At 44.3% G+C, this 144,179-nt stretch overlaps 2 protein-coding genes across 9 annotated transcripts; one reads left to right on the top strand and one right to left on the bottom strand.

Annotated features, from left to right (window-relative positions):
* Window positions 1–3,893: 3,893 nt before the first annotated feature.
* On the top strand, window positions 3,894–10,862 carry SENP8 (SUMO peptidase family member, NEDD8 specific). 8 transcript variants are annotated; one of them, XM_029575881.1, is made up of 4 exons: window positions 4,059–4,142; window positions 7,225–7,292; window positions 7,444–7,599; window positions 10,039–10,862. In XM_029575881.1, exon 4 carries the CDS (start codon window positions 10,045–10,047, stop codon window positions 10,687–10,689), a length of 645 nt encoding a protein of 214 aa, XP_029431741.1. In that variant the 5' UTR covers window positions 4,059–4,142; window positions 7,225–7,292; window positions 7,444–7,599; window positions 10,039–10,044; the 3' UTR covers window positions 10,690–10,862. The 8 variants fall into 8 exon arrangements, with proteins under 8 accessions (XP_029431740.1, XP_029431744.1, XP_029431747.1 ...); XM_029575880.1 differs by lacking the exons at window positions 4,059–4,142; window positions 7,225–7,292 and adding an exon at window positions 3,894–4,050; XM_029575884.1 differs by lacking the exons at window positions 4,059–4,142; window positions 7,225–7,292 and adding an exon at window positions 3,914–4,050 and having other exon boundaries at window positions 7,500–7,599.
* A 26,768-nt stretch (window positions 10,863–37,630) lies between these two features.
* GRAMD2A (GRAM domain containing 2A) lies at window positions 37,631–130,374 on the bottom strand. Its single transcript, XM_029575336.1, has 12 exons — window positions 130,274–130,374; window positions 86,652–86,765; window positions 76,978–77,035; window positions 72,402–72,474; window positions 68,012–68,115; window positions 65,637–65,735; window positions 64,498–64,569; window positions 62,147–62,209; window positions 57,751–57,913; window positions 53,482–53,578; window positions 43,959–44,067; window positions 37,631–38,494 (listed from the first exon to the last, which is right to left on the bottom strand). Exons 2-12 carry the CDS (start codon window positions 86,753–86,755, stop codon window positions 38,450–38,452), a joined length of 987 nt encoding a protein of 328 aa, XP_029431196.1. The 5' UTR covers window positions 86,756–86,765; window positions 130,274–130,374; the 3' UTR covers window positions 37,631–38,449.
* Window positions 130,375–144,179: the final 13,805 nt, after the last annotated feature.

Genomic DNA, 144,179 nt, shown 5'->3' with positions numbered 1-144,179 from the left:
AGTCTTTTATGCAAATATTGCAGAGAAAGAGTCTGGGATGGCAGGTAAGGCCCAGCCACAGTCCGCCCAATTTGCTTTATTCTTCTGTGCCACAGACCCAGTTCATCTCTGCACTTCTTCGCAACGCAGGATCCCTGTATACTTATGCCATACCTTCTTGAGTTCTGTTACCGCTTTTCCATGCCTCTGCCATGCTTGGGCATCTATGGATGCAATATATTACAATAACGTCTGGCCAGCTGCTTTTTTTTTTTTTTTTTTTTTTTTTAAATACTAGTATTGGCTGATAGAGTGAGTGAATGTGATGATAAAAAGTCTTAAGAACTGGAGGTTCCAATTAGCATAAAGAATGAGGAAAAACAGCTTGTGACTGGGCAAATCTATAAATAATTAATTGTTAGCTAACGCTCCTTTCATGCTTTGTGTCATCTGGAGTTTCAGCTTGCAAGAATGTTCTACATCAGACTGAAGGAAAACTCTCATGACAGCAGCTCAGCTGCACTTTAGAACCCGGACGCTCTTCTTCAATACCCAGCAGAACACATTGAGCCGAAGAAAAGGTGACTTCCACATGCCTGCTGTATTGAGGAGAAGTGACCTAGGGGTTAGAGCAGCAGGCTGAGAACCAGGGAAACCAGGGTTCAAACACCGTTTCTCTCACCAACGCTGCCTGTAACCTTGGCCAATTCACTTTGCCCTCCATTGTCCCAGGTATCAACTTAGGGGGAGATTTACTAAGCCGGGGTATTTTCCCCCAGAGGGATTCACTAAACTGCGGTACTGTGTGACGGTAGCCCCCAAGGCTGCCATCTTCTAGAGGGGCTGTGTGGCCCCCCAGTCTTCATCCCTCACCCCAGCTTGAGTGGCGAAATCCATGAGGGTCCTACTATAAGTCCCTCTTTCCCCACAGCCTCTGCTGCCTCCTACAATTTCAAAAATATGTTACAGTGGCCCATGCGGAGCTCCACACCCAGTCCCCAAACCCCTCCCCAATGGTAGTGCAAAGCTAACTTCTGAGAAATGACACAGCTTAGCGGACGTCACTGCTAGCTGTGTTATTGTATTACCATATTAATGAGCTTATTTCCATCCATTTGAATGCAAATCAGCTCATTTAAATACCCATGCCGCACCTGATTTTTTAGGTTACAAATAACACATTTACTGTGCGGTGAAGCCATACCAAGGCTTGATAAATGACCCCCTTAGAGTATAAGCCTCCTCAGGGACTAGGAAATATCTACCTTACATGAATTTCCACTTGCCTAGAGCAAGGGCTCAGAAAAGTGAGTAATTAAATCCAAAATCCATCCATCCATGTATCACTTGTTAAGAGTTACAAAACACACAAATCTTATCTCTTGTCATGATATAAAGTCACTGCATAAAATAAGTAAATCGCTATCATAACGCACGTTATCTCTAAGCTTGGCTTTTCCAGGAATCAAAGATAAGGCAAGCCGGATGCTGTGATAAATAAAGCCTTGTTCAAGCATTTACACACTTTTTCTGAAAAGGCCTGAAAGGGAATAAAAATGATGTAGAATTCCATTCCTAGCAAACCATTACAGAATGTCTAATACTCTGGAACTTCTCTTTACATGATTGCTTTCTACTGCTGCCTCTTCTGCTATACTGATTATGTCCAAAATGTATTTTATTTGTTTATACTCCACTTTTCAGACACTTCAAAGAGGATAACACAAATTTGAATGTAGGCATTAATATACATTGACAATATGTAAGACCAGTAAAACAAAACACTTATGGAACTACTATGAGTAAGTCATTCTCCTTTTCACCCCAGGGCTACTATATAGGCTACATATAGAGAAAGCCAGAAAATTATATTTATTATGAGTTTCTCTTATCATTCACTTTAAATTAGCAAACTTAATATACATCTCCCTAGCTTTGTTCACCAAAGAAATCCTATTTGAATTCTGCATGCTTCTAATATGCCTGCTTCAAAAAAAAAAAAAAAAAACATTGCCATAAAAAAATTATACCTTACTTGTGCCATGTAATATTTCAAAAGAATAATAATGTCTACCCCATTTAAATTCACAATGTTACTCTTGGGTTGTTATTACTGAAAACCTTTTATAAGCAGTCCCCAAACATTCCTCTAAACCCCTGCAGGCAATCCTTCTGTATAACAGTGTGACAAAATACTTCTCACATGTCGGATTTCATTATTCTATGTGACACGGTAAGGTGGCAGAGAATAAGCACCCAGGCTATAGTATTCGCCGACTAGTTCAGCTAAACTAGGGGAGCAGCTCCTTTAGCTCAGTGTAGAGTACCTCTTAAGGTTCAAATTCTGAAGATACTGGTTAGCTAGCTGGGCACCCTCACAGCCCGAACTGGCTAGAATATCACATTTCACAGGGCAGCATAAAACAACTCCATTTCTTTGTGCACAATGCAATCCGTCACAATTTTAATCATGGCTAACTGCAGGGGAGCTGTTTACATTTCAGCAATATAATTATACAGTAATATTTTTCTTAATGTATATAGGGCAATTATTGCTAGTTGCTATGTGGGCTTTTAAAAAAGTGCATGGGGAACATAGTTTTCTTATAAATAAATCCATTTTTTGACATCCTGATAGGAAACAATAATGATCTGGATATCTAGCAAATTGTCCCCGACAGTAAGATGTCATGATTAATGATGACATCAGTGTGCTGCAGGTTCCTGCATTCTGCAGTTTCCCCTTATATCCTTTTTTCCATCACACAAAGCTCCTCCCGCTTTCTTCCCATCCCCAAGAAATGCATCAAAAGGCACAAAGGGTTTCATAAGTATTGCTACAACTGCCCTGATTTCACATACCCTGGACTAACCATCGCGCCTCCAGTCTAGCATAAAATAATCACAGCCCAATGGGCTGAGGCTGTCAGGCGAGAAGGAGATAGGGGTGAAATATACCAGCGCTTAATGCAGCAGAGGGAACTGTCAGAGCCAATAAAGGCTGGCGTAAACCAACATGGAAAGAAAAAAAAAACACAAAAAACACGCATGCATTTGCTCCAGCAGCGATCATGCAAAAACAGCTCGACTTTTAGTTTGAATCTGTCGGCTATCCATCTCAATATATTTTTTCGAGCAAACAGAATGGATTTGGCAAAGTCTCTACCATTCCACCCAACATTGTAGGAGTCAAAAAAATGCTCTAAAACGGGACTAGAAACGAAATCAGCCACAAAATCCTGCCCGTGGGAGAAGAAAGAAATCTCTCCAAAAAAAAAAAAAAAAAAACATTCATTCCCAGCAAGAAGTTCTTTGGAGACTAGCACAAAGCCACAAATTATTTCCAAGCAAACGAAATTAAAAACAGAAACACTAGTCATCTGTTCCTGTATCTATCGATCTTTATTTCCGCAGTGCACTTATCCAGCTTTCTATACCCCCTTGTATAGATCCAAAATGTGCCAAAAAAAAATGGTGAAAGACAACTCATGATAAAACGTAACCCACCTACCATGATCAAATTCCCCACATATGCGAAATGTTGTGATGTGAGCAAAGGGCCACCTTCCTGACCCGATCACTGGAACAAGGCTAAAACCATCTGGGGGGGGGAGTCCAAGACAACCTCTCCCGCCTGGAAAGGATCCTGGGCTACAACCACCGCCAGCCAGCGTTGCCAAGAAGGCGATTTTTTTTCCCCCCCACCAAACTGAGCTTCTTTTTAAATCTATAGGCGGGATGTTATTTCTTTCCTGCAGTGATTTTTTTTTTTTCCACCGCGCTGTCGCCGACAACGAGCCACGACTTCTTTCCTCCAGGCTTCTACATTCAGCTCCGACCGACACCGTAAAAAGAGAGGAAGGGAGGGAGGCGAGGGAGAGGTGAAAGGGGGGGAGGAGGGGGGAAGAGGAGGAGGAGGAGGAGGCGGTGCTCCGTGCATGCGCGCCAACAGAGAGACGTCACGGGCTGCCTGCGCGCGAGAGCCTGTTGGAATTCAACCGCTGCTTCCGGACTCGCGGTGACGAAGATTGCGCATGCTCTCTGCGGGCTTGCGCAGTTACTCTACAAGGGGTAAGGGAGCGCCGGGCTTTCCTGGCTATAGCGAGCAAGGAAGATTTATGTTTTGAAACCACGTTGGGTTCATATAATATAACTTGAGGGTGGTAAGAAATATTTAATTATCTTTATTGTAGATAGGATTTTTTTTTTTTATTTTATTTAATGCCATGATGCGAATGTGCGCACAGCTGTTGAGGGGGAAACGGTCGGGCTGGAGCCGCTGAATGGGGTTTCAAGGCCCGAGATGTTGGTGAACGACTGGGGGGCGCAGAAGATGTGAGAGCACCAGGATCGGGAGCCGTTCTGATGAGACCAGAGTGAACCGGTGCTTGGTTCTTTTGCTCACGAAGGTGGAAAGAACGCATTTCTGTAACCGATGAGCTGTGGGCCGGCGGTTGTCATAGAAACGTGAAGCCCGAGCATTGCCATTGTGGCTCTGTGAATGTAGGGGTACTGAAGCATAGCGGTAATAAGGGGGAGGGTGTCGTGTGTGTCCCCGCCCGAAGAAAGTTGCAGTTGAGTCCCCTTTTTGCTTCCCTCCTTCCAAAGCAAGCTACACCTGATTACTGAACATAAAGTCACTGAACCTCTCTCGGGCGCTGTCGGTAAAGCTGGTTTTACTTGCTGAACCCATAAAATAAGCAGGTGCTTGCTTGAATTCAGTATTTAGGGGTTTTTTTTCAGAATTAAAAAAGATCTATGGGCTCCAAGTTTGAAGACATGCTCATGCATTTGGCAAGCAGAATAGTAATGGTACTGGAATTTTGAAGGGGAAAAACGTTTTTGAAGAGCAGTTATAACTTCATTATTGGGAGTATGGAGAGACGGCTTCGGGTGTAAGATGACATCTGCTGGAAAGGGTATTCATTACTGATTCAAAGTGAACTGCTTTGTCATATTTTATTTATATATTTTTAATTTTTATATACCGATGTTCCTGTATACAATACATATCGCACCGGTTTACATGGAACTGAACTGTCGCCTCAGGAGCGGAATACATTGGAACAGGTTGACAAAGAATATAGGGTGTCTTGTGATCGAAAAGTTAGTATCAGCACTTAAGACACAAAATGATAGTTTAAATCAGACTTATCTCCTCATTATTATAAGATTTCCATTCAAGGTAACAAGCTGTGCCCATATCCAGAGACATCACTACATTGATCTGATATCAATTAAAAATTGGTATAATCTGCTCAAAATTACTTGGTCCATGGTACCATTTAATACAATGTTTCCCAATCTTTTCAAGCCCAAGGCTTATCTACATTAACTATAAAATATAGCATGGCACACCAACCCTCCTCAGGGCAGGCACTGCAGACAGGGAAAGGACTAATCTAGTCAAAAGAAGAGCTAGAAAAGCCCCACCAGTCTCTCTTCCAAATTTTAAAATTAACTCGTTACAAAGGGCCAGTTCCTGCTATATGCAAGTGCAGGAAGAGGGAGAAATCTGTGTGATGTGTGCAACCAGCTTATTTAGTTATCTTGGCTGTTGCATGTGGCTGCCAGAGCTTCTCCACTACCAATGTGCTGAACACTCAATGAGTTATATCTAGTGTTCAGTACACACTCCCTGGCTCACTCTAGGGATAAGACAGGCTAAAAGGACTCAAAATAGAAGCCCAAGAGGGAGAAGATAAAGAGGTACTATGTGTGCCAGACAAAACGGGACCAGGCTATCCATGTCCTGCATGTTGCACCAGGGCTCATGATATTGCTAGGAAGAAGCATGCATGATTACACATGTTCTCAGAAAGGAGCTCCTACATGTTTAAGAGCCATCGCTGATGATTCTTGTTGCTGTAAGGTGCTGAGAGCAGAGCCCAGGTGCTGGTCTGGATTTGAGCAGCAAGCAGTGGTGACTTTCCAGTGGCACACCTGATCTGAAAGCACACCAGTGTGCCATGGTACACTGGTTGGGAAATGCTGATATAATGTATACAAAGTTTGCACACAGTATTTTTCCTGTCCTACTATATCTACTCTACCGTTAACACAGTGAAATTATTACTGTTTATATATCTGTGTGTATACTCCCTTTGTTTCTTCCCATGCTCACAGTGGGGCCCCATGTAATAAGACATGAGTTAAAGTGTGCTGAATCTCAACACACACTTTCTTTACCCACATGCTAATAAAAACAAGCTATATAATACTTGAAGCAGTGCACATGTGAACTTTTAATGTTTTGATGTACTAAACAGTACACATTGGATGCAGTTTTCTTTTGGTTGCAAAGGTAACCGGTTGTCTAACTACTGGGACTTTTGATGATTCTCCCCAGTCTCTAAATTATCCCCTAACTTTTCCTGTATATTTTAAGTACATGGTCTAAGAGATATTTTTGCCCTCAACTCTTCCAAAAGTGGCTGTTAATCCTAGTTTGCAATGAAAAGTTTTAAGAGGCAATTTTAAAACAGCATACAATGCTTGCAGGCCTGCAAAGACATTTCATTGAAAATGTGGGCCATCAGGTAATGGAGCTGCACTCTGAGCACATACATTTGCATTGCTGTGAAGCAGATGCACCCACGGAAAGTCCATGTGGACTTTTCCATCCCTGACTGTACCCCACTCCTTTCCTAACATGGGTGAAAGGACATATGCTGTGAACAGCATGAGTAATTTTATCTGCAGTGCAGTTTTCAGTGGGACTTTTTTTGTGGGTAAATAGTTGTTTACTCACAGAAAAAGTTTGAAAATTACCTTCTGTTTTCTATTGTTTATTAGAATAGTGGGTTCCCTGTACTGATATTAACTTGAAAAGCAGATCAGACTTTCTTTGTGGAGAGCATCAAAAGACTATAATGCATGGCCCCTAACAATTTTTCTAGTTTCTACAGTACTCAGTTTTCTTGTGCAGGCTGAATACTATTTCAACTTCCTCTACCTTAAAGAGCAAATTGCTGCTCCTCATTATACACTAAAAAAAAAAAAAAAGAGCAAATTGCTGCTCCTCATAGAGCTACAGTACATTGGTTAGCTCCTTGTATGACCAACAAGCATCATCATTAGAGCATTAGCTGGCTTTCCTTTGTAAAAAGGCTGTGAATGCACCCAAGGAAATTAAACCAGGAATCCATTCTGAGTTTCTAATTTACAGTTCAGAGCATTAGTCATTGGACTACTTAATTTTTGTTATTACTAGAGTATTCCAACCCTGCCCTGTTTTATTTTTAGATCTATATTCTGAAGTGCTTTTGTAGAATCAGTGTGTGCATGATTGGAGCTTACAATAGAATCAGGAAGTAAGTATGAAAAATCACATGCTGGACGCTCCACCGAAGTCTGGGTTATGGGAATGGGAATCCATCTTCTCTACAGTGAATCTGTAAATTTACCAAAAAGAGCTGATTTTTCATTTGAACTAAAAGATTTCATCTTTATATATGTTTGCAGTCTGAGTCTGCAGTGGCTAGAATGAATTGATTTCACACTCCCCTCCCATTTGCCAGCTCGTCAAGTGAAAGGCAAAGAAGCAAACCTCACACCAGACCTGAGTAAAGAGATGCAAAGCATACAGAAATGAATTTTAATGCTGAACTCCTCTAGCAGGTAGAGAAAATAAAATTGCATTTATCACTGTGGTCATTTGAAAAGTTTTGTGAATTCTGATAAACACGCTTTCCCTTCCTTAAATCCTGTCGGGCCGATACAGTACAGTGTTAGCCCGGCTTTGGACGCGCGTTTGATGCGCTAGCTTTACCCCTTATACAGTCCAACCCTCCCGAAACTAATAGCGCCCGAAACACGCAAATGCATGTTGATAGCCCTATTAGTTATTCCCGCGCGATACAGAAAGTAAAATGTGCAGCCAAGCCGTACATTTTAATTTTGGCCAGCACCAGGGACGTGTACAGAAAAGCAGAAAAAACTGCTTTTCTGTGCACCCTCCGACTTATCATAGCAATATTAAATCAGAGGCCTCAAAATTAAAAAAAAAAAAAATTAAATCGGCTGGCGGCCCACGGGTCGGAAGACGGACGCTCAATTTAGCCAGCGTCCGTTTTCCGAACCCGTAGCTGTCAGCGGGCTCGAGAACCGAAGCCGGCAAAATTGAGCATCAGCTGTCAAACCCGCTGACAACCGCCGCTCCTGTCAAAAAGGAGGCACCAAAGGCGCGCTAGTGTCCCTAGCGCCTCTTTTTACCGCAGGCCCTAATTTGCATGTTCTTGCCCCCTGAATCATGCGCACAGGAGAGTGGCCTGCGCTGGCCCGCTCTCCCGCGACTTTTACTGAATCGGCCTGTGTGTTTGTTACACCCCGAAACAATCCTTCTCCTCTTGAACCATTACTGGCTCCATTGCCTCTGCACTTCTGTTGGCTCTAGCTGGAATGAAAGTATTGAAAACAAGTCCTGCAACCCTTAGAGGCTTTAGTTAGTCTACTGGCTTACAATTAGCCAAACTGACATTTTCAGAGGTTCATTTACAAATAATATATATCCTGCAATGATTAAACATTTTTCTTGTAAATAGTTTTGAAATTCTCTAAGCAGCTTTCCCTCACCCTTTAGGAACAGTTATATTTGGCACAGGGTTCTTGGTTACCCCACACACCCTGGATACTTTTGAAGTATATGGATTATGTCAGAATGATATCCTTCACACCGCTCAAAATAATCCGATGCCATTCTGTGGGAGGTCATTTATGACACTTCTGAACAAGGCATTACCAGAGGTTCAGGGTAGTGATAGGGCTGTTGCCAAGCAAAGTATGCTTGAAGGTTGGTTTAGGCCAGCAGCCAGATTATAGGAGTTTCTTTACCAACCCACAACTTGGTGTCATTGTATTCATAGGAGGCTTTTTTTTTTTAATTTCTTCTATATTTTTTTAACTTCAGAATGTTCAGAGTGTATTGTATCATAACACTGAAAATCAGTCTTTTTAACTTCTTCTTTTTTTTGTAACTGAATATGGATGTATTGGAACCCACCTAGTATTGTAGATAGATATATCAAACCGATGTGATTACTTAAGTTGAATGTCGATATATAAAAAATAAATACATAAATTTATAAATAAACAATATTTGAGAAACACTTTAATTTACTCTTGGTCCTGTAAGCTCTTGTGTAAAGTTAGCCATTCCCAAAGTATGATGCTGATCAGAGCAACAGTACCAGTCTGGTGGAGGTCACATGCAGACTTGGGGGTGAGAAAGAAAGTAGAGAAGTGGTGGAAACGAGTGGAAAGAGAAAATAGTGAGGAGGTACTGGGAAAGAATAATCTAGGCCTGGGAGGGAGAGGTCAGTCAGCATTTCATGGTACATGTTAGTAGCAGAAATCACAGTGTAGGTACTGATGTTCTTTAATGTATGTGGCAACAATAAGCTATGTGGAGGGAATGGTGGTTAAACAGGGTAGGGCCTGAGTATCCTTACTTTAGTGCGGTACTAAGGTATTATCACAGGCACCCTAAAATGCTCAGTGGAAACCCACACTACTATCAGGATGAACAGAATAAACCTCTCAGAGTTCCCTAACTTGCAGCGGGCGTGCACTGCCAGCACTACTAAGGAGAGTCTCATGAGCCATGAACTTCAGTGAGGTGCCAGAGGGCCTCTTGGAAGGAAATAGTTTGGCAACCACTGGTATAAATGCAGTTAAAGTCTATAGGGGATGAGTATTTAATGGGAATGTTCTTTGCCACCCCAGCAGAGAGTTAACTGAAATAACTGGGAAGGGGGTGCCATGCTTTAATAAAAGGAGCTAATGCTAGTAACAAACATAAATGTGAATATGCTTAGGAAGAAAGATCCCTCAACAAACCACTGAACAAGCCAATGTAATTTGGTGCTGGTTGTTTCTTAACTTTAAATTTTGATCTCCATGTGAAAAGCATAATAAAACATGTTGAGTGTACACTGTAATAGTATCTTATGTCTTCCAGGCCCTCTACAATTTGGATTATGCAAGTCTTGCTGTTTCCTTAGATATGTAGAAATGGTGGTGTTTCTGGATTATGTTCATTTCCATTGCTTTACTTTCTAGCATCTCATGTGTGTTGGCTTGAGAATGGACCCTGTTGTTCTGAGTTACATGGACAGTTTGCTGCGCCAGTCTGATGTCTCATTGCTGGATCCACCCAGTTGGCTGAATGACCACATTATCGGATTTGCCTTTGAGTATTTTGCTGGTGAACGTTTTCAAGACCACTCCACGGATGCTTGCTTTATTAGCCCTGAAGTGACTCAGTTCATCAAATGTGCAGGCAGCCAGGAGGAGATGGCCCTCTTTCTTGAGCCATTGGCACTTCCTCTTAGAAGGGTGGTATTTTTTGCCATCAATGACAATTCTAACCAGGCTGCAGGTGGCACCCATTGGAGCCTGCTTGTTTATATCAAGGACACAAATAAATTTGCTCACTATGACTCCTACAGTAGGAGCAACAGTCAGCATGCCAGGCAGGTGGCAGAAAAACTTAAACCCTTCTTGGGCAAAGCAGATTTTGTTGAGGAGCAAGCCCCATCTCAGCAAAACAGCTATGACTGTGGAATGTATGTGATCTGTATCACAGAGGCCCTGTGTGAGCAGCATCTCAGAGGACAGAAGAAGCCTTTGCTGCAGCTACTCACCCCTCCTTACATCACCCGGAAGAGGACAGAATGGAAAGAACTCATCAATACCCTAGCCAAAAAGTGATATTTATTGAATTCTTTTTAGCATTTGCTTTGATTTCTAGTGGCCAGTGATTAACTGAGAGTCATTTGACTTTTCAGTAAATGTGTGGAGGTGCTTATATGTATGATTACTGCTTTGATGTCTCTCTTTTTTTTGTCCACTCAATTTTGTGAATAAAAGTATTCCAGTCTGCATGACTGTGTTATCTTAAATTAGTCTAGGAAGATTTACATTTTTCTTTTACCTGCTGCTTGACTAAGAAATGACTTTCTTTTGTAATAATATTTGTAAAGAAAAGCTGCTTTCTCCTAGAAAGTTCTCTGGTTCAGGAACATACATTTATTGGCTAACAGTGGCACCAGAATGGAGTTTAGGATTATTTTATATATTTCTGTATGCTCTTCTTGCAAAATGTTATGTAGAGTTTAACAAGAGGTACATATCAAAGAGTAGAGAAGGGATAAAGAACCGCACATCTTTAATGGCCACAAACTGGTCAGAGTTTCAGGATATCCCTACTGAATATACCTGAGATAAATTTGCATGCACACTGCATCAATTATATGCAACACTATTTCAGGCATATTCACTAGGGGGTAGATTTTCAAAGGGTTGCGTGCGCTGACTCTATTTTGCATAGGCTCGGCGGTGCACGTACGTCCTGGGGCTTGTCGGGGGGCGTGTTGCAGCGACATGTCATCCGGGGGTGTGGCCACGGGCGTGGTTCCAGCCCGGGGGCGTGGTCACGGCCTCCGGACCGGAACCTGGCGCGCCGGCAGCCAGACCGCGCGAGTTACGCCTGCCTCGAGCAGGCGTAACTTTGGGAATAAAGGTGGGGGGAAAGTTCCCTCCGAGTTCGCTCCAATTTCAGAGCGGCCTCAGAGGGAACAGGCAGTGCGCACAAATGTGCACCCCCTTGCGTGCGCCGACCCTGGATTTTATAAGATACGCGCGGCTACGTAGCCGAGCTTATCTTATAAAATCCGGCATACGTTTGTTTGCGCCTGGTGCACAAACAGAAGTATGCGCTCGTGCTAGAAGTGTTTCATTACCAGAATCAATTTTATGTCATTCATTTTCAATAAAGACTAGTATAAGTAATCCTCCATGAGGAAAAATCTTAAATCCAGGCACAGTGAGAAAAATTCCATTTCAGTTGGGTTCTAGGAGCAGAGGTAACTTCTGCTTAGGAGTTGACACCAATAAACAGAAAGTTAAGAGGATCCTGCTTTATCTAGTCCAGACTATAACCAAATCCTGCTTACTATTCAAAGGAGAATCCATGGTTTTCTTCTGAGGTTTCTTTTCAGGGAAATAATATACATAGTTTATTGGAGGAAAAGGCTGTTTTGATGTCTGAACTTCAGTCAAGCATTTAACATCTCTTATGAAGATATATTTATCTTCTTTAAGAAAATTAAAGAAAATGTCTCATATCTTAAAGATTATCAAGATTTTCCAGATTCATTTGGAGAGCAATGTTATCTCTTACCAGCACCTCTGATATGAACTGAATGGTGGGCAACCTTCCCTCCAGCGACTGCACTTTCTATGAAATCTGTTAATTCAAATTCTTGGTGAGAAGTTTTTGTTTCCAAAGTCGTGACTAACTTCTAACATCTTCCAGCTAGATGCTAACGGTTGCCTCCAACTAGATCATAATTTCCTACAAATGTGCCAGTGATGTAGGTAGTGCTAGCTGAGGTTGACTTGTGGGAACAGAGGCTTTAGCCACTGTCACCCCTGCAGTCTCTGAAAGAGACTGCACCACAGCTATCCACTAATACATGATAGAAACCTCAACAAAGTTCTGTCCCAGCTAAAGCCAAGAACTCTCTCAAACTTTGGCAGTTGCTTTGTGATGAGAATCCATTCCGTGTTTGAGATCCATAATGCTCCATCCCCTTGGTTTCAGTGGAGAGTATTCCTACCACAGCTTTTACTGCTAGAAAGTCATCCATAAGGCCTTCAATATTGTAAGAAGAGTAGGATTTGGGGCCTGATTTACTGAGGATTATTTTTCCCATTTTGTGTTTGATCTAGTAAATTAGGACCTGTTCTGTCAACTGGTAACAGAACCCACATGGGAGGAGGAGTGCTACTGGACTTGGTAATGGAGCAGTATCTCTAATGTTGTATGATCATCTGGGATCCAGTGATCATTAGATGGCATGGTTCAGTATTAGAGCACCAGAGATTAAGGTTCATTCAAAGACGAGGGTCCTAGCTTTAGAAAAACAAACTGTCTTAAAATGGAGGAGAATCTCAAGGAGTCATTAGCTGGATGGGAAAATCTAGGGGAAGTAGAAGAGCAGTGGGCAAAACTACAAGGAGATATCATAAGAGCAATTAGTATTTTTGTTAGTAAAGGAAAGAAGAAAAAGAGGCTGCTATGGTTTTCTAAAGCAGTAGCTGAAAAGATAAGGATTCATAAACTGTATGAGATCACAGAGGAAGACAGGCAAAAATATCTGGAAAATAAGCTGGGAATATATTCAGGAATGCAAAACTTCAAATAGGAGAAAAAAATAGCAAATTCAGGAAAATAGGGAGACAGACTTTTTTAGATATGTTAGTGATAGAAGGAAGTGCAACAATGCCATTGTGAGATGCTGAGGCAAAGGGGAGGAATATATAGAGGCTGATGAGGGAAAATCAAAGTTGCTTAACAAATATTTTTGTTTGGTGTTCACTGTGGAAGGACAGGGAGCAGGACTACATTAAGCAAATGCAAATAAGATTGGAAGTGAGGTAAACCTCAACTGATTGTCAAACAATGTGCTCATGAGGAACTAATTAAATTTGAAGTAGACAAGGTGATGGGCCAGATGGGATACATCCGCAGGTACTAAGGCAACAGCGATTCCTAGAATCTCCACTGGCTGATCTTTTCAATGCTTCTTTAGTGTCGGAAGTAGTTCCGGAGGACTGGAGACAAGCAGATGTGGTTGCTATTCATAAAAGTGGAAGTAAGGAAATAACCAATAATAAAATTGAATCCTTTGATTTTTGACTACCTTTTAATATTGAAAGAACACAAGCTTCTTTAGAAACTCATCTTCCAAACATCAATTTTTCAAATACATCAAGCGCCACACAATCGTGGTTTAGAACTATAAATGAAATTGCAGATGACACAAATCCTCAAAAAAACAAATTTATTAAAGCGAATAAAAACTCAAACCCATGGTATAACAAAACCATTAAAGAAACTAAACAAAAACTTAGAGCAAAGGAAAGAGTGTGGAGAAAAAATAAATGCAAGTGATCCTAAGTATTGTGCTTTTCTTGCTTTCCACAAGAAAAAGTTAATACAAAAACTTAATCCTGCCCAACATCCTTCTGATGCAATTCCAGTATTAACCCTTAAACAGATGATCCAAACAATTGTACCAACTATCACTACCATTGTTAATTTATCTCTGAATAAAGGAATTAAAAAAAGAAAAAGAAAAAGCAATCATAAAACCAATCTTAAAAAAGAAAAATCTGGATAATAAAATACTAAATAATTATAGACCAATTTCAAATCTTCAGTTCATAGCAAAAATAATGGAATAAAATAGTTTTGAATCAGTTAAATGAACATCTGGAAGATAATGATATACGTTATCATACCCAATTCAGCTTTAGAAAAAAACTTAAATACAGAAACATTACTTCTCTCATTATAGGACTCTGAACTAAAAGGCTTTGATACTGGGAACAAATATCTACTCTTACTCCTTAATCTGTCAGCAGCATTTGACACTGTGGACCATGAAATTGGCGTCAAAGGAAAGCCATTGAAATGGCTAACCTCATTTTTAAACAGGACGTATCAAGTTAAAATTAATAATGTATCTTCTGAGATCATCAACCTTGACACCGGTGTTCTGCAAGCATCTGCGCTATCGGCGACATTGTTCAACATTTACATGACCCCACTCTGCCACTTGTTATCAGGACTTGGACTAAAATATTATTTATACGTGGACGATATTCAGATTCTAATACTTGTCAGTGATACTCTAGAAAAATCATTTCAAATGATAACAATATATCAATGTAATTAAAACAGTTATTAAATCAAATGAAACTCTGCATTAATATAGAAAAAACTGAAATAGTCCTGTTAGAAAATTTTCTGCAAATCACAGAAACTTACAATTTAGTTAGGAAAATTTGAAAATTAATTTAGGATCCACTATCAGATCTTGGGGTCCATTTAGACCCTGAACTAAGCTTCAAAAGCCATATTGCAAATAAAACAAAAGAGGGCTACTATAAATTATTGATACTTAGGAGACTAAAGCCATTATTAGACATAAAAGATTTTAGAACTGTTTTACAGGCATTGATATTTTCTTCCACGGATTATTGTAATGTTCTTTTGCTGGGCCTGCCCTATTCTACTTTACGTCCACTACAAATATTACAGAATTCAGCAGCAAGGATATTAACTGGGACAGGTAGAAAAGTTCACTTAGAGAATAGCCACTGCCATTAGCAATGGTAACATGGAATAGACTTAGTTTTTGGGTACTTGCCAGGTTCTTATGGCCTGGATTGGCCACTGTTGGAAACAGGATGCTGGGCTTGATGGACCCTTGGTCTGACCCAGTATGGCATTTTCTTATGTTCTTAACATATCACCCCTATCTTGATGGAATTGCACTGGTTGCCGATAGAACAGAGTCCAATATAAAGCGTTAAGCATCCTACATAAGGCAATACACAGTGAGAAGGTAGAATGGCTAAATGCAGCAATAAGGTTACACATGCCGCAGAGAAATTTGAGATCTGCCAACAAAGGCTTGTTATCTATTCAATCTTTGGTATTCGCAAAACTAACATCTGTGAGAGAGAGAGAGCACTGTCATTAGCTGGGCCCAAAATTTGGAACAATCTTCCAACTGAATTAAGATTGGAAACAAATGTTGTACACTTCAAATAAAAAAATTAAAACATGGTTATACCAACAAGCATTTGATGTTGAAAAAAGTGAGGCATGACAGGAATTGACTGAAATAACAACTGTTTGCTAGCACGCAGCATAGGCTTGAAAAATTGGGTATATAACAACTGACAAGCATGTGATTGTCAATGGTATGAATGTTTATGTGTATGAATCAGTTTGAGACTAATTTGTAAATTGTAACTAATTTTAATAATGTGAGTTTGAAATTGTCTACTATATCTTCTATATGATGTATTTTACTAGTCAGATAAGTGTTTACTGTAAATGATATGATGGTTATAGCCAAATACCGGTATAGAAAAGTTTTTAAATAAATAAAAATAAAATAAAGGAGGAGGTTGGGAACAACAAACCAGTTAGTCTGATCTCTGTGCTGAGCAAATTAATGGAATAGCTGCTAAAACAGAGGATGGTGCAGTTTTGGGAATCCAATGGATAGCAAGATTCGAGGCAGCATGGTTTTACCAGAGATAAATCTTGTCAGATTAATCTGATCCATTTCTTTTTTTTTTTTAATTATATTTTTATTGACAATTATACATTTTATAGTGCAAAGACAATGAAAGGTAGCTCATACTCAAACACCATCACTGATATAATTACAACAGTAATAGTCATAGTATGACTACCAAGAGTTCCTATAATTAGTTCTAGGGAGTAAAGAAATAACTAGCAAGAAATTAATAAAGTGCTATCTAGTGCCGCAAAAATACATTTTACTAGCCCAAATTTCCAAAATTAATCAGCCCTATTGATCTTATCAGCAAGAAAAGTCAATATGGGCCAGGTCAACAAAGATGAACTTATTCCCTGGAAATCCCACCACTCATTTACATGGCTTTTTTTTTTTAATTTATTTATGCATTTTGAGATATACAATCTGGAAATAGATATTATATTAAGTACAGATAAATTATAGTCATATTCCTCATTTAAATCAATTACAAGGAAATAACAAATAAAAAACCTGTATTTTAGAGGTAATCTCCAGGAAAGAAAAAGAATATATAAAGCGGATAAAGGTAATATTAGGGTAAACCCTTTAACAATTGAAATCAAGGAGAACACATGATCTCTCTACTTTTGCTCTGATCCTATAGCTGAAGACATTTGGGTTAGGGAATCCAGAAAAGTTCGTAGTTGTGAAATTTCAAAGAAAACGTATTTCTGATTTTGGTGCGTCAGTTCGCATCTACATGGAAATTTAATAATCATTGTTCCACTTTTACTTTCCACTTCTTGTTCAGTTGCTAGGAATTTCTTCCTCCTTATTTGTGTAGCTCTGGAAAAGTCTGGAAAGGAGAGAAAGTAGAGACGAAAGTAGAGACGAAAAACCGCATCCCTATCAGAAGCAAAAACGAAAGCCACATGTAATGTAGCTCTTGTAAATATATTAGTTTCAGGAGTAGCCTCAATTATAGCTGTTAAATTTAATGAGGCGTCTCCTGGCTTACTATGTGATGATACTTTTTTAGCTGCAACATAAATTTTAGAGAAGACAGGTAAAGCCTGCTGTGGCATTTTCAATGTTTGAATCAAATATTCTTTAAACATATCTTGTGGTGTTATTAGTGTATGTCTTGGAAAATTTAATACTCTAAGATTTAGATATTTCAGTGAGTTTGATAGATTCCAATCTCTTATCATAGAGAATTTCAGTCTTAGTAAACCTTTGATGGCAACTTTCTAATTTATCTATTCTGATTTTCATCTGTTCTTTGTCCTTATCCAAATTTGATATACAAGTCTCTATATCCAAAACTCGCTGTTTAGAGTCCATTGTTATTCTTGTTAGATTAAGAATAGCCATCTCTAAAGATTCCCTCTTCAACTAGGTCCCCTCCTGTCTTATCCCCTTGCGCAATTGGTAACTTAAAAAAATCTGTAGGAATTGACTGAGGTGGAGGGGGGGTTCTCGGAGTCCCGGGACTTAATGATGTCTCGGCTGGAAGAGCAGGCATCCGCTCTATGTCTAGCTCCTCAATAGCCTTGATCCCGGGTTCTATATCATGTGTTGGAGTGAAGAAAGCCGATATTTGTAATTGGGAAAGCTCTACCAAGGGAGATGAGGGCACATGGCTCTTTTAAATAAAAAGTAGCTCCCAATTCTATAACTCACTGTTTTAACTGTAGGAATGACTTCCTTCTTAACTGATCTCTCTAGCTAAGTCAGGGAACATTTGATCATATTGACCACAAAAAAAAAGCTCATTTTTATATTTAAAATAGTTTCAGTACCAGATCTCTGTCAGAGCCTAAAGAAAACATAACTAATAATGTGGCTCTAGTTGTAATTATATCATGAGGATCTTGAAGAAACAATGAAAAATAAGAAATAACAATAGGCTGTACCACATCAGACATTTCTTCTTCAGAATTATTAGAATTGTTTTTTTTATCAGGTAAATAACAACAATTAGAAATTACAACATCTTTCTGAGAAGAAAATTGAAGTACTTCAAGATATTTTTTAAGAAGCTCAGTTGCAAAAGCCATCTAGTTTTGAGAAAGGTGACAAACCGTAGATTAAGGGCCTTTAAAGTATTCTCCAAAGATTAAGTTTTCCAATACAAAAACAAATTTTCTTTAATAATAGAAGTTATAGATGCTTGGACAGTACAAACTGCAGATGATAAACCCAGCAGTTGTTAATCCTGGCTAGACTGAACTCCATTTCAGAAAATGTAATTGTTGCTCCAACTGAAAAGGAACATAAATGTTCAACCGTACCCACAAGAGATTCAGTTCTGCCAGCTCCATAACTAAGCCAGAAGTTCTCCCTCCCATGAGCATCTGGAGGAAAAGAAATGGGTTCCAAAACCACTCCTACCTGCTCCGGGTTGGATCTGGTAGAGAAGAATGGCTGATTAAACTCATGGTCTCGAATCGTCACAACATCAGGTTTTGGGGTTTGAAAATCTGGGATGCAAGTCATTAGCTCATTAGATAGCAAAGGAGCCGATCTATTCACTTTGCACCCAGATACCCCTTCACCGGGTGGGGTTAAGTTAGGTAAGGAGGCAGTATTTGATCCCCGACACTCAAACTTGTTTCAAATACTTCCCTGCTCGATTCAATGGGGTCAGACGTGGCAGATTTTAACAAGTATTTGGCCTTAGGACCTCTTACCAGGTTCTAGCAGTGGGAGTAGCAGCAGATTTTCCTTTTCTTGCCCATAAATGCGCAAAAAAAAATTCTTTAAAGGGGCATACTCTTTTGGCACATGGCTTCTGCAATGCGTGCTAGTCGGTGTGCGCCGGTGGAGGAAGCTTAAAATAGTAGCGGTGCTCTGGTGATGGCAGCACTCTTGGCAGGAACCAGCGGCTTCCGTGCCTGATCAGGGCTATTGCAGGGAAAGATGTCAGCAGCTCCTTCTACAGGTATTCCCCTGATCAACTTTAATTGGGTGACCAAGATTTGGATCAAGGAAGAGCACTAGATGGATTTCAGTAAAGCCTTTCACATGGTTCTGCATGAAGAGATAAATTGAACACCCTTGGTGTGGGGCCTAGAATGACTGACTGAGTTAGAAACTGGCTGAGTGGGAGACGGCAAATGGTAGTGGTAAATTGAGTTTTCTTTAAGGAGAGGAGTATTACTAGCGGTGTGCCTCAGGGATCAGTCTTTGGACCAGTTCTTTTCAACCTTTATGTTAGTGACATAGCAGAAGGATTGTGGGGAAATTGCTGATGGTACCAAAATCTGCAACCAGCCAGGAACATGAAAACCATGAAGAGGAACCTAACGAAGCTTGAGGGATAGTCTAGGGTCTGGCAGCTAAGATTTAATGCTAAAAAATGCAGAGTAATGCTTTTAGGATGCAAAAACCAAAGGGAGAGGTATAGAATTGGAGATGAAATTCTTCTGAGCATGAAGAAAGAAAGAAATCTGGGGGTGATTGGCTAAACAGGTGAATAAATAAAGTGATGCAAAAGCCAGAAAGATGCGTGGCTTCATAGGGAGAGGAAAGGTCATCAGAAAAGGAAGTAATTTTGCCCTTGTCTAGGTCCCTGGTGAGACCTCACTTGGAATACTATGTACAGTTCTGGAGGCCGCACTTTCAAAAGGATATAAACAGGATGGATCGGTCCAGAGGGTGACTACTACAATGGTCAGTGGTCTTCGTTCCAAGGCATATGGGAATAAAGATCTAAACATGTACATAGAAATGACGGCAGAAGAAGACCAAATGGCCCATCAAGTCTGCCCAGCAAGCTATGCACTTTATCCATTTTTTTCCCCTTTTTCTCTCTCCCACCTGTTACTATTGGCTTCCAGTGCCCTCCAGCCCTAATTCCCCTCCACCCAATTTAGAGAGCAGCTTTGAATCTGCATCCAAGTGACATCCAGCTCAATTGGGGGTAGCAACCGCTGTAACAAGCAGGCCACCCCCTTGCCCCATACTCTTACCCACCCCTGTTTTTATTTTTTTGTTTTATTTTATTTTTCTTTTTGGAAATAGCAGCCCTCCATCCTTCCACTCCATGAAGGTGGAACACCAACTACTGGCCACTGGCATCCCGCTCCGTGAATGCCTCTGTAGCTACATCTTACAGGAAAAGTGAGATAGGGAAGATATGATAGAGACATTTAAATATCTCAAAGGTTTCTCTGCACAGGAGGTGAGCCTTTCTCAACAGAAAGGAAGCTCTAGAACAAGGGGTCTTGGGATGAGGGTGAAAGGGGATAGACTCAGGAATAATCTTAGGAAATATTTCTTTACAGAGCGGGTGGTGGATGCATGGAATGGCCTCCCACGGGAAGTGATGGAAACAAAACAATATCTGAATTTAAGAAAGTATGAGACAAATACAGGGGATCTCTAAAGGAATGATGGGAATTATAAAGCTAAATTAATTGGGTGGATGAACCATATGGCCTTTTTCTGCCATCATGTTTCTATGTTCTTTTTCACTATTTCCAAATAAACTAAAGCAATTCAATCTTGGCCTCACCTCTTACATTTTAAATCAAACCTGCAGTGAAAAACATTGACTTCTCAAATGTGCAGCATTTTGCCTCTCTGTAGCTCATTTCAATATTTTGAAGAATATACAAACTTTAGATTAAGAATGGTTATCAAGGGGCGGATGTACTAAATGTTTTTCCCAGTTTATGTCCATGGCAATGTTTGAGCATCAACACTAACTGAAGTATTTCTATGAACACACAAAACTCATGCAGTACTTCATTAATTCCACTCGCTCAGTTGCCCAGGCAGGTTCTAAACCTATTTTAATTAGTGTATGATGCTTACAAGTTCCTTCACCGGGCTTCATAGATGCCAAATGGATCTCTAGTTTTCAGTGATAGAAATCAGGTCCAGGGATGCTGCAACTTAAACCTTGACAAGATCAGATGGATAGGAAATTTCCCAAATGACCATTTGAATCTGAAGCATCTTAGGGACTTTCTGATTCCTACTTTCAATAGTGTTGGCACAATTAGAGAAGAGCAATGAAGTTACTAAAGAAATGTTCAAAAGTGGAAAAAAAAAAAGTGATCCTGGTGTATTTTTTTATATGCATTGTTAGTTTCCATGGATTATAGCTGAGTGAATGTAAAGCTGTATGACAGAAAGGCTGTTGTAGGTGGAGTGGGATGGGTAAGAATTATATTTGAACTGTATGGTAACGGTGTAGCAGCACATTTCTAGCAGCTGGATTGCATGACAACTTGGGTACACAGGGGAGAGGAATGGTCAGCAGAAAAAAGGAGGTGATATTGCCCCTGTATACATCCCGGGTGAGACCTAATTTAGAATACTGTGTACAATTCTGAAGACCGCACCTTCGAAAAGATATAAATAGGACAGAGTCAGACAAGAGGGTGGCTACTAAAATGGTCAGTGGTCTTTGTTGTCAAGCACATGGAGAGATAAAGATCTAAACATGTACACCCTGGAGGAAAGGTGAGATAGAGGAGGTATGATAAAGACATTTAAATATCTCAAAGGTTTCCATGGAAAGAAGGTGAGTCTCTTTCAACAGAAAGGAAGCTGCATAGAGAGAAGAATAACCAGCGGGAAAAAGGAGGTGATAATGCCCTTGTACTGTCCTTGATAAGGCCTTACCTGGAATACTGTTTTCAGTTCTGGAGCCCATATCTCAAAATTGATAAGGGCAGGATGGAGGCAATCCAGAGAAAGGCGATCGAAATGGTTTGGGGTGTGTAATCAAAGACCTTTGAGAAGAGGCTGAAGGATCTAAACAGGTATATCCTGGAAGAGAGGAGGTGCAGGGTAGATACCTGAAAGGTTTTGATGATGCACAAACTTTGAACCTTAGAACTAGGGGTCTCGATACAAAACTTCAGGAGGAACAACTCAGCAGCAACATCAGGAAATATTTCTTCATGGAGATGATGGTGGATGCCTGGAATGCCCTTCCAGAAGAGGTGATGACAACAAAAACAGTTCACAAATTCAAAAGGTAATGGGATAAACACTGTGGATTCCTGAAGACTAAAGGTTGGAAATGAAGGAACGTGCTTGGCGCTAACCTGCACAGAGCGGCAGTTACTGTCTTTAATAGAAGGCACGGGATTTACTACCTTTAATCAATTAGCCTTGGTGCTTATGACGCAGTTGCAATATTGCTCTCTGCTTTGATGGCAGGGGGAAAGGGGAATTGGATTCAGAAGACAGCCAATGCTGGGCCCCAAATTTTACAGTCTGGGGAACTTATAACGCAGACGACAGGAATAAAGCACAGGACTGCTTCTATAGCCAAGTCCAAAAGCAAAGCATGTTCAAGCAGCATTGCAAGAAGGCTGCTCACCACATAAAAATGTCGCTAGCAGTAACTTTGATATGGGCTTGTCAGCTGCTTAATATTGATTGTAAATGTTGATACCCTTAACAAAACACATGCGGGTAACCTTCACGGAGCGGCAGTTACTGCCATAAGAAACTTGCTGGGCAGACTGGATGGAGCAGTTGGTCTTTTTCTGCCGTCATTACTGTGTTACTATGTTTACTTCCAAAGGGTAAAAGGAAGCAAGAACAATGCAGTCTTTCCTGGTCAAACTGACATGCAGCAGTGGTAGAAGGAAGTTTACTCGGCTTGTGGTTCAATACTGTAACCATGACTCAATTTTTTTCCATACATAGCATACATAGTGCTATACAAGATAATGCATATGATTAATGTGAGAAAGTGCCCTCAAACCCTTCCTTATTATTACCCTTTATAAAATCCATTTGTTTATCAAATAGCCTTGCTGTTTGTGGCAGACTTGATTTTATAGCTGCAAGGAGACTTTCCCTTTGAAAAGAGCTACCACTCCTTCTTATTGGACCTGGCTTGTTTTGGCTACTTGTTGCAGCTCTGTGTGGCAAGTCCATTCCTGCGCATTTCACATTCTTGACTCTCCCGCAGGAGATATTCTTTACTTTAACTCGAGTGGCGCCCTGTAAGTGTGGGAAGTTGCCTTCCCTCCCCCTCCCAGCAATCCAAAGGATTGGAGAAGAGGTTTCTTGGAGCACTGCAGCAGTGTCCTGTGCAGCCAGGGAAGTCACTGGGCAAAATGGCACCCAGGGCAAGGGTTTCAGTCACCCTCCCCATTTTGGCCTTACATACTCACAGACTGACTTAAAAGGGCAGCATGGTGCCCCTCTCCATGAGCTTGGCACCCAAGGCAGACATCCCTTGCAGTGTCCTGTGTGCAGCCACACTGGTCATATGGCCCTAAGGTCATTAAGAACATAAGAACCTGCCATACTGGGTCAGACCAAGGGTCCATCAAGTCCAGCATCCTGTTTCCAACAGTGGCCAATCCAGGCCATAAGAACCTGGCAAGTACCCAAAAACTAAGTCTATCCCATGTTACCGTTGCTAGTAATAGCAGTGGCTATTTCTAAGTCAACTTAATTAATAGCAGGTAATGGACTTCTCCTCCAAGAACTTATCCAATCCTTTTTTAAACACAGTTATACTAACTGCACTAACCACATCCTCTGGCAACAAATTCCAGAGTTTAATTGTGCGTTGAGTAAAAAAGAACTTTCTCCGATTAGTTTTAAATGTGCCCCATGCTAACTTCATTGAGTGTCCCCCTAGTCTTTCTACTATCCGAAAGAGTAAATAACCGATTCACATCTACCCGTTCTAGACCTCTCATGATTTTAAACACCTCTATCATATCCCCCCTCAGTTGTCTCTTCTCCAAGCTGAAAAGTCCTAACCTCTTTAGTCTTTCCTCATAGGGGAGCTGTTCCATTCCCTTTATCATTTTGGTATTCCTTCTCTGTACCTTCTCCATCGCAATTATATCTTTTTTGAGATGCGGCGACCAGAATTGTACACAGTATTCAAGGTGCGGTCTCACCATGGAGCAATACAGAGGCATTATGACATTTTCCGTTTTATTCATCATTCCTTTTCTAATAATTCCCAACATTCTGTTTGCTTTTTAGACTGCCTGCAGCACACTGAACCGACGATTTCAGTGTGTTATCCACTATGACACCTGGATCTCTTTCTTGGGTTGTAGCACCTAATATGGAACCTAACATTGTGTAACTATAGCATGGGTTATTTTTCCCTATATGCATCACCTTGCACTTATCCACATTAAATTTCATCTGCCATTTGGATGCCCAATTTTCCAGTCTCACAAGGTCTTCCTGCAATTTATCACAATCTGCTTGTGATTTAACTACTCTGAACAATTTTGTGTCATCTGCAAATTTGATTATCTCACTTGTATTTCTTTCCAGATCATTTATAAATATATTGAACAGTAAGGGTCCCAATACAGATCCCTGAGGCACTCCACTGTCCACTCCCTTCCACTGAGAAAATTGCCCATTTAATCCTACTCTCTGTTTCCTGTCTTTTAGCCAGTTTGCAATCCACGAAAGGACATCACCACCTATCCCATGACTTTTTACTTTTCCTAGAAGCTTCTCATGAGGAACTTTGTCAAACGCCTTCTGAAAATCCAAGTATACTATATCTACCAGTTCACCTTTATCCACATGTTTATTAACTCCTTCAAAAAAGTGAAGCAGATTTGTGAGGCAAGACTTGCCCTGGGTAAAGCCATGCTGACTTTGTTCCATTAAACCATGTCTTTCTATATGTTCTGTGATTTTGATGTTTAGAACACTTTCCACTATTTTTCCTGGCACTGAAGTCAGGCTAACCGGTCTGTAGTTTCCCGGATCGCCCCTGGAGCCCTTTTTAAATATTGGGGTTACATTTGCTGTCCTCCAGTCTTCAGGTACAATGGATGATTTTAATGATAAGTTACAAATTTTTACTAATAGGTCTGAAATTTCATTTTTTAGTTCCTTCAGAACTCTGGGGTGTATACCATCCGGTCCAGGTGATTTACTACTCTTCAGTTTGTCAATCAGGCCTACCACATCTTCTAGGTTCACCATGATTTGATTCAGTCCATCTGAATCATTACCCATGAAAACCTTCTCCATTACGGGTACCTCCCCAACTTCCTCTTCAGTAAACACCGAAGCAAAGAAATCATTTAATCTTTCCGCGATGGCCTTATCTTCTCTAAGTGCCCCTTTAACTCCTCGATCATCTAACGGTCCAACTGACTCCCTCACAGGCTTTCTGCTTCGGATATATTTAAAAAAGTTTTTACTTAATATGACTACACCAAATGTACCAATATTAAACAGTTTAACAACAGATTTGATCTATTATCAGAAACCAAGTTTCTGCAAATCCTATTTAAAAATTATATAATAAAGAAGAAAGTTGCCCTGCATCTGCATTTCTGGTATGCAAATTGAGCTCCGCCCCTCTCCCTCCATGCACTCTCCAGCTCCACCCCCCTCTCTGAATGGTTCAATGCATTGTTTATTACCACATATGGAAAGTGAGCTCTGCCCCTCTCTCTCTCTGGCTCTGTCCTTCTCTACATTGTCCAGTCCCCTCTCTCCTACCACACAGTCCACCCAAGCTCAGTATTTCCCTGTCTTTGGACAGGCTTGTATTATAGTATGTTGTAATCTGCTTTTAGAATTAAAAAACTGCATGAACTTAAAATAGTTATTTTTTTTTTCAAACCTGTCATTGAAAAAAATAAGCACAGGATGAGAAAAAATAGGGGCAAGTTCTGGAGTGAATGTAAATCCATGAAATAAGCAGATCCTCTCTTCTTTGCTTTAAAAAAAAAAAAAAGCTGCCAGTGTTGAAAAATGCCAGAGCATTATAGCTGCCCACAGTTTTAGGCTCATGCGTCTTCTGGCACCATCTAGTGGATCAGTTTAGCCCCGCTCATAGACTATACTAAGGGGAGGTTTCATATGTGGAAAAGCATACCTCTCTCCCTGGTCAGGAGAATTAATCTCTATAAAATAGTTGTTTTTCCACAATGGATTTATGTCCTCCAAAATCTACCAGTGAGGTTATTAAAAAGGATCTGAAGCATCTAGATTCTCTTATTATAAAATTTATCTGTCAAGATAAGAAACCATGCATTCCTTTAGTTTGAAACCTGATTGGGGTCAAGGAGGAATAGCATTAACCAATTTAAATGAATATAATTTTGCCAGCCTTTTGCATGAGTGGATTTACAATAAATCTGATTGCATAAATTTAGAAGGAGATAAGTCGCTGGTTGCACCCCTCGACTTGAAATATGTCTTACCTGCTGCTTCTGCGAACTTTCCAAAAGATGTCTAGTTGCACTCTGTTCTCAACCTTCAGGCAAGGAGCTATTGGAATTACCCCCAGTGCTCGCAGTTGTTAACCATACAAGGTCATTTAGATTTTGTTCCCGGTAGCCACTCAAAAGATTTTCAGAGATGGGAGAAATGTTGTATTACTCAGTTACAAAATGTCCTAAATCAAGATGGTATTGTGTTTCCTTTTACAACACTACAAGATAATTATGGGATGAGAGATGTAAGTTTCTTCTCCTATATTCAATTAAATCATTTTCTTAGCATTCAGACAGGTTAATCCACACCAGTGGGTTATGTACCTCTACCAGCAGATGGAGACAGAGCAACGTTGATATCACAGTATATATACCCCTGCTCTGACATCAGCCCACCCATATTCACCATCTCCAACAGATGGTGGATGTGCATTTCCCTACATATATGATTGCTGGTTAAAAAAAAAAAAAAAAAAAAAAAAAGGAGAAAGAGCTAGGAGATTGTTTACGCACCGCTTCTCCAGGGCCGGTGGAAGCACTAGGCAAACTAGGCCTGGGCTTAGGGTGCCGACTATTAGGGGGCGTGAGCAGTGGCGTACCAAGGGGGAGGGGCAATGCCCTTGGGCTCAGGGCCATAGGGGGGCGTTGATGGCCAACATGGAGGCCCATGCCGCCGCTGGTGTTCCTCATCCCACTAGTGGCTGAGCAGGGAACGACTGCTGTGCTGAGTGCCAGATGCGCACAGCCCAAAGAGAAAGGTCACGTCCAACCCTGCAGGTGCTGCTCCTCCTCCTTCCTGATTTACGCATTTATGTTGAAGTTTCTAACATAGCATATACTCGCATCTATGCTATTTTATATTCAGAACTGCTCATTTTTACATGTGTAACTTTTGAAAATTCTTTTATTTTACACACATAAAATTGTATTTACATACATCAAGTCAGTTTTATACAGGTACACAGATGCAACTATACATAAAAATGCAATTAACGTTCATAATAGAATAAAATGAAATTTAAAGACTCAAAGCAAAAAAAACCCAAAAAAAAAAAAACCTAGAAAAACAAAACAAAATTATTCCCATGTTCACCCCTACTGTAGGGATAAGCTAGTCATCCTAAAAAGAAGTGTGACACTGAACCAAACTGAGTGCAGGCCTCAGCATCACAAGATGGATGTTGAGCCCCGTGATGGCCCCTGCAGTTTTAATGTGAATGCCTGTAAGAACAACCAGAAGAGAAGAAGACTATGTTCTCCATATTGAGCAATCTGACTTCAACTTACAATTTAGCTGGTACCGCCAGCCACAAAATTTAATTTGTGGCCTTAAACTTTGTATCCAGTCATGAGGCACGATTCCATTCACCAGATGCCTTCCAACTCACACCATCAGCCCCGTGATAATATGCGTATATGTTATCAGCTAAGAAGTCATATCGGAATCCCACCAATACTATGCCAGTGGATTGTGGTAATCTTCGGTCAATATCAACTTTTGAATCCATGGCTATGCCTAAACATGAAGTCCTGATGAAGAAAAGACTTTAGACTTACAGATTTTGGGGAGTCCACATACAAAAAAATATGAGACTTTTAATGAGGTTCAAGCCCAGCTCAGCCTTCTAGCCCTGCTCTGTTAACATTGGAGTACCTGACGAATGCTTGCTGAGCTCATCCTTGCACAAGCCTTTGCAGACTAAGCCAATCTTCGCTCCTGTCTCTTGCCTACATAAGTTACTGAACCTTCTGGAAGCTCTGGGTCCTTAATCTGTCGTTTGCCCACCGGAGGTCCCGTTGACTGTCCTCCATGCCCAGAGGTAGGACCCTTATCTGATTCTCCAGAAGGATGACCCGAATGCCACGGAGAGTGAGAGTCTGAGACCTCTTCATCCACTCTTAATTAGTTAAGAGTAATTGTCTAAATTGGGAGTATGTTTGAGATGTGCAAGTTAACTTTGGGGTAGATACAGGTGTTTTCATGACCTTTGTAACAAAAATGATTTACTTTGTTAAACCAAACTTAAAACAATGTATCATATATAAACCTCTGTATATTTAATGCTGCTTAAGGAAAGGTGCAGACATTCTGCTCTTGACAGGAGCTTGGACCTTATTTTATCATCTGCTTTAAAATTTCAGATTAACAATGTAAGACTAATTATCCCTTACACTACTTAAGTCCATGTTTCAAAATAGAGGAATATTGTTAAAATTGTTGTAGCTTTATGCAACAGAGTAGAAGAAAAGCACTTGTTACAGCAACTCTTTCTTAGTTTACTCAAAGTATACAAAAAATGTAAACCTGAAGCAGGCCCAGTGGGTCAGTGGTAGTAGTGAACTGCTGAGCCCTGGTCTGTTGGAGGCCAGTTTTTATTTCTGAGGCCAACTGATAGAGTTGCGGAGGCAATGTTCACAGAGCCCAGGGAAGAGTCTCATTCATCACAAAACAGAGAAACCTGTTGGCCGAGGACTTTTACTATGACAGGACGATGGACAAATAGAGGGTTAAAAATGGAGAAAACAGTTGTGTGAAATATGGTTACACAAACCCTTCATTTGTATGGAAACTTTGATGGTAACTTTCCACCGGGCACACGTGTATATGGGCACGCAGCCAGATACATGGCAATTTTATATCCTGCACGCACATATGTTATAAAATAGCACTGGCACACATACACGTGCTCCTAATTTTACAAGTATGCATGCACAGCCGCATGTCATCAGCTTTGAGTTGCACACGTGAGGGAGTTTTATGTCAGGTCTGCGTACAGTCCATGACCAGCTGGGTCCTCCAAACCCCTCTGGTTCTTTAGCCTGCACTGCCCCCAGTTAACCCAGAATCCTCAAACACCTCAGCGATGCTTGGAAATAGTTTTATTGAAACTTACACCTCCTCCATAGCAGAAGTAACTTAAAGCACAAATATACCTGGCCGCGTACCCCGTCAGTTGCGCGCACATCTGTCTCCACCCAGGAACAACCCTGCCCACATTCCACCCCTTTTTTTCTCCAATGTGAGATATTCATGCATCGGGACTTGTGCGCGGCTTATAAAATCAGGTGGACACATGCACGTGCTACATTCATGCTCATCTCCCGCTTTCCCTGCACCCGGCTTTTAAAATTCAGTTTTTTATGTATAGATGGCAAAAGAGGGATTGGGGATTAGCACAGGCTGAGATGATATATTTTCTTTCATTCACTGTCTGATCGATTGTAATCTATTTAAGGGATGTATAAATCCCAAGTTTGTATACCGTGCATGCATAAATATTCAGACCCCTTCCTTTTTTCCATATTTTATGTTACAACCTTATTCCAAAATGGATAATATGCATTTTTCTTCCCCCTCAATCTACACACAATATTTCATAATGACAGAAATCAGGTTTGTAGAAATTTGTAGAAATTAATAAAAATAAATAAATAAAATATCACATTTATAAGTGTATTCAGACCCATTTCTATGGCACTCAAAGTTGAACTCATTGATCATCTTTGAGATGTTTCTACAACTGGACTGGAGTCCACTTGTGGTAAATTTAAATTTTTTGTACATCTGGGATTGAGTATCAACATTAAAAGGAAATACAAAACCACTTGTGAATCAGCCTTTGTAATTTATGTAATATTTTGTCCTTGCAATAAAATGTTTGTGGGCCAGACCTCGAGAAAAGTGAGAACCAGATTAATTGAACATAAAAGCTACATTAATGCAAGAAAAGTAACAGCACCTATGGTGTTTCATTTTAGCGAAGCTCAAAATACATGAGACTTATGATGAAAGGGTCTCCCCATGGCCCACAGGCCGTTGAGGTGTAATAGTGTGAAATTTCCATAATTCATTCCACATTATTTATAGGGTGGTCCTATGCACTAAGCTGTTTTTGGATGTTATAAGAGCAAAATCAAAGGCATGAAGTAGAAGGAATTGTCTGTATACCTCAGACAGAATCGTGTTGAGGCACAGATCTGGGGAAGAGTACAAAAAAAATTGCTGCAGCATTGAAGGTCCCGAAGAACACAGTGGCCTCCATCATTCTTAAATGGAAGAGGTTTGGAACCACCAGGACACTTAAGGTTGGCCGCCCACCCAAACTGAGCAATTGGGGGAGAAGGGCTTTGATCAGGGAGGTGACCAAGAGCCCAATGGTCACTCTGATAGAGCTCCAGCATTCTGCTGTGGAGATGGGAGAAACTTCCAGAAGGACAACCATCTCTGCAGCACTCCACCAATCAGGCCTTTATGGTAGAGTGGCCAAACAGAAGCCACTCCTCACTAAGATCCCCATGACAGCCTGCTTGGAGTTTGCTGAAAGGTATTTAAAGGACTCTCAGGCATGAGAAACAAGATTCTCTGGTCCGATGAAACAAAATTTGAATTCTTTGGCCTGAATGCCAAGTGTCCTGTCTGGAGGAAGCCAGGCACCACTCCTCACCTACCAAATATCATCCCTATGGTGAAGTAGTGTTGTGGCAGCATCATGCTGTGGGGATGTTTTTCAGCTGCAGGAACTGGGAGACTAGTCAGGATCAAGGGAAAGGTAAGTGAAGAAAAGTACAGTGAGATCTTTGATGAAAACCTGCTCCAGAGCACTCTGGACTTCAGACTGGGGCAATGATTCACCTTCCAATAGGACAACGATTTTAAGCCCCCAGCCAAGACAACACAGGAGTGGCTTTGGGACAAGTCTGTGAATGTCCTTGAATGGTCCAGCCAGAGCCCAGACTTGAACCCAATCGAATATCTCTGGGGAGACCTAAAAACAGCTGTGCATTGACACTCCCCATCCAATCTGACAGAGCTTGAGAGTTGCTGCAAAGAAGATGCCCAAGATTGTAGCGTCATATCCAAGAAGATTTGAGGCTGTAATCACTGCAAAAGTGTCAACATGGTACCTAATAAGGGGTCTGAATACTTATGTAAATGTGATATTTCTTTTTTTTTTTTTTTAATTTGCACAAATTTCTACAAACCTGGTTTTGCTTTGCCATCGTGAAAAATGCATATTATCAATTTTAGAATAAGGCTGTAATGTAACAAAATGTAGAAAAAGTAAAGGGGGTCTGAATGCACTATATATTCTTTAAAAATTTTCAATAAATTTAAGATTTAAAGACCCAAAGGGAAGAAACCCCTACGTAGTTGTGAAGGCAGGCTAATAGCACTGCAGCCTTACTATAGGCTGGTTCCATTTCAGCTGGAATCCTACAGGAGCAGAACGAAACTGCAGGGAGTAAAAGTGTAAATGTTACAGACTCAGACCTATAGGAAGTCGTGCTCTGGGCAGGAGGAAAATCATCTGGGCGTCAGAGCAGCTGGCGATGAATGAAATGCACATGCAATTTTAGGTGCATGTGGTCTTGTGGGTGAAATGGAGGGCACTATGATATGATTAGGTGGCATCTCCTGTATGCGCCAGCTTTTATAATGCCATATTTATACAGCACCTTGAGGAGCCAGCTGGAAAGGTGTTTTCATATTAATTTATTGTAAATAAATGATTGAGGGGAGAGGGTGCTAATTATCTCTGGAATAACTGATTTTTAAGACAGCTGTGATTTGTTTTTCTCTACTATGTATCATGCTATTCAATTATTTTTTAATAAGACAAAAGGAAGCCCCAACTATTTAAGGCTCCTGCTTTATTTATGATTTTGAATTTAGAACAGGGGCAATATTTATTTATTTTATTTATTTATTTAATTTTATATACCGGCAACCGTTTGCACATCGTGCCGGTTTACAGATAACTTACAAACCAAGATAAATATAGGCAGAGCCTTTACAAAGAACTGTGTGTAACATGAGCATAGTAACATAGTAAGAACTCGAAAACTAGGGGAGGGAGGGGTGAGGGTGATCTTGACGAGGGAGGGGGGCGGGGGGGGGGGGGTGAGGACGGGTACAGGAGGAGAAAATATGTACAGGGAGTCAATAAATAGAGAATATGTACAGGGGTTGTATACTAAGGTTGTATGTGCGCATGAAGAGCAGGGAGGGGGGTGAGGTAAAATGTACAATTGTATTAGGTGATGGCTTGTTAAGTGAATGATGTAAGGTGAGGGGTTTGAGGTTGTCCTGAGGGGATAGGTGTAGGTCCTGTGGTGGGGGTGTTAGAATTAGGAGGAGGTTGAGAGGGGGTGTTTATAGGTGAGGATGGTGATTGGGGGTATGCTTGGAGGAAGAGCCAGGTTTTGAGTTTTTTTTTAAAGGTAGGGGTGGAAGTTTCGATGCGAAGGTCAAGGGGCATGGAGTTCCATAGGGAGGGGCCTGCGAGGGAGAGGGCCCTCTTGGTGGAGGAGATGAGCCTTGTCGATTTTATAGAGGGGGGAATAAGGGTTCCACGAAGGGAGGAGCGGGTGTTTGAAACCTGAAGATTTTGATATAGTGGATTTAGAATGAAGGTATTTGACAAGTACCCCATGAAAGACTCCTCAGGAAATAAAAAAAATTAATGGGATAGGAGGCAGTGGACTGATGGTTAGAAGACAGGAAACAGGATAGGACTAAATGGTCAGTTTTCCAAATGGTCATTAGTGGAGTACCACCGCAAGATGTACTGGGACCTATGTTTAACTTATTCAGAAATGATCTGGAAAAGGGAGCAATGAGTGAGGTGATCAGATTTGCAGTGGACACTAAATTATTGCAAGCTGTTAAAACAGCAATAGATTATGAGGAACTTGTGTGATTAGGAGACTGGGCAACAGCAGATGAAATTTAATGTGGAAAAGTACAAACTGGTGCACACAGAGAAAAAGAATCCCAACTACTAGTACACAATGTTGGGTTCTTTAGTAGGAGTCACCACTCAGGAAAAGGACCTTTTATAGTTCTTGTGTACAATTCATCAGAATCCTCAGCTTTTCAGCTTTGAAAAAGAGACAGTGGAGAGGGAAGACTATAAAGATTTATAAAATCATGAGTGGGGTGGAAGAGATAAATAAGAGTATGTACCCATTCAAATAATACTAAAAGATGGGGATACGCCATGGAAATAAAATCTGCCCCAATTAGTTTCACTATCATGGTAGGTTAGATGGTAGTAAACCCCCACTACTATATTCCTCCCTATTACATATGGAATTTCTATCCATAAAGAATCCAGGGCGCACTTTGTTTCCTGCAGAATTTGTATCCTAATAGACTCTATGGAATCCTTGCCACCACCACTTCTGACTGCTCTGACATTTTGATATATTTTGTATTATCCTGGTGTCACAGTATCCCATTGGTTGTACTTTTCCCACCAAGTCTCCAAGATGTCTATTATGCCATTATCTTCATCTACTGCCCTATACTCTCTCTTACTTTTTTTTTTTTTTTTTTTAAGATTTCTGGCATTGGCAAGCAGACACTTAAATGTATTTTTAACTTTCCTGGCAAATGTTTAAAGCAGGTTTGTAAATCAATTTGCATAGATGGTATTTGCAAATCTGTGTGCACTTTCCAGCAAACAATCTGCCTTCAGAAACAGGTACAAAGTCTTCGTGTCCATTCTACTCATGGGCAATTTTCAGAGGAAAACTGAAATTTAGATACAAGACCCATGGGTTCTTTGCACCTAGGTGAGCTGTTTGAAAAATAAAAATGCCCTCTATATATCTAAAGTAAATCATAGCACTAATGTGGTAGTTATCAGAAATAAGTGTATGCAACATGTTGGTACATTTAACACCTAAATGCCAAAGTGTGATCATAGAACAGGAGAGTTTGAAAGCCAGAGGACATAGCCTTAGCAAAACACGTACATCATGGATTTTGAGGCCCACAGGTATTGCTGCTGCTTGTGTAAGCAAAATACAACTCAGGAACAGTATCTTTTGGTCCAGAGCACCTTTTAAAAAGGTCTCACCATCCCCAAGCCAGGACAAGAAAGAGGAGGTAGCTTGCTTATAATTGCCTGGAGACTGCTGCAATCATTTTTCAATGAAATACTGAAACATACACTAAACTTCCTTGCATATTCTTAATAAACTGTTAGGGCTAAGGTCCTAGCAGCACCACATTAGGGTTGCCAACTGTCAGTAATTTATTGCCAGTTAAAAAGGAAAACAAATACACACAAATAAATATTGACAGGTCCATTATGTCTCCACTGCCATGGGCTCCGGTGCTGTGAGGCTGCACCAATCAGAAGTTGGAGAGTACATAATAATTGGTGCATGCATGATGCTGGTGCATAAAGAGGTGAATTTCAGAATAGTAAATGCGTGTCCATAAAAAATATAGGTTATTGAAAATTTGTCAGTAAGTAAAACCATTTTCATGAGTTGGCAACACTGCACCCAATCAAAATAAACCTTATTGCTTTGTACGGACATTTCTTCTCGTGCAGTTCTCTAAATAAAGTACAGCAACAAAATTGATTGCAGTCAGTGAGATCCTGTGCTATGCACTACTCTTCTGAACCCACAGCAGCCAACCTACTGTATGTCCTCCTCATCCTGCAGGCACAGCACCGACTGTAGTCCTTACAATCCTCTGCCCGCCTCATTCTGCGGATACAGCGCCAGCTTTAGTCATTTAATTGCTGTTGTACCTTATAAAAAGCAGGAAGCACTACTTCCGCGGTTTTGTAACCTATTTAGAGGGCTCTTGCTAGGCACCTAGGCAACCTTAAAAAAGCTAAATGTGCTAAAATATAGGAAAAATATTTTCTTTGCCTTTCTGATTTGCTCATTAAAATATCCCCGCTGACCGTGCCAATAGCAGCACTAGGCCAGCTAAATGTATGTCCCTCCGCTGCCAGAACTGTTCAAAGCAGGAATGGAAAATAAACATCCTTTGTGCTTCAGGAGCCTTCGCTTCCCCTGTGGGCAGCATAGTGCTCACCAACATGGGTTTCGCTAACAATGAGTCAACCTGTTCTGCACAACAAAGCTCTTGAAGCCTGTAACTCCTGGAGTTACAATGCAGGCTCCAGTTGGAGCTCCGTGGCAGCTTAGGGGCACTCAAAGGTTCTCCATCTGTTTAGAACACAGTAGAAATTTTGCTTTACCATTCATTCCCATTTCATGAACTCTCTAGTGGCTGCAGCAAGGGTTTGTACAGATTGGGGTAACATAAGACCAAGGCTCTTTCCCATCAGGGCTGGAGATTTTCCACCTGGCCAGTAATCTCAACCTCACCATGACTTTCCGCCCTGTTCTGCACTGGTCTCAAGTGGTGAGGCTGCATCTGGTTTGATCCCTCATAGAATTTCAAATGCCTGTAAAAAAATCAGGTAAAGCTAATTAACTGCTTACAATACAGAAAGGCAGCTCCCAATTTACTGAGCATCAGTAGCTCTTGGAAAAAGCTAGAAGGTAACAGTGAGTTTTTAAAATTTTTATTTTTCTGTATGCATTATCTGAGTTCCTATTTAATGTAAGTCAACTTTAAAAATAAAAACTTGTGTGCTGTTGCAGCTTTCTTTAGGCTCTGGTATACACCGAGGAGACAGTGTGCTTCAACCTGAGAGTCCTCGCTCAGGACATAGAAGCTAACAGCCACTGCTACTGTGTGAAGGACAATTTAAAATGTTGTCCTTCCTTATTGCATTTGCATACAAAATTATTAAAGGGGCCCCCTTGCTCCAAATATACTGCTCACCTGCAAGTTTCTTATCCTGGAGTGTATTGCTTTCCATGAGTGGAAGAAACTCTTAAAACACTTACATAGTAATGATGGCAGACAAAGGCCAAAATGGTCCATCTAGTCTGCCCAGCATTAAAACCTTTCAAGTATCGGAAGGTCTGTAACATATCACCCCTGCTTCGCTTCTCCTCCAGGGTATACATATTCAGGTTCTTCAACCTCTCCTCATGAGTCATTTGATGGAGACCACCCACCATTTTGGTCGCCCTTCTCTGGACCACCTCCATCCTGTCTCTGTCTCCTTTGAGATATGGTCTCCAGAACTGAACACAGTACTCCAGGTGAGGCCTCACCAAGGACCTGTACAGGGGGATAATCACATCCCTTTTCTTACTAGATATTCCTCTCTCTATGCAGCCTAGCATTCTTCTGGCTTTGGCTATTGCCATGTCACACTGCTTCGTCGACTTCAGGTCGCTAGCTACTATCACCCCAAGGTCTCTCTCCTGCTCCATGCACATCAGCCCATCACCCCCAATGCATATAGTTCTTTCGGATTACCACACCCCAGATGCATGACTCTGCATTTCTTGGCATTGAATCCCAGCTGCCAAATCTTCGACCACTCTTCCAGCTTACTTGGAATCTTCTGGGCAGGTAAGAATGGAGAGAGAAGCCCTGCTATCAGGTTACCATAACCTGTACATAATCCTTGGTGCAGACCATGAAAGTGAAAGCAAACTAATGCAAACAGGGATAACCATTGTTCTAAAATAACTAAAACTTGAAATCACATAACTGTTACTAGTAATCTATCATTTACATCAGTACAACAGTTTTCACAATTCCTGAAGACTGAAAGGTGGCTACTGTGACACTGATTTTTAAAAAGGGCTCCAGAGGTGATCCAGGAAACTACAGACCAGCAAGCCTGATGTTGGTGTCAGGTAAAATGGTAGAAGCCATTCTTAATCAAAATCACTGGGCTATCTACATAGACAAGGCTTAATGTAGAAGAGTCAACATGGTTTTACCAGTCTATTAGATGTTTTTGAAAATGTAAATCTTGCAAATAAAGTCGATATGGTGTATTTGGATTTTCAGAAGGCAGTTGCCAAAGTCCCCCATGAGATAATCCTCAGGAAATGACAAAGTCTTGGGGTAGGAGGCAATGTCCTATTGTGGTCAGGTAACTGATTAAAAGGCTGGAAACAGATGTCAGGACTAAATGTTCAGTTTTCCAAATGGAGAAAGGTTGTTAATGAAGTGCCGCAGGGATCAGCACTAGGACCTGAGCTGTTTAACATATTCATAAATGATCTGGAAAAGGAAATTATGAGTAGGTGATCAAATCCGTAGATAATACAAAATTATTCACATTTATTAAAACAGCAGCAGATTGTGAGGAACTGCAGAGGGACCTTCTTAGACTAGGAGACTGGGCATATGAATGGCAGATTAAATTTAATGTGAAAAAGTGCAAAGGGAAACAAACCCAACTACAAGTATTCAATGATATGTTATATATTGGGAGTCAGTACCCAGAAAAGGACCTTGGAGTCCTAGTGGAAAATACATTGAAACACACTGCTTGGTGTTCAGTGGCAAGTAAAACAAATAGAATGTTAGGAATGATCTGAAAAGGAATGGAGAATACAACAAAAATACCATACTGCCTCTTTATCAAGCCATGGGACGACCACACCCTGAGTATCCTGTGCAGTTCTGGCCACCCCATCTCAAGAAAGACACAGCAGAACTAGAAAAGGTGCAGGAGGGCGACAAAAATGATGAAGGGGGTGGAACATCTCTCCCATGATGAGAGGCTACACAGGTTAGGGCTCTTCAGCTTGGAAAGAGATGGCTGAATGGGGGAGGCATGATGGAAGTTTTATAAAATCATGAGTAACGTGGAATGGGTAAATAAAGGACAGTTATTTACCATTTTAAATAATACTAACGCAAGGGGATACTCCATAACACAACCGCAGATTCAAAACCGATAGTAGGAAGAACTTTTTCACTCAGTGGCCTATCAAGCTATGGGATCTATTGCAAGAGAATGTGATCAAGGCGACTAGCATAGCGGTGTTTTAAAAGAGGTTTGGAGAAGCTACAAGAGGAAAAGTCCCTAACACATTATTAGCCAGGCAGACTAAAAAAAACAAAACTATTGTTATCCCTGGGAGTGCATAACAGGAATTAGATCTACTTTATGCGATCTGCCAGGTACTTGCAACCTGGACTGGCCACTGTTAAACAACCAGATGCTGGGCTCAATGGAGCTTGGTTTGACCCAGGAGGACACTTATGATGCTCATTGTATACTCTCTATGCTGTATTTTCATTTTTTTCCTCCCCTTTCTATTTGGTTCTATACTTTTTGTGGACTTGAGTGTGAATTAATCCCTTTAAGTCTCTTCTTTTTTTTAAGGTTGATCTTTATATAGGAATATGCCATTTCACGAATGTGTCTTCTTTTTCATGTTTCTTTCTAAGTAATGGAATTATAAATTAATAAAATAAAAAAATATAGATCATGGATAACGGACAAGGAAGGGTGGTGTTCTCTTCCAAACAGTCGAGTAGGGTCTTGAACCTCAGCTTTCAGGCATCTGTAATGAAGGGATCTGGAGACAAGTCACCTATGTGTAAAGGAACAATTAAATAGTCAGATTCAAGCATTAGAATAAAGTGTAAAATATTTATGAAACCCCACAGATTAAAGGAGTCATAAGAAGATAAGAATTACGAAAGTAGGCCAGACCAAGGTTTTACTAAGTCAAGCACCCATGGCCCACAGTAATGGACTTCATACGTGTACAATTATTCACCTTGTCACCCCTTTCCAGTTTCTTGCAGTCATGGTTAGCCAAGGGGACACGGAAACCCCTGACGACGTCCCTGATTTGTGGTTCACTTTGTTTCCATAAATATGTCTAATCCAGGGCTTCCCAAACCTGTCCTGGGGACCCCAAGCCAGTCGAGTTTTCAGGATATCCACAATGAATATGCATGAGATACATTTAAATACCATGGAGATTCACCATATGCAAATTTATTTCATGCATATTCATTGTGGATATCCTGAAAACCCGACTGGCTGTGGGGGTCTTCAGGACAGGTTTGGGAGCCCTGCTCTAATCCCTCTGTGATCCCAGTCATATCATTTGCCTGCCCGGGGTCCAGTGACAATGAACTGCAAAGGTTAGCCCTGTATTATGTGAAGTACTTCATTTTGTACATTTTGTAACCTTTTATTTGATTACTTCATTGGAGCTGCCTGGTTCTTCTATTGTTTGGCTTAGTGACATCGATCCCCATTTATTTTTTCTCCACATGTTTCATGATCCTTATAGCCCACCCCCTCCAGCAGGGTTGGTGCAAGATATTAGGCACATAAGTGAATCTACAGCCTTGTGCCTGTTCCTCCCTCCTCCCCCCATCCCAATAAGCCTCCTTTTTCCATCTGAGATTTTGATAATTAGACTCAACAATCAGGACCCAATCACTAACCACTCCTAAACCAGTTCTGTAAACACATAACTGGACAAAGGGAAGATAATTTTCAAAAGCTATTTATGAGATATTTACCTAAAGGCTTTTCAAAAAATTGCCCATCCTAAAAAGCACCTAAAAGTAATGCAGAGATGAAGGGCAAAGTCTGCTCATATGTCCAATTAGGTGGGTGGTTGTTTTTTTTTTTACAAGATCGTTCTAATGGAAAAGCCAGACCTGCCTGGCAAACCAAAACAGCATATAACTCCCAGGACTCACACAGCAGCAATCCAACTTTTGAGAAGACAGTATAAATATTATACCAGGCCCTAGAATAGAATTGCTATTCTTCCCAGCAGAGTAAAGGAAAGGAGAGGCCTAGTGTTTAAATCAATAGGCTGAACTGGGAAACCAGGGTTCATATCCAACAGACAGTCCTTGTGAGCTTGGACAAGTTATTTTATCTCCCATTGCCTCAAGTACCCACCAACTGTAAGTTTTTTGGGGAAGAGATTTAAAGTATCCGAATTCTAATGCTATAAGCTGCCTTGAGCATTATTTGGAGAGTTGGACTAAAAATCCAAATGTATTTATTAGCAATACACCTTCTAATGGAAAAACAGAACAAGCTGGACTACATGGAAACTACACATTATTAGCAGAATATCTCACATTGGTCATACACATAGGCAACTTATAAACTGAGCACCCTTGGTATGGGCCCTAGAATAGGTTAGAAACTGGTTAAGTGGGAGGCAATAAAGGGTAAATAAAATTCACTTCAAGGAGTAGGGGGCATTACTAGCAGTGTGCTTCAGGTATTAGTCCTTGGACCAGTTCTTTTCAACATTTTCTTGAGCCATATTGGTGAAGGACTGTCAGTAAAGGTTTTTTTGCTGATGATACCAAAACCTGCAACAGGGTAGACAGCCAGAATGTATAGAAGACATGAGGCGGAATTTAGTGAAGCTCAAGGAATTGTCTAGCAGAGAGTAATGCATTTAGAGTGCAAAAACCCAAGGGAGAGACCACAGTATGGGAGGTTGAAATTCTTCTAAGCATGAAAGAGCAGATCTGGAGATCATCATATCTGATGATCTTAAGGTGCCTAATAAGTGGATAAAGTAACTGCAAAAGCCGGAAAGATGCTTGGCTACATCGAAGAATGGTCAGCAGAAAATTGGAAGAGATACTGCTCCTGTATAGGTCCCTGGTGAGAAATCATTTGGAATACTGGGTGCAGACCTCATCTTCAAAAGGATCTAAACCAAATGAGTCTCTGTCCAGAGGGTGGCTACTAAATGGTCAGTGGTCTTCGATGTAAAGCATATGGGGACAAAGATCTAAACACATATATTCTAAAGTAAAGATAAGATAGAGACAATATGATAGATGCATTTACCTACTTCCAAAGCTTCATGCACAGGAGGTAAGCCTCTTTCAAGCAGAAAGGCGACTTCAGAATGAGAGGTCATGGATAAGAGTGAAAAGGTGTAGATTCAGGAGTATTTAAGGAAATATTTCTTTACAGAGAGAGTAGTGGACTTATGGAACAACTTCCCGTGGAGGTGGTAGAGACAGAAACAGTTTCTGATTTCAAGAAAGCATGGGATAAACACATGAGATCTCTGAGGGAGTGATAGGAATTGTAAGATGAATTAGTTGAGTGGATGAGTAGATTAGATAGGCCATTCAGTCTTTTTCTGCCATCACATTTCTAAATAGAGAAGAAGTAACTAAAAATTATAAACAGAAATATGTAAACAAATACTAAAGGTTCACCCCTTCCCTCCTTTTCTCTGCAGGACAGGAGGGAAGAGGCTCGATTACAAAGCAGAGTGGCTCTTTGCTTTGCTCTGTCCATTCTAGCTCAACCTCTCCCCATCCTGGTCCTTGCACACTGCCCTGGTGAGGGTGAGGGACTAGAACAGGAAGTAAAGGGCTGTTCTCTGCTGCACTGAGATTAGGGGCACTGGCCAATAAAGTCACCAGGCAGAGCCCTGTCTCTGGTGCTGTCAGTAGTCTATGGGTACAACTGTCAATCACACTGAATGACAGGTGAGATAAGGATGACAGCAGCTAGTTTAAGCCCTGTCCACTCTCCACCCACAAAAATGAATGTATGTAGCCCTGCCCATTGCCTGCCCCAAACCCAACCCACCCCTCCTACCCCAAACCCCACACCCACCTCCACCCATGCCCCTCTCACCCCATAGAAGTGAATGAAGTGGCCCCCTCTCATGCCCTACCCCAAACCAAACTCCCCTATGATGTCACTGGTATGACAACACCAAAAGTCCAACCCTCACATACCCCCAAAAATGTACCCCGTAGAACGTCATCAGAAAAGGCCCTGTTACTTTTTAATGACAACAGAATTAATGGACTCTGGCCATTTTTTCATCTCACCGGAAGTACAACCCCAAACCCACCCCACACTCAAAAATGCGCCCCCTAGAATGTCATCAGAAATGTCCCCTGCCACTTTTAATGATGACATTTCCGGAAACAGATTTACAAGTTACTAGCTGTGACCCTAGGAGAAAGGTCCGCTCTCATTCTGTGCATTGTGACAGGGAGAATCTCCCCCTTCCCTCTTCCCCTCACTGTAGATATGCAATGCCAATGACCCTGCCTGGCAGACATTCAGTGTGAAATCTGAGCAGATCATGTGCAGTATACAAAAAGAATGATTAATAGCAGGGTGCGTGGGGGCTAGAAAACTCAGATAAGCAAAAAGTAAATAAAACAACCTTTAGTTTTTGTTTTTTTTAAAATTACAGACCATTGTGTTTACAAATAGGTATAACAGCACCCTCACAGTGCAAAAAAGCATGTTTTGAAGTTGAGAAAATATAGGCTGGGGTGCTCTGCTGATTGCAAGCCAGGTAGTTCATACAGACATGCCTGAAGCGTACTACCGGATGTAGAAATAAACACGTGATAACTAACATGTGTGAACACAATCCCAGATAGAAAACCAGTAACTGGTCACAAATATAAATATTTGAACTAATAACTGTGTCACATGTGTTTTAAGGATCTATGGAAGGTTTCAGCTTTAACACAGTTAAAAAACAATGAGAGCCATATACATTTGACCTTCATCTCTGCTCTAATGCCTCTATTACAATCTTGCTATTTCATCCTTTTACAGATCATCTAACACAGAAACAGATTGTGATGGTAGATTAGGACTGCAAGGACCATCTGGTCTGCCTGTTTCACAATCTCAGGCTTTACACGCATATCCTTTGTGTTTATTCAATGCTTTTTTTTTTTTAATTCTATTACTGTTTGCTCTGCCATCTCCATGAATCCGCTATCCTTTGTGAAGAAGTATTTTGTTATGTCACTCTTGAGTCTGCCCCCTATTGCCCTTATATAATATCCTCTATTTTCTAGAGCTCACATGCCACTGGAAAAGTATCCTCTCTTTTGTATTTATATCTGTGCAGTATTTGAATGCTTGCGTCCTATCCCCAGCTCTAGAGACATGGCTATGGGTGGACCATAGGCCACCAACTTTGGGTTCACGCCCACCCAATTAAGAGCAAAGTGGGGCCAATGGGAGGATGCGGCATCAGCATCATCGGTGTTGTAGCCACAGGGCTGAAAAGGAAGAGGGCGGTGTCAGCAGGGGCTCAAGAGGAGGACTCAGAGGCAGCACAGACAGTGGCCACAGGAGCTCAGCTTCAGAGGAGGACTTGCAGGCTGTGTGTTCAGATCTTCAGGAGAGAGAGGCTAGATGGGGAAATGAGGGGGTTTGAGAGAGAGACCACTGAATACAGACCCAGGAAGGGGAGGGGAAGGTAATGAGAGACAGCAAGAGAGACTGATTGGGAAACTTCTAGGGAAAGTGGGAATGAGAGAGAAAGAGTAACTGGTGGGGAGAAGAGATTGTTTGGCAGGGTTTGAGACTTATCTTCCACACCCGACCCTGTTTTCAGCAGTCTGTCCCTCTAGTCTCCACTTGCCTTAGTCTGCAGCAGTCTCTCTCTCTCTCAAGTCTGAAATATACCCCCATCCCCAGTAGTCTCTCTCTCCTATGAGAGATGAAAGCTTGTGTGGAGGAGGAGTGTTGAAAGAGGGAAAAAGACTGCTGGGGATAGGGGCGCGGAGGATGAAACTTGAGAAAGAGACTGCTGGGGATGCAGAGGGTTGAGATGAGAGAGGGGGAGAGAGAAACTGCTGGGGGGGGGGGGGGAAGGTTGAGACAAGAGGAGAATGCTGGAGATGGGAGCACTATTCTTCTACTTGCCCACATTAACCTCAGATTCTGCCAAAAAAATCAGTACTGGCTACACCACTGCACTACTCTCTTTTAGAGTAGACATTTTTACATCCTTAAATCTCATTTCGTAGGGCTTATGTGCAGAGATGCCTTTGATCTTATTGAACTGCAATGGGACATCACTGTGCCTGCAAGAGGGTACACGGAGAAAAAGCACACCTGCCCCGTGTGTCAGAGAGATAGTGATTGCCTCTTGTGCATTTGAGAGAGAGGGAACACAGTGAGCACACCTACCTCATATGCACCCCTGGGGAGGGCCTAGAAAAAAAACCCTACATCATCTATCTGCAAGTCAACCACAGGATAAGCTTACTTACCTCTTGTGTGCTCGTGTGAAATGGTTTCGGTGCAGAATCACGAGTTGTTGTTCCAGATGGTATATGCGGAACGCTAAATAAAATGAAGACAACAACTAAAAGGAACACACTGTAAATAAAGAAAGAAGAAGAACTGCTGTTAGTAACCTTCAGATTGGAGAAGCTGCTGCCAGGAAGAGACAGATCCCTGCTTTAATATACTGCACCCCAGACCCCCAAAACTGAGGTACCCAAGTCTTTAAAAAAAAAAAAAAAAAGAAGAAGAAGAAAAAGAGATTTTCTAGCCAATTTCCTTCCCCAATTTTATAAGGAGAGGAACTAGTCCAATGATTAGAACATTGGACTTTGAACCAGGAGAATGTCCTGGGGCATGAATTCAAGCTGCTCTGTGCTAGACACGGAGATTGGATATTCAGTGACTATCCGGATGAACAAGTTAGCAGGATAAAACTTATCCAGCTAACTTGGCTGAGATAGTCAGCAGTGTGGCCCATGCCACAGAACATGCTTGGCTATCTTACAATTAGCCAGATAAAATTAGTTTATCTGGCTAGCTATACGACAGCCAAATAACTGTCCTAGAGTTATCCGCTAAGCCAGATAAGGCTGAATATCAGCATTTATCCAGCTGATTTAGGCCAGATAAATAGCTCCACTCGGGAATGCCCCCATCCTGCTCCTCACTTATTCAACTATTTAGCTGGATAAACAGCTGGCTAAGTGGCAGCAACTGAGGGAGGCCACATATTCAGACAGCACCAGTTAGTTGTCAACTTCTGCATCACCTTAGGCAGCTATTATGCATTTCTATGTCACCATGGCCTGATTGAAAACAAAAAGGTGAATTTTAAAAGCCGGAGTGTGCCAAAACTGGGAGATACACATACAAGTTCCATGCACAAATGAAAAGTTCCAAAGGGTGGTGTGTGGGCATGGACGTTCCTGGATTTCAATTTGAAATCTGTGCTTACTTACATAAATAGGTGCGTGCCAGGGTCCCCTGCCATGTAAATTTACTTCTGCTATGGATGACGTGCAAGCAATAAAATAAAGACAAATAGACAACGGCAGGGTTTTAAGGGTCGAGGCTAACAGGGGAGAGAAGGGAGGCTATTAAACTAGGAGGGCTTGTAAGTCCTATTCCTTACTTGGGTGAACTGGGAATGAACTGATAAAACTGATAATGGTGTCAGCGCACATGTATCTTTTAAAATCCCCTCATATACAGGGTAGAAGCGGCATCTGTGCACATAGGCGTAAGTCCACTTAAAATTGCGTACACGTGCGCGCAGTCAGACTATTTTATAATGGGCGCATATACACACGTATGTTATAAAATAGGCATGCCCCTGTGTATAGGCCGACGAACGTGTGCACATGTGCACCCATGCACCTGTTTAAAAGTTACTGTCCCTATGTTTAACTTAATTTACATTAAGAGAGGTTTACATGGATGTGATATAGGCAAGAATGAGTCTTGTGAGTTGACTGATCAAAGACATGAGATGTAAGAAACTAGTTAGATAATTGTGAGTGAGGAATTAGACCCCAAAGGAATATAGAAGGTAAAAGGCTGGAGGTGTTATGATTCCTTTAAAACTATAACTCAGGGATTCTGAAATTTTTGGGCTCTGTTTGGGCTACTATCTGCTGTTTGGATCCTCTTCTTTCTATATTCATTCAAGAATACGAATTTTGAAAAAGAATACAATGAACCTCATTGCAGTGTAGACATTATCGCCCAGTTTCATATCTGTCTTATTTAGAGAAACTGGCTGAACATATACTTCCATAGGCAGTTATTACAGTTTACAGAGGCAGCAGGAGTTCTTTGGCTATGCAAATCTGGGTTTCGGATTGGCTGTAGCACTAAAACTGTTATGCTCAGGCTTGTGAACCCTTGGGCTGACGGGAGGATGGTATACCTTTGGAGAAGATCCGTAGGTTCTCCCGTCGGGAGGAGAGGCAGGAACAGAAGATGTGACCAGCTGACCCTCGGCACTGTGAACGCAGACGAAGAGTCGTGACACCAAGGAACGGAAGTGTGTCTTCGCCACTGGAAGTCCGCGGTCCCCCCAGGAGGAGGCCCGTACTTAGGTGGACCCTTTGAGAGGTCAAGGAAAGCGGATGTTCGGTGCAAGGGCTAACTGGAGCTTCACCCCTGGAAGCCTGCGGTCCCCCCCCGGGAGGAGCCCGTAGGGACCCGGGCTGCTGGGACTTAGATGCGCCCTTGGAGACGATGGTCAGGAAGAAGTCCAAGGTCAAGTGCCAGAGGGTCGTCGCTTACCAGTCCGGGGTCACACACCGAGGGATCACCATTTGCCAGTCCGAAGTCACACACCAGAGAATTACCGCTAGCCAATCCGAAGTCAGGAACCCCAAGACGAAACAGGAACAAGGAATCGAGACACTGGAACTCACCGAAGCAAGCAGACCTGACCAACGTAGGATGTTGCCAAGTCAAGGAATGAGCAGAGGAAGCCTCCTAATATACTTCCTCTGCTCTGGATCATTGGAAGCAGGTGAGTATCATTAAAGGGAGCAGGTCCCTTTAAATCAAGCAAGGGGGGCGCGGCCTCGTGCCTAAAGATGGCGGCGGCCATCTTGGATTTCCTCCGCAGAGGAAAGCCAGCAGAACGCCGCGAGGGAGGAGCAGGGACGGCTCCCTACCCAGCGGCCAGACTGCGGACCAGCACCGGAGTGACGGGCACCGGCCTGGGGGAATTAGTCAAGAGTTGCCGCGGTGGAGGTAGGGGGGCCGCGCCCGTGGCCATCCACGGGTGCGGAACACAACAAAAACACTGCTGTTATCTGCAATTAATGGTCCATATGAAAACAGATAAGAGCAGTCTGGGTATTCCGCGATTTATCCGCAGTGTTTGATATGCTTGGATCATAATTTAGTGTTGGCAAAGGTTGCAGGAAATTGGGGTGCAGGGAACTGTACTGGCATGTCGTCATCTTTTTAATTTTTTCAGCAAAAATCCCAAAAGGTTCTGTGTGCAGGTGAACACGCAGCACCAAGGGCTCTGAGGTGTGGAGTTTCCACAGGTTCAGCTCTGTCGCACCTGATATTTAACATTTGGCTCTGGTGTTAGCATTCAACACCAGAATCCCTAATGACTGCCATCTTTTTGCTGCTGACATCCAGCTGATCGCTATAGTGGATTCAGGCTCAGATTTCAGCAGTCTCTAATCTGAATCTTTGTTTACAAGCTATTGCATCTTGGTTATCATGTCATAAACCTAAGCCAAACCCTATGAAAACAGAGTTATTATGGATACATAAGAGACAGTATGTTTTTCCCAAAATTGCTGGGGTTGAAATGAAACCAAGTCAAGTGATGAGAAGGTTGGGTGTCTATTTAGATGAAAACCACATTATTAATCTTAAACTGGTATGGCAAGTTACACCATTTTTTCTTTTTGTCAAACAGTGATCTGTAAACTATCCAATAGTAGGCCGAATTGATTATTGCAATGCTTTGTACCAATTGAAGCTGCTGCTTCTTTTGTAGAGCACCACTGCTAAACTACTAGATAAGAAAAAACTACTTTGATCATGTTAAGCCAATACTGAGAGAATTACATTGGCTTGCAAATGGACAGCAGATGCAGTTTAACATTTTTTACCCCTGGCTTTAAAGTGTCTTCATTCTGCAGCCCCTAAATATAGAGCAGATTTGCTTTCTTACTACAACAAGCAGCACTGCAGGCTTAAAATTAGCAGGAAAGAGGGAAAGGCCGGTATTGCACGCGATAAGGCCCCAACGCATGTGATACCGGAAGCATCGCAGTGGTACAATTTAAATCAGGGGAAGGGGAGGAGGGTGGGCGGGGTTATGGCCCGGCAGTACTGCGGGAAATAACACCTTTTCCCATGGCGCTATGGTGGCGAAAGCGCATGGCCCGGCTGCAACCACCAGCTGCATACTTTCGCCCCCCGCCTCTTTTTTTTCCCGTGGGCCATCATTCCACTATATTTATAGCAGAATGATGAATCCCTTTGTATGGTACAAACAAATAAAATCTAAAACATAATTAAAACATGCCTTTTGTATGTGTGTAGAAAAGATCAGCAGAAAGAGCATAAACTAATGAAATCCCTATAATATCTGTGGTTTTTTTTAATATACATTAAAGCACAAAGCCAGGAATTTTAAATAATAAAAATAAAATTTATAAAAAAAAGTCTTTAAAAATATACCTTGTCCATCAACAGGAATGATTATCTCCTTTCTAATAAAATGGTGTCAAAACTCCAACCACCAGCTGGATACCTATATTTATTTATTTATTTAGCGTTTTTCTATACCGGCATTCATGATTAGAAACCACATCATGCCGGTTTACATACAACAAGGGGTGAGAACAAGAAACGAAACATAAACAAGTGCAAGCAGATCAAAAGTTACATTACAACAAGGGTCTTAAACTGGGAAGAGAAATTAGAATAAGAGAGCCGAACAGTAAGGATTACATTATTTACATTATAATGTGAAGTCTCTTGTATAGTTTGCTATCTCTTATAAAATTGCTATCTTTTAGTTCTGATCTGGGAAGGCTTGTTTAAATAGCCAAGTCTTAAGCCTTTTTCTAAAAGTCGGTAGGCATGGTTCTTGTCTCAGATCCGGAGGGATAGAATTCCATAATGAATATATGTAATATATTCTATATGTAATATATTCTATATGTAATATGAACTTGAAACACACAGTCTAGAAAAGTAGAAAAAGACTAAAAACAATGAGAAAGAAAAAAAGGAAGGAGAAAGAAAAAGGGGAAGAGGGTTAAAAGGAAAAGAATCAACATGGGGAAAAAAACCCACAGAAGAAGAAAGACATATGGGAGAGGAACAGGAAAGAAGAGGGGAGTAAAGGAAAGTTCTATAGCGCCCCCTGCCCTGCAATGCACCTTCAGACAGCAGCGCACACCACCTTTTCGGTTATTTGTACATAACAAGCCACATCTAATGGGGAGCGGGGGGCTCCTCCTAAACAAACAAGGCTTACTAATCAAAGCCAACATAACTATTTATGAATTGATAACACAATAGTAACACTGGGAAGGGGGAAAGGGATGGGGTGGAGGGGGAAAACCAAGGGAAGTGGAGGGGAAAGGAACAGGAAGGGAAGGGAAAAGGTGACAGGGAAGAGGAGAAGGGGGAAGGGGGAGGAACAGGGGTGTGTGGAGTAGTAAAGATTTTTCAGGCTTGCATATTAAGCAGTGTTCAACCCTTTTCCCTTTCTTCTCCTTCCCATCTTTATTATCTTATTATTATATCAATTTATATATATAGTTATGTCAGCTTTGATTTTTAAAGGTGGTGTGTTCTGTATTGCAGTGCAATAGCATCTCTAGAACTTTCTATGTGGGACTTACACGTTTTTCCCTTATTCCTATCTCCCTCTTCTCCTTTCGATGCCCCCTTTGTCTCTCTCCCATATATCATTTTTCCATTTTCCTATATCTGTTCTTTTTTCTTTCCCCTCCCTTTTTTCCTCTTTCCCTTTCTCCTCCCCTTCCTCTTTCTTATTTTTTTGTTTCTTCTCTTTTCCCCTCTTTCCTTCCTCATCGTTTTTTGTCTTTTCTATTTTGCCAGATTATGTATAGGCAATTTTCAAAAGGATTTACACATGTAAATGGGCTTTTGAAAATTGCTACTATTACACATGTAACTCCTTTGCAATTTCACTGAATTTTCAAAAGGTTGTATGTGCACAAGTGGGCTTTTGAAAATTGCTATGATATGTGCTATTTTTATGCACATAACTCCTTCAAAAATTCACTCCTGGGTGTTTCAATTCATACTAAATATAGGTATCCATCTGCTCAATTGACTTATCACCAATTTATCAGAAAGAAATTTATCATTCCCATTTATGGGGTGAGGCTGATAGAGATGGTATGTTTTTTTTAAAGTATTTTATTAATTTTTAAAATAATTTTTATAATTTATATTTTTGGCAATGCATTTGAGGCCATTTTAATGTATATAAACACATTTTCTAAGTACCACCAAATGGATTTAATTCATTTATTCTATGTTTTCTGCTGCAATTTTCTAACAACATATGTTTTAATGATGTTTTGGTTTTTCTATGTTTGTAACAGTTTTCATTTGTTTGACCTGTCCTGGCTGATATGGATAAGGTATATTGTATTTTTAGTTTTACTGTATGATTTATCTATTATTTTTTTATAGCATTATTGCCCAGCCCCTAATACAGGCGTTAACCTGTTGGGCTTTCTGTTTTACAGGGTCATTCAAAGTGTGTAATGGAGTTAACACCCATGATAAGGCCATAATGCACACGATAGTTATCGCAGCACATGACGTGAATGCAAATTTGGCAAATTTATTCAAAGGGGATGGACTGGGAGGGGTTTGGGCGGGATTAATAAAAATGAGGGGCATTATCGCACCATGCAATAATGTAACGCACGAATTTGTGAGGCATACATAGTAGTCAACTATTTATACTGCTATAGGAGAGCCAGATAGTAACTTGAGGTGAGGTTTTGGTGGTGGTGTAGGGTTTTGGGGCCAGTTTTACATGCCGAGTGAGATGTAAAAATGACACAGTACACCTCAGTGAAGATTTGATGTCATTTCGAGCGAGGAAAGTCACAGAAAGATGAGATTTCTACAATGTTCTCTCACCCTAGCTTGATGGACTCTCTACCAGGGTACTATCAAGCTAGGGCGAGAGAACAGTAATCTCATCTTAGTCTGACTTTTCTCACCCCAAATGATGTCAAATCTTCACTGATATGCACTGTGCTGTTCGTATGCCTCACTCTGCATGTAAAACTGGCCCCAAAACCCTACACCACCACCAAAACCTCACCTCAAGTTACTAGCTGGCTCTCCTATAGTGATATAAATAGTTGACTACTATAAAGGCCTTATAAAGAGGCTCTCTCTCTCTCGCCCTTAAAATAAATGTTATATTTGTTTTTATATAGATAGTTTATTTTTAATGTTATCTTCCTATAGATAGATAGATTATAAACAAAAAACGGCAGTACAAGCAATTGTGACGAACGTGTTCCTGGATGCTCGATATCTGGATTATGTAATAGTTATAAAATTCTCCCTTATCTAAATGATCCACCTAAAATTTTTTGGGGGCTGTTTTAGAGGTAACATTTTGCAATAATCCAAGGTGCATTTGGTGCACTTAGGGAATTTTAAAAGCCTTACATGGGCCAAAGTTGAGAGATATGTGCAGAAGTCGGGCCAGAGCACACTGCACAGATTTAAAAAAGCGCACATGTATACGCTTATCTCCTGGTACATGCACAACAGTTTTTTTCACAAAAGGGGAATGGCGTGGGCCTGGTCTGGGGGGAGCATAGGCATTTCTAGATTTCTCAATGAAATCTGCTAGTAAATATTTATGCGCATAGGCGCACTGGGGTCCTCTACTGTATAACTACTGGATGGCGTGTGAGTCCAGGAACAAAAAAAAAAAAAAAATAGGCTAGTTAGCGGGGTTTTAAGGGTGGGGGCTAACAGGGTAAAAGGGAGGCTAATTAACCTGGGGGATTAGGAAGTCCTCTCCTTTACCTGGACTAATTAGAAACGAACTGGGGAAACTGGTAACTGCGTTGGTGTGCGTTATCTACTAATATCCCTCTTCATAAACAGCAGAGAAGGCATTTGTGCGCACATGTTCACGTCCATATAAGATTGTGCACATGTATATGCATACAGCCTATTTTATACTTTGTGCGCATATATGCGCGTATGTCATAATATAGTTGCATCCTTTGGCGTGAGCCGGGATACATGCGTATATGTGCAGCCACACGGCTGTTTCAAATTTTCCGTCATAATCTTTTGGGGGGTTTTTTTTATGTCTGCAATGATTGGAATTTGTTGACTAGCCATCTATGGCAGTTCTAAACAACTTATTATGAGTGGGCTTTTCCCCCCATATTTATATTTTTTAGTTTTGTTGCTCTAAACTAATCTCATTACACAGCTTTCTACTATATAGTTTTATTATCTAACAGAGCTTATTACACAATAAGGTAAAAACACACTAGTGTTTTATATATACATAATTTGAATCAACAGTGTTCTGACTCTATTCTACTTTATTAAATTTTATTAAAGCCCTTTTTTTTTATACCATTAGCCTTTTTAGACACATTCTAACTACACTGTTTTATACATTCATTAAAAACATTGTTGCCTAACTAATGCACATAAATACAAAACCACCATTTAATTACAGAGGCTGAAAAAATTCCAGTGTTCAAAAGAGTGTCCTATCTACTTTCATGGATTAAAATGGGCTTTAAAATGTAATAAAGTAGTATAGAGCCAGAACTCTGTTGGTTCAACTTGTATTTATGTAGATTTGATCTGGTGAATTGAACCTGTATGGTTAAGATCGTTATACTAATATATATATATCCAGCAAGTTCAAATTCTTTCATTCTCTTGCTGTTGTATTGCTTTGCTTGGTTGCTTATAATTAGTAGGGACAAAGTGAAGTAGCATTTAATGTTTTGAATTAATCTTATGGAACCTGCTGCCACTTGAAATTCATTTGGAAGTTAAATTAAAGATTCACAAAAGTATTAGGCCTGGCTATTTGAGAGTATATCTGGGTTAAAGAAAGCTACTGGATTTGCAGAGTCATTAATCTGAGGTGAGAAAAAGTTGAGATCAAGAATCTTGGGTATTTTACATTTATTTTTATTTTTTAAATCACATGTGTGTGTTATGTTTTGTAAAGCTGTAAAATTGTGTTTATTAGGGATGTGAATCATTTTTATAACGAATTGAAATATTGTATGCTATTTCTTAATTCGTTATATATTAGTGAAAAACGTGAAACGAACACTTTTTCCCCAGATTTTTCGTGAAAATCATTTTTCGGGTTAGTGCGCGCTAACTCCTGTTAGCGGCATTAACAAAAAAAAATTATTTTTGTTATTTTTTTGCTACTTTTTGTTATTTTTTGTTAGTGCGCGCTACCGGGAGTTAGCACGCACTAAGCCGAAAAACAATTTTTTACTAAAAAGAAAATGCTGATCCATGGGAAAATGAGATTTTTCCACGGCCAGACGACCCCGAAAGCGCAAACTATCAGGCACCTGATGCAAATCCCTAGTGTTCATTGCCTTGTTATATAATTGATTACCTGCTTTACCTTATCATAACACAAAAAGAATATAAAAAAAATATAAATAACACATTTTAAATACCTGAGATTCCTATCTCAACTCTTACTCACCTCTGACTCTGCAAATCCAGTAGCTTACTTTAACCCAAGAACACTCTCAAATAGCCATGTTCATTTTAAGGCAAGGGTCCTAGACTTCAGGAAATCAAAATGGGGGAGTACCTTGAGGAGTCATTAGCAGGTTGGGAAAATCTAGGGCAGAGGTGGCCAACTCTGGTCCTCGAGAACCACAAACAGGCCAGGTTTTCAGGATATCCAAAATGAATATGCAAGAAAGAGATTTGCATACAGTAGAGGCAGTGCATGCAATGGGTACTTACAGTACTACAAAAAGCTTTAGAAGCTGGGCTTCTGATGGCCTTAGTTCTGCTGCTAGACGGCCAGGCTCTAGATCCTCTTCTGTGGTCGCTGTATGTTCTAAGCCAAAAGGAAAAACACCAGTGAAATGTGTTATGGATTAACAGAAGAGGTGAAGAAAGCCCATCCGGTCAGGAGTAGGATCCCCGGATCATTACTGCATGATAAACATGGTTTGGAAAGGATTCAAAACTGATGTAGGACATTGTAACACTATCTGAGTCTGCCAATCTCTGGCACTGGGAAAGGATACAGACATCATTCTTTAACAACAAAAAAAAAAGTTATCTTAAATTTTAAATAATATTTTAAAACGGTGTTATCTACTATCTAATATATCTTACTTGTTATTGACTGCAGGCCACTTGTGTGATTCTGGGCCATTGCTGTATGGGGTTTTTTTTGTTTGTTTGTTTGTTTGTTTTTTAATCATCTCCCATCTCAAACATTTACAGTCTGGCACTTTTTAAGAATGTAGCTCAACAATTCCCACTATTTGTGATACAAATTAAAACCAAACCAAAAGCAGGACATGACTATCTGTAAATTTACAGCCAGGAATCTGTGCAAACCACAGTGAGGATAACTTTCAAACAAATGCCCGCAGTGGCTTATACTCATATATATGGCCACGAGCAGATCTACGCAAGTATTTGATAATGTGTATATATCAAAATACACATCTATCTACCCTGCAACATACACGCTTATATAGGCTTCCACGCAAATACATGCAATGCAGTGAAACCATGTATAAGTCCCAATTTACGCATGTAAAGTCTGCTAATTTTAAAACATGCTGACGTAAATGAAATTAACCAGGTCATCAAGATCTTCCTGTTTCTTCATCCTGAACCCCCCCCCCCCCCCCCCCAAGTTCACCCACACCTCCCACCCAGTCAGTACTACCCAGTAAACATGTTTAATATCATTTATACCAGGTGGTCAATATTGAAAAGCCATTTAGATGGATAACTGAAAAGCAGGTATAAAAATATGCAAGTAAGTTGGCAAATGTATGTGTGTGTGTGTCTTTTAAAATAGCAGTTTGTGTGCACAAGTGTTGGCTCCGCCCAGAAACGTCCCTAGACTGCCCCTTTTTTTATGTGCGTATGTGTGCGTGAAAGTGAAAAATACACACTTATTTTCAACTTCAGAAAATACGGAGTATGCAAGTAGATGCTACTTACGTGTGTATATGCTAATTTTTATGCACAGGGACAGTAACTTTAAAACGAGTGTGCTGGCACCCATACACGTATAGGCGTGCGAGCAGACATACACTGGAATTTTAAATAATGAGCGTATTTGCAAGCGTAGGATTTAAAATAGATTTACTGCATGCAAGTGTGCGCCTAATTTTAAGCCGTTACTCAAGCAAACGTACTTCGTGTACCTTCCTTAGGACTCTGTCAGCTTTAACGCACGCAGGTAAGCAGATTTTATGTTCAATATGTTTTATTGAGTGGTCAAACCTTCAATGCATACATGTAACATATATAACCCGGGTAATACGTACAATACCCCAATTTCGATATAAACTTATACAATATTCTTACCCATACCTATGACCACCACTATCCACATTTTCTCCCTGTATAGACCATAGTACTACCCCATAGTACCATCCCCCCCCCACAGAAACTACAATTACAACCAATACAAAGAGAACATACCCCCCTCCCAGCGATCTATAGCCATGCAACCTAAAAGTCCAGTTGCGATCCCTCACTCCTATATTCAATCATTGAGGACCAGACTCCTTGCTTTATGTGGCAATTTTGAATATAGGCTTCCCACGTCTGCAAGAATAGTTTCCGGAGCCTCGGGGACGTTTTGGAAGCCAAATATTCATATTGCATCAAGCGATGAAATTGCAGTCGCCAGGTTCGGAATGATGGTCCCGTTTTTTCTTTCCAATTAAGCAAGATCACTTTTTTCCCCACGAGACCAGCTTTTTTAATCAGAGCCCTGAGGCTTGGATTAGGTACTAAAAAGCGTGTGATACAGTGAAATAACCACAAATACGGCGAATGAGGTAGGCATGCCTCCACCAATAATGCTAAGTAAGCAGTAATCTGTTGCCAATATCTTTGAGAGTACTGACAATCCCAAAAGACGTGAGCAAATGTCCCCTTCCCGTTGCCACAACGTGGACAATGATCTGAGCTTGCCAACCCTGCCTTGAAGGCAATGTGGGGGGAAATATAAGCCCTGTGTAAAAACTTGAGGTGCATCTCACGAAAGTATATATTACTGGTGACCGGTTTAACCCCCCTCACACTGCCCGCAAAGATACGTGCCGTCACCTGAAAACTACTCTCTCTATTCCAACGATCCACTGAAATCGCATATGAGTCCGTAGGGGACAATCTAGCCAACCCCCGATAATACGTGGAGAGAGTTGGCTCCTTAGTGGCATCTAACTTAAGAAAGCCATCAATCGCCTGAAAGGTCGCCCGATGTTGTTCGGGGTTTCCCAGGGATCTAACATAATGACCCAGTTGCATATAGCCAAAGCAATGTGAAGCTGATATCCCATACATCTCTTGTATGCTCTCAAAGGGCATATAAACCCCTGCAGCATCCAACACATGTCCCAAATACGTGACCCCCTTCGTCCACCAACTGGCGAAATAGGTGGTAGTGGACCCAGGTGTAAAATCCGGGTTTCCCCGTAGAGCAGTTAAATACGTACAACGTGGGGGTACTCCCAACACTTTGGTGAGATGCACCCACGCCCCTCGCAAAGGTCTCACCAACGGGTGGTTAATCAACAAGGGCGATATCTTGGTACCTTCGGCCATAAGAACAAAACTTAAAGCCAGGGGATTGGTAAAGGTATTTTCTGCCAGAACATTAATACATGAAGATTTCCCCAATATCCAGCCTCTGATTATACGCATCATCGCTGCGCACCCATAATTGTACAGGTTAGGGAGCCCCATACCACCCGCTTCCCAAGGCTGCTTTAACCAACGTAAAGGTATGGTAAGCGGATTTTAAAACATGCTCACGCGAGGGACATTCCCAGTTTTACCAAGTAGTCCATCAGTTTGCCACCAGTTTATCTCAAGGTCATCCAGACCCCTCTGGTTCTTCAACCTGCACTCCCCACAACTGACCCGGACCCCTCACCCTGTCGCGTTAGGCCTAAAAAGTGATTTCTGTAGACTCGCACCTCCTCAGGAGCAGCAGTAAATATTCACGCACGCTGCGGCCTCCGGGTTTTAAAATACGGATTTACGCACGTAATGTTTGACCCCGGCCCTGGAATGCCCATGCCCTGTCTGTCTCTCTTCAGCTCACACGCGTGCATATATGCACATAATTAGCAGCTTTTGATATCCATGTCGCTTTCACATTGCTTACATACTCATGCACATGGGCCTTTTAGCGTGCATGTTGCGTTTAAAATTTGGCCCGTCTTGTTTTGAAACTGTGCCCTAGTACATGCAGATTATGCACTGTTTAATGTTTTAAGAACCTAAGTACCGTGCTGAGTATCAGACCAAGATCCACCGAGCCCAGCATCCTGCCTCCGACAGTGGCCAGACTGGATCCCAAACAGTAGATTTATTTTTTGTTGCTCACTCTCATGGATAAGCAATGGCTTTCCCAAATCTGCCTGTCTACTAACCATTTATGGACTTTTCCAGAAACTTGTCCAAACCTCTCTTAAACCCTGCAATGGCAGTTGCCTGCATCACGTTCTCTGGCAGCAGATTCCACAGCTTGATTGAGCACTGAGTGAAATAGTACTTGCCACGATCTGGTTTAAAACTGCTGGTTGTCAGTTTGATGGAGTGTCCCCTTGTTTTAGTATTATTTGAAAGGGTAAATAATTGCTCCTTATTTACCTGTTTCACCCCACTCAAATGTATAAGCCTTTATCACAGCCCCCTCTCAGTCTTTCCCCCCCCCCAAGGTGAAGTGTTCTAACCTGCTTAGCCTTCTCCACCCCTTTTGTCATCTTTTGTTGCCCTTCTCTGTACTTTTTCAAGCTCCACTTTGCCTTCTGTGAGAGGAGGTGACCAGAACTGCTATCAAGGCGTGATTGCAATATGGATCAACATAGTGGTATTACAATAACCTCCATTTTATTCTCGCTTTCTCTCCAAAACAATTCCTAACTGCTTTTTTGACCACCACTGCACATTCAGACACCCAATACTCGGCCTAAACATGGCATGGGTTCACGTCATTGTATTAGTCCTGGCGGCCATTTTCACCTGAGGACGGGGACTCCTCAGACTGGAAGGAGCTCTTCCTGGTGCTCTGGCTGACACTGGAGTTTCTGCGGTTGCTGCACACATACTCTGCCTCCGGGAGAGGGGTAACAAGAGATGCCAGCGACACTGTCCTCCTCCACTTCACCTCTGGGGCAATCTCTGTCTATAGAAAACACAGTAGAGATGACAAGTGGATGAACTGACGTCCGAGTTCATGATGAGAAATATTTGACTTCTTCTATTTTTAATCCCATCCTTCATTTCAGTGAAACTGGTAACTTATGACCACTACTGGCCCATATGTTTTGGGACTGAAGAATCAGACAGGTGATGTTAAAATAAAGTTTTATTGCTTATATAAAGTACAGCTAGCAACCACTGTAATAAGGCCCATTTTCTTTGTGTTCCATCATTTTTTTTATTGATTTTAAATTGAGAATAATTTAATAGGACAATAAACACAGTAATAGGGATACATACAATTAAATGTCAGAGACACATTAGACAACATGTACCATAATGCAATCCAGCAGAGTATAAAGTCATTTCACCCCATTAATATATAGTCTTGGACGGGCCTTCAAATTTTACAAAACCTAAAAATTCAATTGCATTTTGTAGCTGCTACCACTTCATACCTGTAAACCAAGCATACAGAATTCCACCCAAAAACATCATTAATAAGAATAATCTTTCCAGCAAGAAAAAACTATTTTGGCAAGTTATGGATATTAACATTTAAACACCCATTACGTGTTGAGAAACCATCTGGAAGAGAAACTGATTTGCAACACACATGTTGATAAGACAAACTGAAATGAATATTAAGAATCTTCCTGACATTGTCTTCAAACAATTAATGATTAAGTGGCCCCACAGTATTCAAACAAAACAAAACAGCACCTATCTGAGACTGAACAATTTATTTTATGAAGCTTACTAGGAGTCCACCTAATACGCTGAGATCCAAAAGAGAGAGAGCATCTCACTATCTCCTCCCCAAAGAACTTCCATTGTTGTGATTCTGTGATTCCCATCTCCCACCCCCAGACCTTCCCCACCCCACTACGATGATGATAATAATTACTCATTAGAACTCTATGCAAATTAGATTCAGCATTTCTGCCTGCAGAAATCTTCAAGCAAGCATCCACAACCCTGCAGATTCAGATTGCCAAGACATCAAACACTGTTTTAGTTAAATGCATTTATAACAATAGGACAAAGTGAGGTGATATTGATGACAGAGCTCCTGAAACAAGAACACACAATCATCCTTCACAACATGCATCACAGCCCTTATACCCGCAGACCAGGAACACCAGTAAATCGGTATATTATTGACCTTAAAAGTAGGATTGTGCCTCGGGGAAAATAATTTGCATGAAGACCATTTTCTGTCCACCACACCATCAAAAAAAAAAAACAGAACACTTCCCGTGTAGCTGAAATGATAGGATTCGGCTGTAAATGTTTGTTTAATCTAGCCCCAGGAAAGTAATGTAACAATAAAGGAGCAATTGCCTTTTCTAAACAAACAAGGAAGATGGTCAAAGGCTTTGCAATATGAGAAAAAATTAGGAAAAATTAACCCCCTTACCCCTGGTATTTCAGAAGTTTCAGCTTCTTTAAAGCAGCGCGGGGTACTTTCTTGTGACATAGAAACCGGGTCATAAAACGTAACCAAAAACAAAACAGGAAACATTAAAAAGATAAATAACCTCAGGCGTGAAAGACAGGGCCCGGATTTAGGTTTAGGCAGCTGCCTCTGGTGCCAGATTTTTTGATAGGTGCCGGAACATTGCTGCTGCGCCTCCCTCTGACTCTGCCTGCCAGCCGCTTACCTAAAGTGGCCATGGCCCCATCCTGCGGTGGCAGCAACTTGAAAAAGTTAATTCAGCATGGGGGTTTTGCAGCCCATTTAGTGCACGCTCAAAGCCCTGCGTAGGAAGCCCCTGCGGGAGGAGAGGGTAGGGCCGCTGCAGGACCCAAGCTGAATTTACATTTTCAAGTTGCTGCTGCCGTGAGATGGGGGACACAGCCACTTTAAGTAAACAGCTGGGAAGGGTGGCCTGGGAGTGGACACTCCACCCTATCTCTCAGGGGAAGGATGAGGCACCTGCTGCCTTATCACGCCCCCCCCCCAAACACACAGACACCCATACTCTGCCTGTAGACACTGGGAAAGTATATCTAGTCCTGGTGAAAGATATGTTGATGTTTTCTCGTCTACGCCACCAAGACAAAAATCAGAAAGGCTATCATCATCTCCATATTCTCTTGCATGGATGTTTCCAGGTCTGATAAGAACCATATCCCTGGGTATTTTATACCACCAGATTTCCATGGAGAAGAATAGGGGTGAAACATCTTATTTAGAGACAAGAGCTCAGACTTAGCCAGAAATCCCAGTAAGACAGTCTAAAAGAGATAACTGAGTAAGGATGAACTTTCCAAAATATAATAAGAAGTCATCTGCATAAATTGAAATTTAAACATATTCCCCCCCTACAGAAATACCAAGCCCATCTAATTTTGGTGGATTAATTTACCCAAGTCCCTCTTAAGTGTAATAGCTAACACTTTAGCAAAGACATTGCAATCCATATCAATCAGTGAGATAGGTCCTATAATTTTGTATTTCCATTGGATCCCCGCCAGGTTTCTCTAATGCCACCAATGAGTGCATCGGAGGTATAGAAGTCTGGGGAGGGAGAGAAGACAGTGACCACTACCATCCATAGAGCAGCACTAAGACAAGGAGAAGATCTCCTCTAGCCCTCCCCCCCCCCCCCCCCCACACACACACACACACACAGTGCGACCAATGCAATACAGTGCGCTCAGCTGAGCACACTGTATAACCCGCAGTTGGACACGGATTGTATAGGCACTAACTAATTCCCTTATGCAATAAGAGGATTAGCGCTTCTACAATGCGCGTCCAACGCAGAATGAAACCAATAGTGCTCATCACATGCAAATACATGTGAATGAGGCTATTAGCTATTCACTCCCTATACAAAAAAAAAAAAAATGTGCATCTAGGGTGCACATTTTAGCAATCAGAAATTAACGCCTGCCCAGAGCAGGTGTTAACTGTTGAGCGCTCCTAAAACTAGTACAGAAAAGCAGAAAAAAACCTTGCTTTTCTGTACTGCCTCTTACTTAATATCATTGGGATATTAACTAGGAGGAACAACTCTTAAAAAAAAAAGTTTAAAAAAGCCCCTGCAGTCAGGTGCAGGAAGCGGATGCTCAGTTGACAAGCATCCGGTTCCTGAACCCCTGGCAAATCCACGAGTTAGGAAAACAGACACTGATAAATTCAGCATCCATTTTCCGAACCTGACTGCCCCACTGTAAGGAGTGAATAAATCAATATTAGAATGTTGGGCACTTAATATTAATTTATTCACTCCTTCATATTGCCCATTGGTCCTTTTCACTGACATGTATCAATGAAAGGACCAATCCCCTTTCAGGACAGCCTTCTGAAAGGTGATTGGTCCTTTCACTGACATGTGACAATGAAGGGAGCAATCGGCAATAAGTGAAGGAGTGAATAAATTAATATTAAGTGCCCAACACTCTAATATTGATTTATTCACTCCTTACAGCGTCTGTTTTCTTAACCGGGGAACAGCCACCGACGGCATCCGCTTCCTGCACCTGACTGCAGGGGCTTTTCTCAACTTTTTTTTTTTTTTTTTTTAAAGAGTTGTTCCTCCTAGTTAATATCCCAACGATATTAAGTAGGAGGCAGTACAGAAAAGCAGGGTTTTTTCTGCTTTTCTGTATTAGTTTTAGCAGCGCTCAACAGTTAACACTTGCTCTGGGCAGGCGTTAATTTCTGATCGCTAAAATGTGCACCCTAGACGCACATGTTTTTTTTTTTTTTTTTTTATAGGGAGTGAATAGCTAATAGCCTCATTGACGTGCATTTGCATGTGATGAGCGCTATTAGTTTCACTCTGCGTTGGACGCGCATTGTAGAGGCACTAATTCCCTTATTGTTTTCAGCGCAACTTTTTTGCAACGTCCCCACTGTGGGGAGCCATAAGGCAAGGCCAAGAACAGGTTGTCACAGTGGGAAGCCTCAGCCAGAGGTAGACTGGTTCATCATGAAATGCCTCCTGGTTGGAAACTCCCAGAAATACAGTGCTGATCATTTCTAGCTGCATACCAGGGAGCCCAAGCATATCCGTGAGAAAAAAAAAAATACTTTCACAGAAATGTAGAATATATAAACAAAAGAAAGATATCACATACAAAATTGTGAGGTGGCAAAATATTCCAGACCATTTGAAAAATGTGGGGATGTTTGGAAGCTTGTTTGGGGGCATAAGTTGGAAAGAGGAGAGAAGCAGAGGCTGTTGCTGAACATTTGTCTTACTGAAGGCACAGAATCCATTTCTTCTACATATTCTTTTACACTCAAACTTTTCTTACTTGAAGGCTGTAAAGAAAAAGGGAGAAAATAAATCACATTTCACGTATGCTTGAGATTTCCGGGAAGAGATATTTCAGGTGCTCCCCATCCATGTTGGTGTCAGACACTACCCCCTGTGTTGCATTTGTCCATGAACCAGCAGGGGACATGCCTTCTCTCTAGTGCTGCTTGAACACGCCCAGTTCTTGGTGCTATCTAGGATTGGTACAGTATCTGCAAAGTTCTCAGTGCTAATATGTACTATAGGTCAGGCACAGTATATTTGCCATGTTCTTCTTGATTCTACCAATGATAGATATAAAATATATTGGGTTCCTAACCCCACTCATGGTGAGAACAAGGCATGTCAGAGTTCTGTTGCTAGTCAGATTAATGCCGCTGTCCTTGTCAGGTTCATGTACTAGGGGTGTGCATTCGTTTCCTACGTATTGTGAATCCGCAACGTATAGGGCCGTATTTATGGGGAACCGAGACGTATCGCGATTCCCCACGAATACAACGAATCTTCGCCGAATTATTCGGCTGTCTAAAGGAGCGAATTTAAACAACCCCCCCTACCCTCCTGACCCCCCCCCCCCCCAAGACTTACCAAAACTCCCTGGTGGTCCAGCGAGGGGGTCTGGGAGCCATCTCCTGCACTCACGCCCTCAAATGCCAGCATTCAAAATGGCGCCTATAGCCTTTGACCTTACTATGTCACAGGGACTACCGGTGCCATTGGTCAGCCCCTGTCACATGGTAGGAGCAATGGATGGCCGGCGCCCAAGATGGCACAAGATAGTAAGGTCAAAGGCTATCGGCGTCATTTTGAATGCCAGCAGCCGAGGGCGCGAGTGAGGAGATGGCTCCCAGACCCCCCGCTGGACCACCAGGGAGTTTTGGTAAGTCTTAGGGGGGGGGGGGGTCAGGAGGGTGGGGGGTTGTAGTTAATTCAGTTTTACCCAGGAAATGAATAAGAATTAACACATGATATATGGGGGCCCCCTTGCCGAATGCAACGTATCTGCCCCCCCCGACGAATACGAATCCCGAATGCAATGTATGGCATCCCTCTGCACATCCCTATCATGTACTGCTCCTTTGGGCTTCCAGCTTGGTTGGAACCGGCCTCTACTTGATTATGGTACCATAAGCCTTCATTTGTTATTACCTGGGGGAAGGGGAGATTCCTCCTCTTTGACAGCTTCATACCTAATGCAGTCATTGCAGTGATCATTCCTAGCCAGAGGCCACGGTTTTTAGCTTCCTCTGGAACCCAGTACTTGTGCACCCGAAGTTAAGCCAGCAGGTGGCACAGTTGAGCAATGGCTGAGACTTCTTCTGCAGCACCCCCAGCCCTGGTTCGCCCGGGGAGCAGAAACCTGGCCCAGGAATCAAACCCAGGCCTTCGGAACGGCAGCGCACAGCATTTGTCACTGAACCACAGAGCTGGCTCAGACATTTTTAAAATGCATTTTGAATGCCGTCCCGATGGCTCATTGGCAAGGGCTGTGCATTTCCATGTAGAAGGTCTCAGGTTTCCAGATTGGGCCTTCCACACACTGGCTTGGCTGGAGATTTTGCGGAAGCATCATTTATTTATTTATTTGCAGCTTGATAGTCCACAGTTATTCTTATACATCTAAGCAGGTTACAATACTACTTAGCATCATAACAATACATATAAAAGTACATTACCCACCCCACCCCAACATTTCCAGACAGATCAGCCCCCACTAAAATCATCCACCCCCAATCACACTCAGTCTCCTCTATATAAAGGTCCTCCTGAACTACCACGCTTTTAATCACTGCCTATATTTCAAATAGCTTAATTTGCCACGAATTTCCAGAGGAAGAATGTTCCAAAGAGAAGGTGCAACACAGCTAAAAGCCACATTCAACGTAACTGCTAGATGGGTCAGCCCTTTAAGTAATAACTGAGAAACATATCAAGGACCAGGCTGGAACGTACCAAGCTGAAGCTGCTGATGCTTGAGCTTGTACCACAGCCTCTGTAGGAGGGGGGAATCATGGCCATTAACAAGGGTGACACCTGGTGGTGGGATTTAGAGCCTATGATACAAGGTTCTGGGAGAAGCCCTAGTGCTTGGCTTCCGGCCTCAGGACTTTTGCTGAAATTGGCCAGACCAGAAACAGTGGTAGGATCTATTAAAACGGGGGGGGGGGGGGGGGGGGGAATCTGTAGGACGTTGTGAATGAAGGTTCACGGTGCCAGAATCCCAGCACTGGCTTCCAAATCAGCTGGAAGAAAAGAAGAGAAAGGAGAAACTGAAGGCAATTGAAAGGTTTACCTGAAGATGCTTACAGACCGTCTTCAGCACATCGTACACGCTGTCTCTGGACAGTAGGGACACAAAGATGTACTAATTTACACAAAAAAAAATAAAAACAGAAGGAGAAAATTAATTCAGCATGCGCTCTTCTGGAATTTTTCCCTCAGCAGAGCCTTCTCAGTGGTAGGACCACACCTTTAACCCTCTCCTGAGGACCCAGAGGCTCCACTACCACCCTTCCAGAAAATGCACAACTTGTGTTTCCTGGTTTGTTATTGTATTGCTCAGGAGGAATTTTGAATTTTCTGTTGCTGGAATTCTTGGTCCATTGGACACCTAATTTTATAACATGAACGTATAAACTGTCTATTCTCTGCCTTGAGAGGCCAATAATATGCTGACCTACAATTTTAAAGACAAATGTCTGCCTGGAAGATCCGACGCTAATATTTCTGGTGCCCTTCATATTCACCCTTCCCTAACAGAGCATGCGGATAGGCAGATTTGTATAGGTCGGTGTGAGGCAAGCGAGGGGGGGAGTGGGGGAAGGAATGAGATGGAAAGCAAACTACCAAGGTCCAACCTGATGGGGCAATGCTTGCTTAACACAACCCCCACTTTAGCAGGAGACCTGGGGGTCTAGAAAAAAAACTCACGTTGCCTTTACCTTAAGCAAACTACACTGAGCGGTTCAAGAACCGCGGCATCGTACGGTCACATCATCTCTGCACCAACGAGCTTAGAATATAAGAGATTCTGCACACAGGAGTTATACGGTTTGCTGAATGGATCAGGGAATTACATTTTTCTGTTTCTGGCTCAGTGTTGCAAAGACTATGCTGCACTACCATCTCTCCTCGCTATACCAGCAGTAGAAAGCAGGTAGACTGTATAACCGCATAAGGGAGCTCCCAATATCGGAAAGCTCTGAAGAACGGGGTTTTTTTGGGGAAATTGAACAGTCACGTCTTAATTCCTCCATGAACGGAACTGAGTAAGCCATTCTAACAGCAGGACAATGACTTTTTTTTTTTTTTTTTAATTATTTGGGAGTGTAGTAATGCGTTGGTGGAGAAGCTGATGATCTCAGGAAAGAGGAAGAGCCAATCAGAGGGGACGGGACAGACCCATGAAAGACAGCAAATGATTCTCTGTACCTTCCTGCTGGCCGTGGTGGTGATCGTAAGCCCATTCGGAAGGAGGCGAGCCGTTTTATGTTTTTTCACCAACTTCACAGAGACCACAGGGATCACAACCTGAAATTAAAATTTTACTTTACTGTCATATATGTAGGGACCTTCGATTTCAATTTTTAATTTTCTTTTGTCTGGGCATTTCAATGTCATAGCAGAAAAGTCAGTAGGAAAAATGATTTTGATGTAGCACACATCAGAAAAGTTAAGAAATCAGTGAAAAATATTTTGTTCAAACAGTGAAATTTCCAGACCAAACAAAATAAAAATTGAAAACAAAGGTCGGTCTCTATATACATGAGCAATACTTACAAATGTTAACCCTGCTGTTTTAAATGTAATTATATAGACAACTCATTAAAATACCTGACAAAGACTGAGGAATAAAGTTGCAAGTGCAATCACAGCCTTAGTTTTTTTGTTTTTTTTTTTTAAATTAGGTGTCCTTTTACTTCTCCACTCCAGATCCTGATGTCCACAGTCCACCATGCACCACAAGCAAAGAGGGATCTCAGTGAGAACTAAGGAGAACTGGAATGAGATCCAAAGCCAGTGGGGTAGATTTTATAAATATACGCGCGCTTACTTTTATTCACGCACCAGGCGCGAACAAAAGTACGCCGGATTTTATAAGATACGCACGTAGCCGCGCGTATCTTATAAAATCCAGGGTTGGTGCGCGCAAAGGGGTGCACATTTGTGCAACTTGCACGCGCCGAGCCCTGCGCGCGCTGCTCGGAGGGGACTTTCCTTCTACCCCCCCCGCACCTTCCCCTCCCTATCCCCCCCCGGCCCTATCTTAACCTTCCCCCTACCTTTGTTGTTAAAGTTACGCCTGCCAGAGGCAGGCTGGCGCACCATCACCCGACCCAGGGGCTGGTCCGGAAGCCTCGACCATGCCCCCAGGCCGGCACCACGCCCCCGACACACCCCCCGGAATGCCCCGAAATTCGCAACACCCACCCGACACGCCCCCCTTGCGAAGCCTCGGGACTTGCGCGTGCTGCCGAGCCTATGCAAAATAGGCTCGGCGTGCGCAGGGGCGTTTTAAAAGGGTTACACGCGTAACCCTTTTAAAATCCGGCCCAGTATGTATAGCTCTAAACACAGTGCTGAAACCCTCTTATAAGCAAGCAAATGATCTCTCATTCATTCTTCCAACAGAGACCACAAAGCCTATCTGAGCAGTTCTGGCATTCAAAGGATAGCAGTGAGGCTACTGTTTCTAACCAATACTGTGTTTCACACTGATGCACTAACATATTATATATTGTCTTAATCCTGACATGGGTGTTTTAGTTGAAGCTAACTTGACAAATATGCTAGTTTTAAATAGATGCCTCAATAAAATTTAGCTGGCAACTATTATTTGAAACCAACATCAGATCCTCAGATATTTTTTTTTGCAATTAGAAATATAAAAGCTTGCTGAATATTGAAAAGTGCATAATTTTAGCTGTAGAAGTCTTAACCATTCCCCAAAGAACTAGGGCACAGGCTCCCAAACCCAACCTGGAGGACCCCACCCACCAGTTGGGATTTTAGGATATCCATAATGAATGTGCATGAAATAAAATTTGCATACTGTGGAGGCAGTGCATTCAAATTTACCTCATGCATATTCATTGTGGACATCCTGAAAACCCAACTGGCTAGAAGTCCTCCAGGACAGGTTTGGGAACCCCTGAACTAGGGTAATCATCAATTTGGAAAATCAATATCCTTCTCTCTTCTTCCATTATCCCAAGTCAGAGATGCGAGCAGAGGGTGATAGGGAAACTAGAGAAGCAGATATTAAGAACAGTTTGGTTCTTTTTAAAGGATCTGGCTGCATTAAAATAGATTAACACAGCTAAATAGAGCTATTTAAAAATTACACCCCCCCTCATCCAATGCAAGGAAAAAGTCTGCAAACTGTGAAACAGCATGGGTGCTTCTGCCCATACCAGTAAAAGGCACACCCAGGTGTGCGGTTAGGGAAGGAACAGGAAAGTACACAGGTACAAGATACCTTTGCTACCCACCAGCACCAAACTCCACTGGGAGTTTCCCTTTGAAAATGAGCATGTAAGTGCAAGCTGACCATAATGTTTGAAAATTACCCTCAGTTGTAGCTCTCAGCATCTGAATGCTCACTATGAAAGAGTTACAGCTATTTTCCACGTTGAAATATGCCAATACCTAGTGTTTGCATTCATGTCATGCAGAGTGATGGAGGCATATTGATTTATGGATGTTTCCACCATAATATACGGCACATGTATAAACAGAGTAAGAGGAAGGTTAATTGACAATATATTTCAGACATGAAGCTGGAAAACTGAAAGCAGATGAATTACCTTAATGTCCTTTCCAAAGAGGCTGGCATAGAAGCAAAGCCAATTGTGGGAAATGTAGAGGCGCCCTTGAATGAAGATGTCCTTCTGAAGAGCACAGGAATACACTGCAAAAAGAACGAAGCTCACAGATCACAGCCCTCCACCCAACACGCCAAGGACAAGAACTTCATGCTGAGAACAAATAGCAAATCTACAAGTACACGGAAAAAACACAACATATCAAAGAAATGCATAATGCATACAAAGTGATGGAGAGTTCTAGTAACTGGATGTTTTGCAGCTTGTGACACTTATGGGACCATTGTAAGAATTAGCCACATGACAACATGTATGCGCTTTCTGTATCAAAGGTCCCTTGTGACATCTGAGGAAAGGACCTTTGTGGAGTGGAAGTCACATTTGTCTCTGGATAATTCTTAGATCAGTCCAATAAAATGGATCATAAGCTGCAAGGAAAACATGTATGACACATACATGACATACACAAAGCAAAGCCAAGAACCAAGACTAAACCTTTGAATAAATGTGCATGCACTATTTAAGAAAACATGGCTAGATTAGGGATGGGCAAACCTCAGCCCGCAGGCCAAACCCAGCCCAATGACAGGCTTTTCCCAGTCATCTTCCTACTCAATTTGCCCCATTATAACCGGTCCTTGCAATGATATCAACAATGGACTGACATTGCGGCCCTTTGTTGATGACATCAACCTTGATGTCAGCAGTCATAACCCCCTTAGAGGTGTAGTAGCGTAGGAGAGCAGCATGACTGGTGGGTCAGGAAGAGGAAGAGCATCATGGCCCCACTGGAATCGGCAGGGTAGCCGGAACAGAAAGCGGAGTAGCATTGCTGTCCTGCCGGATTCGGCTGCATGGCCTTAGAGGAGGAGCATTGTGGCCCCACTGAAACTGGCAGCTTGGGCAGCAGGGCCTTAGGTTAGGAGGAGCAGTGTGGCGTGGCTCTCTCAAGGCCATATTTGGGTCAGCCACAGGGGCTGAAGATGGAGGCTGCTGCTGGAGGCGGAGAAAAGAGTGAGAGAGACAGCAAGTGTGTGTGTGGTCTGTATGTGTACATGTGTGTGTGTATATATGTGTGTGTGTGTATATATGTGTGTGTGTGCGCGCACACGCACGCAACAACCCCTTCTTCCTCTCTCCCTGCTAATCTATGACAATCTCAGGGCATCTGGAAACCAAAAATTCCCAGGTATGGAGAGCGGGGAATTTTTTAAAATTCTTACTAATTTTAATTATTGGGTATTATTTGATGTGTCTTTTTTGAAATATTTTATGGGTGTTTGGAACATTTTTATACAAGTTTTGAGCTATTTGTTAACTGTTTTGAATTATTCTTGTTATTGGTATGGTTGCTGCTCTGGTCCTCTCACTATACAATACACTTGCCATTGTAACTGCCACGCCCACCCCCAACGGATTTCTAAAGGGGCACCCCTCCTAGCCCCTGGTTTCGATAAGCACCAGTAATGTGGCTCTGTTTAAAAAAAACCCAAAAACTATACACTTTGGCTACCCCTGGTCTAGCTAAAGAACAAATAGGATACATTATTTAACCCTAAGGAGACACCAGATGGCACTGCAGATATAGAAGAGCACGGAGGCCTTTTCTAATGGGACTTGAGGTTTAACATTAACAGAATTTTCAAAGGAGTTACACATGTAAATGTAACATACTATCGTAGCAATTTTCAAAAGCCATTTATCCGCATTAAGTGCATTTAATGTGGGTAAAACCAGGGTGGAAGAGGAATTGGATTCAGACATCAACCAACATGGGCCCAAACTTTTACATTCTGGGATACTGATAATATGCAGACATAAGCGAAAAAGTACAGGACTGCTTCTAAGGCCAAGCCCATAAGCAAAACACGTCAGCACCGTCTGAATTTTTCGAGGTGGCTCATCAACCAGTAAAAATGTTGCTAGCATGGAGATAACTGTCCAGCAAGCTTCTTATGGTAGCAACTGCCGCTCCGTGCAGACCGGATGGACCATTTGGTCCTTTTCTGCCGTCTTTACTATGTAGCAATTTTGAAAACCCCACTTACACATGGGTAAAGTGCATTTACACATGTAAAACCCAGTTTTAGGAGGGTAAATGCGTTTGAAAAGCAGGCCCTAAGGATTTTGCTATGAGGTCCAGTGTGTATGTGCTGCCCGTGCGAGAGACAGTTTAGGACCTAGTGTAGTATTCGAGTGTTGCTTTTTATAGATAGGGTTGTTACTGTTTGAGTGCTGGAAATGATGATATGGAAGGTTTACTCTGTTGTAATTATCATGGAGTTTATTCATGGCTCTCTGTGAGTCAAGGCCACACTCAGCGCACTTTATGAGACGTGTGATGCCACATGGGATCCAAGTTGGGTTTTTTTTTTTGCAGTGCATGTAAAATATAATATACAAGCTTAAGGGATAATTTTACCTCAGAACATTGCACTTTGAATGTCCTTTTCCATATAAAATCTCCCATTTTAGGTTGAGAAAGTGGTTAATACATTTTAAAATGGGAAAAAAAAAAACAATTTTTAATTGTGATGGAAGGAGAGGGGAGGCGAAAGTTGGTAAGGTTTGTCTAGGGCATCTAATACAGTTTCACTGGCCCTAGGAGTGTGCCACATCCCCGGGGAGGGGGGGGGGGGGCAGATGATGGGAGTGTGGCAGGATCGACAACTTCCTAAAAAATAAAAGTGTCAGTGCTAACATATTACCTCTCCTTTGAGATCACTGCCCCCTCTCCCTTCTCCAGCATTGCAAATCGGGCCAATCTTCAAACGGGACAACCCCACCCCACCCCCAACAGGCCCCCTCTTGGTGATTTCACCTGCACCACACTTTGGGGGAGGGGGGGTGCCATTTCATTCCTCATCTCAGGCAGCAGATTGCCTTGAACCGCTCCTGGAAGGGAAGACAACTAGCAGGAAGGGAAGACAAATAGCAAGAATAAAAAAAGTAGGACAATAGCTCTCTGCGCTGCCAGAACTTCAGAATTATCTGCCCCTTACTAACAGTATTTACCCTTGGTTGGCCCGGCAATCAGGGCCTTCACCTGCTCATCTTGCCAGAGTGTGTCCGAGGTCTCACCGGACCCTGCCCCGGAGTGTGAGTAGGCGTGCCAGTGTAGTGTCCCACTCTCCATTGAGAGGGGTTGTTAAGTGTGCATAAAACTCCTGGCCTTGCAATTTGTACCCTTGAATAGGGAGGGGAGTGATGACACTATGGTATGGGGGCCCTAGACAGAACCAACCAGTGAACCCGGCAGGGCATCTGCACGGATGTCTCGTTTCACCAGGATTGGTTTGAAAATTTAATACAAAAAAAAAAAAGATTTAAAACATAGAACTCCGGGGCCCCTGTAATGCAGAGGGAGACTAGATGAGCTGGGGATCAGCCTTACAACAGGGCTGAAGGAACGGGTGTCTCTCCTTGCAGAGGACATTTTGTGGGTCTTATCCCTCTGCAGGGAAGGCCTGGAAGCAGGAGAACCTCAGACGGGCAGAAGACACGACACCCGGGGAGACCAGAGCATGCTGAAGGGAAAGTTCTTAAAACAAGAAGAGAATCTGAGGAGGCCCAAGCAAGAAGCAGATTCATCCGAGGGCCGGATGAGTATATGAGGGAGGTGTTAGAAGAGAGGTAACCTATATGGGGAAAATCCACAGAGTTAAAGACTGATCGGGGAATTCAGTCAAATTTGTTCCTAACAATCAGGATTAACTTACACACCTAGTTTATTATTTTAAATTGTTACCGTACTATGATGGCACACGAGCAATTTGTAATCTATACCACCCATATTTCTCTTTATCGTGCCCTTCTGTAAACCGTTGTGATGGTTATTTAACTTAACGACGGTATAGAAAAGTTTTTAAATAAAATAGAAAGAAACAGAAGTGAGAGACTGAGGAACAGAGAAGATTCCACCACCCAAAAGATACTGGCTGGGCCTAGAGAGAAAGGGTACCTTCCCCAAAGAGCTTACCTTTGTGGGAAAGAGTGCGTGAAAGACTGAGTCGCGCATGTTGTGGAATTTTTGGACTTTGTGCTGCCACCGGTTTGCAGTGAAGGCTTATTGTGAACAGTTTTGGAGTGCAGAATGATTTTTTTTTTTCGGTGACTGGAATGGTGTGCAGAAGAACCCCAGAGAGAGCGCCAACCCAAAGGGCCTTGAAAGGACCGTCTTCCCCCTTTCTGTGCAGGAACCCTGGGAGGTCATGTGGCCTGGCGTGGTCCATGAAACCCGCCACTCCATGTGCCCCCATAACCAAGAAGTGACCAGGATGGGGTTATCTAAGGTGGTGACACTGCAGCACTTTTAATCTTTCTTCTTTGAAAACAAAATCGATCCCATTCGCTAAGAATCTCCAGTACTCACCTTTCAGTAAGTTCTCTTCTATGGGGAGGTCTTTGAACAACTTGTGGTACTGGGAGTTGTTTTTATTTGGCGTCTAGATGTAAACAAGACAAACAAATTGGGAGTTGCTCATTTATTACGGGGCAGAGAGCATTCCTGCCCCCTTCCCCCGGATTAATCCTGCCCCCTCCCCAAGAGAGGCAGTCCCAAGGCAGGGAGAGGGGCAGGAATTTGCAAATAGCACACACCAAAACAAAACCAATGACATTAGTTTCTCTGTCATGTCGTTTTAGAAACGACACAAAACATAATATGTATCTCATTTGAAGCAATCGCACATGCCTAATCATTTTTAGCCTTGGTTCACAGAACAGAGGCGTGTGGGGGTGGGGGGGTCTCCCCTTATAGCTTTGAAATGGCCAGACATAGCAGTACCAAATTTTGTGTGTGTGTGAGGTGCCTGGAAGCAAGACTAAATTATGCTTACCCTGATCATTTTCTTTCCTTGCGTACTCCTAGAGCCCTCCCTTTCACTTGGGGGACTCCCTGCTCCTCAGCTGACGGAAACAGACAGCACGCCCCCTTGATGATCTCATTCATTGTAAAAAAAAAAAAGGGGGAAATGGTCGCAGGCCCCGCCAAGAGCCTACTATCAAAGCGATCCAGACAAGGACCCTTCTTCGTACCCTTTGCCAATGTAACATCTTGATGATACTTAGGACTACCTTAGCTCCTCCAGATCCCTCCTTCCTTGGGGAGGTGGGTTGAAAAAAAAGACAGCAAGAGATGTTAAGAAAGATTGCGAGCAAGGGGAGAGAGATTGGCAATGAAAGCAAATCCCCTGCTGACCCTGAGCCCTGTTTTCCTGGGCAGAGTTTGGACTGGTCTAACAGTACTTAAGAACATAAGAAGTTGCCTGACAGTAAGCTCCCAAGCCTCTGAGGCTGGCATTATCCAAATCCAGTGCTTCCAAACTTTCTCCTCTTGCAAAGTGGTGTGGAGCTAACCACCAATGCAAGTTTTTGGTTGGGGAAAGGGATGTCTTGTTTACATTCACTTGATGCTAGGTCCCAGTGCATCAACAGTGCCTGCTAGAGCGGGCACATAATGTGCTCTTGCCCATGGTACCATGTCTGTGGCTGCTGTCATGAGGCCCAGTAACTGAAGATAATGCCATGCCTTCGGGGGACTTAGTGAACAGAATCATTTTACCCACTCCACCAACTTGGTTGCTTCTCTTGGTGGAAAGGTACACTCGTCCTTTCCTCATCTCGAACTGTGCTCCCAGAAATTTCAGATTCTGAGAGGGCTCTCGGTTGCTTTTTGTGTCAATTACTACCCAGCCCCATTTTTCCAACAGTTAGATTATTATGACTGGTGCTCGTGGACTTTCCTTAAATGATTGGCTTATCAAAGCAAAGTCATCTAAGACAGGGGTGTATCAAGACGCCTTGTTTGCCACAACTATTATGACCTTGGTAGGTCCTTGGTGTTTTAGTCAAACCATAGTGAAAGGCCTAAAAAAAAAAGAAAATGATGGCCCAAAACACAAAAGCAAAGAAACTTTTGAAAAAAACGGGGTCTCATTGGAATGTGGCGATACATTTCCACGAGATCCAGTGAGGCCAAGAACTCTCCCTTCCTTACGGCAGCCTTAACCGAGCGGAGGGTTTCCATTCTGCAATGGGGAATTTTTATTAAAACACTTGTTCACCCCCTTTAAGTCTAACCCAGGGCAGAAAGTGCTGTGCTTCTTTGGCACTACAAAATAAAGTGAATATGCCCCCCCAGCCGCTGTAGTGCTGCCCGTGCAACGTATGCCATGCAGATGGATGCCTGGATTGCTGTGGCTCAGGATTGTTTGAACACAGACTTGATTTTAAGATCCCGTGGGTCCCTTTCAGCGCAGCACCTTCTCTTCGGATGGTCATTCTGCATACAAGGGCCTTCACTGCTGCATCCACCCTTGGACTCTTCGGCAGGCTTCGCTTTTCCTCCAGGGGCAGAGTCTGCCCATAGTTTGAGTGTCCCTAAGGAGGTATCCCATCCTGTTAGCGCCATCTGTTTCAGGGCTTCCTGCACAGGAAAAGCTTTGGAGTGTTTTCTAACGAGCAAAACGGGGCTTCCTTCCCTGGGCTCACTGCTTTTTTTCTTCTCCTGCCTACCTGCCGACCAGGTAAGGCTGCAGCTGCTACGCGGTTTAAATCCGCTCAGCCTGCAGCAACCCTCAATTATTCACGCCCGCCAGGAAAGGAAGAGGCCAGGCTGCTGCCTTTACTGACTCACTCCACAGGGCTCCGTCTTGCCACTGCTCCTCCCTTTCGCTGCCTCTCTTGAAGCATTTTATCTTTTTATAAACTTTATTCTGCCGATCAAATCAAGGCGCCAACACAACAGGGAGAGGAGGGGGAGAAAGGAGAGACCTCGAGGCAATCTGTTGCTCCTACATTTTGCCTCTTTTTTTGGGGGGGGGGGGGGGGGGGCTTTATAAAAGCTGAAGCAGGGTCCTGGCCTTACAACACCCCCCTAGGTGGGCCCCTCCCAAGGGAGGGGCCCACCTAGGGGGGATCCATGCCCAAAGATGGGGTCCTTGCCTAGGTGCTTCTATTAGGGGGGGGGGGGGGTGAAGACCTGGGAAGCCCCTTCACAGGGGGAAGTTACCCTGAAGGGCGGTTGCCCCAGCAGCGTTTGGATTACCCAGGCCTAGGTGTCACTTTTCTTCTTTTGTAGTTGTCCGACTCACGCTTATCTGCAAGCTGGCGGGGCCTGCGACCACTTTACCCCCGTTTGTGGCAAAGAATGAGGTCAGCAAGGGGGCATGCCCTCTGTCTCCGTCCGCTGAGGAGCAGGGGACTCCCCAAGCACAATGGACCGGTTCTGACAGACAAGAAGGAATCGGATTTTCCCACTTTGGATGGCTGGTGCGCGATACAGGGGGGCACATGAGGAAGGCAAAGATGGCACTTTTACCATAGGAAATGAATCGGGGAGGGGATGTTTGAACCAAGGCTATCTAGTATTTTTTTTTTCTTCTTTTGAATTGAAATTTTTTTTTTATTAAGCATATTATAAATAAACCACATTAATGTGTAACAGGTATCGAAATCCAACCACTACACCTTCTACTTTTGTTTTTTACATAGCGCAGACTTTGTAATATGCAGAGGGCTTCTGAGATCTGAAGTTGCCCAGCTCCACTATAGGTAGCTGGGTTGTCAGACAGAAGGAGAAGATCCTTCTTACCTGATCAGGACAATGTACTATTTCCCCACTTTCTCTGTCCTGAAGTTTTCCTATGCATTTCAGTGTTAGATATTTTCTTCAGTGTCATAAAATATTATTCTTAACAGCTTTTAAATGCCAGCACACATGATATGGTGAGAGCCGGTCTCTGGTAAAGTGTATATGGTCAGCTACCCAGCACATGGAGCTAGTATGTATGAGAATAGCAGGTCACTAGGATAAGGTGTGCTAGGCTGCGGTTGTATGCACATTTGTGCGCATAAAAACTTTACTTCTAATTTAACAAGGAATTTTACGCACAAAAAGCTCATACGTCAATGCACCTCCACACAACCTCTAGATTAATAAAGCAATTAACTATTTCTCTCCAATGCAGGGAATTGGATTAAAACCCTAAAGGCTTGTTTGTAATGCTGGATATTTAACTCCTGGTTGGAGGCAGAGTAAAGTTTGCTCACATTTTTGGGGACAGTGGAAAGTTTATGGTGCTGTGCCCAAGTGTGGGGCCCTGTACCTGGTGCAGACCCCCCCCAGAGTGGAACCCTAGATCTCCTGCTTCTCCAGCCTCATTGCATTTTGGTGCATAAGGCCCTCTGCCACACCACTGCCAAGTGGCTCCTGCCAGGCCAACAGTTTTGTGCCAGCCGTTCTCAGGTCGTACACACCAAGATGGATCCAGGAAAGCAAGAGGTGACAGCGATAGTTATACATACCACAAGCACTGTGCGATGGTAACAACTGCCCTAAAGATCTTACATAGTGATAGGCAGTTGCACATATAACAAATGCTAATAAGTGTTTGCCCCAAAGAGAGAGACGTTTTCATCTTTATGCCTGCCTAGCATGCTTTTCAGTTGTTTTATGTTTCTAAACCATGGCTAACATGATTTATGCATGCTATTTATTATTTAAATTTTTTTTGCACATATTTTTGGCTTTGGGCGTACTTTTTAAAAAAATGTTAACCTCCAGCTGCATTTGCATACCATTAGCTTCCTACATTGGGATAGTAAATTGTTTTTTTTTATTTTGTGCATAAAGAAAACGTCCACTGAAATTCATACACTGGGCCCACAGTTATCCAATGGGCCAACAGGGGAAGGGGCATCTGAACTAATAACCTCTGACTTTCTGTGGGGGTCAGGGAGCGTGAGGGCCTGGAGCCCTCCGACTGAACACTGCTGCCTTGATTCCCACTTAGAATAATAATTAATTACTGCCTCAAAAAACAAACTTAAGAATAGGTGAAAGAAAAAAAAATGAATGGATTAAAAAGGTCACTGCAATTTGAAACAAGAAAAAAAAAACCAAAAACCCCACTGCTACATGAAAACATAGCCAACTCATGACTCACCAGTTCTCTAATAACTCGTTCATTCTCTTCCTCTTTAAGAGCTTCATTTAAACCCACACTATATTAAAAAAAAAAAAAAGGAGATGGTCAGATACACAACTAAAATCATTACTGTTTAGGGAAGCGTTCAAGCGATGGTCATGTTTTTTATGAGACTGTAATTAATGTATTGCTTTATTATTGTCTGAGTGGAGGCGGCAGAATATAAGCCACTGAATAAATAAAATAAATGCACATACACATAAGAGCAATACAGCCAAAGAAAAAGAAGAGTGGCTCAGAACCGTCCACTGCTTTACTTTAAGAGACCTAAGGAACAAATGGAGTCCGTAGAACAACAATATCAATGGAGAGAAACACTCAGCGAGCTACGGATTGCATGCAGTTTGGAAGCTTCCTGCTGCGGTTTTATCGGTGTAAGAGAATAAGAAGCCTTCCTGGTTTGGTTTGGCGTTGGGAGAATGATTGGATTCGATTTCTCCCAAGCTAAAAACGGGTATTGATAGCTGTTTTCTGGCGAGCTCAGCACATTTATTTAGCAGTAACACAAGGGACCACGCGTATCCCTGGGGCTGGGACCCCCGAACTGGGAAGGGGGTGGTTCTTTCCTATTTGGAGATAGCGCGGGGTATGACTGGTACATTGCACCTTTCACTGGTACTGTCTGCTGTCAGGGTCGGATGGACCCTGGGTTATGGCAGACCAGATGTTCCTCCCAAGTGGGCAGTCACCTTGCTTGCATGTGGAGGGTTGACCGGTACGTCCATGAGGAGCGAGTGCGGACAGCGGCGAGCCCCTGAGTCAACATGCTGCCTGCCCATTGACAGTTGGCTAGAGCTCTCTGTTAAGGCTCGGCTTCCTAGGTTTTCATTGTAATGTAGTTACTCTAATAAAGCTGCGGCCTATTTTCCTCCAGTTCCTTATCCGGCTCTGTTTTTATTGAAGGTGTCATGGTGGTGTGAAGTATTCTGTGTGCATGTGGTCTCACCCCTGCCTTGCGATGAATATAGCGGCTGCACAAGTTAAGAAAACATAGTTTTGGTAAATGCTGATCATTCTCCTTGGTCTCAATTGACCCTATAGCTATAGTACATAAGAACATAAGAACATGCCCTACTGGGTCAGACCAAGGCCAAGGCCTGGATTGGCCACTGTTTCCAACAGTGGCCAATCCAGGCCATAAGAGCCTGGCAAGTACCCAAAAACTAAGTCTATTCCATGTTACTGTTGCTAGTAATAGCAGTGGCTATTTTCTAAGTCAACTTAATTAATAACAGGTAATAGACTTCTCCTCCAAGAACTTATCCAATAGGGGTCCCATATTATTCTGTGTGCATCAATAACATTTTTCAAAGAAAAGATGAGTTTCTCAATAGATGCAATGTTATATACATGGGTTTTCCACACATTAAATTTCAGTTTGTTCTTCCATTACAGGGCACCAGGTTCTCCGAGAACAAGCAGGATATCAGTCTTCACATGTGGGTGACATCATCAGATGGAGCCCAGCATGGAACTTTGATTTCAAAGCTTCAGAAGCTTTGAGCTTGCCTTACTAGGCATGTGCAGTCCTATCTACCTCCCTGTCTCCCAGGCAGCACCCCTCAGTCTCTTTTTTTCCCCCACAGAGCCTGCAAGTCACGGTTCTTTGCTCTCTCTCACAGTTACTGCATGAAAGTTTCTGGAGCTGCAGGAGCTGTATGTTTTTCTTGCAGGACCCCATGGGTTTGGTTCTCTCTCTCAAGGTTTTGTCTATTTTCATTTTTTTCTGTCCACCACATGGTGCGCTGGCCTGGTGCCCAATGCAGCTTGAGGTTTTTTCTCAGCTTTCATGTTGTGCTTTTGCATTGGTCTAATGTCTCATGGAGCCTGCAGTTTTCAGGGCTCCTGCATTTTGGGGGGGGGGGGGGGGGGGGGGAGCTAGGCTTCTTATGCCAGGTTTGCAGATTTGCCTAGGTACAAACCACAGTGTATCTGGAGGGACCCTCCTTGTGAGGCTGCTGCCATTTTTAGATCGCATTCCAGGCAGGAGCTCTGGGAGCCTTAGACCAACCTATGGTCATCAAGGGATGCCCAGATATCGAAGGATCTAGGATAGCTGGTGTTGAATGAAGGAGCATTCCCATGGGGGGGGGGGGGGGGGAAGAGCTCATCCTCCCTGTAATCCTGGGAACTGCACTAGTCTCCATAGGCCCAAGTTAATTATCACCTCTAGTACCCTGGATGAGGTGACCTCCATTCCTGCCTGTCAGCCTGTCTCAGCAGGTGGTCTTCAAGGAGGTGCATGGGAGCAATCAGCACTGCTGATGCAACAATGGGATTGGCGCCTTCAGCCACCGTGAGCTCTGATGTAAAACCACCTGCAATGTTGGCACTGACACAATAGACATCCAGCACTAAAAGAATTGGCACTAAGTTAATAAATACAGGGTGTTGTGGAATAGATATTAGGTGCTGTGGGCACCGGGGACTCATCAGGCACCACTGATGGCATCAGGTGCCACCACAGCAAGAGCAATAGGACATGCTAATTTTGCAGGCACCAATATAGGCCAGGGTTTCCAAAACCTTTAGCCAATGTGACCCCATTGTAGCACTCAAAAATTCACATGAACCTAGAAGATGACCAAAACAAAATTAGCAGCGGTGCAGATCATGGTCCACAATTCACTCTTACCCTCACCTCACTCCAGCTAATCCTCTCTCAACATAAACATCCACCCTTTTCAGAGGATCTCCTCTTAACCTCCAACCCTCCCAGCTGATCTTCTTACCTCCCCAGCTCACCACTTCTTTTACCCCTTCAGCTCTTTTGCATCCCAACTGATCCTCTCACACCCCAAGCCATTCTTATAATCCAATTGATCCTTTGTCAATCTCCACTCACTGTCATTCGCCATCCCCTATCACCCCAAAGCCTCAACTCCTCCTCTCCAACCCTCCCTCTCACAAACCCCCCAAGTTAATCCCCTCTCATGCCCCAGCTCCTTTCTTATATCCCCCAGTTGATCTTCTGTCATTCTCTCTCTCTCACCCTCCACAGCTAATTCCTTTCCAGCTGATCCAGTCCTGAATCCCCTCCTGCAACTGATCCATTCCTCCAAACAGCCCCTTCTTTAAACATTGCCCTGGGCAAGGGCCAGAGATATTTTCCTCTGGGCCCTGGTTCAAAGGTGGATGAAATCTGGTGAGACATGAAGGCAGGCGCTGGACAGAGGCAACATTTTTCCTCTTAGGTAGGTTCAATCGTGAATGAGGATAGAGAAACTGTGACAATCTTCACTGGCTCATGCACACAGCCCTCCCCCCTCTCTTTATTGTTGGACCTGAGCCAGACTGTTATCCACAAGTAGCAGCAATATTAATGAGTCAGCATGGGGGCCTGTAAGCCAATGCAAGCTCACAGGCTCTGGAGGGATCCCAGTTCTTCCTCACACCATGCTTCCAGTAACCACAGAAACTCATGCAAGGATGGAGTCACTGTTTGACCTGTGAATGCATGCAGGTGCATAGGCTCCACATTTACTTCCACTGCTAATGGTTCTGGGGCCTGAGTACTGCCATTTGAGGCATTTGAGACCCCCAGCTGATGGTTGCTCCCTAGAAGCTGGAAGGATCATTCTCCTGTAGAAGGGGATTATATGCTGAAATCCTGCTGCAGAGGAGCATAAACACGTCACTTGTTGTTTTTTCAAAACAGGCATCCTCGAGCTCAAATTGTACACTGACCCTTATAGTGTGAGTGGTTCCATCTGCTCTGCACCTTGGGCATCATCCACAGCGCTCAACCCCGAGAGTCACACTGTCCTGGTGGCTGATTCATTCTGAAGTTGCCTAGTACATCTTGTCCGGCTATGGGTTTGGGAGCTCTCATAAGGGGCTCTGCACCCAGGTTCTTGTGATCATTTAGGGATTTTCCTTGTTCTCTTTCAGCAAGGGACAGTACATGTAGATGTCTATGCAAAGGGGATGAGCAGTCTATTTTGATGGTCAGCCTGAACCAAAGCTTGTAATCTTCAGTAGTCCCTGCTTGTAACGTTCAGATTTCCACAGCTGCAAATCCCTGTGGTACCACAGTTTCCATCTCGTAACAGAGAGGCTTTTGGACTTCTGTTTCAGCATCCTTATCCTAGACTAGACTGGAGTTTTCATAAATTTCTCTACAAAGTTTTCAGTTCACAAGACTATGTAAACTGAAAAGAATCTAGGTAACTAGGTTCCTCATAACTCCCTGTTGGCCGAGACAGATTCATCAAGGATCTCATCAAGCTGTGGAATTCTCAACATTGATCTATACAGGTTAGGTGCTGCCCCTCTATCCCTACATTGAATTTGGGCTCTCTTTGTCCAGATGCTGGAGACGTAGCACCGCAGCCTCAGGTTCTGTCAGGTAATCTATCTCCTATGCCCCTGGCATCCAGAAGGGATTTCAGTAGGAAAGCCCATAATGTGGAAAGAGAAGGTCTTGCCACATGGCTTATGGGAAGATTCTTAGAACCTTTTTCCCTGTTTCAAAGGAAACTTGTTTGCAGTTTGGTTTCATTTAGGTGAAATTGGGTGTTTTCCTATCATGTAAAAGGTAAGTCCATCTCCATACAGCCTTAGCTGTATGGTTTATATCATCATGGGATGTCAGCAAGGTTTTCACCCAGTAGTTACAAGTTCTTTCTAGCTTCGGCACTCTTGATTGCATAATATCTGACCTGGAAGGTCAAATTTTTCTTAGTAGTCGCACGGTTAGTGTGCTCTTCCAAAGATCCTGGTGCCTTTCTGACCTTTTTCAAAGTTTTTCTCCTAGTAAATTATTTCTATACAGGTTTCTAGTCACTGACTAACGTCATGCATAAGTCTGTAAGGCAAACACAGCCTTGCACCTGGAGGGCTGTAAAGCTCTAGGATAATCTACTCAGCTTTTCTTCTTGACACCAAAAACTTGCAATGACCATAGCCAAGAGCTCTATTTCTCCTGGTTAGAGAATTGGGCCCTCTCGCCCAGGAGGACCTGAGTCCATTGGGCCATGTCAAAGCTCACTGTGCTGGAGCTCGGACTGCATCCGAGTTGATGTGGCAAAGTGGGATTTTCTCCACACATTCACAACATGCTCCCCTGTTTTAGCAGGGGTTTCCAACATAAAATAGTTGGAAACAAACAGTCTGCCCTATGGAGGTACAGAACCCAACTTTATTTCCTCCTAGGGCCTATTATTGGTCAGAATGCCACAAAAAAAAAATAAATTAGGAAAAACATTCATGTGAGGTTGGGCCAATCATCACCCAAAACAGTAGCACCTTTGGTACTGCTTAGTTTTTCCCTTTTGTTTGAAGCAACCTGTAGCTTGGGAGACCCCATATGTGAGGGCTGCTATCCTGCTTGTCCTTTGAGAAAGTGAAGTTACTTACCTCTGATGGACAGCAGGATATCTGTCCTTACAAAACCCTCCCGCCTCCCCTTGGTTTCTCCAAGTCTTTATCATGGACTGAGGGGGTCCTCCCTGGGAGGGCAAGCTCAAAGCTTCTATAAGCTTTGAAATCAAAGTTCTATGCTGGGCTCCATCTGAAGATGTAACGCACTTGTGAGGAGTGACTTCCTGCTATACATTAGAGAACCACCATTACAGGTAAGTAACTTCACCTAGCTAGCAGCATGCAATTGTTAGCAGACTAATTTTCTGCTGTAAGAAGCCAGAGAGGTATCCTCACATGGGTCAAACTAGACCCACCGTGGTGTTAACACCAATTGAGTTTTTATTGTCCCTATTTCCTCACTTAGCAGCTTCTAGAAACTCTGAATAAAAAAGCCAGGACCACCACAAGTGAAAGGGTGTTCCTCTCACCGCATTCTCCCCAGCAAAGCAGACTGGACAGCAGAGTAAATGTAAAGAAATATGTTGGGCATCTATATGTACAATGTAAAACTCTAACCAACCTCTCAGATCTCTTATAACAAACTGATATTGTGTGTGTGTGTGTGTGTGTGTCAAAATACCTTGCTATTCTGAGTCTGACACACCTACATTTAACTAATTCTTTGCTCCATTGGGAAACACATTTTGCTGATGTAAATTCATCATCCAGATTCAAGAGACCCTTACTCATTACTGTTCATCTAGAGAAGAGGCCCTCAGCACTGAGCAACTTCGCCATAGAAACAGACTGTGAAAGGACGGAAAAAATAACCACCTAACAGAGTTTGCAGTGGCAGAATGGGCTTTTGCAGTCCCTGGGGCTGGAGATGAGGGTGAAGGCTGTATTCAGCACACTCCGACCAGCCCAGCCCAGAGCACCCAAACAGCATTGAGAGGCTGTCTGACCTCCAAGACTCCAGAAAGCATGCACACGCATGAGCATTTTATTTATTTATTTATTTTATTTACTTATTTTATTTAAAACTTTTTCTATACCATCGTTAAGGTGGGCACCGTCACAATGGTTTACAGTAAGGCACAAAAGAAATGCTATTAACCTCTATCAATTTACACAGGTGCCATAATGTTCGGTAACAGTTTTAATCAACGTTAGTTGTTAAATGAGAGTGAACACTATCATGTCCTGTTTGATTCTATAGCAGTTTGAGTCAAGGACTTATTCTATAAGTAACTTATCCTTTACTGATGAATTCTATTAAAAACAAATACATACACCCTTAGTGATTTCTGTTTGTGTGGGTGTTTTGTACCTTGCACTTCCCTGGTTTGAACCTTGCATTTCCCTGGTTTCTATTCTCCCTTCTCTTTTTGAAAGGCTTGTTTGAATAGCCAAGTTTTAAGATTTTTTCTGAAAGTTTTGTTTTTCCTTTGTAGTCTTAATTCCAAGGGCATGGAGTTCCATAATATGGGTCCTGCTAAGGATAATGCCCTTTCTCTTACTTGTGTTAGTCTTGCTGTCTTGACTGATGGAATCGTCAGAAGCGCTTTGTTGGCTGATCTTAAATTTCTGTTGGGGATGTGTACGCGAAGGGCTGTGTTCAGCCAGTCTGCGTTTTCGTTGTGTATTAATTTGTGTATGGTGCATAGTGTCTTGTACTGTATTCTTTGTTCAATGGGAAGCCAGTGCAACTCAGCCAGTGTTTCCGTAATGGGATCTCTCTTCCTTTTTCCAGTTAATACTCTTGCAGCCGTGTTCTGCAATATTTGTAGTGGTCTTATGGAGGTGTATGGTAAGCCTAGTAGAAGAGTATTGCAATAATCAGTGCTTGCAAATATTAGTGCTTGTAGTACTGATCGAAAGTTGTTGGTCGTTAGAAGTGGTTTAAGTTTTCTGAGGACCATAAGTTTGGCGTATCCTTCTTTTACTTTTATGGATATATGTTGTTTTAAGCTTAGTTCTGTGTCTATTATTACTCCTAGATTCCGGACTTTCTCTGCGAGTATTATATGTTTGTTGTTATTTAGTGTGATTGGGTTGTGTGAGATCTCCATATTTTTTTTTCTTTCTAGATGAAGGAATTCTGTCTTCTCTATATTGATTACTAGCTCCATTTGATTTAATAGTTGTTTGATGATGTCTAGATACATGTTCGCTATATTTAATGTTTTCTCTATTGTATCGTCAATGGGTAATATAAATTGAATATCGTCTGCATATATGTAGTGAGTTATTCCCAGGCCAGCTAGCAGGTGGCATAATGGCAGTAGGTATATGTTGAAAAGTGTGGCAGACAGGGCAGATCCCTGTGGTACTCCTGTCTGAAGGTCTATTTTTTCTGACATAGAATCTCTGATTTGAACTTGAAAATATCTGTTACTTAGATATGATCTGAACCAGCTGATTGTTTTGTTGCCTAATCCTATTTCTTCTAGTCTATTTAAAAGTATGTTGTGGTTTACAGTATCAAAAGCTGCTGAGAGGTCTAGCATCACTAGAATGTAATGTTTACCATTATCGAATCCTTTCATGATGTTGTCTGTCAGCGCCAGTAGTAGTGTCTCTGTGCTATAATGTTTTCGAAAGCCATGTTGTGATGGATATAGGATGTTATTGTTATCTAGGTGTTCCGCTAGTTGCTTCTGTATAGTTTTTTCTATTAATTTAGCAATTAAGGGTAGGTTTGATACAGGTCTGTAGTTGCTCAGGTTAAGTGGGTCGCTGTTTTTCTTCTTTAAAATGGGTTTTACGATTGCTCCTTTCAGTGCATCTGGCATGGATCCTTCCTCTAAGGATAGATTAACGATCTTTGTCAGTGTCGGTGATACACTGTTGGCTACTTTTTTTATATCTGTGGTTGTTATTGTGTCGCATGCATGTGGGGCGGGATTTAGTTTTTTTAACAAAACTTCGATTTGGGAGGAAAAGAACCCCACAACGGATGAAATGCACCAAAACCGTGGAGCATGCAAAAGTCATTCAGGCCAGTTCATTAAACCATGGTAAAAGGGTGTCTCAGGTCTGCCTGTGTCATTTAGGATTACAACACTGGTAGAGCAACAGAAACTGGAGACTGATCCTGCCCCATTGCAACTCAGGGGCTCCTACAAGTAGGGGAGTTTGGGGGCTGGCAGTGAGGGGGATGGGGCTTTTTTTGTATTTTGAGTAGGGGATTGAGTGTGAACCAGGGGTGGGGCTAACATTTATATTTTGGGAGGCAGGGACGGATACCAGGAAGGGGGAACCCACTGGGGGTTATTTTCAGGAGGGGAGGGGTGTGCTTTTGTATTAGATGTGGGGAGAAAGTTTGTAAAATGGGGCTTCATGCCCTGCTAAGCAATAACAGGAGAGAAAGGAACAGAGCACATCAGCAGGAGTGTTAGCCTGCTAATTTCTCTCCAGCCTAGTTAAGAATACAGGCTTAATATGGACTATGATATATAATATGATTCACATTAATCATTTGCATATTAAGGAGCTATTTTGTTTACATTTGCATGCAATCCAGTTCAATTATTGCTACATGCTGGATCTGATTTTTTCCATGGAATATTGATAATGTGGAAATACATATTAATATGTGATTATGTTTTTGATGCATGTTAGAAGTTGATTTCAGTGTTTAATGTATGTTAATGCGTTATTGCAGCTTAGTAAATTGTTCTAATTATTTGCCTATCTGGGATTTCCATCCAAGTTGCTGAAAGACCCTCTTTAGGAGGGTATTGCAATGGCTCTGTAAGCTTGGGGCAATGAAGGCCAAACAGCTGGTTAGGGACGGTTAAAACAGGTTTAATCCAAGTAGATCATAACCCATTTCCCACTGAATGTCATAGACCTCTGAACACACAGCTCTGTGCATCTGTAATGGCAGGAACCGGAGCCTCAGTCTGCGCTGCTTTGCTTCTTGCACCATTATTACACTGCACCAAAAAAACCCAAAGTCTTAGCCAGTAACAGAGAGCGTAAAACCGTGAATTATTCTGTTTCAGCAACCACCACCACACTTTTCCTGGTGTGCGCAACACTGATTAGAATTTCATTAGGCAAAAGTTATGTATATTTTATGCTTAAGGCTTTCTGTTTATTTTTTGTTACTGACTGTTGCTCTATAATGGTTGCGGCCTGTCACTTGACTGTTTGTTGTTCATTGTACTAATTTTTTTCTTTTGGCTTGCAAATAAAAACAGTTTAAATATAAAAAAAAAAAGAATTGTATATGAGGAACGGAATAGGACACAGGATTGTTTAGCTGCGGCAGTCTCACAAGCTAATCCATTAACAGGAGATGGAAATTCTCATCTGCTCACCTGCCATCTAAGGAGCTCCAGCTCCCCGCCTCAGAAGCTGCTTCCGGTTTCTTTGACTGGTACATGGCATTACAGTTGTTCGTGGTAACCCCTTTCTCCCGCATCAATTTTGCGCTGCAAGCAAGTAAAGAGATTTAAGTAAGGACCTTATCAGCATTGCAATCCATCATGGAAGGGAGGATACCAGCTATTCAAAGCAACTTGCAGGCAATCCAGAATACTATGAAAATCAGTTTTGTGGACAACTCTGGAAATCATTTTGTGCTCCACCGACTGGGAAAGTACCTATGCAAATTGTGGCTGTATGCAAAAATATCCACTTGTTCTGTGAGCCAGCCCATGCCTGCATGCAGATTCAGAGTTAGGACAGAGAGCAAGGTGGTGTTAGGCATTCACGCGTCAAAACTCCCCAAAATAAAACCTGTGATGGGCTTGCAGTGCAGCCGTTTCATCTGAAAGCAGAACTGGTACAGAACCTTTGTGCTCCGACGCCCAGTTACCAGGAACCGAATTAACCATTCCAGAAGCTACACCGTCCTTCCACTAGAGGTCACCTAAGCTTGCTTATTGCACACACGTTGCATCTCACCAGAGAAGAGAAATTGGTGGATGTGCATAATTGTTGTTTTTAAGACTGGGGCCTTTACAGAGTCCTGCAAACTTAAATCTGAGACATTACTGACCCACCTCTCTCGGATTCTACTCAACAGTCACAGGGCAACTCTCATAAGAACATAAGATATACCATACTAAGGGTCTGTCAAGTCAAGTATCCTGTTTCCAACTGTGGTCAATCCAAGTCACAAATACCTGGCAAGTACCCAAACATTAAATAGATCCCATGCTACTAATGCCAGTAAGAAGCAGTGGCTATTTCTTATTGATTAATAGCAGTTTATGAACTTCTCCAGGAACTTATCTAAATCTTTTTAAAGCCTAGCTACTCTAACTTCCTTAATCACATCCTCTGGCAATGAATTCCAGAGCTTAATTGTGCATTGAGAGAAAAATAATTTTCTCTGATTTGTTGAAAATGTGCTACTTGCTAACTTCACAGAATGCCTCCTACTCATTGTATTATCTGAAAGAGTAAATAATTGATTCACATTTACCCATTCAAGTCCTTTCATGATTCTGTAGACCTCTATCATATCCCCCCCCCCCCTCAGCCGTCTCTTCTCCAAGCTGAATAACTCTAATCTCTTTAGCCTTTCCTCATAGGGAACTGTTCCATGCCCCTTATTTTGGGTCTCCCTTCTCTGTACTTTCTCCAGTGCAACTATGTCTTGAGATGCGGTGACCAGAATTGCACAATATTCAAGATGCAGTCTCACCATGGAGCGATACAGAGGCATTATGACAGCCTCTGTTTTATTTGCCATTCCCTTCTTAATAATTCCTAACATTGTTTGTTTTTTGACCGCCACAGCCCACACTGAGCTGACGATTTCAATGTAATATCAACTATGATGCCTAGATCTCTTTCCTGGGTGGTAACCCCTAACATAGAATCTAACATCGTGTAGCTACCGCAAGGGTTATTTTTCCCTACATGCATCACCTGCACTCCCTACATAAACTTTGGATGCTTGTTGAATGGAATTTTTCGATAATTATATGGACAGTGTCAATTTGTATGAAAAGAGAGTTTAATAGATGTTTGTGTGTGAAAAGAAACCAGATAAGTCACCAGACAATTATATCCTCAAAATCTGTATGGTGATTGACAAGACACAAAATACATTTGAAATAATGTATATAGGAGCAATCATATCTATAATTATACCCAGCCAGATGATATTTGTTTATAATCATGGCTCCCTTATTATGCTTTTTTCATGAAACTTTTTTCAATAAGCAAATAAAAAAAAAAATGCAGTGTATACATGATCAGCTGAGGAACACAATTAACAGCAAAATATTACTTATCTGAAGGAGCACAGTGACCAGAACTGAAAGTCCCACATAGTTACTTGTCTAGGGAACGTCACTGGCAGGTTCCAAGTCATGAAAAAACAACATTGTGGAAGCTATGGTTATCAAACAATAATCCTCTTGCTTATAACTTGACCTTGAGTGAGTGATTATAGATAAATGACTGCTCCTATATACATTTTATGAAACATGTTTTGGGCCTTGAAATATAACCGTTGTGCCTTCATGTTATTTTAGTTCTCTCAGTTGAGAGCTCTAAACAGAGCCATATAGTTACATAGAACTTCCTTTTGATTGTCTAATATGGCTACAAGATTACTTGGGGGAAGGTGAATGACTGTGTGTGTCTGTAGCCCATTCTGCAACTGTGAAAGAAAAAAAATCCTTCTCCACCTCAGATATGGTGATCAGCTCAGACTTGCTAGGTTAGCACTGTTCCCTAGATTGTAGCTTGTTCTGTAACTTTTTCCTCTGATAGTGGGTCCAATTTATGTTTGAATTGATTTTATTTATAGGAGTGTGCAGTTTTTTTCCCCATTTTGTTCATTTTTTGGGGGGGGGGGGGGGGGGTTGTCTTTTTTGTAAAAGCTGGCAGTCTCCACTAGTTGATTAAACAAGTACTTTGTAAAATCTTTAAAGTTCCCCCCCCCACACACACACAGCCTTCCACCCCCCTCCATTCCAGCCCCTCCGGCTCCCTGTTTAAGCTTTACTGATTCCCAAGCAGGGAGGATTCCCAGTCTCTCCTGCCCACCATACCCCAAAATGCTGTCCTTTAGTAAATACCGTAATCCTTTAACATCGGATCAAAGTGCTTTAATATAAGGGCCCCTTGGTGATGAACTCTATAATGGTCTCCATCATACCTTATCCCCAATAAATCTTAGATGATTTGAGGAATAGAAAACAGCTGTTTCATTTTATTTCAAATTTTTCTTGCCTCTGTTTCATTATGCAAAACCCCAGTAAAATCAAACACTGACCAGCAAATACAAGAGACCAGAATGAATTCCAAGTCTGCACTACGGTTGTGCTTTTGTCTTGCTTGAACGCGTGGGTTCCAGGTTATTCCAGCCAAACTTGTTCCTGGATTTTCTGAGCTTCTACGACCTCAGACTTCATTTTCCCTGGCCTCAGAAGCTGTTGTCCTGGAGCCCCATGCTGCTCCGAAGAAGCTCAGAAAATCAAACAGCAGAAGGCTTTATCACCATGATTAAACATTTTTATAGAGCTCTCGGAGAATACATTTCAAACAATGAATTCAAGCTAAGACTGGCTAGCAAGAGCAAATCAACATGTGGATTTCCTATCACAAAGTAAACACTACAGAGCCAAAGTGATATTTAATAATGCTAATGATTTAATAATGTATTTATTCACTTGATATCTCCTCAAAAACATGCAGCAGGCCTGCCATGTAAATCCTGAATTTTCCCACAGACAGAGAATGGAGGTAAAGTTCTGAATAAAATTAGGTCCCCTGAGTTTTGTTCAACATGTAAAAAAAAAAAACAAAAAAAAAACATTAACATGCAAAACAATTATCCCTAGTTTACATCAATTACTCCTTACTCTGGAAAACAATGTTTTAAAAATCTTTATTTATATTTGCCTGAACTTCTCTTGCACCTCTAGAAGCCACCATGGAAGTCACTCACAAATCACATCCCAGACGCTGATGTCGGATTGGTACAATGCGTGATGCCATTTGTGACATAATAGTTAATGGCCAATCGGATCCAGTGAGCGATTATGATTTGTGACACTCTTGCTGATATGGTTGATCATATGCCAGACACTATTTAGCTTTTTGTTCAATGACCATTTAACATCCTATTAATGTCATTTAAAAAAAAAAAAGTCTAACACCGCACTTGGGGTAATTTTCAAAGGCACTTACGCACATTAAACCCAGTTTTTCGCACAGTAAGTGGCTGTTTGTAAAGTGCATATGGAATATGTTTTCACGTGCATTTTTATGCACATACTTATCAGGCATTCCAGTAGGCAGAGTTGGGCTGAAATTGGGGGAAAAGCATGCACAGTAACTTCCACTGCATGCTCCCACGCACATCCAGCGCATTCCACAAATTTTCAAAGCGGATTTACGCACCCAAGTCTGCTTCGAAAATTTGGTCTGAGGTCTGTGGGTACTCTTTATGTGCAAACTTTAGCCCTACACGGGCTACTGAAAAATTACTCTCAAAGGGTATTTGCACAACATTTCTGCAATGCATAAAGCCTCCGAGCTGCAATTTTAATTTATTTATTTTTTTTAAACATGGAATACGATTAGAAACAACTTTCTGCCACAAACTTTTCTGAGAGCTAAATTAGACAAATTGAGCTTTCACATTTTAAGTTTCTGTAGAGCAATGGCAGTGCAGTCTAGATCGGTGGTTCTCAACCGGTGTGTCGCCACTCTTCCCAGTCCCCCCCTGCTGGTCCAGCTGCTCCCCTTGCCCTGGCAGATGTAAGCTCTTCTTCCACCCAGCCTTGAAACGCTGAGAGCCTGGGCAGAACGCAGCAGGATAACGGGAGTCAGCGGCACTAACAGCACGGTCCCTTCTTCCCACCCCCGCAGTCCGGAAGAGGAAGTGGTGTGCAGCCGCAGTGCATGCATCGGCCCAGAGCAAAGAGGAGCGTCAGCCCCTGCGGCCGATGGGACACTTTTCTCAAGGCCACAAGGTTTGGAAGGAGGCTGCTGTTGTCGCCACCAGTTGTTCTTCAGTGGGGGGAGGGAGAGAGAGAGAATGAGCATGTGTGTTTGAGACAGCATTTATGTAAGTGTGCGATTGTGAGCCTGTATGGTGTGCGAGAGCGAGCGTGTGTGTGTGTAACTATGTGATTGAGAGCCTGTGTATGAAGGAGAGCATGTGTGTGATTGACATCCTGTGTGTGAGACAGCATGTATATGTGTGATTGAGAGCCTGTATATGTGAGAGAGGGCATGTGTATGTACGATTAATAGCCTGAGTGAGAGAGAGAGAGCGCGCATGTGTGTCTGTGTGTGATTGAGAGCGAGCATGTGACTATGATTGAGATCCTGTAAGAGAAAGAGCATGTAAGTGTGTGACTGAAAGCCTGTGCGCATGTAAGTGTGAGAAAGACAGATAGCGTGTGTATAAATATGTGATTAAGAGCCGAGGTAAGTGAGAGAGAGAGAGAGTATGTGTATGTGTGTGTGACTGAGAGCCTGTGTGAGAGAGAGCTTGTGTGTGACAGAGAAAGGAGAAAGTTGCAAGCAAACCACCCCACCTCCTGCTAATTCAAAACAATCTCAGGGCACCTGGATATCCCAGGTATGGAGAGCAAAGCATTTTTATAATTATTTTTAAATATTTGGTTTTTGTGTCTGCTGTTTTGAAATATTTTATTGGTGTCTGGAAATGTGTTTTTTTAAATTATTGGATATTCCAATCATCAGCTGTTTTGAAATAATCTGTTCTTTTTATTAGTATGATTTTACTGTTATTGATTTTATATTTCTTGATTTATTTTATGAGGACTGGTGAAGTTTCTTTTTTTTCTTTGTTGCACTGCATACAGTCTCTCTGGCTTATTGAGGTTTCCAGTTCAGCTTTTGTCTGCATATTTCTGTTTGTGCTTTATGTTCTCCTTGTTCTTTGTTAGGTGAATGTCTGAACATGTGACTGAGGTGAGGTATTTTGCTAGCGTGTAGTTTCTGTCTAGGGCTCTATAGCAGCCTGGCTTGTTCCATTTTCCTAATAGGTGATGTATTCTTGTTTTAAGGCCTGGTGTGATATTTTCAGTGTTGCCTTTTCATAGGTAAGGTGGTTACTGTTTGAGTGCTGGAAGTTGGTGCTGTTTTGGTATAGGAGGTTTACTATTTATGCAATTTCTGTTCAGAGTACTTCTCTTTCCCTTGTGTCATTCTTAACAATAATAGTAATACTGGGCCTTTATTTATTTTTTTAATTTTATTTCCACCATAGATTGTAATTAGTGTGTCACATATGAGCATTGTCTGTCAGGTGTGTCACGATGGGAAAGGTTGAGAACCACTGGTCTAGAGTACACACACGTTAGTCTGCTCTCTAGCGCCCTTACTCAGCGAATCCCAGTTAGCCATTTTATGACCCTCATTGGTACACAGTGACCAAGGCAAGGCTCCTTATCAACAAAGCAAACAATTTATTTTAGTCAACCTGTGCTATGCCGATGGGAAAAACAGAGGATAAATAAAGTTCTTGGCATCTACAAAAGCCAAGACCTCAACCATCTTCTAAACCTGTTAGGATATAAATTAAGTGGTTGCTTGCTTTGCATTTTACACTGGTATAATTTAGCATTGACAAGAAAAGCTTCTCTTCTGCTTTAGTCTATTTCATGTCCCTTTTCATTTCAACTTTTTCTTCATGCTTCTAGCAAATGTTTGACTGTCATTACAGTGTTTTCACTTCTGGAAGGATGCAGGATGGTTCCTGATCATCTTAAATAAATGATGGCTACTCATGCTAACAATAAATTTCAAGAGTCTTTTTGAATGTGGTTTTTATAATAGCCTGAGGGAATGTCTTGGAAACTGATGGCATAAATCATCTTTTTTCATCCCCTTTCCCCCTCTATAAAACATCAATTTATTGTAAAGACCAATGCCAAGAACCATAGTTCGAGAGGCCTCTGACCTGGGTCAACCAGGAACTCAATCACTGGGATGGGCTTGAAACATTGCACAGAAAGGATACTGTGTGTCACTCTTATCTTCTAGGATCTTTCAAAAAGTACAAAACCATCTCATTGAATTTATCTATTTTTCTCTTGCCTGTGATTTGTTACTTTGTGTGTGTTTTTTGAGCTCATTGTGCTAGCAACAAGAAAACACATGCCAGTGTTTTACAGCTCTACAGAGGGAGGTCTGAGGAGAAAATTGAGGTGATGTCAGACTCCTATTGAAATGCTGTGCAAGAAAGGAACATGCTTCATCTGGCCACTAGCAAACAGAAGTGCCTCCTACCTATGGATCTGCATTGGTTTTCTGCAGCATTGTAGTGGGTGGCCCCATGGAGATGACATTGTCTTAACCCATTGTGTCCCGAATTGTTTAAGAAGCTATCCTCTAAATAGGACACTGGGACATAATGGGTTAAGTATCATTGTTTTCCTAGCTATCTTTCCACTGTGATCAGTTGGAACCTCATTGTCCATATGCTGAATCATGTATCTGATTACATGTAACATCAGAAGCAAAACTCCAGTATTAACTCATTTCATTCAACATTGGGTTTTATGACTAACATCACTATAATGTAATCAAGTTCATCTACCTTCATTTGACATCAGTCGATTTGTTCAAAAAATATATATTAGTTTCAATGTGTTAGAGTATGAGTGCGGTATGTGTGCGTATTCTACGTATGATGTGTATTTTTGTATTTTCAATATTTTGCCATTTTTCTAAGAAGTTTTTTGATCGTATGTATTAAATTTCAATTTTGTATAACAGATTATTATTATTAATGTTAACTTTACTGTCTTTTAGTCATGCACTATTCTAAATATTTTTTCAATAAAGTCTTGCTTTTATAACAATTTTTGTAGCACTGTGTGTGTGTATATATATATATATATATATATACACACACACACACAGAATCTGTGACAAAATTGTATCTATCTATAATCTATGGATACAATTTTGTCACAGATTATGATTTTGGCAGATATCCATGATATGTCAAATGCTTCCTGAGAAAAACAAAATGAGAAATGGCAGACATGTGCACACTAATCATGCTTGACCAAATAGCCAATAAGGTTAATTATTGAATGGTGAATTGATTGGCACAAACCACTCACAGCTTATCAAAGAGCAGAAGAGGACTGGTGCTTCCATTAGTCAAACTAGGCGGTTACCTAGAGCACCAGAGTTTTGGGGGTAGCAAAATCCTTGCATGATACTCAGTGGGGAGGGCTGTTCTGGAGCCACTACAGCAGGTAGGAGGGGCGAATTGGTCTATCGGGCATCCCCTGGTGGGCTGGTCACTCTAGTCATGTGGTCTGCCGAGCGCAGCTGTGACAGAGCCGTGCTCGGCAGACCACGTGGAATCTCCTGGGCCGGCCTGGGCGGCGAATCCCTGGGCCGGTCATCATCGGGAATCTGCCCCTCTGCTAGAGGTAAGTTGAGGGAGGGGGTGCATGTACGAAGATTCACCTAAGGTGCCAAATAGTCTTGCACTGGCCATGGACCAGAAGTCCCAATTGCACAAAATGACAAATTTGGCTGATCTTGTCAACTGGACAAAGTCATTTGGTTAGCACAAATGACATGATAGCTAAGAATATTTAAAGAAAACAGCGGAAAAAAATTAAAATCCTTCCATGACCGGTTCTCAACGGTTCTGTCAGCCCACTACAGATTTTTCCAGAACTTACAGGGCATTTGATACCAATCAAGTCAGCAGCTTGACCTTGAATCACTAAATGTCTTTGAGCCTATTCCCATGTTTAAAGACAATGCATTGGCAAAAGCCAAAGTTTCCCGGCTACAATGGCACAGTATCTGAAATGAAGTGCCTTGAAACTGTGGAATTTTGGTACAACCTGAAAGCTGGCTGTTCCGATTTGGCCATAACTTGTTTATTATACTGCCAGTGATCAGGGCAGACTGTGAGAAATCTTTCTTCTCACAAAGATGCATTGAGAGAGGACAGACGCATAATCAAAATTAGCAACCTGGAGGTGGACCCTTAGCCTGAGGTGGAGTTGATGCTACCCGTGGGGAAGCCCCCACCGTCGGGAGGCAGAGCAGAACGGGAAGCGGAAGCCAACTGGAGCTTCGCCAATACCAGCCCTCGTTCCCCGCAGGTTGAGCCCTTGGGTACCGGGGCCAGCTAGTCTTAGGCGGGCCCCGCGTGTTTGATCCCGTGGAGGGTGCTCAAGGCAGGGAGCCAGGAAGCAACGGAGACACAGGGTCCAATGAAGCCATTCAAGACAGGGCCTGGATCCAGAAGCCCGGACAGGCTGAAGCAGGCTAGAGAACAGGAACACGTTACATCCGGGCTTGTAAATAGGCAAAAGCCTAAGAAAGGCCAAGTCCAAGTAGTCAGCTGGTGGCAAAGTCAGTTTCAAGCTGGAGTCAGGTCAGGCAGCTGGAGACAAGGTCAGGTTCAAGCTGAAGTCAGGGCAGGCGGCTGGAGACAAGGTCAGGTTCAAGCAAGGGTCAGAGCCAGAGAATCCATCCAAGGCGTGGTCAGGAACAAACGAGGATCAAAGCCCGGAATCCATCCAAAGCATGGTCAGAACAAGCGAGGGTCAGGAACAGGAAACTGGAACTGAAGCACAAGGACTGGAACAGGAACGCAGGACTGGAACAGATCAGGTACAGGAACACGAACGAGCAGCAACTAAGCACACGACTGGAAGCGTGGAGAACTGTTGCCAAGGCAAAGACTGTTTGGCGGAGCTTGCCTTAAGGCCTGGAGATATCATCATCCGGGACCGCAGGAAGGTTTCCTGTCATGGCCCCTTTAAAGTCAGGGAAAGAGCGCCTACGGCAGACACTCTGGAACTACGTGATGGTAGAGTCTCCCCTCAACACATGTGAGGAGACCCGACTGGGACCGGAGGAGGCCATGGAGCTGCCTGTGGAACCTGGGAGTATAGCAGCAATGCGAGCACATAGGCGACTGCCTACCGCTTCCAAAGAGGAAGGACCAAGTCCGGAACCCGGGCATCGGGGGTGAGTAGCGCCGGTCGCGGGCCTGCCACAGCCGGGATATGCAACATTACATGAACATGTAATATGTAGTAGAGTATAATATGTACCATGTGTGTTAGGCCTACTATGTATAGTTGTGCGTTCTTTTCAATAAACAGATTTCAGCTAAATACTGCTTTATTTTCACGCATATATTTCTAAAGTTGGTAGGAAAAATATGCATGTTCAAATGCATTGAAACCTTTGCTTTCAGTGCATCGCATGTATTCGCACATAAGCATACATACACATGTATGTTCCAAGGTAAGGATATGCCTATTTTAAAATATGCATATATATGATATGCGCAGGTTATAAAATACTATTGTAAATCTACATGCAGCCGGTGTATACACACATATATGCCACTGCGTGTAGTGGTTTGAAAGTTATCCTCCTAGATTTTCTTTTGAAAATATGCTTGCACTGGTACCCGGTGAAAAAAGTAGCCATAGACTTTGCACCTCCTTTCTGTGCAAGCAGAGGAAATAGCTAGAAGGGTGGGGAGGGGAGCACATGCACAGATTTGAAAATGTCATTCTGTGCATGAATTTTATTCCCCCAACCTAGACAAAACATGCCCATGGGAAATGTCCTTTGTAATGCGGCTACAAACAAGCCCATTGGTTACTCCACACAAAGGGGTCACTTTTCAAAAGCTTTATCTGGCTGACCAATTAATCCTAGCTGGTTAAAAATGTCCACCCCTCTAACTGACTACATTTAGTCACCTACATTTGCAAGATGGTCAAATTTAGCCAAGCAGAACAAGTCAGCTCAGGGGGAATTCCTGGAGTTTAGCTGGATGGTCCTGGCTTTTTAGCTCTAACTGGTTAAGTTTAGCTGGGTAACTCTGGTTGCAGAAATATCTGTTCTAAATTCAGCCAGATAAATTTTGGAAAATGTATTCTGAAAAGAGCAGTTTTCAGACAGGCCAATTTACACGGGTAGATTGCTCTTTACTTTCAACATTGTCCTCCGTATACACACATAAGCATTTTCCCCATACAAAAAAATGAGAAAACAAAATTCTTAGTACATCTGGCTTTATTGAATATTTTGGTTACACTGAAAATTAGCCATGAAGACCAAAGCTAAGGACTACTGCCTTCATCTTTCCACTAGATCAGGAAGAAAACTTGGAGATTCCATTAACTTAGTGGCGCAAAGGAGGAGTTACAGAGACAAAGAGGATAACTTTCATGGAGATCTACTATACTATTTTATGTTGTATCTGGTCCATGCAGATTATAAAATGCGCATATGTTTCAGAACATGTGAATGTTTGCAAAGCGTTGAAAGCGTGTAATTTCACTACCTATTTTATAAACATATATGTTTCTATTTTATGTGTGAAAAAAAAACAATTTCCTTTGCGTAAAACCTTGATTTATATGCAAAAATGTGCATGTAATTGAAATCACCAGTTTGCCGATAGCTCCATCGGTTCACAGAGACCCTCCTGGTACATCACCCTCGACTTCCCCAGGTCATCCAGACCTCTCACCTAAAACAGTAGACAGATGAATCTGATGTCAATTATGCTAGTTAATTAGCAAATGTAAAATTGTGTGAATAAGTTTCATAATGTATTGGCGTAAATCTCTTACAAAATAATAATGTATGCGTACCTCATAGCTTCTCCCAGAACACCCATAGACCTTCTGTTTTTTGTTCAGGTAATTGTGCACACACAACTGAAAATACACTTGCACTTTTTATGTTTATAAAATATCATGTATGGGAATACGGGCTACTTACATGTGCAAGTCCTTTGAAAATTAACTCGAAAGGGAGAAATTTTATAGCACTCTACATAACAAAATCAGCAAAAGTGTGTAGAGAAATTGTACCAGTTTTCAAAGTAGACTTGCACACACATGTTCACGTTAGAAAACTATCCCTCCAAAGGTTACACCTGCTAACATGTATATGCTGAAATTGGGAGGGATTTTATGCTCATGCTTTTGAAAATACACAAAGCGCAAGTATAAAACCAAATCCCTTGCTAACTCTGCCTCCTGAAACCAGTGGCGTAGCCAGAATTGATTTTTTGGGTGGGCACAAGGTTAACATGGGTGGGCTGTAGGCATGCAGGTCTACTAGTTGTTTTTTTACTGATAAATAATGCCAAATTATGCAGCATAGCATTCACATCTACGCCTAAGTATGAGGTTTACTTAATGATACAAACATAATTCACGGTGATTTGTGGTACTTTAGCCTTCTTATTATTACGATTTATACACGGCTCCTACCTGTCCATAAATTTTGAGAGAGCGGTTGTGTTGCTTATATTTAAATTGCTAACATCTCAAAATATAGATATATATTTTTACCTTTGTTGTCTGATCTTTGTATTTTTCTAATCAGTTGGTCCTGGTCTCTTTTTCCCATTTTTTCCCTTATAGCTCATTTCCTAATTCCTTTTCAGTGTCTTTCTTCTATTACTGTCTTCTTCCCATCCACACACACACACACACACACACACACACACACACACATACACACTTTCTCTCACAGACTCCCTCTCACACACTCAAGCTCTCACTCTCATATCCTCTCCCCCCCCCCCCAAGCTCACATTCTCTGCAGACACACATACAAGTTCTCACTTTCTCACCCCTCCCCAGGCTTATATTCTTATGCACACACAGACGCACATCCAGGCACCCATTCTCACCCACACACATAAACCCAGACTCCCATTCTCACCCACAAACCCATGCTCCCAGTCTCACCCACACATATTCAAGCTCCCATTCTCATCCATACATATACACATTTAAGGTCCTATTCTCACCCACACATACACACATTCAAGCACCCATTCTTATCCACATATTCAAGCTTCCATTCTCACCCACCCACACAACCCAGGCTCTCATTCTCACCCATATATACACACATTCAAGCTCCCATTCTCACCCACCCACAAACCCAGGCTCCCATTCTCAACCACACATACACACATTCGAGCTCCCATTCACCCACATATTCAAGCTTCCATTCTCACCCATATACACACCCAGGCTCCAGTTTTCACCCACACACACTCCCATTCTCATCCACACATACACATTCAAGCACGTGCACAGCTTCCGCTTTCTCCCCCAGAGCAGGAAGATCAGCTGCCTCTCCTGCTGCCACCGGCCTCCTGCTATCTTCGGGCGTCCGAACTTCCTGTCTGGGGGGGGGGGGTAGCGGAAGCGCAGCGCACAACGTCCGCTTCCTCCCTCCCCCCCCCCAAGCAGGAAGATCGGCGGACCATACGGCCCGACGCCCGAAGATAGCAGGAGGCCGGTGGCAGCAGGAGAGGCAGCTGATCTTCCTGCTTTGGGGGAGAAAGCGGAAGCTGTGCGCGGCGCTTCCGCTCCCCCCCCCGGAACAGGAAGACCGGTTGGCCATACGGCCGCAGCAGCGCTTCCCCATGTGTGCCGTGATGGCGCGCGAGGCGTGGGTTCTCTTGTTCGCTGTCGCGGGGATGGGATCCCGCGACAGCCTTGCAGTTCCGGTGCCAGTTGGGTGGGCCTGGGTCTAAGTTGGGTGGGCACCTGACCACCCGTGGCTACGGCACTGGGCCGATGCTGCAGCGGCCGCTGCTAGTTTATCACGCGGCACGGCCTTTCTTCTTCCAGCGCACCACTTCCTGTTCCGGGTCCGGGGGGGGGGGGGGGGGGAATGCAGGCGCGGGAAGAAGAAAAGGCCCAGCCGCGGATGCCACAGCTTTTTTTTTTTTTTGCACCGCTGCCGTTCCCGCTGGGCTTGAACGTGCTGATAGCCCGGCGGCAACGGCAGCAGGGAAGAACGAGCAGCGGGAGGGACCGGGAGCCACGCGACACACCTGCCGGTGCTTGGCGACACACTGGTTGAGAACCGCTGGTCTAGATTACTGGCTTTCCGGCCGATGCAATATCAGCCTGACTGAGTGCCTGCTCCTTTAATGCTTGCCAATCCACCTCTCCCGCTTGGATTTAATGTTTAAATGGGGTGCTGTGGTAAAAAGGAGGCGCTAGGGGACATTGCATGCCCCAATGCCTCCTTAGCAGCAGGTGCCCAGGAGAGGTGGCTGTCTGCTGGTTGTGCATCGGGGGTTATGGACGTGTGTCCAATCACATGTTGCACTGCTCTTAGTCTTTTGCCAACCAGTCAGTTCTAGAGCCAGTTGCTAAGCAATGAGGCAACAATGCTCTTAGTCTTTTGCCAACCAGTCAGTTCTAGAACCAGTTGCTAAGCAATGAGGCAACAATGCTCTTAGTCTTTTTGCCAACCAGTCAGTTCTAGAACCAGTTGCTAAGCAATGAGGCAACAATGCTCTTAGTCTTTTGCCAACCAGTCAGTTCTAGAACCAGTTGCTAAGCAATGAGGCAACAATGCTCTTAGTCTTTTTGCCAACCAGTCAGTTCTAGAGCCAGTTGCTAAGCAATGAGGCAACAATGCTCTTAGTCTTTTTGCCAACCAGTCAGTTCTAGAACCAGTTGCTAAGCAATGAGGCAACAATGCTCTTAGTCTTTTGCCAACCAGTCAGTTCTAGAACCAGTTGCTAAGCAATGAGGCAACAATGCTCTTAGTCTTTTTGCCAACCAGTCAGTTCTAGAACCAGTTGCTAAGCAATAAGGCAACAATGCTGCCAGCCAGTGCCTCAGTCTCACACATGCACACACACATGCACACAGTTACTTTTTTTGCTATACGCACACATACAAATACTCTTTAAAATGACTGCTATTGCCACACTTTCTTTATTATACTTTGCTAAACAGTGGCATAGCCACTGGTGGGCCTGGGTGGGCAATTGCCCACCCACTTGGAACAGAGACCAGAACAGGAAAAGAAGCGCCATCACTTTGGAAAAGAAGAGGACACAGGCTCAGCTTGCCCAGGTGCGCCATTCTATGCCGAGCTTCTGCTCCCTCCTCCCTGAAGCAGGAAGATCAGTGGACCATGCAGCCCGAAGATAGCAGGAGGCTGGCAGCAGCAGGAGAGGCCAACTGATCTTCCTCCTTTGGGTGGGGGTGGGGGGGAGCTGTGCGCGGGCTTGAATGTGTATGTGTGGGTAAGAATGGGAGCCTGGGTTTGTGTGTGGGTGAGAATTGAAGCTTGAATGTGTGGATGAGAATGGGAGCTTTAATGTCTGAATATATTTTACTACAATCGAACATGCAGTGAGTTTTTTTCTGTGTGGGTTCTGTTGATTTAATGGTAAATTTCTGGACAGAGAATTCCTCAAGGGATGCAAGCTGTCTATCACTGATGATAAGAATACTGGGTTGGCACTAAGGAATGCAGAAATGAATAGAGATGTGAGTATTCTGTAGTAAATGTGGGGATGCTCTGGAGGGAAAGAAGGAAGTCCCATTCCCTGTATATATACCTGGATCAGTCCAGACAGTGGGTTGAGCCTCCTGTCCAGCAGATGGAGCCAGAGAAAAACTGAACATGTATCCTACTAGAGGACAGTGCTCACCCTGGCTCCAGCAGATGCAGACGGACAAACTTTCTGATTCCTCTCCTTAGAGATATTTCTTTATTTCTTCTTGTGAAGTCTTCTGTTTTCTCTTCACTAGGTCAAGCAAGTTTTTCTAAAACAAAACAAAAAAACAAACAAACCAGGAACAGTGGAAATTCCTTTTCTCTGGAGACAGTTCTGTCTTCAGGCTCTTGTAGATTCCTAGGGGGGGGGGGTGTTTCCCCTTGAGTAATTCAGCCTAGGTCTCTTTCCCGGTAGCCTATTTCCCTGCTTAGGGGGTGATACTGGTGGTCCAGTCAGTCCCCCTCTTTTGCACTGGTGACCCAGAGATGTGACTATTCCTCGGGTCCTTTGCAGAGATGTTTTAATTTCTCTGCTGTGGCACAAACCCTTCAGCCTATTTAGCTGTTTTTCAAAAAAAGAAAGAAAGACAGAGGAGAATTTTTGAATTCAGTGTAAAAGTTGGAAAAAGGCAGTTCTTCACAGCTCCGCACTGTCTGGCAGGGACAGCAGTGGCTCGAGGCCATTCAGTCGGCTTCCCCGCTTCACAGTAGTCAGGCTCAGCTGGTTCACTCACGACTGATTACCGATGCCAAGGTCAGAGTTTTGTCTTGCCTGCGGAGAGCCTGCCTTGCGGCTCTCCTGTGACAAGCTCTGCTCGGTCTGCTTGCCCGGAGGGGAGGGACCCTCCGTTGTTCACTTGAAATCGATGACCCTAGGTCAGGCCAGCAAGCACCATCCGGGCCGTCCTCCACTCAAAAGACTGCGGGAACGGCATCAGTGCCAGTGGGCACTGGGTAGTTTAGCAGACTCAAGTATATTATTGGGATAGTCTGTGCAGCCAAATCCCCAGTGTGCCTCTTTTGTAGTTAGAAGCTCGGTGTGTGCACAAACATTACATTAGTGTGGCTTTATCCAAGGCAAGTCTTGCCTCACAAATCTGCTTCACTTTTTTGAAGGAGTTAATAAACATGTGGATAAAGGTGAACCGGTAGATATAGTATACTTGGATTTTCAGAAGGCGTTTGACAAAGTTCCTCATGAGAGGCTTCTAGGAAAAGTAAAAAGTCATGGGATAGGTGGCGATGTCCTTTCGTGGATTGCAAACTGGCTAAAAGACAGGAAACAGAGAGTAGGATTAAATGGACAATTTTCTCAGTGGAAGGGAGTGGACAGTGGAGTGCCTCAGGGATCTGTATTGGGACCCTTACTTTTCAATATATTTATAAATGATCTGGAAAGAAATAAGAGTGAGATAATCAAATTTGCAGATGACACAAAATTGTTCAGAGTAGTTAAATCACAAGCAGATTGTGATAAATTGCAGGAAGACCTTGTGAGACTGGAAAATTGGGCATCCAAATGGCAGATGAAATTTAATGTGGATAATTTCAAGGTGATGCATATAGGGAAAAATAACCCATGCTATAATTACACAATGTTGGTTCCATATTAGGTGCTACAACCCAAGAAAGAGATCTAGGCGTCATAGTGGATAACACATTGAAATCGTCGGTTCAGTGTGCTGCAGCAGTCAAAAAAGCAAACAGAATGTTGGGAATTATTAGAAAGGGCATGGTGAATAAAACAGAAAATATCATAATGCCTCTGTATCGCTCCATGGTGAGTCCACACCTTGAATACTGTGTACAATTCTGGTCGCCGCATCTCAAAAAAGATATAATTGCGATGGAGAAGGTACAGAAAAGGGCTACACTAAACTATCACCTGGATAATTTTTCAGACTACCAAAATGATAAGGGGAATGGAACAGCTCCCCTATGAGGAAAGACTAAAGAGGTTAGGACTTTTCAGCTTGGAGAAGAGACGGCTGAGGGGGGATATGACAGAGGTCTTTAATTCCAGTTTAATAAAAGAACTAGTGTGTGTCTGTCTCCATCCACTAAGCCTAGCCGGTGGTCCCTCTCGGGATCTTCCCCCCGGGGGCGTGGTCATCTGCCACCGGCCCAAGGATCCACCCACAACTACAGATTGCTACCTCCTAGCATGATTCAACACAGATTGCTATTCTGCAGTCTACCTAACATCAGATATAACAGATTGCTAAACCCTCTAGCAACTCTAGTTCCAGATCAATAACAGATTGCTATCTCCGCAGTCTAACAGACATCAGATCACTAACACTGCCACAGCACACTGAGTTGACAATTTCAAAGTGTCATCCACTATGACGCCTAGATCTCTTTCTTGGGTAGTAGCATCTAATATCATCTACATCTAACATCATGTAACTACAGCATGAGACGACTGAGGGGGGATATGATAGAGATGTTTAAAATCATGAGAGGTCTAGAACGGGTAGATGTGAATCAGTTATTTACTCTGTCGGATAGTAGAAAGACTAGGGGGCACTCCATGAAGTTAGCATGTGGCACATTTAAAACTAATCAGAGAAAGTTCTTTTTTATTCAACGCACAATTAAACTCTGGAATTTGTTGCCAGAGGATGTGGTTAGTGCAGTTAGTATAGCTGTGTTTAAAAAAGGATTGGATAAGTTCTTGGAGGAAAAGTCCATTACCTGCTATTAAGTTCACTTAGAGAATAGCCACTGCCATTAGCAATGTTAACATGGAATAGACTTAGTTTTTGAGTACTTGCCAGGTTCTTATGGCCTGGATTGGCCACTGTTGGAACAGGATGCTGGGCTTGATGGACCCTTGATCTGACCCAGTATGGCATGTTCTTATGTTCTTAGTGCATATCAAGGCACTGTGCCAGTGGGCAGGCAGTTTAGCAGACTCAAGTATATTATTGGGTCAGTCTGTGCAGCCAAATCCCCAGTGGGCCTCTTTTGCAGTTAGAAGCACGGTGTGTACACACACATTACATTAGTGCATATCAAGGCCATGTGCCAGTGGGCAGGCAGTAGGCACTAGGCAGTGACATTAAATCCATAATGTCAGGGAAAGCTAGATGTGGTCGAGTGATTGGGACTGGCAGAGAAGGCACTTCAAAAAGCACTAGTGCCAGTCCCCCATTAAAGTTGAAAAGGGACTTGTTGCAATCTAAACTCTTTGGAGGGGCAGGCAGTTCCATCAGGCATTAAAGAGAAGTATTGCTATGGTAAAGAGGCCTAAGAATTGTGCAAAGGGAGATACCATGATGGGTATGAGGTGTTTGCTGTGAATTGGGGAGCGGGGATATGGGGGAGGTAAGGGTTTGTGGGGGGAATGATGTATACGTGGGATAGAGAGAGGGTACATTGTAGTATAGTGGAATTGGCGAGGGATGAGAAGAGATAGAGGTTAACAGCAATTGTTACTAAAATGCTGGTGCCAGATAACCGAACTATACCTAACAGGGTGGGTGAGGTGCGAGAGATCTGCAGGGAATGCGGAGAGGCAATTAAGTGAGAGAGAAAAAGAAATTGGCAATACCTCAGGAAAAGCAATGCAGGAGATTACAACCAATTGAGGCTGAGGCTAAATGAGCATATTACAGAACTTATTGAGCACTGGCCATCCATTGCTCTTACCATCTGACAGGGACTGACCAATGGCACCGGTAGCCCCTGTGACATAGTTGGTCAAAGGCTATCGACGCCATTTTGAATACCAGCAGCCGAAGGTTGAGTGCAGGAGTTGGCTCCCGGACCCCCCACTGGACCACCAGGGAGTTTTAGTAAGTCTTGGGGGGGACAGGAGGGTGGGGTTTTTGTTGAAATTTGCTATTTTAGATGGCCGAATAATTCGGTGAAGATTTGCTGTATTCGTGGGGAATCGCGATACGTTTCATTTCCCCACGAATACAATGAATATGGCCCTAAACGTTGCGGATTACCAATTCGTAGGGAACAAATGCACACCCCAAGTCTTCCACTTATCCCCAGGACGGATGCGCACCAGGTTGTAGGCTCCATCAAGTTTCAGACTTTGGCTACTGAGCTCGCTTGGCAGGAAGACTGCCTCCGAGCTATCTACCTGGATGGACTCTCCTCGGAGATGAAAGATGATTTGGCTTCACGGGATCTCCCTTTTTCTCTTGAGGACCTTATAGACCTGGCAGGCCAAATCAACCATCGTCTCCAAGAGCATCACCGGGAGAGTTGGATGCCCAAGAAGCCTTCGTGGGTTCACTCTTGTTCACCACCGATTACCAACCCTGCTCTCACCAGTGATATTAAGGTGTTTAAGATGGAAGAGCCTATGCAGTGTAAGCTGTCCATGACCCAATGGCTGCCAGTAATCAAAATGGTGCCGATAGCCTTTGCCCTTACTATGTCACAGGGGCTACCGGTGCCATTGGGCAGCCCCTGTCACATGGTAAAAGCACAAGATGGCACTGCTGGCACCATCTTGTACTCCTACCATGTGACAGAAGCAGATCAATGGCACCGGTAGCCCCGTGACATAGTAGGTCAAAGGATATCGGTGCCATTTTGAATACCGGCAGCCGAGGGTTGAGTGCAGGAGATGGCTCCCGGACCCCCCGCTGGACCACCAGGGAGTTTTGGTAAGTCTTGGGGGGGGGGGGGGTCAGGAGGGTGGGGGTTGTAGTTAATTTAATTTTAGCCTGGAAACGAATAAGAATTGACGTATAAATGTATCATGGGCCCCCCTTGCAACGTATCTGCCCCCCCCCCCCGACGAATACGAATCCCGAATGCAACGTATGGCGTCCCTATTGAAGACTGCCTTCAATACTCGGGATGGACATTATGAATACCTGGTAATGAGTTTCGGGTTGTGCAATGCCCCCGCAGTCTTTCAACACCTCATGAATGAGGTACTGCGGGAAATGCTCCACTCCTCACTCCAAGGATCTGGAGACTCATCGTCAACATGTGAGACAGGTGTTACAGATTCTGAAGGAGAATCGCTTATTTGCAAAATTTGAGAAATGTCTCTTTGAACAAGAATCACTCCTTTTCTTGGGGAACATTGTCCCAGCTACAGAGTTCTGGATGGACCCAGATAAGATATATGCCATCTGAGAGTGGCCCCAGCCTGTAGGAGTAAAAGCTCTTCAATGTTTCTTAGGGTTTGCCAACTTCTATAGACAATTTATTCCACACTACTCCCGAAAGGTGGCTCCACTAACAGCTCTTACAAAGAAAGGGGCAGATGCAAAAAACTGGTCCTTAGAAGCATGCCAGGCATTTGTGGCTCTGATAGAGGCTTTCCTGGTAGACAGATGCCTACATCACCCAGATCCCCTAAGACCATTCATCTTAGAGGTAAATGCCTCTGATCTCACCGTGGGCGCAGTCCTCAGCCAAATCTCCAAGAATGGGAAATTAATTCCATGCTCCTATTTTTCCCGGAAGTTTTCTGCTGTGGAAAAAAACTATGGTATCAAGGACAAGGAACTACTGGCCATCAAATTGGCATTTGAAGAATGGAGGCAATGATTGGAGGGGGCACAACATCCCGTTGTAGTATATATGGACCACAAAAATTTGGAGTTCTTGTTTCAGGCCCAGCGATTGAATCCTAGACAAGCCCGCTGGTCCCTGTTTTTCAGTCGTTTCAACTTCTCTTTGTGCTACCGTCCAGTGACAAAAAACGTACGAGCAGATGCTCTATCCCGCATCACTGAGCTGGAGGAGGAGAAAATTCTTCCCCAGTACATCCTAACTCCATCAAGAGTCAGTATGGCCAGCACTATTGTCACTTCAGGAAGCAAGACAGTGGTACCCAGTCATTAAAGGAGAAAAGTTGTGTCATGGGTCCATGACTCCCTCACTGCCGGACATTCCGGTAGAGCTAGAACTCTGGATCTCTTGATTCAGTACTATTGGTGGCCTCTCATGAGACAATACATCATATTTTATGTCAGTTCATGTCCCACCTGTTCTAAACAGAAACCTTTAGCTGGTCATCTGTGGAGATTTCTCCAACCTCTACCAATTCCCGTGGAACCCAAGACACACCTCTCCAGGGACTTCATAGTAGATTTGCCCATTTCCAAAAGGAAGATGGTCATTTGGGTAAAGGTGGACCGATTTTCAAAGATGGCTCACTTTATTGCTCTGCCTAAACTACCTTCAGCTCTGGGACTGGCTCAGCTCTTCTTGCAACACATCTTTCGAGCCCATGGCCTACCCTTACATATAGTCTCAGATAGGGGTCCACAATTCACCGCAAGATGTTTGGGGTTAATTTCGATCTCACCTCAGCATTTCACCCACAGAGCAATGGACAGGCCGAACACACTAACCGCGCCCTGAAGACCTTCTTACGAACCGTCACCAACAAAATTCAAAATAATTGGGCGTCCCTATTACCATGGGCTGAGTTCTCCTATAACACTGTGCCACGGGGTAGTCTCCATTTCTGCTGGTAAATGGGAAACAACCCAAGATACCCTTGCCACTACCGGTAACAGTTCCTTCACCGGCCACCCAAATGACAGCTCAGCAACTTCACGATCTCTGAAACATGATCCAGAGGAAACTTCAGCACACAGCGGCAACAGCAAAGCGATTTGCCGATCGCCATCGCCGACCAGCTGCAGTCTTCCTTCCAGGAACCAAGGTATGGCTAAGCACCAAAAATATTCATCTTTGCCTACCTTCCAGACGCCTGGCATCTAAGTGCTTCGGACTCTTCAGGGTAGCAGAAAGAGTGGGTGCAATATCTTACCGCTATGATTTCCTTCTACACTCAAGATTCACAATGTATTCCATGTTTCCCTCCTCAAACCAGTGATTCTCTCCAAGTTTCTTCACAATCCACCTGATTCCTTGGAGACACCCCTACGACTGACACGGGCTATCAGGTTCCAGAAATATTAGATGTCTGCTTCTATCATCGTAGATGGGAGTATCCTCTCTCTTGGGAGGGATGCGGTCATGAGGACAATACCTGGGAACCTGCTCGTAATATCCTGGACAAATCACTTCTTCAGTTCCACTGAGATCACCCTGGGAAGCCCGGTCCTCTGAAGAGGGGGTGTAAGACAGGGGGTACTGTTGCGATCCTGGTCGCGGCTCCCGCGACCGGGCTCTTACCTCCACCGCCGGCCGCGACGGTCTGCCGGTTCCGACGGTGTGACAGCCCCGACGGTCTGCTGGTCCCTCAGGTGCTGTTCTGGGCCTTCATGGGTCTTTCCCCACTGCGGCAACTCCACGAGGCAGACGCCATCGAGTTCCCTGGCATGGTCCCGCCCACCGCGTATGCATGCATGCGTGAAGAGGCAGCTTTTAAAGCTGCAGGCGCAAGAAACCTCGGCCAGCCTCCAGAGTGATGTCAGATGCCGGCAGGGTATTTAAACCTAAGCCCTGCTTCAGAAGATCGCCTTGCAACGAGGTTCACTCCTGGAGTCGTCTAGTTGCAGTTCCTGATCCGGCTTCTGCTCCTGATCCAGCTTCCGCTCCTGATCCAGCCTCATCTCCTGATCCAGCCTCATCTCCTGATCCAGCCTCTGCTCCTAGACCTGTCTCTGTTCCAATCCCAGCCTTGCCTTACCCTCGGACTGATTTCCTGGTTCCTGATTCTGGTTCGTCTACTGATTATCCTTGTCTTCTGCCAGCCCTGATCTCGGATTGTCCTCCATACTGCTGTCCTTCTGCTCTGAGAGACCCTTCCTAAGTCCCAGCGGCCCGGGTCCAGTGGTGAAGCCCCTGTTTGATCTCCCGGCTCCGTGCCGCCTCCCAGACATCTCATCTCTGCGGAGTCTTCAAGTTACCTCTTCACTCTGCACGGCTGGCCCAAGGGTCCACTATCCCAGCCATAACACGAAGTGAGCCATCTTCGAGAATCGATCCACTGTAACCCAGATGATATTGTTACCTCTAGAAAGTGGTAAGTCCACCACAAAGTCTGTTGCAATGTGGGTCCAGGGCTCATCTGGTACTGGCAAGGGATGAAGCAGGCCCCAAGGACGTCCGTGTGAAAATAACTAATGCAGTAGACCACCATTGACCTCAGGATGGGGGGGGGGGGGGGTCATGCTGCATGGCACTGCCTCCGGAGATTCTTCATAACCACTTGCCGCCTTTGCCAGTCCTCTGACATCGGGTGGTGTCTTTGCGTGAGGAGTTTCTCAGAGTTCCTGAGGGCTTTGGACTTCAATTCATTCCTGCCGGAGAAATTCTTCCGCCGCTTCTGCTGACCGAGCAATGCAGGAGTGGCCGCTGATGGTAAATGCGATGCCGAATGGATATAGCCACTTATATCTAATGTTGCTCGCTCTCAGGGCGTCAGTAACGAACTTCTTGCTTTCCTCCTCTGTAATGTGATGGTAGAGGGATCACTAAAGATTTGAATTTTGGCTCCTTTCCACGTAATGTTCCCCAGGGTCCAGGCTTTATTCATAATCGCCTCTTTTACAGGGTAGTGATGCAGACATGCAATTATATCCCTGGGCAGATTGTTAATAGGTTTGTCCAAGGAGCAATGAGCCCGGTCAATCTTTATATTTTTTTCAGGTGCTGAGGTACCCTCAGTGATCAAAATGGCACGACAGATGTCCTGTACCAACCTAACATAATTTGTATCACCTTCTTCCTCTGTGTTATGAAACTCCTGCCCACGCATCCCCCCGCGAGCAGGCACTCTCCCCATGTTGCCTTTTGTTCTTCTGCTTCATGGATGCCGCCGTCGGGCCTGCCTGCATGGCTGGAGCAGCGGAGTTGAGTTCACCACGCGGCCTGGAGGCCGCCCTTGGTGCTCAGCTTCACAGCGGTGGGAGCCACGGACATTTCGCATCCTCTTCGCGGCCGGAACCGTCCCCAATTTCCTTGTCACCTTTGCGGCCTGGAGGCCGCATCCCCAGGCTCGAGTAGCGGCAGGAGCCGCGCCCGGGGCCTCCTGCAGCGGCTGGAGCCGCTGCCGTTTTCAGGGCCTGCTTCCCAGGCCAGCCCTGCATCGTCAACGCTGTGCAGGCCGCTGTCCAGGGTCCTCCACAGCCCTGCTTCCTGTTTCCTGCTTCCTCTAGGCGTGCGGCCGTGCCTCTTCACAGAATTTAAAGGGCCAGTCACAGGAGGTGTGGCTGATCCCACCTAAGGATGGATTTCCTGCCTAGCCCTATAAAAGGGCTGTAGTCACAGTACGTCTTCGCCTTGCATCAGAGTTACTTCACTCTGGAGGCTCCTGCCTGCCAGAGCTCAGTTAGGTCTTCTGTCTTCTTGTGGAGCTCCTCATTTCGTCTCGTCTTCTCGTCATGCCATGTCTTTGTTGCCTGAGGTCCTCGTCCAGGTGTCCTGATGTCTCGTCATAGATCTGCTGCTTCCTAATGTTCCATGTTCCTTGGTGTCCTGCTCATGTGTCCCTGTGCTCTTAAGCCTTCCGTACTGCCGGCCGTGATATCCCGGTGACGCTGCTTCATCTTTGGAGATGCCGGCAGTGGACTCCGGTCCCTGCGCTCCTGAGCTTCATGTCCTGCCAGCCATTGGTGGAGCTTTGGACGACATCGGCTCCATCGTTGGAGTTCTGCTTCGACTGGATCCTTTCCTGCACTTGTCCCGTTCTCAGCGTGGTCCGTGACTAGCCTCCTCAGGCTGTGTAGGGCGTGCAGTGGGACAGGGTGGTCCGCGACCAGCCCATTGGGTCCGCCCATGAAGGTGGGCTGAGTAGGGTGCCCTGAGAGACAGTGCCAAAGTCTATCCTCCCAGCTTTGCCTAGTTCCTTGTCTAGTCTGTGATGCCATTGCATCAACTCAGGTCTTTGTCTGTGATGCCGTTGCATAAACCCAAGTCTGTCATGTCTTCGTGTCAAGGTCCGTCTGCCCTCATCCTCAGGCCAGGCCTGTTGCTCCATGCCGATCTAAGCGGCAGGTCCAAAAGGGCTCGGAATGGTCGGAGGAACATTCACATTCCAACATCATCCTGTCGTTGGCCTTGGGAGCTTGCAGGCCGGGCGAAGGGTAAGACCGGCAGCCATGGTGGAACACTCCGTCAACCCTCGGTTTGGTACTGGATCCATCTGGGGTCGGGCTGAGGCCCATGGCCACAATAAACAGCCCCTTCTCAACACTCTGGCACCCCTCTTATCCTGATGTTCTGCCATCTATTTCGGTTTTCCAAGTCTTCTAACTTGGAGGTGATCTCCTCAGTGGTGTGTTTAAGAGCCTGGATATCCTTTGTTTGCTGCGTCACTGAAGAGGCCTGCTCCTCGGCCGTCTGTTCCAGCTCTTGGACCCTATCTCCCAGGTCCCCCAACTCTTTCCTCAGATCTCCGATTGCATCTTGAATCTCATTTTTAATTGCGGCAATTATTTCCTTTTTAATGTCCGCGAACCAGGCCACAAATTCTGTGCGGGTAGATCTCGCTTCCGCTTCGGCACCCCATGTTGTCCCTGCCGACTCGTGCGCCTCCTGCTCGGCCTCATCTTTCTCCACGTCAGCCGCCGATTTAGTTTGTGCGGCATTGCTACTATAAGAGAATTCGGCCAGGTCTACAGTTCGCTGTCGGGAGGTCATGGCTGCCAGCCCCCAATCCCAAGACAATTTTTGCATGGTCGGGAAGACCCCGGGGTTGAGAGATTACCTATTGTATAATTTACTTTAGCCCTTTGGAGCTTCGGTTCTAAGTGGCCATTTGTTGAAGCTGACATCACTTCCCTCCCCTCACTTTTATTCTTTATGAGGGATATATGCCAGTTATGCTTCACCTTGCGTAGGATAACCTGGTCTAGAATTTTTCCTTTCCAGTCTCAGATTCTTTTAGCTGCTCCATTTCAATTAATAAAGGCTTTGAAATGTGAACACACTGTGTACCAAACCTCACGTTGAACATGACCCAGGCATGTACTTACTAGGAGGACATTAAGTATTTATTTATTTATTTATTTAAAGTCTCTTCTATACCGATAGCCGTTCGCACATCGTATCGGTTTACATAAAACAAATAACTTTTGGGCAGGGCCCTTACAAGTAACAATCGACTACAAGTCACAAACAAAGTATAACAATAGGTAGGGATAATAGCTATACATATATGGATATATTAGACAATTAGCAGAAAAATACTGCCACATCAGTCGCCCACCCTGTGTGCCAATAAAAGTGCCGGCATAGTTCCCAGAGACGCTTATCTCTGCTCACATCGTAGTGTGGGCATTCCTGAGCTGGGGTTAGCTCAGGGGAGAAAACTGCACCCATGGTTTTGGTTTTTCACAACTAGGCACTTAGTTTTAGTTGTAAAAATTATCCTCAGGAAAAGGAGGTGCAAATCTCGGCAAGTTCTTTTTCCTATAGGCAGTTCTCCAAATCGAGGTGCAGCTGCATTTGGCCTTTGGATACTGGTGCAAAGACAGCAGGAGGGGGGGAGGTACCAGTGGACTTTGCAGCAGTGCTGGCAGTTTGAAAATCGCTCATATAAAGTGCCGATCACTTCTATTTATTTATTTATTTATTTGTGTTGTGGGTTTGTATTCCGCCCTTCCGGTATTGCCCGAAGCAAAACTTATCTGGTGCCTTTTATCTGTGTGATATTTTTGTTGATAATAATTATGTAATTTCTTGGCATCATCTATTTATTTATTTATTTCACATTTTTCTATACCGACCTTCATGGTTAAATACCATATCAGATCGGTTTACATCGAACAGGGGTAGATAACTGAAACAACGGAAGGAACAACTTTTTTTTTTTTTCCTAATCAAAGAAAAAAACCAAAGAAACAAAGTTACATTTAACGAGGAACGTTTCATTCTAGCGGCACGTTTCCTTTTCTTCTTCAGGTGAAATACAAAGAAATCTTTAATTCAGAGAGGCGCCAATTAATTGGCTGGGACGAAACTACTAGAGAGCCAGGACATTTCTTTGGAATGGGTCAGCTGAGGAATGTAAGTTTTGCTAAACATGTTTTCACTAGTCATGTTCTACCACTCTTATAGGTTGACATATCCCTTGCAAATCGTATTCTGCTTTTAAGCACTGCTCCAGTACCATGGAAGTACATTACATTAAACATAGTATGCAGGAGCCTTTCCAATAATTTGATAGGATAAAGGGAGACTATCAAATCACTTGGTTGAAATTTCTGCTGCTGGTCTTTTGTCAAACAATATTGCTTCATGAAATAGAAGGGCAGGAGAATCTTCTAGGTGGTGGCTGAGGAAATCATGCTGACTTACAAAACATTAAACATGAAAACCTAACTAAATATAGAAAACATCTGGCCTACTATAAACAAACCATACTTAACATAAAAAAACAATATTACAGTACTAAAATAGAAAAATTCGCAAATATGTTATGTATTATCATTTTCAATTTTTGTAAATATGTTCATATCCCTCTCCTCCCCCCCTTTTTTTTTTCACCTCACTTGATTTCTGGCTCCTCCTCATAGCCCCTATTCTGTTGTTTATTGTTCACATGTTTCCCCCCTCCCCGTTCAATGTAATTTCAACCTTTCGTTATGATGTAAACCGATATGATGTGTATTTTAATGTCGGTATAAAAAAGCTATTAAATAAATAAATAAAACACTATTCAGCATTGTAAATAATCTCATCAATGATAAATCGGATACTCCCCAAAGCTTATCAGAAAATAGATGTAATGAAATAGCCACTTTCTTCAATGAAAAAATTATGAACCTAAGACAACCAAACAAATCATTAAAATGCAAAAACGAGATGTTAATCAATGGTCAGAATTCAATGAGATTTCAGAACTAGAAGTTGAAACCATGCTAAAAAGAATTAACCCCGCCCTACATGCAGTTGACACTATACCAACCATAGACATAAAAAAAATAGCCAACACAGTATCCCCAACACTAACAAAGATTATCAATCTATCCCTGACAGAAAGAAATATGCCAGACTCACTAAAAGGGGCAATTGTAAAACCGATTTTAAAGAAAAAAAAACAGTGATCCAAACATTCTGAACAATTATAGGCCAGTATCAAACCTAACACTAATTGCAAAACTAATAGAAAAAGCCATACAAAAACAGCTTGCCGAACATTTAGAGAATAACAATATCCTATACCCATCACAACATGGCTTTCGCAAAAACTACAGTACTGAAACGCTACTGCTTGCCCTAACAGATAACATCATGAGAGGCTTTGACAGCGGGAAGCGATACATCTTAATGATGCTTGTCCTATTGGCAGCATTTGATACCGTAAATCACAACATCCTACTAAATAGATTAGAAGAAATAGGCTTAAGTAATAAAACAATCAAATGGTTTCAATCATACGTAGACAACAGATACTACCAAGTGCAGATAAAAGATGTAATGTCAAATAAAATAAAACTTCAAACTGGAGTCCCACAGGGATCAGCTTTATCGGCCACCCTATTCAACATATACCTACTACCACTTTGTCACCTTCTAGCTGGTCTAAGCATCTCACACTACATTTACGTTGATGATATCCAAATAATCTTACCCATTGATGATACAATTGAAAAGACTCTGAACATAGCTAATATTACCTGGATATCATCGAACAATTACTAAATCAGATGGAACTAGTGATTAACATAGAGAAAACAGAATTCCTACTCTTGGAACGCAAAAAACATTGAAATCATCCAAAACCCAATCACACTCAAAAACAACCAAAAAATTCAACTAACTGAGAAAGTGAGAAACCTCGGGGTAATAATAGACCCAGAACTTAACCTAAAACAACACATATCATTAAAAGTAAGGGAAGGATACGTCAAACTCATGACTCTCAGAAGACTAAAACCTCTACTTACAACAAATAACTTCCGTTCAGTGTTACAAGCTCTTATTTTCGCAAGCACTGATTACTGCAATGCTCTCCTACTTGGGCTACCATACTCAAGAATTAGACCACTCCAAATAATGCAGAACACGGCCGCCAGAATTCTGACTGGTAAAAGTAAGAGAGACCACATCATGGAAACCCTAATGGAATTACACTGGTTACCCATCAAGCAAAGAATACAGTATAAAACCCTTTGTACAATACATAAGTTAATACGCAATGAAAAAGCTGATTGGCTGAATACAGCTCTCCATGTACACGTCCCTAACAGAAACCTGAGATTGTTGTAGAGCGCTAGGAGAGCGATCCCACTTCCTGAGAGATGTGTGTCCTTGGGCCACGGCTCGACCCCAGAGGGGGTGCCGTGGGAGGCGTGGCATACCCGAGCATGGGCTGGACGGGAGCAGGGCTGGAGTGATGACTGGAAGACAGGTCCTCCTCCAGACCTGCACGCTTCGGAAGACCCAACAACGCAATGTTGGTCTTGTGAACAGTCCTCCGACCGTTCCCAGCCCTTTCGGACCTGCCACAGGGTACGGCACGAAGCGGCAGGCCGGATGGAGGCCAGGGCAGCGAAGACTGGAACGTGGTTTTCAGACGAGACTCAGGAACGACGTAGACTCAGGCACAGACGTGGACTCAGGACGAGGTGCAGGATGCATAGACGTGGACTCAGGACGAGGTGCAGGATGCATAGAGGTGTACTCAGAAACAGACGTGGACTCAGGACGAGGTACAGGATGCACAGAGGTGGATGCAGGAACGAGGGCTGAAGGTAGACATGGGCACTGACCCTCAGGGTGCCCTACTCAGGCCACCCGCGGGACTGAGTCGCGGACCACCCTGTCCCATGCGCACCCTACACAGCCCTGGAAGGCTGGTCGCAGACCACGCTGAGAGCGGGAGAGCGCAGGGAAGAAGAAGCGGAGGTTTACTGCACTCCTGGCAGTCGAGGCAAGTTGCTGCACTCCTGGCAGCCGAAAGCTGGTGCTGCACTCCTGGCAGCCAAAGACAAGGTTTGCTGCACACTGGCAGCCTAAGGCAGGTTAAAGCATCAGGGTCAGGAACAAGGACTAAGACAGACCTCAGGGCTGGAACAAGGACATCTGGAACAGCAGGTAACATCAGGACTGGAACACAGATACTGGATCAGGGAGACACACCTCAGAGCTGGAACATGGACATCTGGAACAGCAGGTAACATCAGGACTGGAACACGGGAACTGGATCAAGAGACAGACCTTGGGACTGGAACAGCAGGTGGACGTCAGGACTGGAACAGAAAGCAGACATCAGGACTGGACGAGGAGCTCCGGCAGAGAACATGAAACAGAGGACCTTGCAGAAGTGCTGGAACACGGACGACTTCCTGGAGCGAAGGGTCTCAGGAGTGACCAACTCCTAGCGAAGGCAAAGACAGACTGAACGCTGAGCTCTTTAGTAGAGCTGAGGTGGACAACGCCCAGGGAGGGGTCAGTAGGGGCCACACCTGGCTGGCCCTTGAAGAGGAGCAGAGAGGCGCGCGCCCGCGCCCTAGGGAGCTGGAGAGAAGAGAGCTGGAAGCTGGTGGTGTCCTCAGCTACGTGGAAGGCCCATGGAAGCCAGACAGGCGGCGGAGCAGCCCTGCCCTGAAGCTGGAGTGGTGGCAGGCTGCTGGAGCGGCTTCCAGCCATGAAGACTGAAGCAGGAAGGCAAAAGTGAGGTAAGCTGGCTGAAGGGAAAGCAGGGAGCTGTAGCAGGCTGCAGGCACTGGCAGGGACGGCTTCCCTGCCAGGCATGGACCCGGGCTGAAGCAGGCACCAGCAGGGACGGCCTCCCTGCTGGCTGAAGGTCCCGGGATCGCAGCAGCACGTCGGGGAAAGGCAGAAACAGCACAGAGGAGCCGGCCGCATGGCAACAGCTGCGGGGACGGCCCCAGCTGATTCAGGGAGAGAGAAGCAGCAGCGTCAACAGCCCGACTGGCTGCGAGAAGGTAAGAGCCTGCCCACGCTCCTCGCGGGCAGGATTGCAACAGTACCCCCTCCTCAAAGCCCCCCCTCAAGCCTCTTGTCAACAGCTTAAGAAGAATGCGGTAGTCCATACCGTTGAGGGCAAGCGAGGATCCAAGGACGAGCTGGTACTTCTTGGGGAGTAACTGTAGCGAGAAGAATACTGAAGCAGAAGACAAGGCAGAAGTGGTCAAGGTCCAAACAAGACAAACACAGAACACAGAACATGGAATGCTGAAGGCGCAGGTCAGGCAGGATGAAGGGTACAGTCGGCTCCTGGCAAGTGCTTCAGCACTGTCCCGGCCCATCCACTCCCCTCTTGTGGAAACCCTTTCTTCTATGAATACCAGGAGACACGTGCGTGGACGCGGGCGTTTGAAATTCCACACAGCATGCATACGTCCCGGCCATGCTCATAGCTTGAAGTTTACATGCGCATCGGCCTTTGACTGTAGGGGAATAAGTAGAATTGGATTTGGATGATAACTGATAAATTTGGACTTCCTTAGTCTGTGATACTGTTACACGGACATAAGGGAAAAAGCCTCGGTGCAGGCCTCTCCTGAATCTTCATCATGTTTCCAGTTCCAAGTTTTCATCTTCTTGTCTAGAGTCCGCTTCGCTTCCGGCGTGGTCCGCGACCAGTCATGGGCTGCTGTGTAGGGCGTGCTGCGATGCAGTACTCACCCTGTACCAGTGCCTGAATCCTGAATCCTCGTTTAAGTCTTCCAAATTCCTTGAATCCTCGTCTGAGTCTTCCAAGTTCCTCGAGTCCTCGTCTGAGTCTTCCAAGTTCCTGAGTTCCATGTCTCGTCTTGTTCCTGCCTTCAGCCTCCATCTGGCCTCATGCACTCGTTTTTCCCAAGCGGTGGGCCCAGAAGGGCTACCGAGTGGCCGGAGGTCTACTCTTGAGACCAGCATTGCGTTGCTGGGTCTGACCTGTGCGTGCAGGTCCAGAGGAGCTCTGAGCCTGCCTAGTTCCAGTCCTCAATGTTCCACGTCTCGGTCCTGGTCCAGCTTTTTTCCAGCTCCAGCCCATACTTGAACACTGTTACCTCTGACATTGTTTCTTGGGGCTCCTCCCTGAGCCGCGCCTTAGTCTAAGGGCTCACAGTGGAGTCGTAGCCTAGTAGTCAGAGCAATAGGCCCTGAACCAGGGAAGCCAGGCTTCGGTTTCCACTCAGAGATTACTAAGGTAAATTAGCTCTCTCTCCAGCAAAAATAAATGCGGGGAATAAACTGCCCAGGAGGGAAGAGTTAGGCTGGCCATCATAGCTGGTGATTCAATTATTAGAAATATAGACAGCAGGGTGGCTGGTGAGGACCGCCTGGTAACTTGCCTGCCTGGTGCGAAGGTGGCAGACCTCACACATCACCTAGATAGGATTATAGAGAGTGCTGGGAAGGAGTCGGCTGTTGTGGTACATGTGGGTACCAATGACATAGGAAAATGTGGGAGAGAGGTTCTGGAAGCGAAATTTAGGATTTTAAGGTAGAAAGCTGAAATCCATAACCTCCAGGGTGGCATTCTCTGTAATGCTTGCTGTTCCACGTGCAGGTCCCCAGAGGCAGGCAGAGCTCCAGAGTTTCAATGCGTGGATGAGACGATTGTGCAGGGAAGAGGGATTCAGTTTTGTAAGGAACTGGGGAAACTTTTGGGGAAGGGAGAGACTTTTCTGAAAGGATGGGCTCCACCTTAACCAGGGTGGCACTAACTTTTAAAAAGGAGACAGAGCAGCTTGTAAACTAGAACAAGGGAAAAAGCCGACATTCGCTCAGCAGTGCATGGTTCGGAGGAATGTATCCTTGAAGGATACTAATGAAACAGGAGAGTTAGGGCATCCCAACAGAGAGGTTCCATTAAAAGTAAACATAGTCCATGTGTCTATATGTAAAAAATCACCTGAGCTAAAGTTTTCCAAATTATCCTTGAAAAACAGGTTGTTAATACAAACAAAGACACACTTTGAAATGTCTGTATGCCAATGCCAGAAGCCTAAGAAATAAGATGGGAGAGTTAGAGTGTATAGCAGTAAATGATGAGATTGACATAATTGGCATCACCGAGACCTGGTGGAAGAAGTATAACCAATGGGACAGTGCTATATCAGGGTATAAATTATATCGCAATGATAGGGTGATAGGGAAGATCAACTTGGTAGGGGTGTGGCACTTTATGTCTGGGAGGGTATAGAGTCCAACAGGATAAAAAGCATAGAAGAGACTTAAATGCTCAGTAGAATATATATGGGTAGAAATACCATGTGTGTTGGGTAAGAGTATAGTGATAGGAGTATACTACCGTCCACCTGGACAAAATGGTCAGACAGATGATGAAATGCTAAGAGAAATTAGGGAAGCTAGTCAATTTGGCAGTGCAGTAATAATGGAAGATTTCAATTACCAAATGTGGAACGCAAATGCCACTTATAGTTTTAGCCTATGAAGGTTGTCAGCAAGCCTGATGTTGTGTGACTTCAAACCTGTTAGGACCGCCGGCCGTGGCGGTCCAAGGCCGGGTGTCATGGCTGCCAGCCTTGGTGGTCTGCGACCAGGGTTGGGCCGGCGGCCACAGCGTCAATAACTCACCCGAAGTATCGGGAGTATCTGAGCCTCCTGCTGTGGCAGGCAACCTTCTTCTTTACCTTCTTCACGGCTGCTGCCGCTGCATGGTTTTCTCGGCCGGGCCGACTCCTCCCCCTCAGCCTGCTAGGAGATGCGCGCGCGGCTGAAGATTGAATTTAAACATAGAAACATAGAAGTGACGGAAGAAGAAGACCAACGGCCCATCCAGTCTGCCCAGCAAGCTACGCAGTTTATCCATTCCCCCCCCCCCCCTTTTTCTCCCTCCCACCCATCTCTATTGGCTTCCAGCACCTTCCGGCCCCAATTCCCTTCCACCCCTCCACCAATGCAGAGAGCAGCGCCATCCTAGTGAACATCCAACTCAATCAGGGGTAGCAACTGCCGCAACCAGCAGGCCACACCCCTGCCGCTTACCCACCCCTGTTTTGTTTGCTTGTTTGTTTGTTTTGTTTTTTTTTTTGAGATGGCAGCCCTCCATCCTTCCGCTCCGTGAAGGTGGAACACCAACCACTGGCCACTGGCATTCCGCTCCGTGAATGCCACTGTGGCTACTGCCGCTCCGTGCAGTGTTTTGCTGCCTGAAGGTGGAACACCAACTACTGGCCACTGGCATCCCGCTCCGTGAATGCCTCAGTGGCTACTGCCACTCCGTGCAGTGTTTGCTGCCTCCTCTCGATTTATGCCCCCTATGTTATGGGGCGCTAGGAGAGCAATCCCACTCCTGGGAGATGCGTGTCCTTGGGCCACGGCTCGACCCCAGAGGGCTCTGAAGAGGTGCCGCGGGAGGTCTGGCATGCCCGAGTATGGGCTGGACGGGAGCAGGGCTGGAGTGACATAGAAGACAGGCCCTCCTCCGGACCTGCACGCTTCGGAAGACCCAACAACGCAATGTTGGTCTTGTGAACAGTCCTCCGACCGTTCCTAGCCCTTTCGGACCTGCTGCAGGGTACAGCACGAAGCGGCAGGCCGGATGGAGGCCAGGGCAGCGAAGACTGGAACATGGATTCAGACGAGACTCAGGAACGACATAGACTCAGGCATAGACGTGGACTTCAGGAACGAGGTGCAGGATGCAAAGACGTGGACAGGCACAGACGTGGACTCAGGACGAGGTACTGGATGCACAGAGGTGGAGTCAGGAACGAGGGCTGAAGGAAGACATGGGCACTGTCCCTCAGGGCGCCCTACTCAGACCACCCGTGGGACTGAGTCGCGGACCACCCTGTGAGCGGGAGAGCACAGGGAAGAGCAGGTTGCTGCACTCCTGGCAGCATCAAGGCAAGGATACGCTGCACTCCTGGCAGCATCAAGGCAAGGATACGCTGCACTCCTGGCAGCATCAAGGCAAGTTAAAGCATCAGGAACAAGGATTAAGACAGACCTCAGTGCTGGAACAAGGACATCTGGAACAGCAGGAACAACAGGACTGGAACACGGATATTGGAACAGGAGACACACCTCAGGGCTGGAACATGGACATCTGGAACAGCAGGAACATCAGGACTGGAACACAAGTACTGGACGAAGAGACAGACCTTGGGACTGGAACAGCAGGCAGACATCAGGACTGGACGAGGAGCTCCGACAGGGTACAAGAAACACAGGACCTTGCAGAAGTGCTGGAACACGGACGACTTCCTGGAGCGAAGGATCTCAGGAGTGACCAACTCCTTGCGAAGGCCAAGACAGACTGAAAGCTGAGCCCTTTAGTAGGGCTGAGGTGGACAACGCCCAGGGAGGGGTCAGCAGGGGGCCACACCTGGCTGGTCCTTGAAGAGGAGCAGAGAGACGCGCGCCCGCGCCCTAGGGAGCTGGAGAGAAGAGCTGGAAGCTGGTGGCGTCCTCAGCCACGTGGAGGACCCAAGGAAGCAGTGGAGCAGCCCTGGGCTGGAGCTGGGTGAAGGCAAGTCAGTGGAGCAGCTCCCAGCTGCAAGGACAGAAGCAGGAAGAAGCAGAGAGAGGTAAGGCTGGCTGCAGACACCGGCAGAGAGAACAGAGAGCTGCAAGGACTGAAGCAGGAGAAGGGCTGACTGCAGGAACGGCTCCATGCCGTGAAGACAGCCCCAGGAGGAGAGGTAAGACTGCAGGCAGAGTAGAGAGCTGTAGCAGGCTGCAGGCACTGGCAGGGACGGCTTCCCAGCCAGGCAAGGACCCGGGCTGTAGCAGGCACCAGCAGAGACGGCCTGCTGACTGAAGGGCCCGGGATCGCAGCAGCACATCGGGGGAAGGCAGGAACAGAGAAGCCGGCCACATGGGAACAGCTGCGGGGACAGCCCCAGCTGATTCAGGGAAAAAGCAAGCAGCAGCGTCAGCAGCCCGTCTGGCTGTTTGTGAGAAGGTAAGAGCCTGCCCACGCTTCTTGCGGGCAGGAGCGTAACACACTAGACTTGATGGATCCACAGTGTTTATCCCACGCCCCTTTGAAGTCCTTCACAGTTTTAGACTTCACCACTTCCTCCGGAAGGGCATTCCAGGCATCCACCACCCTTTCCGTGAAGAAATACTTCCTGACATTGGTTCTTAGTCTTCCTCCCCGGAGCCTCAGCTCGTGACCTCTGGTTCTGCTGATTTTTTTCCTACGGAAAAGGTTTGTTGTTGTTTTTGGATCATTAAAGTTTTTCAAGTATCTGAAAGTCTGAATCATATCATCAACCAACTTCTCACTGATATGCACCTTGCTCTAAATCCCAACAAAACCGAACTAATAATCATCTCCAATAAGCAACCGCTCCCAGCCATCCCCCATACATACTCATCCACTATTTTCCCCACGCACATTCGCAATTTAGGTGTCCTTATTGATAATCATCTTACTTTTAAACCATTCATCAAATCTATCATAAAGGAATGCTATTTTAAACTGCAAATGATAAAAAAACTCAGACCCCCTCCTACATTTCTCGGATTTCCGTACAGTGCTCCAGTCTATTATATTGTCGAAAATAGACTACTGTAATGCACTCCTCCTAGGCATCCCCACAACACACATCAAGCCGTTACAGCTATTACAAAACGCCGCCGCTCGGATACTGTCAAATTCTAAAAAAAGAGACCATATTACCCCCACCCTTATCGAATTACACTGGCTCCCAATACGCTCAAGAATACTTTATAAAGTACTCTCCCTCATCCACAAAAGTCTGTTAAACTACAACCTCAATGGGATCAACCCCCCCCCATCCTCCCACGTACCTCCAACAGACCCACCCGCCCTGCCCTGCAAGGAACCCTACGCACCCAACCCATCAAAGCTTTCAAACTCTCCTCCACCATAAGCAGAGCCTTCTCTCTCGCCGGCCCCACTGTATGGAAGTCCTTGCCCCATGACATACGCATGGAGTCTTACACTCCCAAATTCAAGAAAAAATTGAAAACCTGGCTTTTCCAGCAAGCCTACCCCTTGACACCGCCCAATTCATAAAACCTCTCTCTAAATGATTCAGCGACCTATGATTAAGTATGCTCTACGACTAAGAATGCCTTATGATCAACGATTTATGCCTTTCGCTTTTATGTCTACTGATGCTTTGTATATAGTTGTTATGTATGTTTATATTTATAGTTTTCACTATTTATTGATCTATTAATTTGCATTGCCTACTCCCTCTGTTATCTGTATGGTTATCGGTTATATGTAAGGGCGCTGCCCAAAAGTTTTTGTTCTTTGTGAACCGATGCGATGTGCGAACGGCTATCGGTATATAAGAGACTTTAAATAAATAAATAAATAAATAAATAAATAAATAAATATCACCCCTGCTCCTCCTTTCCTCCAGGGTGTACATATTTAGATTCTTCAATCTCTCCTCGTACGTCATCCGATGAAGATCCTCCACCTTCCTGATCGCCCTTCTCTGTACCGCTTCCATCTTGTCTTTGTCTCTTTGTAGATACGGTCTCCAGAACTGAACACAGTACTCCAGGTGAGGCCTCACCAAGGACCTGTACAAGGGGATAATCACTTCCCTTTTCTTACTCGATATTCCTCTCTCTATGCAGCCCAGCATTCTTCTGGCTTTTGCTATCGCCTTGTCACATTGTTTCGTAGACTTCATATCATTAGACCCTATCACCCCAAGGTCCCTCTCCTGCTCTGTGCACATCAGCCTTCCCCCCCCCCCCCCCATCAAATACAGTTCATTCGGATTTCCACTCCCCATATGCATGACTTTGCACTTCTTGGCATTGAATCTCAGCTGCCATATCTTCGACCACTCTTCCAGTTTCTTTAAATCCCATCTCATCCTCTCCACTCCTTCCGGCGTGTCCACTCTGTTGCAGATCTTAGTGTCATCCGCAAAAAGACAAACCTTACCTTCTATCCCGTCCGCAATGTCGCTCATAAAGATATTGAACAGGACCGGTCCCAACACCAATCCTTGCGGTACACCACTTAAAACCGCTCTCTCTTCAGAGAAAGTACCATTTACCATCACACATTGTCTTCTGTCCGTCAACCAATTTGCAATCCAGGTCACCACTTCGGCACTCACTCCTAAGCTTCTTGTTTTATTCACCAGTCTCCTGTGCGGAACCGTATCAAAAGCTTTGCTGAAATCCAAGTAGATGACATCGAGCGCTCTTCCTTGATCCAATTCCTTGGTTACCCAGTCAAAAAAGTCAATCAGATTTGTCTGACAGGATCTTCCCCTGGTGAATCCATGTTGCCTCTGGTCCGTCAATTCTCCGGACTGTAGATATTTCACTATTCTCTCTTTCAGCAGTGACTCCATTACTTTTCCCACCACTGAAGTGAGGCTAACTGGTCTGTAGTTGCCAGCCTCCTCTCTGTTCCCACTCTTGTGAAGCGGGACCACCACCACTTTTCTCCAATCTCTCGGTACCACTCCCGTTTCTAGGGATCTATTGAACAGGTCACACAGTGGACCCGCCAGAACATCTCTGAGCTCCCTCAGTATCCTTGGATGAATCCCATCAGGCCCCATGGCTTTGTCCACTTTCAGATTCTTTAGCTCTTCCCATACATTTTCTACGGTAAAAGGATTTTCATCTATTCCACTTCCCTCCAGTTTCTTGTTGTGTAGAGATGGTCCTTCTCCAGGGTCTTCTTTAGTGAACACAGAACTGAAGTATTCGTTTAATATTTCTGCCATTTCTTCGTCTGTCCACACATTGATCATTACCACCTTTCAATTTCACAATACCACTATGGACTTTTCTCTTTTCGCTGATGTATCTGAAAAATGTTTTGTCACCATTTTTGATCTCCTTGGCAATCCTCTCTTCCGCTTGACTTTTTGCCAACTTGATTAATTTCTTCGTCTCCCTCAGTTGAATCAAATATTCTTCTTTGTGTTCCTCCCTTTGGGATCTTTTATATTTCTTGAATGCTGTTCTTTTAGCTTTAATTTTGTCAGCTACCTCCTTTGAGAACCAGATAGGTTTCAATTTTCTTTTGCTTTTCTTTACATTTCTAACATATAGAGTAGTTGCCTTGGTGATTGCTCCTTTTAGATTGGTCCACTGCTGCTCCACATCTCTCTCATTCTCCCATCCTTTTAGTTCTTCCTCCAGATACTTCCCCATTTCCTCAAAGTCTGTGTTTTTGAACTGTAAAACTCGGGTCTTTGTGGTTCTTTTCCCTATTCTTTTAGTGATATTAAACCATACCGTTTGATGATCACTGGTGCTGACATCCTGGACATCGGATACATTATCTCCATTAGTGAGCACCAAGTCGAGTATAGTTCCTTCTCTCGTGGGTTCCAATACCATTTGTTTGAACAAAGATACTTGCATGGCATCCACTATCGCTCTACTATTTTTAGTTTCTGCAGATGGGATTTTCCAGTCTACATCTGGCATATTAAAGTCACCAACGATCACCACTTCTCCCTTCTTACCTATCTTGTGGATGTCTTCAACCAGATATCTGTCCAGCTCTTCCTTTTGGTTTGCCTCCGAGGGCCATAAGCTGCATCCGTGTGCCTTCCTCTCCCGCCAGTTCTCGCCTGCCAAGCGGAATTATGCCATCGGCGACAAGGAGCTCTTGGCCATCAAGGTGGCCTTGGAGGAATGGCGCCCATGGCTGGAAGGGGCTCCGCACCAGTTTACGGTCTTCACGGACCATAAGAACTTAGAATACTTGCACCGGGCACAACGGCTCAACCCACGACAAGCCCGGTGGGCCCTGTTCTTCACCCGTTTTAATTTCGTTCTCCGGTACCGTCCGGCTGGGAAGAACATCAAGGCTGATGCCCTATCTCGAGTATTTGATTCAACAGAAGGTTCTGAGGAACCTCAGTACATTATTGAGCCATCCCGCATCCTCCTGTCGGCTACCTCCATCATTCCACCTGGGAAAACTCTGGTTCCGCCACGCTTACGGAAACAAGTGCTGGCATGGGCTCACGATTCCCGCTGCTCCGGCCACCCAGGGCAATTCCGCACATTGCAGACTCTGCGCCGATATTACTGGTGGCCAAAGGTAAATAAGGATGTCCGGGCCTATGTGGAGTCCTGCCAGACCTGTGCCCGCCACAAGAGAATCTTCGGGTCCAACCCAGGCTTACTTCAACCATTACCCGCGCCTTCTGAACCGTGGAGCTACGTGGCGACGGACTTCGTGGTGGACCTGCCACCTTCCAATGGCAACACGGTAATTTGGGTGGTAGTCGATCGTTTTAGCAAGATGGCGCACTTCATACCTTTGCCAGGATTGCCATCAGCACCCCCGCTGGCCCGGCTGTTCGTCCAGCACGTCTTCAGGCTTCACGGCCCACCTAAAGGCATCTTGTCTGATCGAGGGCCTCAATTTACGGCCAAATTCTGGAGGGCTCTCTGCCAGAAGTTCGACGTCAAGCTAGATTATACATCCGGCTACCATCCACAAACTAACGGTCTCGCAGAGAGAACCAACCAGACCTTGAAGCAATTTCTTCGGTTATATGTTAACGAAAAACAAGATGACTGGGCTAGCCTGTTACCCTGGGCCGAATTTGCACTGAATTCTCATATCTCTGCTGCTACGGGGGCCTCCCCCTTTCAGATAGTGTATGGGAAACAGCCACGGCCGCCATTGCCGGTTCCCATCACGGTCGCATCTCCGACAGCTCAACTCTCTGCCGATGAACTGCATCGGCTGTGGATATCCACACAACGCGCCCTGGTCAGGGCAGGCCAGGCAGCTAAGAGTTATGCTGACCGGCACAGAAGACCGTACCCACCTCTCAAGCCAGGCCAGAAGGTTTGGTTGAGCACGCAGTTCATCCGCTTGAAGCTGCCATCATCGTGATTGGCCCCGCGATTTATTGGACCGTTTCCCATCATTAGGCAGGTGGGAGCAGTCTCGTATCAACTTCGTCTTCCCCCTTCGCTCAAGATTCACAACACATTCCACGTCTCCCTACTGAAGCCTCTGGTATTATCATGGCCTTCCAGCACGCCTCCGACTCCACAACCTGTTGCCTCTGAAGATGACCTCACGTATCAAGTCCGAGAGGTCCTAGATGTAAGGAAACACAGGAAGAAATGGGAATACCTGTTAGCGTGGGAAGGCTTCGGCCCCGAGGAGAATTCCTGGGAGCCTCTGGCTAACATCCTGGATCGGAATCTATTGGACCAGTTCCACCGAGACCACCCGTCTAAACCCAGACCTCCAGGGAGACGCCCTAAAGAGGGGGGTACTGTTGTGCTCCGCGGCAGTGGCGCCCCATGACCGCATTCCCCTACCTGAGTCTCAGGCCATGAAAGCCCCGGGGGAGGGCTCCGACTCGGGCCCGTGCTGCCCGCTGCAGGGGAAGCCTCCTGCTTCCCTCAGCGGCGTCTCTCCTTCTCCACCGGGGAAATCCAAGATGGCCGCCGTCAACTCATTTGAATTTAAAGGGACCTGGTCCCTTTAACTAGACTCACCTGCTTCCAATGATCCAGAGCAGAGGAAGTATATAGGGAGGCTTCCTCTGCTCATTCCTTGACTTGGCAACATCTCTTACGAGTGTTGTTTGAGTCTGCTTGCCTCGGTGAGTTCCTGCTTCTTGCTCCTGTTACGTGTTGGTGTTTCTGGTTCCTGACTTCGGATTGGCTTACGGTGATTCTCTGGTTCCTGACTTCGGATTGGCTTACGGTGATTCTCTGGTTCCTGACCTTGGACTGGTGAGCGACGACCCTCTGGCACTCGACCTTGGACTCCTCCAGGACTCCGTCTCCAAGGGCCCACCTAAGTTCCAGCGGCCCAGGTCCCTACGGGCTCCTCTTGGGGGGACCGCGGGCTTCCAGGGCGAAGCTCCAGTTGGCCTTTGCACCATTGCTCTGACCTCCCTAGGTCCACCTAAGCCCCAGCGGTTGGGTCCCTACGGGCTCCTCTCGGGGGGACCGCAGACCACCAGTGGTGAAGACTCAGCGCCTCATCTCGTCTCTGCATCGTCTCCGTATTCGTCTCAGCCTCCAGTGCCAAGGGTCAGCTGGTCCCGCCTCCTGTTCTGCCTCGCCACCCGACAAGAGAACCTACGGACCCTCTGAAAGGTACACCATCCTCTTGTCGGCCAAGGGTCCACAAGCCTGAGCATAACACTCCCTTGTTCATTGTAAGACATATGTTGTCATTGTTTTCTACTTGTTATAATGTAAACCGGAGTGATAAGTAATTCTGTTACCTGAACTTCGGTAGAAAAAAAGTTATAAATAAATAAATAAATTAGTTCTCTTGATGTGGAAAAGTCCAAGAGAGCTTCTGAAATCTTGAGTGAAGCAAAATATCACCAGCACCCAAATAAATTTCATTTTACCAGCTTGACTGACTCTATGAACATGGAGCTTGCTAAACAGAACACACAGGTTATGAATAAGGTAAGAAGACAAAACGTAGATGATCTGGAAAAATAATCACTTTGCTGGAGGGGAGGAGTGCTGAAATACACAGTGCTGTCTTTTACAATAAACACAACAAAAAAAAGGGACCATGCTAAAAAAAAAAACAAAAAGAGGAGCTTCCAATAAAAATGGCTGGTTTTGTAGACTGTTTGTAAGAGATATCAGTCTAGATTACTGGCTTTCCGGCCGATGCAATATCAGCATGACTGAGTGCCTGCTCCTTTAATGCTTGCCAATCCACCTCTCCCGCTTGGATTTAATGTTTAAATGGGGTGCTGTGGTAAAAAGGAGGCGCTAGGGGACATTGCATGCCCCAATGCCTCCTTAGCAGCAGGTGCCCAGGAGAGGTGGCTGTCTGCTGGTTGTGCATCGGGGGTTATGGACGTGTGTCCAATCACATGTTGCACTGCTCTTAGTCTTTTGCCAACCAGTCAGTTCTAGAACCAGTTGCTAAGCAATGAGGCAACAATGCTCTTAGTCTTTTGCCAACCAGTCAGTTCTAGAACCAGTTGCTAAGCAATGAGGCAACAATGCTCTTAGTCTTTTGCCAACCAGTCAGTTCTAGAACCAGTTGCTAAGCAATAAGGCAACAATGCTGCCAGCCAGTGCCTCAGTCTCACACATGCACACACACATGCACACAGTTACTTTTTTTGCTATACGCACACATACAAATACTCTTTAAAATGACTGCTATTGCCACACTTTCTTTATTATACTTTGCTAAACAGTGGCATAGCCACTGGTGGGCCTGGGTGGGCAATTGCCCACCCACTTGGAACAGAGACCAGAACAGGAAAAGAAGCGCCATCACTTTGGAAAAGAAGAGGACACAGGCTCAGCTTGCCCAGGTGCGCCATTCTATGCCGAGCTTCTGCTCCCTCCTCCCTGAAGCAGGAAGATCAGTGGAACACGCAGCCCGAAGATAGCAGGAGGCTGGCAGCAGCAGGAGAGGCCAACTGATCTTCCTGCTGTAGGGGGGAGCTGTGCGCGGGCTTGAATGTGTATGTGTGGGTAAGAATGGGAGCCTGGGTTTGTGTGTGGGTGAGAATTGAAGCTTGAATGTGTGGATGAGAATGGGAGCTTTAATGTCTGAATATATTTTACTACAATCGAACATGCAGTGAGTTTTTTTTCTGTGTGGGTTTTGTTGATTTAATGGTAAATTTCTGGACAGAGAATTCCTCAAGGGATGCAAGCTGTCTATCACTGATGATAAGAATACTGGGTTGGCACTAAGGAATGCAGAAATGAATAGAGATGTGAGTATTCTGTAGTAAATGTGGGGATGCTCTGGAGGGAAAGAAGGAAGTCCCATTCCCTGTATATATACCTGGATCAGTCCAGACAGTGGGTTGAGCCTCCTGTCCAGCAGATGGAGCCAGAGAAAAACTGAACATGTATCCTACTAGAGGACAGTGCTCACCCTGGCTCCAGCAGATGCAGACGGACAAACTTTCCGATTCCTCTCCTTAGTGATATTTCTTTATTTCTTCTTGTGAAGTCTTCTGTTTTCTCTTCACTAGGTCAAGCAAGTTTTTCTAAAACAAAACAAAAAAACAAACAAACCAGGAACAGTGAAATTCCTTTTCTCTGGAGACAGTTCTGTCTTCAGGCTCTTGTAGATTCCTAGGGGGGGGGGGGTGTTTCCCCTTGAGTAATTCAGCCTAGGTCTCTTTCCCGGTAGCCTATTTCCCTGCTTAGGGGGTGATACTGGTGGTCCAGTCAGTCCCCCTCTTTTGCACTGGTGACCCAGAGATGTGACTATTCCTCGGGTCCTTTGCAGAGATGTTCTAATTTCTCTGCTGTGGCACAAACCCTTCAGCCTATTTAGCTGTTTTTCAAAAAAAGAAAGAAAGACAGAGGAGAATTTTTGAATTCAGTGTAAAAGTTGGAAAAAGGCAGTTCTTCACAGCTCCGCACAGTCTGGCAGGGACAGCAGTGGCTCAAGGCCATTCAGTCGGCTTCCCCGCTTCACAGTAGTCAGGCTCAGCTGGTTCACTCACGACTGATTACCGATGCCAAGGTCAGAGTTTTGTCTTGCCTGCGGAGAGCCTGCCTTGCGGCTCTCCTGTGACAAGCTCTGCTCGGTCTGCTTGCCCGGAGGGGAGGGACCCTCCCTTGTTCACTTGAAATCGATGACCCTAGGTCAGGCCAGCAAGCACCATCCGGGCCGTCCTCCACTCAAAAGACTGCGGGAACGGCATCAGTGCCAGTGGGCACTGGGTAGTTTAGCAGACTCAAGTATATTATTGGGATAGTCTGTGCAGCCAAATCCCCAGTGTGCCTCTTTTGTAGTTAGAAGCTCGGTGTGTGCACAAACATTACATTAGTGTGGCTTTACCCAAGGCAAGTCTTGCCTCACAAATCTGCTTCACTTTTTTGAAGGAGTTAATAAACATGTGGATAAAGGTGAACCGGTAGATATAGTATACTTGGATTTTCAGAAGGCGTTTGACAAAGTTCCTCATGAGAGGCTTCTAGGAAAAGTAAAAAGTCATGGGATAGGTGGCGATGTCCTTTCGTGGATTGCAAACTGGCTAAAAGACAGGAAACAGAGAGTAGGATTAAATGGACAATTTTCTCAGTGGAAGGGAGTGGACAGTGGAGTGCCTCAGGGATCTGTATTGGGACCCTTACTTTTCAATATATTTATAAATGATCTGGAAAGAAATAAGAGTGAGATAATCAAATTTGCAGATGACACAAAATTGTTCAGAGTAGTTAAATCACAAGCAGATTGTGATAAATTGCAGGAAGACCTTGTGAGACTGGAAAATTGGGCATCCAAATGGCAGATGAAATTTAATGTGGATAATTGCAAGGTGATGCATATAGGGAAAAATAACCCATGCTATAATTACACAATGTTGGTTCCATATTAGGTACTACAACCCAAGAAAGAGATCTAGGCGTCATAGTGGATAACACATTGAAATCGTCGGTTCAGTGTGCTGCAGCAGTCAAAAAAGCAAACAGAATGTTGGGAATTATTAGAAAGGGCATGGTGAATAAAACAGAAAATATCATAATGCCTCTGTATCGCTCCATGGTGAGTCCACACCTTGAATACTGTGTACAATTCTGGTCGCCGCATCTCAAAAAAGATATAATTGCGATGGAGAAGGTACAGAAAAGGGCTACACTAAACTATCACCTGGATAATTTTTCAGACTACCAAAATGATAAGGGGAATGGAACAGCTCCCCTATGAGGAAAGACTAAAGAGGTTAGGACTTTTCAGCTTGGAGAAGAGACGGCTGAGGGGGGATATGACAGAGGTCTTTAATTCCAGTTTAATAAAAGAACTAGTGTGTGTCTGTCTCCATCCACTAAGCCTAGCCGGTGGTCCCTCTCGGGATCTCCCCCCCGGGGGCGTGGTCATCTGCCACCGGCCCAAGGATCCACCCACAACTACAGATTGCTACCTCCTAGCATGATTCAACACAGATTGCTATTCTGCAGTCTACCTAACATCAGATATAACAGATTGCTAAACCCTCTAGCAACTCTAGTTCCAGATCAATAACAGATTGCTATCTCCACAGTCTAACAGACATCAGATCACTAACACTGCCACAGCACACTGAGTTGACAATTTCAAAGTATCATCCACTATGACGCCTAGATCTCTTTCTTGGGTAGTAGCATCTAATATCATCTACATCTAACATCGTGTAACTACATCATGAGACGACTGAGGGGGGATATGATAGAGATGTTTAAAATCATGAGAGGTCTAGAACGGGTAGATGTGAATCAGTTATTTACTCTGTCGGATAGTAGAAAGACTAGGGGGCACTCCATGAAGTTAGCATGTGGCACATTTAAAACTAATCGGAGAAAGTTCTTTTTTATTCAACGCACAATTAAACTCTGGAATTTGTTGCCAGAGGATGTGGTTAGTGCAGTTAGTATAGCTGTGTTTAAAAAAGGATTGGATAAGTTCTTGGAGGAAAAGTCCATTACCTGCTATTAAGTTCACTTAGAGAATAGCCACTGCCATTAGCAATGTTAACATGGAATAGACTTAGTTTTTGGGTTCTTGCCAGGTTCTTTTGGCCTGGATTGGCCACTGTTGGAACAGGATGCTGGGCTTGATGGACCCTTGATCTGACCCAGTATGGCATGTTCTTATGTTCTTAGTGCATATCAAGGCACTGTGCCAGTGGGCAGGCAGTTTAGCAGACTCAAGTATATTATTGGGTCAGTCTGTGCAGCCAAATCCCCAGTGGGCCTCTTTTGCAGTTAGAAGCACGGTGTGTACACACACATTACATTAGTGCATATCAAGGCCATGTGCCAGTGGGCAGGCAGTAGGCACTAGGCAGTGACATTAAATCCATAATGTCAGGGAAAGCTAGATGTGGTCGAGTGATTGGGACTGGCAGAGAAGGCACTTCAAAAAGCACTAGTGCCAGTCCCCCATTAAAGTTGAAAAGGGACTTGTTGCAATCTAAACTCTTTGGAGGGGCAGGCAGTTCCATCAGGCATTAAAGAGAAGTATTGCTATGGTAAAGAGGCCTAAGAATTGTGCAAAGGGAGATACCATGATGGGTATGAGGTGTTTGCTGTGAATTGGGGAGCGGGGATATGGGGGAGGTAAGGGTTTGTGGGGGGAATGATGTATACGTGGGATAGAGAGAGGGTACATTGTAGTATAGTGGAATTGGCGAGGGATGAGAAGAGATAGAGGTTAACAGCAATTGTTACTACAATGCTGGTGCCAGATAACCGAACTATACCTAACAGGGTGGGTGAGGTGCGAGAGATCTGCAGGGAATGCGGAGAGGCAATTAAGTGAGAAAGAAAAAGAAATTGGCAATACCTCAGGAAAAGCAATGCAGGAGATTACAACCAATTGAGGCTGAGGCTAAATGAGCATATTACAGAACTTATTGAGCACTGGCCATCCATTGCTTTTACCATCTGACCAATGGCACCGGTAGCCCCTGTGACATAGTAGGTCAAAGGCTATCGACGCCATTTTGAATACCAGCAGCCGAAGGTTGAGTGCAGGAGTTGGCTCCCGGACCCCCCACTGGACCACCAGGGAGTTTTAGTAAGTCTTGGGGGGGACAGGAGGGTGGGGTTTTTGTTGAAATTTGCTATTTTAGATGGCCGAATAATTCGGTGAAGATTTGCTGTATTCGTGGGGAATCGCGATACGTTTCATTTCCCCACGAATACAATGAATATGGCCCTAAACGTTGCGGATTACCAATTCGTAGGGAACAAATGCACACCCCTAGTCTTCCACTTATCCCCAGGACGGATGCGCACCAGGTTGTAGGCTCCATCAAGTTTCAGACTTTGGCTACTGAGTTCGCTTGGCAGGAAGACTGCCTCCGAGCTATCTACCTGGATGGACTCTCCTCGGAGCTGAAAGATGATTTGGCTTCACGGGATCTCCCTTTTTCTCTTGAGGACCTTATAGACCTGGCAGGCCAAATCAACCATCGTCTCCAAGAGCATCACCGGGAGAGTTGGATGCCCAAGAAGCCTTCGTGGGTTCACTCTTGTTAACCACCGATTACCAACCCTGCTCTCACCAGTGATATTAAGGTGTTTAAGATGGAAGAGCCTATGCAGTGTAAGCTGTCCATGACCCAATGGCTGCCAGTAATCAAAATGGTGCCGATAGCCTTTGCCCTTACTATGTCACAGGGGCTACCGGTGCCATTGGGCAGCCCCTGTCACATGGTAAAAGCACAAGATGGCACTGCTGGCACCATCTTGTACTCCTACCATGTGACAGAAGCAGACCAATGGCACCGGTAGCCCCGTGACATAGTAGGTCAAAGGATATCGGTGCCATTTTGAATACCGGCAGCCGAGGGTTGAGTGCAGGAGATGGCTCCCGGACCCCCCGCTGGACCACCAGGGAGTTTTGGTAAGTCTTTGGGGGGGGGGGGTCAGGAGGGTGGGGGTTGTAGTTAATTTAATTTTAGCCGGGAAATGAATAAGAATTGACGTATAAATGTATCATGGGCCCCCCTTGCAACGTATCTGCCCCCCCCCCCCCGACGAATACGAATCCCGAATGCAACGTATGGCGCCCCTATTGAAGACTGCCTTCAATACTCGGGATGGACATTATGAATTCCTGGTAATGAGTTTTGGGTTGTGCAATGCCCCCGCAGTCTTTCAACACCTCATGAATGAGGTACTGCGGGAAATGCTCCACTCCTCACTCCAAGGATCTGGAGACTCATCGTCAACATGTGAGACAGGTGTTACAGATTCTGAAGGAGAATCGCTTATTTGCAAAATTTGAGAAATGTCTCTTTGAACAAGAATCACTCCTTTTCTTGGGGGACATTGTCTCAGCTACAGAGTTCTGGATGGACCCAGATAAGATATATGCCATCTGAGAGTGGCCCCAGCCTGTAGGAGTAAAAGCTCTTCAATGTTTCTTAGGGTTTGCCAACTTCTATAGACAATTTATTCCACACTACTCCCGAAAGGTGGCTCCACTAACAGCTCTTACAAAGAAAGGGGCAGATGCAAAAAACTGGTCCTTAGAAGCATGCCAGGCATTTGTGGCTCTGATAGAGGCTTTCCTGGTAGACAGATGCCTACATCACCCAGATCCCCTAAGACCATTCATCTTAGAGGTAAATGCCTCTGATCTCACCGTGGGCGCAGTCCTCAGCCAAATCTCCAAGAATGGGAAATTAATTCCATGCTCCTATTTTTCCCGGAAGTTTTCTGCTGTGGAAAAAAACTATGGTATCGGGGACAAGGAACTACTGGCCATCAAATTGGCATTTGAAGAATGGAGGCAATGATTGGAGGGGGCACAACATCCCGTTGTAGTATATATGGACCACAAAAATTTGGAGTTCTTGTTTCAGGCCCAGCGATTGAATCCTAGACAAGCCCGCTGGTCCCTGTTTTTCAGTCGTTTCAACTTCTCTTTGTGCTACCGTCCAGTGACAAAAAACGTACGAGCAGATGCTCTATCCCGCATCACTGAGCTGGAGGAGGAGAAAATTCTTCCCCAGTACATCCTAACTCCATCAAGAGTCAGTATGGCCAGCACTATTGTCACTTCAGGAAGCAAGACAGTGGTACCCAGTCATTAAAGGAGAAAAGTTGTGTCATGGGTCCATGACTCCCTCACTGCCGGACATTCCGGTAGAGCTAGAACTCTGGATCTCTTGATTCAGTACTATTGGTGGCCTCGCATGAGACAATACATCAAATTTTATGTCAGTTCATGTCCCACCTGTTCTAAACAGAAACCTTTAGCTGGTCATCTGTGGAGATTTCTCCAACCTCTACCAATTCCCGTGGAACCCAAGACACACCTCTCCAGGGACTTCATAGTAGATTTGCCCATTTCCAAAAGGAAGATGGTCATTTGGGTAAAGGTGGACCGATTTTCAAAGATGGCTCACTTTATTGCTCTGCCTAAACTACCTTCAGCTCTGGGACTGGCTCAGCTCTTCTTGCAACACATCTTTCGAGCCCATGGCCTACCCTTACATATAGTCTCAGATAGGGGTCCACAATTCACCGCAAGATGTTTGGGGTTAAGTTCGATCTCACCTCAGCATTTCACCCACAGAGCAATGGACAGGCCGAACACACTAACCGCTCCCTGAAGACCTTCTTACGAACCGTCACCAACAAAATTCTAAATAATTGGGCGTCCCTATTACCATGGGCTGAGTTCTCCTATAACACTGTGCCACGGGGTAGTCTCCATTTCTGCTGGTAAATGGGAAACAACCCAAGATACCCTTGCCACTACCGGTAACAGTTCCTTCACCGGCCACCCAAATGACAGCTCAGCAACTTCACGATCTCTGAAACATGATCCAGAGGAAACTTCAGCACACAGCGGCAACAGCAAAGCGATTTGCCGATCGCCATCGCCGACCAGCTGCAGTCTTCCTTCCAGGAACCAAGGTATGGATAAGCACCAAAAATATTCATCTTTGCCTACCTTCCAGACGCCTGGCATCTAAGTGCTTCGGACTCTTCAGGGTAGCAGAAAGAGTGGGTGCAATATCTTACCGCTATGATTTCCTTCTACACTCAAGATTCACAATGTATTCCATGTTTCCCTCCTCAAACCAGTGATTCTCTCCAAGTTTCTTCACAATCCACCTGATTCCTTGGAGACACCCCTACGACTGACACGGGCTATCAGGTTCCAGAAATATTAGATGTCTGCTTCTATCATCGTAGATGGGAGTATCCTCTCTCTTGGGAGGGATGCGGTCATGAGGACAATACCTGGGAACCTGCTCGTAATATCCTGGACAAATCACTTCTTCAGTTCCACCGAGATCACCCTGGGAAGCCCGGTCCTCTGAAGAGGGGGTGTAAGACAGGGGGTACTGTTGCGATCCTGGTCGCGGCTCCCGCGACCGGGCTCTTACCTCCACCGCCGGCCGCGACGGTCTGCCGGTTCCGACGGTCTGACAGCCCCGACGGTCTGCTGGTCCCTCAGGTGCTGTTCCGGGCCTTCATGGGTCTTTCCCCGCTGCGGCAACTCCACGAGGCAGACGCCATCGAGTTCCCTGGCATGGTCCCGCCCACCGCGTATGCATGCGTGCGTGAAGAGGCAGCTTTTAAAGCTGCAGGCGCAAGAAACCTCGGCCAGCCTCCAGAGTGATGTCAGATGCCGGCAGGGTATTTAAACCTAAGCCCTGCTTCAGAAGATCGCCTTGCAACGAGGTTCACTCCTGGAGTCGTCTAGTTGCAGTTCCTGATCCGGCTTCTGCTCCTGATCCAGCTTCCGCTCCTGATCCAGCCTCTGCACCTGATCCAGCCTCATCTCCTGATCCAGCCTCATCTCCTGATCCAGCCTCTGCTCCTAGACCTGTCTCTGTTCCAGTCCCAGCCTTGCCTTACCCTCGGACTGATTTCCTGGTTCCTGATTCTGGTTCGTCTACTGATTATCCTTGTCTTCTGCCAGCCCTGATCTCGGATTGTCCTCCATACTGCTGTCCTTCTGCTCTGAGAGACCCTTCCTAAGTCCCAGCGGCCCGGGTCCAGTGGTGAAGCCCCTGTTTGATCTCCCGGCTCCGTGCCGCCTCCCAGACATCTCATCTCTGCGGAGTCTTCAAGTTACCTCTTCACTCTGCACGGCTGGCCCAAGGGTCCACTACCCCAGCCATAACACGAAGTGAGCCATCTTCGAGAATCGATCCACTGTAACCCAGATGATATTGTTACCTCTAGAAAGTGGTAAGTCCACCACAAAGTCTGTTGCAATGTGGGTCCAGGGCTCATCTGGTACTGGCAAGGGATGAAGCAGGCCCCAAGGACGTCCGTGTGAAAATAACTAATGCAGTAGACCACCATTGACCTCAGGATGGGGGGGGGGGGGTCATGCTGCATGGCACTGCCTCCGGAGATTCTTCATAACCACTTGCCGCCTTTGCCAGTCCTCTGACATCGGGTGGTGTCTTTGCGTGAGGAGTTTCTCACGAGTTCCTGAGGGCTTTGGACTTCAATTCATTCCTGCCGGAGAAATTCTTCCGCCGCTTCTGCTGACCGAGCAATGCAGGAGTGGCCGCTGATGGTAAATGCGATGCCGAATGGATATAGCCACTTATATCTAATGTTGCTCGCTCTCAGGGTGTCAGTGACGAACTTCTTGCTTTCCTCCTCTGTAATGTGATGGCAGAGGGATCACTAAAGATTTGAATTTTGGCTCCTTTCCACGTAATGTTCACCAGGGTCCAGGCTTTATTCATAATCGCCTCTTTTACAGGGTAGTGATGCAGACATGCAATTATATCCCTGGGCAGATTGTTAATAGGTTTGTCCAAGGAGCAATGAGCCCGGTCAATCTTTATATTTTTTTCAGGTGCTGAGGTACCCTCAGTGATCAAAATGGCACGACAGATGTCCTGTACCAACCTAACATAATTTGTATCACCTTCTTCCTCTGTGTTATGAAACTCCTGCCCACGCATCCCCCCGTGAGCAGGCACTCTCCCCATGTTGCCTTTTGTTCTTCTGCTTCACATGAAGCGGCACGGATGCCGCCGTCGGGCCTGCCTGCATGGCTGGAGCAGCGGAGTTGAGTTCACCACGCGGCCTGGAGGCCGCCCTTGGTGCTCAGCTTCACAGCGGCGGGAGCCACGGACATTTCGCATCCTTTTCGCGGCCGGAACCGTCCCCAATTTCCTTCTCACCTTTGCGGCCTGGAGGCCGCATCCCCAGGCTCGAGTAGCGGCAGGAGCCGAGCCCGGGGCCTCCTGCAGCGGCTGGAGCCGCTGCCGTTTTCAGGGCCTGCTTCCCAGGCCAGCCCTGCATCGTCAACGCTGTGCAGGCCGCTGTCCAGGGTCCTCCACAGCCCTGCTTCCTGTTTCCTGCTTCCTCTAGGCGTGTGGCCGTGCCTCTTCACAGAATTTAAAGGGCCAGTCACAGGAGGTGTGGCTGATCCCACCTAAGGATGGATTTCCTGCCTAGCCCTATAAAAGGGCTGTAGTCACAGAACATCTTCGCCTTGCATCAGAGTTACTTCACTCTGGAGGCTCCTGCCTGCCAGAGCTCAGTTAGGTCTTCTGTCTTCTTGTGGAGCTCCTCGTTTCATCTCGTCTTCTCGTCATGCCATGTCTTTGTTGCCTGAGGTCCTCGTCCAGGTGTCCTGATGTCTCGTCATAGATCTGCTGCTTCCTAATGTTCCATGTTCCTTGGTGTCCTGCTCATGTGTCCCTGTGCTCTTAAGCCTTCCGTACTGCCGGCCGTGATATCCTGCCATCCATTGGTGGAGCTTTGGACGACATCGGCTCCATCGTTGGAGTTCTGCTTCGACTGGATCCTTTCCTGCGCTTGTCCCGTTCTCAGCGTGGTCCGTGACTAGCCTCCTCAGGCTGTGTAGGGCGTGCAGTGGGACAGGGGATTCCGCGACCAGCCCATTGGGTCCGCCCATGAAGGTGGGCTGAGTGGGGTGCCCTGAGAGACAGTGCCAAAGTCTATCCTCCCAGCTTTGCCTAGTTCCTTGTCTAGTCTGTGATGCCATTGCATCAACTCAGGTCTTTGTCTGTGATGCCGTTGCATAAACCCAAGTCTGTCATGTCTTCGTGTCAAGGTCCGTCTGCCCTCATCCTCAGGCCAGGCCTGTTGCTCCATGCTGATCTAAGCGGCAGGTCCAAAAGGGCTCGGAATGGTCGGAGGAACATTCACATTCCAACATCATCCTGTCGTTGGCCTTGGGAGCTTGCAGGCCGGGCGAAGGGTAAGACCGGCAGCCATGGTGGAACACTCCGTCAACCCTCGGTTTGGTACTGGATCCGTCTGGGGTCGGGCTGAGGCCCATGGCCACAATAAACACCCCCTTCTCAACACTCTGGCACCCCTCTTATCCTGATGTTCTGCCATCTATTTCGGTTTTCCAAGTCTTCTAACTTGGAGGTGATCTCCTCAGTGGTGTGTTTAAGAGCTTGGATATCCTTTGTTTGCTGCGTCACTGAAGAGGCCTGCTCCTCGGCCGTCTGTTCCAGCTCTTGGACCCTATCTCCCAGGTCCCCCAACTCTTTCCTCAGATCTCCGATTGCATCTTGAATCTCATTTTTAATTGCGGCAATTATTTCCTTTTTAATGTCCGCGAACCAGGCCACAAATTCTGTGCGGGTAGATCTTGCTTCCGCTTCGGCACCCCATGTTGTCCCTGCCGACTCGTGCGCCTCCTGCTCGGCCCCATCTTTCTCCACGTCAGCCGCCGATTTAGTTTGTGCGGCATTGCTACTGTAAGAGAATTCGGCCAGGTCTACAGTTCGCTGTCGGGAGGTCATGGCTGCCAGCCCCCAATCCCAAGACAATTTTTGCATGGTCGGGAAGACCCCGGGGTTGAGAGATTACCTATTGTATAATTTACTTTAGCCCTTTGGAGCTTCGGTTCTAAGTGGCCATTTGTTGAAGCTGACATCACTTCCCTCCCCTCACTTTTATTCTTTATGAGGGATATATGCCAGTTATGCTTCACCTTGCGTAGGATAACCTGGTCTAGAATTTTTCCTTTCCAGTCTCAGATTCTTTTAGCTGCTCCATTTCAATTAATAAAGGCTTTGAAATGTGAACACACTGTGTACCAAACCTCACGTTGAACATGACCCAGGCATGTACTTACTAGGAGGACATTAAGTATGTATTTATTTATTTATTTAAAGTCTCTTCTATACCGATAGTCGTTCGCACATCGTATCGGTTTACATAAAACAAATAACTTTTGGGCAGGGCCCTTACAAGTAACAATCGAATACAAGTAACAAACAAAGTATAACAATAGGTAGGGATAATAGCTATACATATATGGATATATTAGACAATTAGCAGAAAAATACTGCCACATCAGTCGCCCACCCTGTGTGCCAATAAAAGTGCCGGCATAGTTCCCAGAGACGCTTATCTCTGCTCACATCGTAGTGTGGGCATTCCTGAGCTGGGGTTAGCTCAGGGGAGAAAACTGCACCCATGGTTTTGGTTTTTCACAACTAGGCACTTAGTTTTAGTTGTAAAAATTATCCTCAGGAAAAGGAGGTGCAAATCTCGGCAAGTTCTTTTTCCTATAGGCAGTTCTCCAAATCGAGGTGCAGCTGCATTTGGCCTTTGGATACTGGTGCAAAGACAGCAGGAGGGGGGGAGGTACCAGTGGACTTTGCAGCAGTGCTGGCAGTTTGAAAATCGCTCATATAAAGTGCCGATCACTTCTATTTATTTATTTATTTATTTGTGTTGTGGGTTTGTATTCCGCCCTTCCGGTATTGCCCGAAGCAAAACTTATCTGGTGCCTTTTATCTGTGTGATATTTTTGTTGATAATAATTATGTAATTTCTTGGCATCATCTATTTATTTATTTATTTCACATTTTTCTATACCGACCTTCATGGTTAAATACCATATCAGATCGGTTTACATCGAACAGGGGTAGATAACTGAAACAACGGAAGGAACAACTTTTTTTTTTTTTCCTAATCAAAGAAAAAAAACCAAAGAAACAAAGTTACATTTAACGAGGAACGTTTCATTCTAGCGGCACGTTTCCTTTTCTTCTTCAGGTGAAATACAAAGAAATCTTTAATTCGGAGAGGCGCCAATTAATTGGCTGGGACGAAACTACTAGAGAGCCAGGACATTTCTTTGGAATGGGTCAGCTGAGGAATGTAAGTTTTGCTAAACATGTTTTCACTAGTCATGTTCTACCACGCTTATAGGTTGACATATCCCTTGCAAATCGTATTCTGCTTTTAAGCACTGCTCCAGTACCATGGAAGTACATTACATTAAACATAGTATGCAGGAGCCTTTCCAATAATTTGATAGGATAAAGGGAGACTATCAAATCACTTGGCTGAAATTTCTGCTGCTGGTCTTTTGTCAAACAATATTGCTTCATGAAATAGAAGGGCAGGAGAATCTTCTAGGTGGTGGCTGAGGAAATCATGCTGACTTACAAAACATTAAACATGAAAACCTAACTAAATATAGAAAACATCTGGCCTACTATAAACAATTCAAAACAAAAAGAACCAAAAACTAGTCTTGTCACCGTAAACCAAGCAAACAAAAAAGACTGTGAAGTCTAATATCAAACTGTGTGCACCCAATGTAATACTAAGTGCTGTAAAAACTTAACGAAATTTATATATGATTTATATGAAACCGCATCAGCAAGCCTGACAACGGCCGTGAAAACTATAAACAAACCATACTTAACATAAAAAAACAATATTACAGTACTAAAAAAGAAAAATTCGCAAATATGTTATGTATTATCATTTTCAATTTTTGTAAATATGTTTATATCCCTCTCCTCCCCCCCCCCCCTTTTTTTTTTTTCTCCTTGCTTGATTTCTGGCTGCTCCTCATAGCCCCTATTCTGTTGTTTATTGTTCACATGTTTCCCCCCTCCCCGTTCAATGTAATTTCAACCTTTCGTTATGATGTAAACCGATATGATGTGTATTTTAATGTTGGTATAAAAAAGCTATTAAATAAATAAATAAAACACTATTCAGCATTGTAAATAATCTCATCAATGATAAATCGGATACTCCCCAAAGCTTATCTACCTTATAAATGGGCTCTGACCCACGGCCCGCAAATGCGCAGTAGAGACCAGCTCTACCGCGCATGTGCGGGTGAGCACGTCGGTCTGAGCCAGCGTCAGAAAAAAAATGGCGGCGTCCAGTGGCAGCAGCGGGCGGCGACGGCGGTAGCGAGCGGCGGCGGTAGCGAGCGGCGGCGGTACCGGGCGGCGGTAGCGGCCAGTAGCGAGGGAGGGAGAAGAGAGAGAGAGGGAGGGACGGACTGAGTGGGAGGGAGGGACAGAGAGAGAATGGGAGGGACGGACTGAGTGGGAGGGAGGGATTGAGTGAGGGAGTGGGACTGAGTGAGAGGGAGGGAGTGAGTGGGACTGAGTGAGAGGGAGAGGGGGGGACTGAGTGAGAGGGAGAGGGAGGACTGAGTGAGAGGGAGTGGGACTGGGAGAGAGAGGGAGGCAGTGGGACTGAGGGAGAGTGAGTGGGACTGAGTGAGTGAGAGGGAGGGAGAGAGGGGGGAGGGAGGGATTGAGTGAGGGGGAGGGACTGGGGGGGAGGGACTGAGTGAGAGGGAGGGGGGACTGAGTGAGTGGGACTGAGGGAGTGAGTGGGACTGAGGGAGAGAGAGGGAGGGAGGGAGTGGGACTGAGGGAGAGGACAGAGGGAGTGGGGACTGATTGAGAGTGAGTGGGACTGAGTGAGTGAGAGGGAGGGAGAGAGGGGGGAGGGAGTGAGTGAGACTGAGTGGGAGGGAGGGACTGAGTGAGGGGGAGGGACTGGGGGGAGGGACTGAGTGAGAGGGAGGGGGGACTGAGTGAGAGGGAATGAGTGGGACTGAGGGAGGGAGTGGGACTGAGGGAGAGAGAGGGAGGGAGGGAGTGGGACTGAGGGAGAGGACGGAGGGAGTGGGGACTGAGTGAGAGTGAGTGGGACTGAGTGAGTGAGAGGGAGGGAGAGAGGGGGGAGGGAGTGAGTGAGAGGAGAGGGAGGGTGGGGAGGAGTGGGTGAGGGAGGGAGGGAGGTAGGGGGTGGTGAAGAGTGAGGGGAGAGAGAATGAGGGGGAGGTGAGAGACAGAGGGATGTAGCCCGTTTTAACGGGCTTAACGGCTTGTCAGAAAATAGATGTAATGAAATAGCCACTTTCTTCAATGAAAAAATTATGAACCTAAGACAACCAAACAAATCATTAAAATGCAAAAATGAGATGTTAATCAATGGTCAGAATTCAATGAGATTTCAGAACTAGAAGTTGAAACCATGCTAAAAAGAATTAACCCCGCCCTACATGCAGTTGACACTATACCAACCATAGACATAAAAAA

The sequence above is a fragment of the Rhinatrema bivittatum genome, chromosome 13 (assembly GCF_901001135.1).
Source record: "Rhinatrema bivittatum chromosome 13, aRhiBiv1.1, whole genome shotgun sequence".
NCBI lineage: Eukaryota > Metazoa > Chordata > Amphibia > Gymnophiona > Rhinatrematidae > Rhinatrema > Rhinatrema bivittatum.
Note: the sequence above shows the minus strand (reverse complement) of the source record. Positions and strands in the feature narration are given on the sequence as shown.

Bases quoted from the DNA above. Each gene is read 5' to 3' on its own strand.
- SENP8 (XM_029575880.1), top strand. From the start codon at position 10,045: ATGTGTGTTGGCTTGAGAATGGACCCTGTTGTTCTGAGTTACATGGAC.
- GRAMD2A (XM_029575336.1), bottom strand. From the start codon at position 86,755: ATGCGGGAGAAAGGGGTTACCACGAACAACTGTAATGCCATGTACCAG. The intron at 72,475-76,977 runs GTGAGTCATGAG...GTTTACATCTAG, and splicing joins AACGAGTTATTAGAGAACTG to ACGCCAAATAAAAACAACTC. The intron at 62,210-64,497 runs GTAAACCTTTCA...TTTTCTTTACAG, and splicing joins CGGTCTGTAAGCATCTTCAG to CCTTCAAGTAAGAAAAGTTT.